Source organism: Xyrauchen texanus, chromosome 10 (assembly GCF_025860055.1).
Source record: "Xyrauchen texanus isolate HMW12.3.18 chromosome 10, RBS_HiC_50CHRs, whole genome shotgun sequence".
NCBI lineage: Eukaryota > Metazoa > Chordata > Actinopteri > Cypriniformes > Catostomidae > Xyrauchen > Xyrauchen texanus.
The window spans coordinates 3914251-4018464 of NC_068285.1; the positions used below are offsets into that span (position 1 = coordinate 3914251).

General features: G+C 42.1%; 4 protein-coding genes, 2 long non-coding RNA genes and 1 pseudogene across 7 annotated transcripts in view; 5 read left to right on the plus strand and 2 right to left on the minus strand.

The window, feature by feature from the left end:
* LOC127650075 (choline transporter-like protein 4) overlaps positions 1-17877 on the plus strand; it is a 32831-nt gene extending 14954 nt beyond the window's left edge. The window contains exons 5-23 of one of the 2 annotated variants that reach the window (XM_052135272.1): positions 1949-2048; positions 2392-2523; positions 2611-2671; positions 2827-2950; positions 3190-3207; positions 3544-3627; positions 4513-4625; positions 4834-4956; positions 5045-5144; positions 5487-5579; positions 7156-7258; positions 8025-8284; positions 9840-9934; positions 10018-10121; positions 10251-10324; positions 14093-14163; positions 14250-14344; positions 15301-15385; positions 15480-17877. In XM_052135272.1, the coding sequence (XP_051991232.1) occupies positions 1949-2048; positions 2392-2523; positions 2611-2671; positions 2827-2950; positions 3190-3207; positions 3544-3627; positions 4513-4625; positions 4834-4956; positions 5045-5144; positions 5487-5579; positions 7156-7258; positions 8025-8284; positions 9840-9934; positions 10018-10121; positions 10251-10324; positions 14093-14163; positions 14250-14344; positions 15301-15385; positions 15480-15586 (1942 nt within the window). In that variant the 3' untranslated portion in view covers positions 15587-17877. The remainder of the gene's footprint in view (positions 1-1948; positions 2049-2391; positions 2524-2610; positions 2672-2826; positions 2951-3189; positions 3208-3543; positions 3628-4512; positions 4626-4833; positions 4957-5044; positions 5145-5486; positions 5580-7155; positions 7259-8024; positions 8285-9839; positions 9935-10017; positions 10122-10250; positions 10325-14092; positions 14164-14249; positions 14345-15300; positions 15386-15479) is intronic. The other variant, XM_052135273.1, reaches the window with a different exon arrangement.
* Positions 17878-20008: 2131 nt separating this feature from the next.
* Positions 20009-35169, minus strand: LOC127650573 (E3 ubiquitin-protein ligase RNF5-like). Its single transcript, XM_052136074.1, has 6 exons — positions 34934-35169; positions 29819-29837; positions 28618-28730; positions 28307-28361; positions 28124-28235; positions 20009-24413 (listed from the first exon to the last, which is right to left on the minus strand). The coding sequence occupies exons 1-6, from the start codon at positions 35125-35127 to the stop codon at positions 24295-24297; spliced, it is 612 nt and encodes a 203-aa protein (XP_051992034.1). The 5' UTR covers positions 35128-35169; the 3' UTR covers positions 20009-24294.
* Positions 35170-39437: 4268 nt separating this feature from the next.
* Positions 39438-59816, plus strand: LOC127650788 (integrin alpha-L-like; annotated as a pseudogene).
* Positions 59817-63732: 3916 nt separating this feature from the next.
* LOC127651093 (uncharacterized) lies at positions 63733-64802 on the plus strand. Its single transcript, XR_007971501.1, has 3 exons — positions 63733-63770; positions 63854-63933; positions 64742-64802. It is a non-coding gene; the product is annotated as an uncharacterized LOC127651093 (long non-coding RNA).
* A 6223-nt stretch (positions 64803-71025) lies between these two features.
* On the plus strand, positions 71026-91705 carry LOC127651091 (integrin alpha-L-like). Its single transcript, XM_052136814.1, is given in 18 exon segments — positions 71026-71153; positions 71692-71809; positions 72132-72226; positions 81749-81882; positions 82252-82394; positions 82720-82870; positions 84474-84609; positions 84689-84694; positions 84696-84760; positions 85444-85573; positions 85684-85826; positions 89609-89755; positions 89834-90031; positions 90183-90313; positions 90443-90591; positions 90894-91060; positions 91145-91267; positions 91429-91705. Coding segments are annotated over 18 exon segments (2085 nt in total). The 5' UTR covers positions 71026-71119; the 3' UTR covers positions 91444-91705.
* A 5989-nt stretch (positions 91706-97694) lies between these two features.
* On the minus strand, positions 97695-99434 carry LOC127651089 (uncharacterized). The gene is made up of 3 exons (XM_052136813.1): positions 99279-99434; positions 98568-98631; positions 97695-98460 (listed from the first exon to the last, which is right to left on the minus strand). The coding sequence occupies exons 2-3, from the start codon at positions 98607-98609 to the stop codon at positions 97765-97767; spliced, it is 738 nt and encodes a 245-aa protein (XP_051992773.1). The 5' UTR covers positions 98610-98631; positions 99279-99434; the 3' UTR covers positions 97695-97764.
* Positions 99435-102673: 3239 nt separating this feature from the next.
* On the plus strand, positions 102674-103804 carry LOC127651092 (uncharacterized). The gene is made up of 3 exons (XR_007971500.1): positions 102674-102807; positions 103346-103463; positions 103787-103804. It is a non-coding gene; the product is annotated as an uncharacterized LOC127651092 (long non-coding RNA).
* Positions 103805-104214: the final 410 nt, after the last annotated feature.

Genomic DNA, 104214 nt, shown 5'->3' on the forward strand with positions numbered 1-104214 from the left:
TTGTTCTATGAATCATTCTGTCTGTCTGTCTGTCGTTCTATGTATTGTTCTGTCTGTCTGTCTGTCTGTCATTCTATGAATCATTCTGTCTGTCTGTCTGTCGTTCTATGTATTGTTCTGTCTGTCTGTCTGTTGTTCTATGAATCATTCTATCTGTCTGTCATTCTATGTATTGTTCTGTCTGTCTGTCTGTTGTTCTATGTATTGTTCTGTCTGTCTGTCTGTTGTTCTATGAATCATTCTATCTGTCTATCTGTCGTTCTATGTATTGTTCTGTCTGTCTGTCTGTCTGTCTGTTGTTCTATGTATTGTTCTGTCTGTCTGTCTCTTGTTCTATGAATCATTCTATCTGTCTGTCTGTCGTTCTATGTATTGTTCTGTCTGTCTGTCTGTCTGTTGTTCTATGTATTGTTCTGTCTGTCTGTCTGTCATTCTATGTATTGTTCTGTCTGTCTGTCTGTTGTTCTATGTATTGTTCTGTCTGTCTGTCTGTCGTTCTATGTATTGTTCTGTCTGTCTGTCTGTCTCTTGTTCTATGTATTGTTCTGTCTGTCTGTCTGTCTGTCGTTCTATGTATTGTTCTGTCTGTCTGTCTCTTGTTCTATGAATCGTTCTATGTATTGTTCTGTCTGTCTGTCTGTCTGTCTGTTGTTCTATGTATTGTTCTGTCTGTCTGTCTGTTGTTCTATGTATTGTTCTGTCTGTCTGTCTCTTGTTCTATGAATCGTTCTATGTATTGTTCTGTCTGTCTGTTGTTCTATGTATTGTTCTGTCTGTCTGTCTGTTGTTCTATGAATCATTCTATCTGTCTGTCTGTCGTTCTATGTATTGTTCTGTCTGTCTGTCTGTTGTTCTATGAATCATTCTATCTGTCTGCCTGTCGTTCTATGTATTGTTCTGTCTGTCTGTCTGTTGTTCTATGTATTGTTCTGTCTGTCTGTCGTTCTATGAATCATTCTATCTGTCTGCCTGTCGTTCTATGTATTGTTCTGTCTGTCTGTCTGTTGTTCTATGTATTGTTCTGTCTGTCTGTCTGTTGTTCTATGAATTGTTCTATGTATTGTTCTGTCTGTCTGTCTGTTGTTCTATGTATTGTTCTGTCTGTCTGTCGTTCTATGAATCATTCTATCTGTCTGCCTGTCGTTCTATGTATTGTTCTGTCTGTCTGTCTGTTGTTCTATGTATTGTTCTGTCTGTCTGTCTGTCGTTCTATGTATTGTTCTGTCTGTCTGTCGTTCTATGAATCATTCTATCTGTCTGCCTGTCGTTCTATGTATTGTTCTGTCTGTCTGTCGTTCTATGAATCATTCTATCTGTCTGCCTGTCGTTCTGTGTATTGTTCTGTCTGTCTGTCTGTTGTTATATGAATCATTCTATCTGTCTGTCTGTCTGTCGTTCTATGAATCATTCTATCTGTCTGCCTGTCGTTCTATGTATTGTTCTGTCTGTCTGTCTGTTGTTCTATGAATCATTCTATCTGTCTGTCTGTCGTTCTATGTATTGTTCTGTCTGTCTGTCGTTCTATGAATCATTCTATCTGTCTGCCTGTCGTTCTATGTATTGTTCTGTCTGTCTGTCTGTTGTTCTATGAATCATTCTATCTGTCTGTCTGTTGTTCTATGTATTGTTCTGTCTGTCTGGTTATGTAGAACCTTAAAACTTCTATTTAACTTTACAATTTATTTTACAGTTATTTTAAACTTTCACTCAGGGCTTTGTGAAGCCAACACCGAAGTCTTTACAGACTTAAAATATCCAGTTTGCATTTATCATTGATTTTCTCCACCATCAGAACAGAACTGCGATTTCTGTTTTGCAACCCACAAGTTGAAAAAAACGTTATAAAGATCTCAAACCAAAAATGGCCATTTCAGACCTTAACCTTCTGAATTATATTATAGTTTGTATTTGCTTTTTGTTCATTTAAAATTCTGTCTTTGTGTCTCAGAGATAAGCCTAATGTCATGTATTTTGACATCCTCAAATGCGCCACAGCGACCAACATCATGGCTGCAGCTCTACAGGGACTCCAGTGTCCAACCACACAGGTGTGTGAAACACAAACCACATCTCAGCAGAGTTTCCCCTAGACAGTGACGAGTCTAAAGCATTTGCTGAAGTCTCCTGCTTCTCAGATGTTTCTCTTGAGAAAAAGGTTCCAGTAATCTCACATGTGTCTGCTGGAGAGTTTAGAAGAGATCTCAACAATATGTCAAAGTCTGCGACCAAAAATCTCATGATGAACTGGAATGATCCGAGCTGTCCATGTTCATTATGAAAAACACAACAGAACTTTATTTACTGTTCTGAGCTATGAAAGAGGAACCTAAGAACAAAAATGCATTTGTGATATTTGTGTGTGATGTGCATAAATAATAGATTCTTCTGTAGGTTTGTGTGAAGTCGTGTCCGGCTGAGTTTTGGGCGTTGTCTCCGTTAGCAAACTTGGCGAACGCAAAGCCGGCGGATTATTTCAAACAGGAATACTGTGTGCCGTCATTTCAACTGCAAGATACAAAACTTGTAAGTGTCTCTAAAGAAACAAAACACCTGAACTAATAAAGAATCATCTGTTTTCTTACACCTCTCAATCTCTTTCCCTATTCAAAGTCATCTATGCAGATCATAAACCAAGAGCTGTGTCCATTTTTCCTCACACCAACAACCTCTGGTGAGTGACAGCAGATATATGTGTAGAGCGATGATAAATAGATTGGTGAATAATATCCTCATCTCAAATATATCTACATCATTGCTAAAGTATCAATAGGAATAAGGTGCCACTATTGATAAAGATACTGAATATCGCTCTCTCTCTCTCTGTAGTGTTGGGAAGATGTTTGCCCAGTTTTGGAGGAGATGCGTTTAATCCAAGTAACATTCCCACAAACTTCAGCATTAATAACATGAGTGCAAATCAGTCTGTGAACGCCATCATGAATGCAACAGGGTGAATACACACACACACACACTAATACACACTTTAACACTCAGATCCTGATTTGGATAAAATAACCCTTGAACCATGTGCAGAAGATGAAGAAACATCCATTTATTCTTCTTGTGTCGGTTCCCAAATCCACAGAGAGCCTTGCCAACGATAATAAACCTTTTCTGTTTTTTATTAAATGAATATTAATCAAACACACACACGCATGAGTTATAATGACGTGTCTCTCTTATTGGCAGTTTTGCAGGTGCATCAAAGTGAGTGACTGATAATGTTCGTGTGTAGCAGTTAGACACCTGTCTGTCTCTCTGTCTGTCTGCTTGAGTTCAGATCACCTGTCTCTCTGCATATGATGTGTAGCTTCTCTTTGTGTAATTGTGTCTCTGTAGGGAGCAGGTAGTGTTCATGCAGTGCTCTTATAGTGTGTTGGTCGTCTTGGTTTCTTCCTTTAGCAGATCTTTGTAAAGTTGTGACAGCTTTACAAAGGAGGTCGTTGGCATCTGTGTGTGTAGCTTGATGTTTTGATTTGTGCTGGTGGACTCAAAGTTTATTTGATGGTAATTCTCACCTGTCATCACCACTTCTGTCCACAGCGACCTGGTAAACGGTTTTAACGCCAAAGACGTCGGCTTGCGCATCTTTGAGGACTTCGCAAATTCCTGGCAGTGGATCGTAGCGTGAGTTTTCCTCTTTAATTTATTATTATTTGTAATTTTTTTTTAAAGGTGAAGTATGTAATTTCTGCAACACTAGTGCCACCGAACGGAATTGCAAAAATAAACACAGCTTTCCGAATACGTCCCTCGTCTGCTGTTGTTCACACGGTCAGATAGCCCCGCCCCCAACTCGCTCTATTGGTTGAGTAACATTGTTGGGGCGGCTCTAAACGAGCACAGGAACTGTAATGTGCCAGAGACTACGGGTTTACAGTTTTTGAGAAAATGAACCTCTGAATGGCTTACTTATAATTGTCTCGGCATGTTACGCTTGGATAGAATAAAGTATTTCAACACTGAAAAAGTTGCACATTTTTTCATAGCTTTAAGTCATTACAGTGGATCATAGCGCGAGTTGGGCTTATTTATTTATATATATTATTTGTTTATTTTAAGTCATGGCACAAGTTTTATTTTGTATTATTTATTTCTATATTTATTGATTGTCTATTTGAATTTGTGGCAGTGGATTGTTGCATTAGTTGTGCTGTTTTATATTTTTATTTATTTTTTATTATTATAATGTATTGTTTATTTGTTTATTTTATTTTTATTATTTTCATTGTTATAATTTATTGTCACATTTTTTTATATTTTATTTGTTATTATTATAATTTACTGTTTATAAATGTGTTTATTTTGTATTATTATATGTATTCATTAGTTTGTTTATAGTTTTCGCCCTCTAGTGGTGATGAAGGAAATCACACTCCAGGAAACTTGCGTTTTCATCTTTATATTACAACAGGGACACATTTATGAGAGCACCTTGATATTTTCATGATTGTCAAAAGTTGTCAAATTGTGTCAGTATAGTGTGAAATCTTGTGATTTTCTCTCGTTCAGTGGTCTGGTTATTGCAATGGTGGTGAGCGTACTCTTCCTGCTGTTGATGCGCTTCACGGCGCCCATCCTGGTGTGGGTGCTCATCATTGGGGTTTTGGCTGTGGGTGCTTTCGGTGAGTTTTAGCTGTCTGCTCTAAATCCCTCTACGACCGCTCATTCCTGCAAACCTGCAGTTTTTAGTTCACACACTCCTTAAGTGTCATACAGCACAAAGATAAACCTATAAACTTCAATATCGATCAATGAATAATCAGTCAATTGTATGGATGATACCCCAAAGTCATAAACTTGTACAAATCATGTCTGTTCTCTCTGTGTCAGGTATCTGGTACTGCTATAATGAATATCAGTCGCTGGCTAACTCGAACCTGACCTTCAATAATGTGGGCGTCACCTCTAATGTTCAAGTCTATCTGCAGGTGCGAGACACCTGGCTGGCGTTCTGTAAGTCCTATGTGTGTATTTAAATAATAGATCATGCATGTTTAATTCAAATACTATAATGCTATACCTGTCTCTCTGTCTGTTGTAGTGATTATTCTGTGTGTTGTCGAAGCAATTCTGCTGTTGGCGTTAATCTTCTTGAGGACTCGTATTCTCATCGCCATCGCCCTTATTCAAGAGACCAGCAAGTAAACACATGCAAATGCACACACGCATTTAAACATGCAAACACACACACGTTGTTATTTCCATCATTGCAAGTCCTTTCTATGAACTCTTCTTATTTTTATATCAACACACACTGAAACCTTCTTGCGTGAAAGATTTGAATTGAAAGATTATTTTGAATGTTTATTAAGCTGTTTGAATTGTGGGGGCTTTTGGCTGCTCTGTTTATCTGATTTCAGGTGAAATAGAAACATGTAAACATGCAAACACACATGCAGGATTTAATGTTTTAGCTATGCGGTCTGGGAATGAGTTGTGAAAGTGTTGAATATTGAATAATGGAGATGCTTTTGTGTTTGCAGGGCGTTGGGTCACATGATGTCGACTCTTTTCTACCCCATCATCACATTTGTACTGCTGTTGGTGTGTGTGTCGTACTGGGGCATCACAGCACTGTATCCTTTACCTGTGTGTGTGTGTGTCTCCATATGTTTATTTCCCCAGGATGCAAAGATACAGATTATATGTCAAGCTTGAATATAGCTTGAGATAAAAGCATCTGGCAAATTAATAATTGGGCAATTCTCATTCAAAACCTGTCAAGAACAATCCAGTTTTACTACAAAATAAAAAAAATTAGCATTTATAAAATGAAGCCTATTTTAGGGCCATTAAGATGCTTTTATATATTGATTATAATCAATGATGCTGTCTATGCTGGAAGCGTCTGTTGTGCTGACAATAACGGGTGTCGTGTTCCATTTTGCACTACTCACACTGGCGCTACTACACAAATAAAATGGTTTAGAACGATTTTGATGTGTCCAATGTAGACAGCCTCAAGCCGTTGCGTCAATGGACACGCTGGTGTAGACAGTTATGCGTATTTAACCCCACAATAATCATTATCGCAATGTGAAAAAAGATTGCAACACCTAGCAATGCCTAGCACCATAATAAACATGTTAGCAACACCTGGCAACATGTTAGAAATGACTAGCTACATGCTAAAACATACTAGCAATGCCCAACAACATGCTAGCAACATCTAGCTACATGCTAGCAACACCTAGCAACATGTTAGCAAATGCTACTACATGCTATTAACACATAATAACATGCTAGAAATTTCTAAGGACATGTTAAAACACGTTAGCATTGCCCAGCTACATGCTAGCAATGGGGTCAATCCTATGTTTCCAGGGTCATATGTTCCCCAGAATTATAGGGTTAGGGTTAATATTTATGAAATATAAGGGGTCCTGAGTAGCTCTGTGAGTAAACACGCTGACTACCTCCCCTGGAGACACTAGTTCGAATCCAGGGCGTGCTGAGTGACTCCAGTCAGGTCTCCTAAGCAACGAAATTGGCCTGGTTACTAGAGAGGTTAGAGTCACATGGGGTAACCTCCTCGTGGTCACTATAATGTGGTTCCCACTCTCGGTGGGGCGTGTGGCGAGTTGTTCGTGGATGCCGTGGAGAATAGCGTGAAGCCTCCACATATGCTACATCTCACGTGATCAGATGCGCAGATTGACGGTCTCAGACGCGGAGGCAACTGAGAATCCTTCTCCGCCACCTGGACAGTCTTAGTCACTACGGCACCACGAGGACTTAGAGCGCATTGGGAAATGGGTATGCCAAATTGGGGAGAAAAAAAAAATCTAATTTGACCCAAATTTGTTAACAGAATATTGAAATGAGGAAATTGGGACCCTGGGGACATTGTTGCGCTCCCCCTAGCAACATCTATATAGCTATCTGGTTGTTTGTTACTATAATCTCTGTATAATCTTCAAACTTTTAAATAAGTTTTAAGGTTTTGTCAAGTCAACATCAAAGATTGTCCCTGCAAACTTTAATATCAGTTTCTAAATGAACTCTGAACACATTAGTGTCACAATAGTAGAGATCATGTTTGCCTGCATTTTGTTTATTTGTCTTCATTTTAATATATTGTATTGTAACGTACAGTTGTTTATTTAGTGTTTTCATGTTTTCTATGACTTCTTTAACTAAGCATGTGTGCAGATATCTGGCTACATCAGGTGGGCCCATGTACAAGGTTGTGGCACTAAACACCTCTCAGGGCGACTGCAGCACCATAGGCGCCAATGTGACATGCGACCCTGAGGTAAGAAACACACATCCCCAATGTGCTCCAAGTCCTCGTGGTGGCATAGCGACTCGCCTCAATCTGGGGCGAATCTCAGCTGCCTCCGTGTCTGAGAACGTCAATCCGCCCATATTATCATGTGGCTTGTTGAGCACATTGCCACGGAGACATAGCGCGTGTGGAGGCTTCACGCCATCCACTCACCTCATGCCCCAGCGATAAATAAAATGAAAAAAATCAATGTCTTTCTTTATTTTGTAGGCTTAATCCTAACACTACTTAACGAAAATTACCCCATAGTACCACCAACCGACCAATCAAAACTTGGTCGACCAAGACTCTTCTCATCGACTAACCTTTGGTCGACTATCAGGGCCCTAATCCTCACAGAAACTGATATATGATGTCACAGTATCTTTGAGCTCGTCCAGATTGGTGTCTGCAGCCTCAAAAACACTCCAATCCATTCATTTGTCCTCTCTTTACAGTCATTACTACAGGTTTAGCTGATTTTAGTTTCTGCCTGTAGGTTGCAAGAAGATGAACCAGACAGTGATCAGAGAGTCCCAAAGCTGCTCTAGGGACAGAGCGAAATGCATCCTTTAATGTTGTGTAGCAGTGATCCAGTGTATCGCTGCATTCACGCACGCTTGTGGAGGAATGTTTAATAAGAAACAGAGAAATGAGAAAACCGTAGACATACAATGATTGTATAGTGCTATAAAATAAATAAGGATTGCTTAGTTCTGTTCCTAAACCTCTCTCTCTCTCTCTCTCTCTGCAGAAGTTTAACATTACGCAGTACCCCACGTGTCCGTCTGCTCGCTGTGTGTTTATAAACTATAACACAGAGGGTCTGTTCCAGAAGAATCTCTTTAACCTGCAGATCTATAACGTGGTGGCGTTCCTGTGGTGTGCTAATTTCGTCATTGCTCTGGGACACTGTACGCTGGCTGGAGCGTTCGGCTCGTATTACTGGGCCTTCAGTAAACCTGCAGATATCCCGACATTCCCGCTGACACAGTCCTTTATGAGAGCACTACGGTATGACATTTTCAATTGTAAACTTCTTTCTGATAAAATGAAACCAGGCTAAACCAATCAACTGGAAAGTGTTCTTTGGTGGCGTCTGTTTGATTTGATTCATCTTTCCTTTTTAAAACGCTGTTCAAAAAACATTTTGAAAAATGTTCTCATCATTTACTCACTCTCATGCCATCCCAGATGTGTATGACTTCATGCTGCAGAACTCCAAATGATGATTTTTAGAAGAATATTTCAGCTCTGTTGGTCCATACAGTGCAAGTGAATGGTGACCAAAACTTTGAAGCTCTAAAAAGCACATAAAGGCTATGATATATATATTAAACACTGGAGTCATATGGATTATATTTATACTGCCTTTATGTCCTTTTTGGAGCTTAAAAGTGCTGGTCACCATTCACTTGCACTTACAGAGCTGAAATATTCTTCTAAAAATCTTCATTTGAGTTCTGCAGCAGAAAGTCTTATTCATCTGGGATGGCATGAGGGTGAGTAAATGATAAGAGAATTTTCATTTTTAGGTGAACTGTCCCTTTAATATCATTTTTCCCCGCCCGTGAGACCTTGGTGACATCAGCAGAAAAGAAAAGTTGTTTTTGAGGCAGAGAAAGTTACTCTGTTTTGGTGAAAGATTATATATATATATATATATATATATATATATATATATATATATATATTTTTTTTTTTTGAATATGCTCAATAAGAGGCATTTCATGTTGACTATAAAATCCCTTTTCTGACCAGATTTATTACATTATTAAGAAATACATGAAAAATGCAATTTACAAACAATGATCTTCTATGATGAACATTTCAGAGTTTCAGTTTTTCATATTTTTCTGGGGCTTAAAATAAAATATGTCATGTGTCGTAATCATGACTCACTGCCACAATTTCAAATAAACAAACAATAAATAACTAATAACAATAGAAATAAAGTGCTCAACTTGCGCTATAATCCACTTCCATGACTTCAAATAAACAAATAATACTACTAATAAACAAATAATAGTGCTTAACTCCCATTACGATTCACTACCACGATTTCAAATAAATAATAAACAAATAAATAATAATTAATAATAAACAAATAATAGTGCTTAACTCACATTACGATTCACTACCACGATTTCAAATAAATAATAATTAATAATAAACCAATAATAGTGCCCAACTCGCATTACGATTCACTGGCGCGATTTCAAATAATAAATAAAACAAATTATAATACTAATAATAACAAATAATGTGCTTAACTCTCATTACGATTCACTGCTACGATTTCAAATAAACAAAAAATAACTAATAATAATATAAATAAATTGCTCCACTTCCATGACGTCAATTAACCGAAAATGCTCTTTTTCAGAAATGTATAAAAAAAAGTTTGACACATATGACATTTTAAAAAAAGTGTTTCAAGCTAGATTTTCAAAAGATTTCTCACTGTTATCGACCTTATTTGCCCTTATGTCAATGAGCATGTAGAGCTCAAATCTCTTTATAATGTCCTAAATGAATGTCATTGAAATGCTGGCGTTGTTATCATCAGGTATCACGTGGGCTCGCTGGCGTTCGGCGCTCTGATTCTCACGCTGGTTCAGCTCGTCAGGATCATTCTGGAGTATTTGGATCACAAGTTTAAAGGTAAGAGATCATCGATACACTCAGTCAACTTCTCAGAGCTTTATTGCAAAGATAGATTGATGGAAAGAGCCGTGTGTTTGTAGAGGCGCAGAACCCGTGCACGCGGTTCATCATGTGCTGTCTCAAATGCTGTTTCTGGTGTCTGGAGAAGTTCATCAAGTTTATCAACAGAAACGCTTACATCATGGTACATAATCCTCCTCATGACACGCATAAACACTCATCATCTCAGAAAGTGACTTTTCTATTGAGTAGCAATATTTCCTCAAGTTCATCAGTTGAGTCGGTAACTTCAAATGTCAATCTTGGTTTATAGATCGCCATATACGGGAAAAACTTCTGTGTGTCGGCTAAGAACGCTTTCTCTCTGCTCATGAGGAATATTGTGAGGTGAGCCCATAACATCAACACATCGTACATGTCAAAGTGTTCCAGAGTGTTTCTTTTAGCTAAAGATGTGCACAAATAATGGAGTACTCGCTCTGCTCAAATATCATTTTATATATCCTGAATACACACCGTTAACCCTTCTGTTCATCACAGGCTGACATTTACAAACATTTCCCTCCTGTAAAAACATAAACTTCATTAAAAACGAGATTGCGTCAGGCTTTTGCAGCATTTGCTGCCGTCTGATGAGAAAATACAAATAATACATGACATGTAGTAACACTTATCAGCCAGCAGGGGCGCTGAAGGGATCATTGATTTAAATGAGTCTTTAATCCAGTGCACAAACTTAGTTTCGGGATGTGAATTTGGAGATATACTTCGACCTCAAAGACTATTATTTGTCCAAGTCATTTTTGCAGCGTTGCTACTTGATGCTTATTATTAATATAGTTTTGTATTATTTAGTCAAATTTATTTCAGACATGAAAATTCAATAACTCAGAGAGAATTAACAATTTCAATGTCTGTGTGCGTGTGCGTGAGTGTATATATGTGTGTGTCTGAGAGAGTGTGTGTGTATATATATATATATATATTAGGGTTGTGCCGATGGACGATATCATCGTCCATCGTGATGGCTGACCAACATCACGATGTAGAGCCACCATCGTGATGCCACGCCCCCTTTTGCGAGTCTTGCTAGTGTGACTCACTAATCCTAGTCTCTTCTATAGTTAACCTAAAAACTTTGCAGGGATTGCTCTGTAAATTAAATTGAGAATATAACTAATGCATATATGCTATTTTAAATACTGTAGTGTATGCCAGAGACGTGACGTGTTAGTCTGTGAAAATACCGTGTCAGGCAGGCTACACAAATATTGATCTTGACATTGTTAGCTTCTTGTCATTTTTTTACATGTCTTACACTGTACATTTAGATTAAAATATGTTATGTTGTAGGCTACAAGAAAATAGCCTTTATTAATGAATTATTAGTAGTTGTAGTGTCTCAGAAAATCTTGCTCATTGTCACATAGCTCTTGTATACACTGAAGCGGCAGTTTAAGATAAACCCAGACCAGCGAACGTCAAATAACTTTTGTCTGGTTAATACTTTTAAAGAAACATTTCCTTGGCCATAAATCCATAATGTCAAATCAAATGAAAGAAACAAGTTGAATATGAACAACACACATTTATTAAAACATAGAAGAACAACAAATAAAGAATAAAAGCGGAACAACACTCAGACCGAAACTCGGCATTAACATTTCACTTATAATTAGCAGCACAATTAACTTCAGCACAGGCTACAAAATAAATTATGTTATTGAAATATTGTAAAGTGGTCATATGAACTACACAAATGAACGTTTAAAAAATTATATGCAAAATCGAATAGCTCTGCAACGGATGGCGAAAAATGCGTAAAGAAGTCTAATATCTTTCACCATAGACCATGTTTAAATTTCGATGTTTCTGGCCAGAAATACCAACATATTCACTTTATCTGGTTTTAATAAGCTGCGGATTGGAGTAACTACACTACCCGCTGTGCTGAAGACCCGCTCTGATGGAGTACTGGTAGCACATATGCACAGATATTTCCGTGCTAATCTTGCCATGAACGGAAACCTTTTGTCGTTCGTTTTTGTCAGCGGGTCCTCTTCCCCATCAATGGCCATTTCCTGCAGGTACATGGTCATTTCTGCCTCGACCTTTTGCTCATCAGTGAGTAAAATAACGAAATTACAGTTTTTAAGTGGAAAATAGTATTTATGTAAAGAGATATATTAAAATAAAAAGTACACAACTCTTCTTAAGTGAAAGCTAAAAAAAAAAAATGCTTCACGTGTCGTGCAACCTACTGATAAAGCGCCGACGAGTCATTAGTTGGGTTAGTAAAATAACGAAATTATAATTTTTCATATAATTTTTGAAAATTATATGAAATTATATAACCCCCCGCCGGCCCGCCCCACCGACGATATCATCGTCCATCGCGATGTTTTACTGTCAACATCGTCAACTGCCAATTTAGGGGACATCGCCCAACCCTAGTGTGTGAGGTTGTGATTGTGTGGGTGTGATTTTGTGTGAGGTTGTGTTTGTGTGTAAGGTTGTGATTGTGTGTGTGTGGTTGTGTGCATGGTTGTGATTGTCTGCGAGATTGTGTTTGTGTGTGATTGTGTGTGAGGTTGTGATTGTGTGGGTGTGATTTTGTGTGTGGTTGTGATTTTGTGTGAGGTTGTGATTGTGATTTTGTGTGATTGTGTGTGAGGTTGTGATTGTGTGTGAGGTTGTGTTTGTGATTTTGTGTGATTGTGTGTGAGGTTGTGTTTGTGATTTTGTGTGATTGTGTGTGAGGTTGTGATTGTGGTTGTGTTTATGTGATTGTGTGTGTGTGGTTTTGTGATTGGTTGTGTTTGTGTGATTGTGTGCGTGGTTGTGATTGTGTGTGAGGTTGTGATTGTGTGGGTGTGATTTTGTGTGTGGTTGTGATTTTGTGTGAGGTTGTGATTGTGATTTTGTGTGATTGTGTGTGAGGTTGTGATTGTGTGTGAGGTTGTGTTTGTGATTTTGTGTGATTGTGTGTGAGGTTGTGATTGTGTGTGAGGTTGTGTTTGTGATTTTGTGTGATTGTGTGTGAGGTTGTGTTTGTGATTTTGTGTGATTGTGTGTGAGGTTGTGATTTTGTGTGAGGTTGTGATTGTGATTTTGTGTGATTGTGTGTGAGGTTGTGATTGTGGTTGTGTTTATGTGATTGTGTGTGTGTGGTTTTGTGATTGGTTGTGTTTGTGTGCGTGGTTGTGATTGTGTGTGAGGTTGTGATTGTGTGGGTGTGATTTTGTGTGTGGTTGTGATTTTGTGTGAGGTTGTGATTGTGATTTTGTGTGATTGTGTGTGAGGTTGTGTTTGTGATTTTGTGTGATTGTGTGTGAGGTTGTGATTGTGTGTGAGGTTGTGTTTGTGATTTTGTGTGATTGTGTGTGAGGTTGTGTTTGTGATTTTGTGTGATTTTGTGTGAGGTTGTGATTGTGGTTGTGTTTATGTGATTGTGTGTGTGTGGTTTTGTGATTGGTTGTGTTTGTGTGATTGTGTGCGTGGTTGTGATTGTGTGTGAGGTTGTGTTTGTGATTTTGTGTGATTTTGTGTGAGGTTGTGATTGTGGTTGTGTTTATGTGATTGTGTGTGTGTGGTTTTGTGATTGGTTGTGTTTGTGTGATTGTGTGCGTGGTTGTGATTGTGTGTGAGGTTGTGTTTGTGATTTTGTGTGATTGTGTGTGAGGTTGTGATTGTGTTTGTGTGATGTTGTGTTTGTGTGTATTATATTTTCTCACAGTAAATAATAAAATGGTTTGTTTAGATGATTAAAGTCTAACACAGTCAAATCTTCACATACTATAGAAGACATTTGGTAAACGAGTGTCAGTGATAAATGACCAGTTCAGTTTTAATGAAACAGTTTTCTTCTAGTTAAAGTCCAGCTGTGAACTCTGTGGAATATCTCGTGTTATTATAAACTGATTTTAACCCAAATTATTTTCTGTGCCAATCAATATTACGCCACAAACTCTGTCCATACAGTTGAACTTGTATCGAACCCGGAATATTCCTTGAAGTCCACAAAGAGTTGAATTCTGCAGAAAACCATTTACTGTTGATTAAAGAACGCAGAAACCAAAAGTGATGTGAAGAACATCTAATGATGCCGGCTCATGATCAGAAGATGTTGACTCTTGTTCACTGTCGTCTCTTTAGGGTGGTGGTTCTGGATAAAGTGACGGATCTTCTGCTGTTCTTCGGGAAGCTGCTGGTTGTTGGTGGAGTTGGTGAGAGATGTTCTCATGTTCTCGTCACACACAGCAGGTTTCCAGAGTCTCGTGAATGATCTGATCTCTCTCTGGTCTCTCCTCAGGTGTGCTGGCGTTCTTCTTCTTCTCCGGCAGAATTCCGGGTTCAGGAACCACGTTTGAAACCGCTGCTCTGAACTACTACTGGATGCCCATCATCGTGAGATTCACATTCACAACACTTAGATTCATTACAGCGTTTGTAAGGCTTGAACTGATCCATGCAGACTCCAAACTGTGTTGTTGATCATTTCATCACATGTTCGGTTTTTAGAAACGTTGCACTCTTCTTTTAGAAATCTCGCATTGACTTGAACCAATAAACATTCAAAATGCTCTTTGGTCTTCTTTTACATACTAACATAGTTACACCATCATTAAAGGGTAAGTTCACCCAAAAAATTAAAATACTCTCATCATTTATTCACAAAGATTTTTAGAAGAATATTTCAGCTCTGTAGGTCCATACAATGCAAGTGAATGGTGACCAGACCTTTTGAAGCTCCATAAAGCACATAAAGGCAGCATAAAAGTAATCCATACGACAACAGATCTTATATCTAATATTTAAGTCCTTTTTTTAATCATAAATTCTCCTCCTTGCCCAGTAGGGGGCGATATGCATGAACAATGTGAATCAACAAAAATAGGAGAAAGTGAAAGTGGAGATTGACTGAGAAAGGAGCCGAATTTATAGTAAATAAGGACTTAAATATTGATCTGTTTCTCACCCGCACCTATCATATCCCTTCTGAAGACATGGATTAAACCACTGGAGTTGTATGTATTACTTTTATGCTGCCTTTATGGAGCTTTAAAATGTTGGCACCCATTCACTTGCATTGTATAGACCTACAGAGCTGAAATATTCTTCTAAGAATCTTAATTTGTGTTCTGTTGAAGAAAGAAAGTCACACATTGGGGAAGATGGCATGAGGGTAATAAATGATGATTTTTGGGTGAACTATCCCTTTAACATTAGTTAACATGAACTAACAATGAACAAACTTAGCATGTTGTTCATCAGAATGATTCCGATTAGCGTTGGAAGTGTGTCTTGAGTGTTTAGTGTCGAGAGAGATGTGCTCTGATATGTTGTCTTGTGTGTTATAACAGACGGTTGTATTCGGAGCGTACCTCATTGCTCACGGGTTCTTCAGTGTCTATAACATGGGCGTCGACACACTCTTCCTGTGTTTCTGTGAGTAACACACACATTCAGACACACTGCGCTGCTGATTTACATTTGAAGTGTTTGAGTTTATCATCACGTGACCGCTGTTGTTGTTGTTCAGTGGAGGATCTGGAGCGTAACGATGGCAGTCCACAGAAACCTTATTTCATGTCCAAAAACCTGATGAAGATCTTAAACAAGAAGAACAAACAGCCAAAGACAGGCTGATGATGAAGATGATGATGACTATGATGGTGATGAAGATGATGACGATGGTGAAACGTTTCACACTCAAGCACAGTCACTTTTAAACTCAAAATACAGAACGCAATTAATGTTCAGACACTTTTAAAACCACTTTATTCTCCATTTCATTTTCTGTTTTTAAGTACTCAAAATCCCTCTAAAACCAGCAAACCAGACCTGTAAAGCACCTTACGTAAGCCGTGTTCAAGCAGGGAAACACAAGTTACTGTTTTATCTTGTCCATCATAACCACCAGAGATTATTTAAGGATGCTGTCCACTGTTAATCTGCTTTAATGAAAATGTGCCAGTGAATTTCAGCTTCTGTTTGAGGCACTTTGAAGCGAACACAAGAAACGGACTCGAGAAACGGTCAGTGCATTTGGACTGAAGTTGTCTGTGAGCCAAAGCGCCATTATTAGCACTATAAATATGATTTCTATTCCATTTGTATTTAGTCTTTGAAGATATGCAAAGCTAGACTGTGTGTGTGAAAAAGTATTTGTGTATTTTTCACACCAAATTGTTTTAGATCTTCAGAAGAGATATAATGTAAAACAAAGGCAACCTGAGTAAACACAGAATACAGTTTTCAAATATATATTTTTTATTGAAGCAAAAGTGTTATCCAACACCGATATCACCCATGTGAAAAACAAACTGCATCAAACGTGTCTGATATCTGGAGATCAGTCGTTCACAACACTGTGGGGGGATTCTGTCCCGCTATTCTTCACAGAACTGCTTTAGTTCAGACACACTGGAGGGTTTTTGATCATGAACTGGCCGTTTAAGGTCCTGTCACAGCATCTCAAGACAGGACTATGACTGGGCCACTCCAAAACTTTAATATCTCTTCTTTTGAGTCATTCAGAGGTGGACTTACTCCTGTGCTTTGGATCATTGTCTAAGTTGTGCTTGAGCTTCAACTCACAGACTGATGACGGGACGTTCTCCTTTAGGATTTTCTGGTGGAGCAGAATTCATGTGTTCCTCAATTATTGCAAGTTTAAACCCCCCACACAGTCACACGACCACCATCATGCTTGACCGTAGGTATGATGATCTTTTAGAGGAATTCTGTGTTTGATTGACAGCAGATGTAACGGGACCCCTGTCTCCCAAACACTTCCACTTTCAACTCATCAGTCCACAGAACATTCTCCCAAAAGCACTGAGGATCATCAAGGGGTGTTTTGGCAAAATTTCAGATGAGTCTTAATGTTCTTCTGGGTCAGCAGTGGTTCGCCACTCTTGCATGGATGGCATTTTTGCCCCGTGGCTTTCTGATAGTGGAGTCATGAGCGGTGACCTTTATTGATGCGAGAGACGCCTGCAGTTACTTGGATTTTTGTGACTTCCTGGATGAGTCGTCGCTGTGCTCTTGGAGGAATTTTGGAAGGACAGACACTTCTGGGAGGGTTCACTACTGTGCCAAGTTCTCTCCATTTGGAGATAATGACTCTCAGTGGGGTTCTTTGGAGTCCCAGAACCTTTGAAAAAACTTTGTACCCCTGCCCAGACTGATGTACTTCAATCACCTGTTTTTCTTTCAACCACGGCAATAGTGTGCTACTGGGTGAGAACTTTTAGCCAACTTCATGCAGCTGTAAACGTTGTATTTAGGTGTTGATTTGATTGAACAGGCCTGCAGTAATCCGGTCCAGCCAAACCCCATTATGAATGCAGTTTCATAGATTTGGGATGTAGTAACTAAGGGGGACAAATACTTTTTCACACAGGCTCAATTGATGTTGGATCACTTTTTTGCTTCATTAAATAACATTATCATTTAAAAACTGTACTTGTGTTTTCTCAGATTGCTTTTGTTTTATGTTTGAGATTGATTGAAGTTATGAAACAATTTAGTGCGAGATATATTCACAAAAACAGACGAAATCAGGATGGGGCAAATACTTTTTCACAGCACTAATAATATATATATATATATATATATATATATATATATATATATAAACTATATTGCATGTATAACTGTTATTGATGACAGATTTTTGGTGTAGATTAATAATTACATTTGAACATGTTTTTACGGCCAATTTTTTCACTTTGAAATGCACAATCAAATAAAAACACATTCCAACATTTTTAATCAATTTAAATTTTTAAAGAGTTTTTTTATTGTTTTATCATTGCATTAGCGTGTGCGCACATGTTCACACTGTTTTATTTGATTTGTATATCTGTTACTGTGTGATTTTACTGTAAGTGGATATGAACTGAGATATTTATTGAGATATTAAAATGTAATAATGTTGCATATTAAGCTGTGCTGGTTTCATATTTCTTCATTATCAGGATTGTGTTTGTTTTGAAAGAACAGAAATGGGTTTATTTGTTGGCTGATGATCAGTTATAACGATGACACACTTCGGTGTGATTTATCACGAGTAAATAAAAGTAATTAAATTAAAGAGTTTTTAATTAAAGAATGTTGAGAGGTGAAAAGTTATAAATAGGGACGTCCCAAAACCACTTTTATTGTTTTCCCAATTCTTTCACAACTTCCCGTATTCAACAGTTTAATTAATTTAAACTGTAGTAAAATTAAAATGGAAGAATCTATTTTCAACATAACATTCATTTTTTATCATAATATACTTTTATACGGATCCTCAAAAACAAACTGCACAAAGAGCATCACAGATATGAGATATTATTATTATAACGACTATACTGATATTTTTCTGTCGTTTCCACCGATTCAACAGAGCTTTTATTTTGACACCGAGTGTAGCCCTTTTATTTTGTATGTTTTTGACGACAGCTTCACACCTCTTCATATAGACCTCACTATATCTCATTAAATCTCAGCCGTTGCTGTTTATTAATCACATTAGGACACATTGCAATTTTGATTTGTATGCTGAATGTTATGCAGTGAGTATCTGTTAATGGTATTGGAGTATTTTTACAAGTATGAGCACAACTACATGCAGGGACTGATTACTGACCGGGCCAGTGCCCAGGGGCCCTTGAATGCCAGGGGAGCCCCCGCACTCGAAAATCCTTATAGGCAGGAAAACTAAACCCGAAAACAACAATTGGAGGAGGGCCCTTGGAGATAATTGACCCCAGGGCCTTTGACATAATCCATCCCTGACTACATGAGCACACTATCGAACCTGATTCCAATATGGATTAGTACATCATGAGTGATAAATAATTAAATACAAAAAAATACGTTTTGAAAAGTGTTGATATCGGGGATATTGTAATGATTATTTTTTTTTCCCCCGCCAAAGATCGTATGAATAATATAAAACATTTCTAAGGTATTTAATGTTCTTTTGAACTTAAGTTGTAGTTGGTGTTTTGATTTTATATTTTGCATGTTAAGGTTTATTTAGCATCAGTGTTGGAGCTGGAGCGGATCATTAATTATTATTAAACAGCTGGTGCAAGAGCGAGGAAGGACTTTTATTTTGGTATCTGCAATGTTGCTCTCGCAAGCTCAAACTAAACTACTTCTCACACCGAAATCAAAAGTTAACCAAAACATCTGAACTGTTTTTATAATAATTAACAATATGCAAAGGACAGAATTATAGGAGGTAAAATAAATATTATCAATGCAAATGAACGAGCGAATCGCATTTCACGTACATTACCGTCTCAATTATCCTCCTTTTTCCTGAACACGGAAGTTTTCCACGAGTCTGCGTATATTCTTAGCGGGTAATGTCATGTTTAGGGTATTACATTTGTAAAATAATTGTCAAATAAACATGCAGATATTTAATAGAGTCGAGATGACCGTTATTTTACAGTGTCTCACCTGAGTGTGTAGCTGAAGTGATGATCCAAGGTTAATTACCAAGGATATCATTCATTATTCTGAGTTGTTATGACAACCAACAACTGCACAAGTTGAGCCCGAAATTCACTTTTACTCCCAAGTAACACGTAAATTGTTCCCCTCTGGACCGCCCGTTTTGTCAGTTTTGACTTGGCGTCTCAAGAACAGAAATAGTAAACAAGCTGTTAGAATCATCATGGCGCCGCCCAGTGGTTGCTCAGGTAAACCGTTGATTGGCCACTTGTTGCAAAATCCCGCCCATATGTGGGCTCGACCAATCATCATATAAATAAGACATTGATTGAAAGCCCGGTGTCCAACAAGCAATCAGATGCACGGCGTCCGGGCAGGACCTAAAAAGACGCGTTTACGGCTAAAAAGTCCAATAAACATCGATCTTTCCTCCATTTAAATATAACGGCAGAGCTGTTCAGTGTCGAGTTGAAATCTTAGAGCTCAACAAACAGCGCCATAGTGATGTATAGATCAATATATTTATATATTTCATATTTATAGACAATCTGTACATAATTTAAGTTAGTTTCAGTCCATTTGCACAATAATAATGAGCAGAATCACCCAAAACACTTTTTTTTTTTTTATGGAAAAAAGACTTTAATTACAAACGTTTAGGTTTGATTAACCAGTGATATGCAAAAAGGAAGAAGACAAACGAGAAATGTTCAGTAAAGTCACCCAGTAAGACTTAATCATCTCTAAATTCTGCCTACTTTGAGGCCACGCCCAGTCAATCATACGAATGATGACTTAATCAAACCGGGCGTGGTCACGTTCTACTCATCTTTCGGCTCGCTTTAATCAAAAGGTCCAAACCAGCCAATCTGGTTGCAGCAAGAGGAAATAAATGTTATTTTTCACATTGACAAACAGAATTACAAACCACCCTTCTGTCAATCAACTTCACAGCCAATAACAGAGAAACATTTAAAACATCATTTACAGTATCCATTTATACACACACACACACACTGCGCTCCAGAAAAGACTTGCCACTATGAGAAATATGATATATATATATATATATATATATATATATATATATATATATATATATATATATATATATAACATTATCCATAAACATGATAACTTCAGAGGCCGCATGAAAATTCACTTTGATTTCTATGAAGTCTCATAAGTATAATCGTTCAGGACATAAACATGATAAACTGGTGGTTGCGGCGGCATATTTCATGATTTTAATGTGTGATTTGTGTTCATGTTATTATGTGGTGGTTATAAGATCAAATAATGGCTGATGACATCTGCTTTTACGCCAGATGAGTGTTGTGGAAACACCCGAAACGAAGCTTCATCTGGTCTAAATCAGAACGTCCCGGAAACGGCTCGTGTTTAGCTTAGTTATGACTAGTGTGCATCTTTGGGACATTTCTCAAAACACCTTTGAACATGACACACAACAGAGCACAGTAATGCAAATATTAATGACTTCTCCATCGCTTAACCTCACTCATGTCTCATCCACGTCACCCATGAAAATGTGCATTTTATTTTAAAATCAGAAAGGGGGGAAAAAAAAATAGGGTTAATTTTACTTAAGCACAAAACAAAAATGTGGTGAAATATGAGCTAAACATGTTCTTGACAGTTTCATAAGATTCATCTTCACATCAGGGGTGTTTTTCACTAAACAGTCACTTATTTTGTAGTAAAAATATTTAACGCTCCTTAATAAACAATTACTTGTGAGCAGAATGACATATTAAGTATTGTTTTCAGATATATGTGGTGGGGTTCATGGTTAAAACTATTTTTGTTTGCCTTTTGAATGAGGTTTTTGTCTTGTTGCAAGAATAAATGACACTTAATCTTGTTAGATTTCAATGAAGATTATTTTGTCATTTTGCTTCTCAAGTAAATAAGAGATTGACTGAAATTGTATTTTAATGACTGACTATTTTAGTGTCCGATGAACAATATGCTTTAACAATGTTTTAGAAAGACACAATAACATTTATCACTATCCTCTGAAGGTGAATAGCCCGTTTTAGAAAATTATTATTGCGCACAGTCTACAAATAATCAATTAAATTATTTTCAGTTGCAATATTCACTTATTCAAAGCCCCTAAATAAATAATTATTTAATTGTGTCTTAATTTATAAGTCCCATGTTAAAGTACCGATTAAGTGGAAAAGTTTAAATATCGGTTAAAAATATGTCAAACCGATTATCGGTCTATCTCTAACTCAATTAATACTTACAATTTCAAGTTTATGTCTTTATAGGGACGCCCCATGTTAAAGAACCGATAACCGATTAATTGGAAATATCGGTTAAAATATCGGTGAAACCGATTATCGGTCTATCTGTAACTTAATTAATATTTAAAATGTAAAGACTTGTGTGTCTTACTTTATAGGGACTCCCCATGTTAAAGAACCGATAACCGATTAATTGGAAATATCGGTTAAAATATCGGTGAAACCGATTATCGGTCTATCTGTAACTTAATTAATATTTAAAATGTAAAGTCTTGTGTGTCTTACTTTATAGGGACGCCCCATGTGAAAGAACCGATAACTGATTAAGTGGAAATATCGGTTAAAATATCGGTAAAACCGATTATCGGTCTATCTGTAACTTAATTAATATTTAAAATGTAAAGTCTTGTGTGTCTTACTTTATAGGGACTCCCCATGTTAAAGAACCGATAACCGATTAATTGGAAATATCGGTTAAAATATCGGTGAAACCGATTATCGGTCTATCTGTAACTTAATTAATATTTAAAATGTAAAGTCTTGTGTGTCTTACTTTATAGGGACGCCCCATGTTAAAGAACCGATAACCGATTAATTGGAAATATCGGTTAAAACCGATTATCGGTCAATATCTAAATTAATTAATATTTAAAATTTCAAGTTTATGTCTTTATAGGGACGCCCCATGTTAAAGAACCGATAACCGATTAATTGGAAATATCGGTTAAAATATCGGTGAAACCGATTATCGGTCTATCTGTAACTTAATTAATATTTAAAATGTAAAGACTTGTGTGTCTTACTTTATAGGGACTCCCCATGTTAAAGAACCGATAACCGATTAATTGGAAATATCGGTTAAAATATCGGTGAAACCGATTATCGGTCTATCTGTAACTTAATTAATATTTAAAATGTAAAGTCTTGTGTGTCTTACTTTATAGGGACTCCCCATGTTAAAGAACCGATAACCGATTAATTGGAAATATCGGTTAAAATATCGGTGAAACCGATTATCGGTCTATCTGTAACTTAATTAATATTTAAAATGTAAAGTCTTGTGTGTCTTACTTTATAGGGACGCCCCATGTTAAAGAACCGATAACCGATTAATTGGAAATATCGGTTAAAACCGATTATCGGTCAATATCTAAATTAATTAATATTTAAAATTTCAAGTTTATGTCTTTATAGGGACTCCCCATGTTAAAGAACCGATAACTGATTAAGTGGAAATATCGGTTAAAATATTGGTAAAACCGATTATCGGTCTATTTCTAACTCAATTAATACTTACAATTTCAAGTTTATGTCTTCATAGGGACTCCCCATGTTAAAGAACTGATAACCGATTAATTGGAAATATCGGTTAAAATATCGGTGAAACCGATTATCGGTCAATCAGTAACTCAATTCATATTTAACATTTAAAGTTTATGCCTTTACAGGGAAGCCAGATTTTAAAGAACCGATTAAGTGGAAAAGTGGAAATATCTGTAAAAAATATCGGTCAAACCTATTATCGGTCTATCTGTAACTTAATATTTACAATTTCAAGTTTCTTGTGTCTTTATAGGGACTCCCCAAGTTAAAGATCCAATAACTGATTAAGTGGAAATATCAGTTAAAATATTGGTCTCTGAAGTGTATCTTGTTTTAAGAATGTTGTTTTACTGGAAAACAAGACAAAAATTCTCAGTAAGAAAATGTTTTTGCTGTGTTCTCGACTTATTAGTTTCTAACCTAAAAAACAAAAAAAGAAGTTTAGAAAAATGTTATTCCCTAAAAAGACTTCTTAAGGATTTTCTTTTGTCTTCTTAAATAGTCAACATTTATCATTAAAACGTTCTTGTTTTCTTCAGATTTACAGAGTTAGTCAGTAACTATAAGAGATGTGATTTACTGAAGCAGAATTAATTATAAGAAAACTAATACGAGACAATATAAGAAAGTCCCTCAGCGTGCGCAGTGTTTGGCAGAGTAAATAACGGTTCATCAAATATCAAACTTATTCCCGTTTTGGAAAGCACAGTGCAATGGCCTGAACGCGATTCAGTCCAAAACACACATTTCTGGACAAACCTCTTTCAAGCGTGTCTAAATACATTAGTTTGTCCTAACTACATGAATCACATTCTGTCTGCATATTTCTCTAAGAACTTCAGAATTTCTTTGGCATGAAGACGCTTCAGAGAGTGTGAATGTTTAATAACGTCTCGAGAACCCAAAAATGAAGTCTGTCACCATTTACTCACCCTCAAGTTGTTCCAAACCTCTATGCACTTCCTAGAAGTAAGAAAATAATAATGAGTACATAATGACAAGTCTTTCATTTTTGGGTGAATTATTCCTTTATTAACAGAGCTCACAATTATTTTCTGAATAAACTCATGAAGTGTTTGTTTTTCTGACAGCAGTCATTAATACTGTCTCTCTCTTTCTCAACACTGATACAGCTACAGTTCAACCCGTGCCATGTGTGTGTGCATATATGCACATGTGCAGACAGACAGATAGAGAGGGCAAGTGTATGTATCTTACACTTCAAAGATGGGCTAAAAGAGAGACTGAGTCCACCTTTGTGTGTGTGTGTGTGTGTGTGTGTGTGTGTGTGTGCCCATCATTTCACACACTCAACATCCAGAAGAAGAAGAAGATGGCGAGGAAGAGGAAGAGCGAGTCCTGCCAGTTGTTTCCATTGGTTGCATTTCCGTTGCCTTGGTGATCTGCTGCATAATGAGGATCTAAACAATGAGTAAGACAACATAAATCATCAATACAGACTCAACACTGAAATGAAACTTAATATTCTCAATATAGTACATCTAAGAAAATCTAAAGAAATAAAATCTTATTTTGCTTAATGCTGAGATTTTTAAATTCATCATGACATGATTTTTCCTTCTTGAAAATGATTTTTAGGAAGCCACCATTTTTTTAATTGTTTTTCATTTAAGGTGAATTCAGCAAATTGTGAGTTTCAGCTACTGTTATTATAGTTTTATATATTTATATTAGAGCTGTCACTGTCAATCAGTAACATGTTCAATTGAATTAATTTGAGGATGTGCCGATTAATTAATACAAATGAATCGTATCTCAATATTGACATTTTTCCACTAAAATTGCATACCCAAATTTAAGAGCTTTTAACTCTAAAAAATAAAATAAAAAATGGAAAAGAACGTCAATTGCATGGGATACATTTTTAGAAAACCTTTCACAATTTAAGAAAATATATTTGGATCCTGCTCCGAGACACTGCTGACAAAACACACTTTTCACTTATTATTCAGTTTGACTTTATACATTTTAGACAGGAAGTATGGATGGTCAAAACATTTACTTTGGTGTTGTTATCCAACATGTCAACTATACCAGGAAAAATGTGTTGATGGGCCAATCCAAAGTTTCCTATGGTTTCCTATAAAAGTGTCCAAAAAACTCTCCAAAACATAATTAATGTGTTTAATTAAACATTACAACAGAATAGCAGAAAACTATGAATGCAAAAATCTAAATATATATATATATATATATATATATATATACCCTTCAAATGATATCAACTATGTCCCATATGAAACATTTCACCTCACTTTGGCCCCTAATTCAATCACTCCAATATTGTGCGTTGGGCGCCCTCTTGTGTGCAGTCTATGTATGAGCGCTCTGGTTGTATTATAGACCACACTGTACGCGAGACACCTGGATTGGCCAGATATGTTATCTGACACTCTCTAGAGATCCAATGAGAACGATCTGACACATCTATGAGGTGAAGCATTGTGTTTCAGTGAGATGCACCCAGAGAACAGCACTGCTATAGAGATCGCCATCAGCGCTAACCACTGTAGCTCTCGGGACACTCTTTGAGGAATATCTCTGGATTTCCACAACACATGACGTCGAGTGAGGGCTTGTTTGATTCAGGATCACCTGCTGTAAGTTGTGATATGTCATTTCAGGCATTTATAAATGAGGCTATAAAAAAATGTATCAAAGAACTACTCGTGGGTCAATTTGACCCAGTTCATATAAAAATATATGATTACGCCTTCAAATGGTAGAACAGTTTGAAATATTATTTATAAGTACACTCATACTCTTATTGCTTGCTTGCACACATATGTGTCAGCAGCCATGTCACCCTGTAGCTCAAGACCAGTTGCCCACTGAAGCTAGGCAGGGTTAAGCCTGGTCAGTACCTGGATGGGAGACCTCCAAGGGAAAAAATAAAATTTCTGCTGGAAGAAGTGTTAGTTAGGCCAGCAGGGGGCAGTATATGTGGGTCCTAACGCCCCAGTATAGTGACAGGGACACTGTACTGTATGAATAAAAAAATAAAGGCACCAAAACGTTAAACTGAGGTGAAACTTCTCTTAAAAGAGTAGGGGAGTAACCCTGGTGTCCTGGCCAAATTCCCCCCATTGGCCCTTCTCAATCATGGCCTCCTAATAATCCCCATACATGAACTGGCTCTATCATTCTCCTCTCCAACAAAAGCTGGTGTGTGGTGAGTGCACTGGCACACTATGGCTGCCGTCGCATCATCCAGGTGGATTCTGCACACTGGTGGTGTTTCGGGAGAACCCCTTGTTCAGTACGTCAAGCGCTTTGAGTGCAGTGTCAGAAAAGCGCTATATGTATAATGTTCATTCATTCATATGCGCTCATATACTAATGTACATTTGGAGCATTTACTATATATAAAATTAGTCGATTTACATTTGAAAATGAGTGAAAGGTAAGTTATTGATGATAAAACAGTTGCCAATTGTGACTGTTTCACTGTGATTTAACGAGCCGGGCCAATTTGACCCACTAAGTTCAACAGAGGTTCATGACTGCCAAGACAAAAGGGTTAAAAATCAAAAGATTGTTGTTTTATTTCCATATCATTGACCATAAGCCTATTATTGGCCTACCTCCCTCTGCTCCATTTTTTAATTGTTGTTCTATATACTCATGCATCAGACGGATGCTTTTGGTTGCCTCACTTTTTGGTTGTCTTTGGTTGCGTCGCGTCTCACTCATTTTCAGTGCCTCTAGTCATAATTGCTGTGTTTTTAGGATGTGTATCGATGAGTTAAACGTAGTTTAAAATTTTGAAAAATGGATCTGGAGATTTTGCATTCTGCATTCATCATCAAGAACTTCACGGAGAGAGGTTCAACTGCAGTGAAGAAGGTTTCAGGACGTCCCAGAGAGTCTAGCAAGCGCCAGGATCATCAGCTACAGAATCGTGTCACCACCAGTGCAGAGCTCAATATTGGCAGCAGGTTGGTGTGAGCGCATCTGCACGCACAGTGAGGCGAAGACTTTTCGACAATGGCCTGGTGTCAAGAAGGGCAGCAAATACGCCACTTCTCTCCAAGAACAACATCAAGGACAGACTGAAATTCTGCAGGAAGTACAAGGATTGGACAAAAGAAGACTGGTGCAAAGTTATATTCTCTGATGGAGCCCCTTCCAACTGTTTGGGACATCTGGAGAAGTAAAGATGAACGCTACCATGAGTCCTGTGTTGTGCCAACAGTGAAACATCCTGAGACCATCCATGTGTGGGGTTGCTTTTCATCACAGGGAGTGGGCTCGCTCACAATCCTGCACAAAAACACTGCCATGAATAAAGAATGGCATCAAAACCTCCTGCAAGAGCAACTTCTCCCAACAATCCAGGAGAAATTTGGTGATGATCCATGCATTTTCCAGCATGATGGAGTACCATGTCACAAGGCAAGAGTGATGGTGAAGAGGCTCGGAGATCATAACATTGAAATTTTGGATCCGTGGCCAGGCATCTCCCCGGATCTTAATCCCATAGAGAACCTGTGGTCAATCCTCAAAAGTCGAGTGGACAAACAGAAGCCCACAAATTGTGACCAACTCTGAGCACTAATAAGGCAAGAATGGATCGCCATCAGTTAGGGCTGGGCGATAAAATGATATAGATATATATCACGATTAACATGATAATAATTTTGGCCATATCGCCTAGTCCTACCATCAGTCAGGATTTGGCCCAGAAGCTGATATCCAGCATGCCAGAGTGAATTGCAGAGGTTATGCAGAACAAGGGTCAACACTGTAAATATCGACTCTTTGCATATATTGAATGTTTTTACCAATAAAAGCCTTTAAAACATGAAATGCTTATCATTGTTTTCCAGTATACCATTGAAACATGTGAAAAAAATAATCTACAAATACTGAAGCAGCAAACTTGGCAAAACACAAGATTTCTGTCACTGCCAATACTTTTGGCCACGGCTGTATGTATGTATTATATATGTGCTATAAATACCAAAAACAGATATTATTTTATTGCTTTAAATAAATGTTGCAATTCTGCTCCACTGATTTTCTGCCTTTACTGTGCTATAGACAGTCTATAGAACACAGACGTTGTAAGAACATTGAAGTGACGTTACAGGGGTGTTAGTGTACTAACCTGGTCTGTGAAACGGGTCGTTGGTATTGAAGACTGTGGTGAAAAAGCCAAACGGAAAAGCACCGATTCCAAATGACATGTGAAACCCTGTGTCACCGAAACCCTGAAACGCCTGCAGAGAAAGAGACAGTCATAATCAGAGTGTAATTATATATCAAATATATGTTCCCGTGTTCAACTCACCCCTCTGCTCTCCGGCTCTGTTCTTTGACCCGGAGGTCGTGGTGGGGTTTTCAATCTGCAACACACATACATTAATCGTTTTTTAAAGTAGACAAATTATTACGCTTGTAAACATTCTCATATAAATATTGGAGTAAAAATGCAACTGCACTTATTTCTTGGATGACAAACGTAATGTAAAAAACGACAATGTTGCACACTACAGTTTGAAATGCTTATTGATTCATACCCACGTACTGTATGGCATTAGTAGTAGGTAATATGCAGTATATACTGTGCAGTACGCAGTACGCTAGTGCTCCCTCCTGTACCTGGGATCCTCTTGGCTGGTGCTGCCGCGGCCGTACAGTGGAATGACTTTATCTCTGCTGATTCCTGCTTTACACACGGGACACTGCTGTCTGCTGGGCCGCGTCTCCAACCACTGAAACACACCATTTACATTTTCAAAGTAAGAAACACTTCTCAATCATTTCTACTGAATTTTTGCTACCGTTTTTGTCTTCAGACCCAGACTTTCAATATTAAACTCTGAAAATCCATTATAAAAATACTAAACTGTTTCACCCCTAATAGAGTTTATTTAAAGTTTGTGTACTTGACAAAAGTGTCAGTGAAGAGCATACATGAGATATACGAAAGAAAATATCAAATATTCAAATACTTTATTGGCCGTCATTTCCAATCAAGCTGTAATTTTTCAAATCGTGCAAAAACTGTGAAAATATGATTTAATTGTGTGTATTTAGGACATATAATAAGTTAGTTATGAAATGAGCCTTAGCTAGACAGAGTCTGTCATTTTATTTGAAAAGTGTTAAAATGGTCATTTCCGGGGTTCTGAGTATCTCAGCGAGTATTGGCGCTGACTGTCACTCCTGGAGTCGTGAGTTTGAATCCAGGGTGTGCTGAGTGACTCCAGTCAGGTCTCCTTAGCAACCAAATTGGCCCGGTTGCTAGGGAGGGTAGAGTCACATGGGGTAACCTCCTCGTGGTAGCTATAATGTGGTTCTCGCTCTCGGTGGGGTGTGTGGCGAGTTGTGCGTGGATGCCGCGTAGAAAAGCGTGAAGCCTCCACGCGCGCTACGTCTCCATGGTAACATGCTCATCAAGTCACGTGATAAGGTGCGCGGATTGACGTGGAGGCATCTGAAATTTGTCCTCCGCCACCCGGATTGAGGCGAGTCACTACGCCACCACGAGGACTTAGAGGCAGCGCATTAGGAATTGGCCGTTACAAATTGGGGAGAAAATAAATAATTTTATTTCCATCTGTGTCATTTCCAGCACAGAATTCTATTAAACACAAAACAGAATTTGAAATTTGTTGGAAATGAATTTCTGTGATGCATGAACACACGCTGTTGAACATTGATAGTAGATGTATTAAATAAACTAGTGGGAGTGTGAAAAGTGCTGAAGGTGCTCAAAGTTACTAAAACACCCATACACAACCTGAAAAGACCACAAAAACACTAAAGTAAATGACAGAAAAAACTCAAATGGACTCACCTGATGAAGACATGGCCAACTGAATGGAGAGAGAGAGAGAGAGAGAGAGAGAGAGAGAGTTAGCATTAGGGCTGAAACGTTCGTTGAAGACAATGTTGACAATAACAAATTGTCAACAAAAATCGTCATTCACAAACACACAAACAGCTTCAGCTGATGTAGATCACAAAGTATGAGGATTTCTACAAAAACACAAAAGCACTCTCGTTGTGGAATAAGCGTTTATATATGGTAAATGCAGTTATATTTAATGCATTATAGCTTTATTAAAGTTCAAATAATACTGAAGCACTTCATGTAAATTACTACAAACTCTGAAACGGTTATTTCTCTGTGCGGTCAGCGCCTCTTCTATGAGTCGTGTGAATGTCCCGATCTAAGGGGGAGAGATTGAAACTGCACCGGCTGATGGTCACTCTGTCACGGGACGCTCATCCCTCGAGCACACGCGCTTAATGCAGCTAGACTATAACGTGATTGCTTGAGACTAATTTAATCATAATATATGAGTCACTGTGCATTTATTATCATGATGAAAATTGGCAATAAGCAGCTTTATTAATGAGAGAGTTTGTCCAATATAAATTATGACCTTATTTTAAGGATTTTTACACAAAAATGGAAAACAAGACAAAAACACTTTAACATAATGAATTTTTGCAGTGAATTTCTTTACTGAATTAAACTTAATAAAAAGTATTTTTCCTTTAATTCAATGAATGTCATTTAGAGGTATTTTTAAAAGATGATTTTGTCCTCTTTATTGTTAGTAAGAACGTTTAAGACAACCTTTTATGTCGGGGCACAAGCTGAATAATCGGTTAAGAGCTCATGATTAATCGTTGCAATAATCGCAGAATAATCGATCTAATAATCGTTAGATTAATCGATTATCAAAATAATCATTAGTTGCAGCCCTAGTTAGCATTGCTAACCTTAAGCTAAATAAAAAACAAAATAAAGAAAGTGCAGTCTCATATCAATAAAAATAAATAATAATAAAAATCTCTTTGGCTGAATCACGGACAGTGGATCCACATGTTTGAAGTGAGTTTTCTTTAAGTAGTTCAATTTAAATACTTAAAATAGTGGGAAACTAACTGAATCAAGCAATCCTAATAAAATGTAACATCAAAATAACTCTTTTAGTGATACACTAGCTAGTGACGAGATGTTAGCATGCTAAACACATGCAGAAGCCTTTTTAGCAAGTCATTCTTTGGCCATTGTTGGATTACATTTGGTTACATTTCTATTTGTAAACAAGTGGCGTGCAAGTGCAGCTCCGATCTACTTGAATGGCGAAAGACCGAAATCTCAAAACCGGTTGGTCATGGTTACCATCAAAAAACATATGTCAAATCTGCAGTAAAATCTGACAAAACTGATATCATAAACTGTGCTTCTTTTTGTCGTCAATTCGCGCATCTTATCACGTGGCTTGTTGAGCGGGTTACCGAATAGACCTAGCGTGTGTTGCGGCTCACGCTATTCTCCACAGCATCCACGAATAACTCACCACACGGCCCACCAAGAGCGACAACCACGTTATAGCAACCAAGAGGAGGTAAACCTAACGTGACCCTACCTTCCCTAACAACCGGGCCAATTTGGCTGCTTAGGAGACCTGGCTGGAGTCACTCAGCACGCCCTGGATTTAAACTCGCGACTCCAGGTGTGATAGTCAACGTCAATACTCACTGAGATCCCCAGACCCCCATAAACTGTGCGTCTTGACCTCAGATTACCCTAAAAAACTTAATTCCTCAGCTTGTCTAGCTAATTCGCATGCTTGAGTTGATTGACAGGTGATGTCTGTATATAAAAGGTGATTGGCTCTTAAACCTGTAAGACGGGACTTCCTTTCTTCATCCGTTGGCCATTCCAATTTCTGCCATTCATTTTAATAAAAGTGACCCATCTCTGCTAAATAGTCTCTGGCACTATTGAGTGCAACTTGGTCATTATGCTTTGATTAGCACAGAAATTGACCCTTCACAAACCCCGTCGTAAAAGCGTTTCTGACCAATCCCATCTGTTGCCCTGCCACCATTACTCTGACAGGCGTTTGCTATTTTCTAGGCAGCTCAGCGAGTATTGACGCTGACTATCACACCTGGAGTCTTGTGTTTGAATCCAGGGCATGCTGAGTGACTCCAGCCAGGTCTCCTAAGCAACCAAATTGGGTCGGTTGCTAGGGAGGGTAGAGTCACATGGGGTAACCTCCTCGTGGTGGTGATTAGTGGTTCTCTCAATGGGGCGTGTGGTGAGTTGTGTGTGGATCGTGGAGAGTAGCATGAGTCTCCACATGCTGTGAGTCTCCGCGGTGTCATGCACAACGAGTCACGTGATCAGATGCGCCGATTGACGTCTCAGAAGCGGAGGCAACTGAGACTCGTCCTCCACCACCAGGATTGAGGCGAGTAACCGCACCACCACGAGGACCTACTAAGTAGTGGGAATTGGGCATTCCAACATTGGGAGAAAAGGGGATAAAATAACTTTTAAGGGGGTTTTCATCAAAATAATAATAATATAAAAAACAAAAAAAAATAAAAAAAAACGTTGTCACCCCCAGAACTACACCATACATACTCAACATAACAACACATTAAACTTGAACAAGTATGCAACTCAGTTCATTGACGTTCCCTTGGCTGCATTAAAGGATGGACGACGTCTAACAATAGTGAAAGTTTTGGAGTAAATAAGGTCCATTTTGTTTCATGTGGACTTAAACTGTCATGCGCACATCACAAACACAGGTGTGTCCCATCAGCAACAGAAACAAACAAAGTGACTAGAGCACCTTTGAATCTGCAAAACAAACAAGACAACGACCCGAATAATGGATAATAGAAAACCAAACACACTACACATTCAGGTCAAGAAAAGAGTGTGTCAGTGTTTTCTGTGCATCTATTCTTACTCCTTCACTACAGCGAGCTGCGAGTAATCTCTGTTTAACCTGATAATCACTCGCTAACAGCACCACAGATACTTCAATCTTTCATGTCCATGTATTTGATTTATTTGTTGAGTAGCCGTCAAATGAGCACAATCTACCATTTTCATTTTATATTTTGCATATTATGTGACATTGCTTAATTTATCAAAGCTTTTGTTGGAGAACGGTGGTTATTACACTACATCTATGGGTTGTTAACACATGGATCATCTCAACCAGGACCTCCTTTAATCTCATTAACTAATCAAGTCATTGCATAACTGCAGTGATCACATTTGTTTGACTGTTTAACCCTCGTGCGACCTTCGGGACATTTTTGTCCATTTCATTTTTGTTTTTACGATCATTTTGGCTGTTAATGGCAACGGCATACATTTGGCCAAAGGGGTGTATTTTGGTGGTAATTTTTATATTTCAATCTCAGATCCTCTAATACATCTATAATACATCTATAATACACTGTGTCACACGCGGGACCTTCAGGACAAAAATGTCCCCATTGAAACCCATTAAAAAAAACAACAGTGGCATTTATTAATATTCTGAAAATGAATGAATATTTGGTAGTTATGATCAAGACCGTTGGATGTTGGTTAAAAAAATCTAAGTCAGTGAAAGTGGAAAATTATCTTAATATATAATACGTTTTTGTCAGTTTTGTGACGTGGCCATTTTTGTCCTCTAAGGACCGGAGTGTGTTTTTTTTTTAATCTGGCACTGCACAAAAAAAAAACAATGCATCAAAATCGAGGGGGCCTGGTTAGCTCAGCAAGACACTGACTATCACACTTGGAGTTGCAATATCGAATCCAGGGCGCGCTGAGTGACTCCAGTCAGGTCTCCTTAGCAACCAAATTGGCCCGGTTGCTAGGGAGGGTAGAGTCACATGGGGTAACCTCCTCGTGGTCGCTATAATGTGGTTCTCGCTCTCGGTGGGGTGTGTGGTGAGTTATACAGGATCGTGGAGAGTAGCATGAGCCTCCACGGTAACACGCTCAACAAGTCACGTGATAAGATGCGCGGATTGACGGTCTCAGACGCGGAGGACTTAGAGCGCATTGAGAACTGGGCATTCCAAATTGGGGAGAAAAGGGAGAAAATCCAAAAATTGTTAAATTAAAAAATTCCCGTTAGAATTTAGAATATGCAAAAAAATAATGTATTTTTGTGTTTTGTTCATAAAAAACAACAACAGCGGCATTATATAAACAAACTGCCATTTAAAGCGTTAAAATACTGAAAATGAATGAATATTTGTCTGTTATGATCAGGACTGATGCTGGTTAAAACAATGAACTAATTGAAAGTGGAAAATAATTTAAATGTATAATATTATTATGGCAGATTTTTGACATGGACATTTTTGTCCTCTGAGCACCTTTTTTAAACACAAGGGTCAAAGTGACATGCAAACTAACAATATTCGGAAATATAGGACAAGTTAACAAACTATCTCATTTCATTTGATTATCTAAAAACTGTCATTACAGACTTCACAGGCTGACAAACACTAACACATTATTTTTGTTCAGTTTACATCACAAACAAACTAGCTGATGTTTAGAAGTAGCAGCAACATGATGGCGTCTTTAATGTGTGTTTGAAACTGTCAATCAAATCACGTCAATCATTGTCAAACTGATTGCAATATTTATGTACCATGCTAGTTACATGGTGCTCCAAGGCACTTTAAAGAATAGCGTGGTATTACAGTACTTTTTAGTGTTTAATAACCACGTTGAATAGCATTTTACTGTAGTAAATTAATGCTAGGGCATTCCTTTAACTTTCATTTTAATTTCTAACACATTTCTTCCTGTCTAAAATGTCAAACTGTCAGTCAGTCAGTCAATCAATCTTTCTCTTTGACTTGTGTTTATTTTCCTACACTTTATTTTAAAAACACCAACAGCAGTAACTATGGTTACCCTGGTGAACGTTTGTACGGGGTCACCCTCTTGTCAATCATGTAAAACTGTCAATCAATCAATCTTGTGTTTTGTGTTACTTCAGTCTCAGTTGGCTTGTTGTTGTGTTTTTAACGTTCTTCCGGCCTGCGCGCGTCAGGATCTACATTCACTGCTAGTGTTGTGATGATGATTGTATTTATGTGTATCGATGAGTAATCGATCGGTTATTGATTGTACCAGAAGAGGTGTCCGCACAGGCTGATGACCGCGTCTCGGGCGGTGTCCAGGCAGATATTACACTCGAAAGTAGCCCGTTCTCTGTCCCGCTCGCCTCCTCCGGGACCCGCTCCGCCTCCGCTGCCCGGGACTCCCGCTCCTCTGGCGGGCGCGCCGTCACTCGAGCTCCGCTGCTGCTCCGCGGCCTCCTGCATCCTCTCGCGCTCGCACCGCACGTACACTCCTTGGTCTGACGGGTTCAGCGAATAAACGGCAGCAGGAAGTGCCTGCCAAAGTGTTTCGGAAGAGTAGGCGGGACTTGCTGCTGGCAGCTGCCAATCATTAGCATCCGAGGCGTTTCTCAACGTTAGCAGTAGAGTTCGTATTATAAAATAATTATAACATATTTATTTAATCGTATCCATAAATATATATATAGAAGGCTATTCATATTTTATATTATATAAAAACATAAAAAATAATTACACAAGCATTTCTGCCCTATATAAATTTACTGTATTTTATGGTCTGAGAAAGGTAAGTTTAATAACGAGTAGCTAAAACTGTCAACGATGTTATGGGCAAAAAATAACCATTCATACAATATGTACACTGGTGGCCAAAAGTTTGTAATAATGTACAGATTTTGCTCTTATGGAAAGAAATTTGTACTTTTATGCCAAAGTGGCATTCAATTGATCACAATATATAGTCAGGACATTAATAATGTGAAAAATGACTATTACAGTTTAAAAAAAAATATATATATATATATATTTAAACTACTTCAAAGAGTTCTCATAATAAAATCCTTCATGTGCAGCAATGAAAGCTTTACAGATCCTTGTTATTCTAGCGGTCAGTTTGTCCAGATCATAGACTGTAAAAAAAGATGGCCGACGCCCCTTCGCTCTTTTCCACTGGTGAGAACTGACGCCGCCAGTGTCTCGATATGGCGCTGACATCTTGGGACTTAAGTCTGCGCAGTTGCGATTTCGGGACCAGACCTGCGCAGTAGTGAGCAGGAAGTAAAAGGGTAACTAAACCCTAAACCAACTTTTTTTAGTTAATGATCTGTAAGAATGGGGCTTTATTAGTACTGGTCATTGATTCAAGTAATTTTTTTGACATTTGTGTATAAAGTGTTTTAATTCTACAATATATGGTGTAAAAACGTCTGAGTGCTGCCCTCTTCAGGTTGAACGGTGGCTACTGCAGTTGAATTTTCCTATTGGCTGTTTGCGGTAGTTCGTGACGTAAGCGGTGACAGCTGACGTAAGCACGTTCCAGCTCACCACACCCTTGGTATGAGCTACCACGCCCATGGCAGTATAAAAACCATCTCGTTTCGTCAAAACCACTGTAGCGAGTCAGGAGTTGGAATTGCGAGTATTGAAAACGATCAGGATAGAGTATTTTAGCATCTATTTAGCATAGCATTTATATAGTTATTTAGATTATTTCGTGTAGCCTAGGTAGTTAATAGGCTCTATGCACGGCGGTGCATGACGTATTTCCGGTGAAATTTAAGGATGCTTGATTACTTCCGCCGATCGTAGAGCGCTGCTATGCCGAGAACTGATGTGGGATTCTATACTCTTTGACTATACACTAAAGGAAGGGTAGCCGAGTTAGTCAAATACATTCTGCATCTGCAGCCACCATGTCCGGTAAAACAACATTTCATATCACTATTCTTCAGAGTTTTAAAATAAACTCCCATTTTGTGTTATAGACTAACTAGAAAGCCTGCACACTCTGCTACCCTGTATCTGCAACTGCAGTAAAGTTAGTTTCATACATTCAGATGTTTGCCCTCAATAACTTTCTTATGGTGTATGCAAAATGATTAATGAGTAAATTATTTTTATAAACAAGTATGACTATCACCTACAACTCTTTCCTCTTGTAGTCGTTTTTTTTTTTTTTTACATACAAAAAATATTTTTTTGTAGCTCATTGTCAATGATATTAACTCGTTTGCGTCCACTGTTGGAAAGCTACTGACAAAAAGTCTGTATGTGCGAATAGGAAACAAACTTTGCAGCAGTGTATCTCCATTACCACTGTTTCAGCTAGAATTTGCAATAACGCAGTGCTATTCATCTGTCGTTGATAGGACTGCATTACATTTTTTATTATTATTCATTTTGTACAATAAACATCCATACTAGCTAAGATAACATCTGTGGTTATCCAAAATGAACAGTGGTAACGTTAGAAAAGTAAAAACTTAGAACATGTTCAAAAGAACTTTGAACGTCACTTTCAAAATACCAGTCCTACTCTTAGTTGGTGTGGAGTCTCTGCTTTCCTCATAGAGCGGTAATACTGAGCTTTCACTGAGATCTCATTTGTGGCCCTGATTTTACCTGACACTTTTACAAACAAAATTACAAACACATTACATGCCAAACATTTATATTAGCGTGATTAGTCTGCTGCTGGCCGGAATGTAAAAATAATAGCACAATGTTAGCCATAACGTACTAGTTCAGGCTATCTGAACTTACCTTCATAATTGCAGAGATAAGACGAAACATAAAACTTGAAACCTTTCTCAAGCTTGCTCTGTGGCGTTGTACTGCACATTCGTACAATTCTTCGCACATCATGAATACTAAATTTTGGCAACTCAAGCAAACAACGAGAAAATTTTGAAGACTCTGCCATAATCCCGTTTACCTCCGCTTTAAATCTCCCCAACCGGAAACGCAAGAGCATCCTTGCGTCAAACGCGGAAGTTATGCGTGCATATAGCCCATCAGCATATTTGTTAGTGTAGTATTGTTAGAAGCATAGTTAGTTAGTAGCATAGTATTGCGTCAGTTAGGATATCTTCAAGTTAGCATAGATTATCTGTATTTAGTACAGTGGTCAGGATGGTACGTAGGTGTAGTGTTGCTGGTTGCAACAGCACTGCTGGACTGTATTGCTTTCCATATAGACTTGGAAATTAGGCGCCAGTGGTTGCACGTCCTTGTTCTGGAAGACCGCGAGTTCCCGCCTAGAGCTGGAGGAGTGTGCAAACTGCATTTTACGCGGGATTGCTTCCCTAACGCAATGGGGGTGGAAATGGGCTTCTCCAAACAGCTTCTCCAAACAGCAAAAAGCGACGCGGTGCCAAACGCTGCTCCTCCTGCATGGACTCCACCACCGCAGCGGCGTCTTGAGGTGAGTGATCATATATATTTGAATCACAATTTATGGTTAGGCTAAAGTTAATCCTCTAGGGTCGACAAACACACCGGCGCATTTTGCTGGATTTTTTCACATAGCGGCAAAATATGAATATGCCTACAGAGCGCGCGCTATTGACATCAACTCGATAAAACTCATCAGATTCATGTACATGTCGTCTTGCGACCGTGTGAGGAATAATAATAACATAATAGTAATACAATTCACCCTCCTCCACTTCAGGTGAAGGTGGGGGAGAAAAGTCCTCGACTTCAAAAGACCGCTCCGTGGCAAAGCTACTTGCGTCACTCCAGTCACTCTCCATTTTAGAGTCTGACAGCAGCTGTCACTACAGGTCTCACAAAGATATGTGAGTGTAATTAAATTGTTTAGTTGGTCTCACGTCCTGTTGAATAACATGGGGAGGCGGGGTTTATGACCTATACTAGGTGTTTATCGTAGAAGGAACGAGCGTTACACAGAGTCCTGTACTCTGGAGCGGGATCGATTTGGAGGTGGAGGGTCTGTCATGGTCTGGGGCGGTGTGTCACAGCATCATCGGAGCTTGTTGTCATTGCAGGCAATCTCAACATTGTGCGTTACAGGGAAGACATCCTCCTCCCTCATGTGTTACCCTTCCTGCAGACTCATCCTGACATGACCCTCCAGCATGGTAATGCCACCAGCCATACTGTTCATTCTGTGTGTGATTTCCTGCAAGACAGGAATATCAGTGTTCTGTCGCGGCCAGCGAAGAGCCCGAATCCCATTGAGCACGTCTGGGACCTGTTGGATCGGAGGGTGAGGACTAGGTCCATTCCCCCCCAGAAATGTCCGGGAACTTGCAAGTGACTTGGTGGAAGAGTGGGGTAACATCTCACCGCAAGAACGGGCAAATCTGGTGCAGTCCATGAGGAGGAGATGCACTGCAGTACTTAATGCAGCTGGTGGCCACACCAGATACTGACTGTTACTTTAGTGACCCCCCCTTTGTTCAGGGACACATTATTCCATTTCTGTTTGTCACATGTCTGTGAAACTTGTTCAGTTTATGTCTTAGTTCGCATCTAAGCGCATCTTTTCATGTTACAAATATTTACTCATGATAAGTTTGCTGAAAATAAAAGCAGTTGAAAGTGAGAGGACGTTTCTTTCTGTTTGCTGAGTACAATCATGCCCATAAAACTAAAGTATTGTTATTGTACTTATTTTGTAAATGAGGTCAAATAGCCGTAACACTTTCTGCTCACTCCATATTCTGTACATGCCTCACAGCCAATAGAAAAGTCAGATCAAAAAGAAAGTAAGAGTTCCTCCTATTATTGCATTGTTAGGTGGGGTGGGTGGTGGGCTTTCCCTTTATGTAACAAGCTCAACAAGTTTTTGAACAAAAACACGTTCTGTGTGAACGCCCCTCACACTTCTCCAGTAGATGGACAGATGAACATGAAGACATTGACAGTGCTGTTGTTTATTTGGGGTAAGACACTCTCAACGCAAATATGACTGCACCGTCTGTATGTAAATATATCTGTGTGTGTTGTAAAGTCTTTGGAAGTGGGTGTGTTGGCATGCCGTCAGGAATTCATGAGTGCAATACTCCAGGGCGTAGAACACGGGGGGACACTTTTAATAAAACCAAAGTTCATCCCCCGCACTTTTTCACAGGGCAAACGTGTTTACGCTGTGTCTGTCATACAGTAAATGTCTAAATGTGCATTCATGGAATTAATGCAATTAAAATGTTTAATCGATTGAGAACCCTAAAAATATAAATCCTATATATTTATGTTCATGTTGTGTTAATCATTCTGTCCTCCTCACCTTTGAAATGACTGCTACACCGCTGTCTATATACATGCTAAGAGTTTCATTAGATGATTCATGTCCGTTCAGTTTAGATAGAAACATATGGAATCATTTAGATGCTGATGTCACAACTCTCTCCTAAAACCTCAAATGACACTCAACAGTTGTTCGTGCATTTTTCTCTCTCTGTTCTAGTGTTCACAGTGTCGAAGCCCTTTAATATTGATATAGAGAATCCACTGAGTTTTACTGGGAAACATGAAGATTTCTTCGGTTACAGCGTTTATCAGTACGAGTCTGAACATGGAAAACAGTGAGTGTAGACACATGCTTTTCATAAGATCATTTACTAAACCCAAACCCTGGCACAAATCTGTTGACATTATTAGATTAAACATGATATGGCTGATTTATGAGACTTTTCAATGATGTCCACTTTAAATATCCTAAGAAGTCTTTTTTTTTACTATATTTGTGAGAACAGCAAAAACAAAAAGGCATTTAGAAGTACAGCTAAACCTGTGCAGCAATTTATTTGCACACACTCATGCATTATATTTAATTGTAATCTATTCAGGATCGGGTTCATATATGATTTGTTATTTTTGGATGATTGATGCTGTGTTGGTTTTGCAGGATCATTGTTGGTGCCCCGTTTGGAAGAAATTCATCTGGAGACATGTACACCTGCAGCACAGATCTGTTACACTGCACGCTACTGGCCAGTCCAGGTACACATCTGTCACTCTCCTACACACCTGTATTGATGCAATAAGCAGTCGAAAAATGTAAGTTTTTTGTTGTTACAGATGATGAGTAAACCTTTTTGTCTCACATAACTTTTAGCGGTAATAAATTACATTTTCATTTTCAACAGTATTATAGTGAAATAAATAATAATATTTAGGAATGTCCTGGTTACTTTCAGTATCCTCCATTCCCTGATGGAAGGAACGAGGCGTGTCAATATAGTGTTACTAGGGGTCGCCCTTGGGAGCCCCAAACACCTCTGATCTTTGAGAAAAGGCCAATGGGAATTGGCGAGTTGAATTTGAATGTCACTCCTCTGGACTTACGGGTATAAAAGGAGCTGGCTCGCAACCACTCATTCAGGTTTTTTGCTGAGGAGCTGAGACAGGGTCCCGGCCATTTCAGTGTGTAGTTCAGTGTTGTGTCAGGAGGGACATAACGTCTCATTCCCTCCATCAGGAACAGAGGTTACGAAAGTAACCAGGACGTTCCTTATCCATCACTCACTCAATGTTGTTTCAATGTAGAGACACTAGGGGTCCCTATATGAAATGCGAAAACTAGCAGAACTGTGTTACGTGGACTGGCGGTGCGAGACGAGCAAACCATTACGTGTCTCGTAGCCAGCGCACCTGGCCATCACATAACCTCCCCATCCATGCTCCTACGAGCATTGTACATTCCCCGCACCACGGGGACAAGTCGACTGCAAAAATGGGGACAGGCCAGCCGTGGCCTCTTCTCTTCTTATTGTCTCCTCAAAAATGAATGGAAATCATTCAGCTGGGGGATATAAGTGTCAGCGTGGGGGTCGATTCCCAAGGTGAAGACACTGCAGAGACCACAGCCTGCCCAAAGGGGAGGCAATTGTGTGGAAATATATCACATGGTCTTACCGAGACTTGTCGGCAGTGTCGCATGTGGAGAAGTACCCGTGGTAGGTCCTACCCAGAGGTAAACTGGTGGCAGAGGGAGACTCTACCCAAGGAAGATGCAGGTTTACCAACGGGAAACCGTCTCACGGAAGATACATCACACGGGGTTACAAAGAGGCAACCAGCGATGTGGAGCACCTACCCCATTACAGGGCTTATTAGCACACATACTGGGCCATCATCACATTTCTCTGTGAATCTGCCTACCAGAGGGCTAAGGAGGAAGGATGTCCAGGGCCCACGGTCTCATGAACACTGCTGGGGGTTCAAAAGCGTACGTCTCCCCTCCAGGATTGGAAAGGCGCTATACGCAAGTGGTATACCTGGCCAGTTGTCCCATAAACGTACCTGTTTGTACCTAACAACACACAGGACCGAACCGCCCAACCTGGAGATTGTGGAACCTTGCAAAGGTATTGGGTGTTGCCCAGCCCGCTGTTCTACCGATGTCTACTAAAGAGGCGCCATTGGTCAGGGCCAAGGGGCCACCACACTCCTGGTGGAGTGTGCCCGAAGCCCCAAGGGGCGGCACGCCCTGGGCATGGTATGTCATAGTGATGGCATCCACGACCCAGTGGGCAATCCTCTGTTTGGAGAAAGCTCCCATTCCGTTGTCTTCCGAAGCAGACAAAGAGCTGTTCGAGCATCTAAAGCTCTGCATGTGATCCAAGTAGATGCACAAAGCATGCACCGGACACAGCATTGAAAAGGCCTCCTCCTGGGGCAGATTCGCTGCAGGTTCCCCACCTGATCCCTAAACGGGTCGTTGGGCATATAGCTCGGTCGGGGCCTCAGGAAAATGTGAAAGTATACCGGACTGAACTCCAGGCACGTGTCGCTGACAGAGAACCCCTGCAGGTCCCCTAACCTCTTGATGCATGTGAGCTCAGTCAGGAGGGCAGTCTTCAAGAGACCACCTTTTGCTCAACTAACTCCAGGGTTCAAACGGGGCTCCCCGCAGGCCCCACATCCTTTCCTTGTTACAATGAAGTACATTTACATTTTACATTTATGCATTTGGCAGATGCTTTTATCCAAAGCGACTTACAGAGCCCTTATTACAGGGACAATCCCCCAGAGCAACCTGGAGTTAAGTGCCTTGCTCAAGGACACAATGGTGGTGGCTGTGGGGCTCGAACCAGCGTCATTCTGATTACCAGATTACCAGTTATGTGCTTAGACCACTACACCACCACCCTTCTTCATCTCAGGCTGGAGTGACAGCCTCTACTGCGTCGTTCACGAGAAGGGTCGCGATCTCGGCACACAGGGCAGCGGCATTCTTGCCCTGCAGTTGAGGTAAAATGGATGCAGCTGAACCGGGCAGGTGCCTGGTGAACTGAATCATATAGCCGAGTTTGACAGTCCCGGTCAGCTATCTTGGGGAGCAAAAGCCATCCCCCCCAATCTCCGGATGAGGGGGACCAAGGAGACAATAGCGTTGTACGAACTGGCAGGTGGGGCCTTGTGGCGGGGCAGAGACGGAGGCACCACTTTGAGGGACTCGGACCCTGAACTTGTGGCCATGCTGAGTCTGGGGACATAGAAGCACTTACCTGGCTCTGGGTAACCACCATAGGACCCATCAGCAAAGGGGGAGGAGGGAACCGTCCTCATAATCCATCACAACCGCCCGGACGTGGGTGTGTTGTGCCACTGCTGGGCGCACAGGGGCGGGGGGCCCGCCTCCACAGCGTCATGCCTGCCATAAATGCGTGATGTCCAACGATCGCAATAATGACTGCCATAAACACTGGATTTGTGACCCAGGAAATGAGGAAGCCACTTCTTTTCTGAAAAGTTGGGTACCGCAGCCTTTCAGGCATGTGGCTAATCAAAGAAAAGGCAACAAAGGATTCTCCTCCCAGCCCTCCACCGGGGATGGAGTGGTCTGCTTACCAGTATCTAGGCCTGCAGCGGGCTCTCCACGTACCTGGATCACCCATCTCAGGGGCTCTAGAAGCCTTCCTTGGGTTCTTGGCGGCGGCCATGAGATGGGTTGGCGTCTGTGTCCTGTCGAGGGCTCTATGCCGGGTTGCGGCAGAGCCAGTGCCGTTGCTGCAGAGGGATGCCACTGGCGATGAGCAGACGGGGTGTGGGATATTGATCTGCTCCGGGTCAATGTATACCCTTGTGCAGTTCTCTCCTCACCTTGGCTTGGTGCACTTGCAGAAGAGCCATGGCATGCGGAGGTAGCCTGTCCAGCGGCACCATAGGGCTTAGTCAGCCAGTGACGATGTAAACCTAAAGGCCCTGGACGGGTGTTTCGGGCAGTTCTGCCAGTTTGTGGTGCTTTGCTGGCACAGGTGCACCGCAACTGCATTTTCCACCTGGGAAATTGCCGAGTACCCCCTGGCAGCCCCACCATCGAGAGTAGTGAGAGCGGAGGAGCTCAGAGATTGGGTCTGGGCATTGAAAGTTGCCCGCCATGACAATGTGAGCTCCTCAAGCACCTCCGGGAAGAAAGGGACCATGGTGACATCACTACATTGAAACAACTTTGAGTGAGTGACAGATAGGGAACTGTATCTAAAATTATTAAGGGACAATACATTAATGCTAATAATACAGACTGGACAAAAAGTAAAAGTAAAAAAAATTTGTGTTCAAACTTTGCATGCCAAGCGGTTGAGGGACAACATACTGTATGCCCCATGAATTTTCCAATTTACCAGGGACAAAAAAACAACATGTTTTTCATTTCAATATATTATTCATTTCAGTTGAAAAGTTCCGCAGCCTCCTTTTCAAATGGTTACCAGTTAGAACAAAATGAAAGAAAGGTTAATAACATTCTTTTAAAAATGACATTACTTTACGCTAATGGGTGGGTGAAATACCAATCACAGTGTTGCCAGATCTCACAAGAGAAACAAGCAACATGGTCTATAAAAACAAGCCCAAAATAAGCCACTTACCTTACCAAAATATGATTAAAAAAAGCAATAAATTATTTCTGGTGTGGTGGATTTATCAGCATAGAATCTGTATGAATGCATCATCTCTGACATGGAAACAACTGAGAACTGTACATTTATCTCTAATAATGTTTTCATTGTATCTGGATTAGCTGTGCATGTATATGTAATAATTATATAAAGTTGTTAAAGTTCTTCATTCACAGAATGCAACATCCACAATGGGCAAAGAAATGTGTGATGCAACAGTTTCCTTCAGTATCAAAGCACATGCTTCTTTTTCGGGCAACATGAAGTGATTGTAGTTCCAGAAATGTTCTGTGATAAACCCTTTGGCCTTTAGTTTCATGAAAGTTAAATTAACCAGTTATAACCAGTTACCAGCTTTTAGAAATAACATTTTCACTCCAGAACAATTGAAAATCACTTTGTTCTGGTTTTTGGTTTAGCTCTACTAAAAATTTCATTTGTTAAAATTCATTTTGTTTCTTGAACCTTTTTAGTCTGAGATTTTTAGTATTTACAGTAGATACACATTTAAAAATATATACAATGTTTCATCATCCAATGAGCTATCAGCTCATTAACATAAATGTATAGTATCAAATTAATTATAATAAATAATTTCATATATACTGTATATATTCAATATTATAATAGTTATGTCCATTAATGTTAAATAATACATACAAATAAACCATGTGTCTGTTACTCTCAGAGGAACAGGACAACAGAGGTGATGAACCCAAATGCAGATTTATTAAGGGATACAAACAAAACACGGGTATAAATGGAAAACAAAACTGGATATCAAAACAAAGGTGAAGTCAAACAAATTAATAACTTAACTCAAACATTGTAGATTATCTTCAGGGAAAGTCAAAAGGATGAGTGTTACACATGTGAGTCCAAACGAGACTACACAGAGATTTGGAGCTAGAGGGAGTATTTATATTGTCTTTGATGAGGTGACTGATGGAGATCAGGTGAGTGTAATCAATACTCGGGAGAGTTGGAGCAGGGAAGAGAGGGAGCAGAGTCTGATGAGGGCCTGACAGTACCCACCTCCATGGACGGCACCAAGCCCAAAATGAAGAGGATGATGCCGAATGCCAGGGAGGAACCAATTGATGATCAGGAGGCCTGGGAGGTGGCCACAAGGCAGGGACAGGGTCAGGAGGCCTAGGATGAGAATCAGGGGGCAAGGAGATTGTTGGCGGAGGGTCAGGAAGTTTAGGAGGAGGATCAGGTTTGTTGACTGCCATGGAAGGCTTGGAGGAATGTGAGGAGGATTTAAGAGGTTGAGCCCAATGAGACTCAGGAGGTGAACCCATAGGAGACGTGAGACATAGGAGGCAGAGCTGGAGATCCTAGAAACCAGGGTGGAGCCGGAGGCTCTGAGGACCGAGGCGTAACTGGTGGACCGGAGAACCAAGGCGTAGCCAGGTGACCGACAGACCAAGGTGGAGCTGGAGGGACGAGGAACCCCGTGGAGGCGACAGGCTGGAGGACCAATTTGGAGCCGAGGATCAGCAAGGCGGAGTCGGAACGGCTAACAGTTCTTTTCATCTTTAATGCCACAGAGAACTGGCTGATCAGGAGGAGGAAGAAGCAGCTAATGTCCTGGGCAGGACCAGCAGAGGACTAATGTCCATCATGCTGGATGGAACCAGGGAGCAGAAGGGCTGGACGGAACCAGCGGAGGAGGAAGGGTATTCGGGTGGGCACAAGGACAGGAAACAGCTCCAGATCTAACAGTTCAGCAAGCGCTGGCTCTGGGACGGACGAGGCTTGCAATGCTGGTTCTGGGATGGACGGGCTTCAAGAACTGGCTCGCTGACCATGGCAGGCATGAGTGTTGGCTCGCTGGCTGTGACTGGTCTGGGACATGAGGCCATGGAAGCCCTGCAGGATGGAGCTATATTCAAACCTTGTTGATGGCGGATAATTAGCTTGGTTCATTCCAATGGCTGGCTGAGGCTAACATGCGGAAGCATAGGGAGTACTCAGGACTGAAAACTTTCCCTGATTAAAATGGCTAAGTTGCTCACCGGCGTGGAAATCCCCGCGAATAGATCGAATACCTCCTAGAAGTGCGCTAGAAAGCCCCAAAGGATTGCATAATGGAGCTTCCCTGTTTCAACATTGCATCTCCCCATTGAAGAGCCTTTCCGGTGAGGTGGGAGATGATAAAAGTGATCTTTGAGCAATCATTATTGAATCGCTGGGGTTGTGTCTAGAACACCAAGGAACACTGTAGAAGAAAACCTCTGCAATCTTCTGCTAAGCCAGATAAATTTGCCTGTGATGCCTTTGGGCTGATTAATGTTGGAAGAGATGGAGAAGAGGAGCTGTTATGATGCTGTAGAATCTGTGAAGGCATCCGTATGGATGATTAGGTGATGGGTGGAATATTCACTAGTCTTTCCAGGAGGCACCGTGATTTCATCAAGCATACTTTCGGTCACTGGAGATGATGTTCAAGTTCGGTTAAGCTCGATGTGAGACGCTGTTTCTGCTGGGTTCATTCTGGGTTCATTCTCTCAATGGTTCTATTCTTCTGTTCTGCTTAGAGGAACAGAACAACAGAGGTGATGAACCCAAATGCAGATTTAATAAGGGATACAAACAAAAAATGTGTATATAGGGAGAACAGAACTGGATATCAAAACAAAGGTGAAACAAGCTAATAACTTAACCAGCTGTGTGCCAGTGCATCTGACTCGCTGGGAGCCTCTGTTTGGGCGCACTCAGAGCGGGCAGTGGGAGGTTTCTTGGGAGGCAAACAGGTCTACCTGGGCCTTGCCGAACCGGCTCCCAAATCAGCTGGACTGACTGGGGTGAAGCCTTCACTCTCCACTGGGTGAAGACTGGCAAGTGTTGTCGGATAGCGGCCCGCTATCACATTGAGGTCGCCGGGATGTGAGTGGCACGCAGAGACTTGAGTCGCTGCTGGCTCCAAAGGAGGAGACGACGGGCGCAGTCGTGACATATGATGGGAGTGTACGCCACCTTGGTGATTTATGTACGCCACCACCGCGGTGCTGTCTGACCTGACTAGGACATGTTTGTCCCGAAATAATGGGAGGAACTTCCTCTGGTCAAAGAAAACAGTCAGCAACACTAGGCAGTTAATGTGCCAGCGCAGCGGCCTCTTTCCAACGCCCGCTGCTGCGCGGCCTGTTGCACACGGCGCCTAACCCGATCTGGAGGCGCCGGTCGTGACCAGGACGCCGCCGGACACCTGCTGCAAGGGTACTCCTGTACGTAGAAAGCAGAGGTCTGTCCAGGGTTTGAGTGTCTGGCGGCAGGCGGTGGTGATCATCACATGGTGTGTGCCGCACGCCATGCTCGCCTCAGGACTCGAAGTCTGAAGCCAGTGCTGAAGTGGTCTCACATGCATCAACCCCAGTGGCGCCGACCGCCGGAGGACGCCATATGCCCCAGGAGCCTTTGGAAAGTTTTAAAGGGACCATAGTCCCTGGCTTGAAGGAAGCGCAGGCATTTCATCACTGACTGTGCATGCACGCTGGTGAGACGCGCTGACATTGAGACTGAGTCTAACTCCATACCGAGAAAAGAGATGCTCTGAACTATGGTGAGCTTGCTCTTTTCCCAGTTGACCTGAAGCCCCAAACGGCTGAGGTGCCTGAGCACCTGGTCTCTGTGTAAGATAGTAACTCTCGCGAAGTGGGCCAGGATGAGCCAGTCGCCGAGGTAGTTGAGTATACGGATGCCGGCTTCCGAGCGGGCAAGGGCTGCCTCTGTGACTTTCCTGAAGACGCCAGGGACAGAGACAGGCTGAAGGGGAGGACTTTGTACTGATACGCCTGGCCGGGCGAACCGTAGGGAAGGGTCGGTGTCGCGGCAAAATGGAGACGGAAAGTACGCATCCCTCAGGTCTACCGCGTAACCAATCTAGATGCCGGACGCCAGTCAGAATCTGTTTCTGCGCGGAGCATTTTGAACGGGAGTTTCAGCAGAGCCCGTTGAAAACTCGCGAGGTCCAAGATCGGTCGTAAGTCCGCTTTCTTGGGTACAATGAAGGGCTGTAGAAACCTGTCTTCATTTCGTTGGAGGGACAGGCTCTATCGCGCTTTGAGTAAAATAGTAGCGATTTCGCGCACAGGAACTGGCATGCTCGCCGTACTGCGGAAAACGGACGCTCGCTGGCGGGGCGGAGGCCTGGCAAACTGAATTGGCGTGAATCGAAAGTGGAATGGTCCGTGCAGCCAGCGTGACGGGTTAGCGCATTGAAAGCCACGCTCTAGTTTGGGGAGACAGGGGCATTCAGGAAGCGAAGTCTAAGTTCAAACATAGGTGATGTTCCTGGACCACAAGCGTGGCCATCGCCTGCCAGAGTGACTGCTCTGTGACCTTCGCCGCCTCAGGGTGAGGTCGGTCGCTGAGCGCAGTTCCTGCAGCACATCGATCAGGGCCACCCCTGTGCATGTTTCTGAGCCTTTGGCCTGGTGGACTTGCAGGAGGACCATGGCGCAGGGCGGAAGCGGCGCGGCCCAGCAGCGCTGTAGGCCTCGCGGTCAGCTGAGGATGTTGTCCTACAGGGCCTGGAGGGGAGTACAGGGCGCCCCGCCAGGTGATAGGGCTTCCGGGCAAAGGTGTAGCGAACTGCCCTATCCACCTGGGGAATCGCCGGTACCGCGGGCGATTCCGCCTCGAGGGTGGCGAGAGCGGATGAGCCGGTGGCACTTTGACGAGAGGAGAGGGCCCTCTCCACGCATGACGCCAGCTCATCATGCACTTCCGGAAAAACGGACCTGGGGCGAGGCTGTGAGCTTTCTGTTGAAAGCAAGTCGCGAACGCTAACGTTGTCATGGTCATGTTCTCGCAGTAAGAACATGAGCCATCCACAAACGCAGCCTCGTGTGATCGCTGCCCAGACACACGAGACAACGCCTGTGGCCATCTGAAGCGGAGAGCACTCTACCGCATCCAGGAACAACACAGGTGTGGAAAGGCATCTTGAGAAAGACGCCGCCCTGAAAAGGATGTTCAACGCCGCTGTGTTTTGCTCTTTTAGAGGATATTACTCTTATAAATAAAATAACTCTTTATAAAAACTCTTTCGAAGTTTTATCTGCGCTGTCGGCTTCAGGGGCAACAATGCACAGCCAGGAAAAGAGAAAGCCGCCAAATCCAACAGCATGCAGATCATCAGAGGAATACACGGAAACTGGTGTGTGTAACTCAAGCAGAATGCATACACTCACTATCGGCTCCGAATAAATTTTCTGAATGATCTCCGTGATTTGCCCGCTTAAATACCCATATGTCCGGGGCGGGTATGCAAATACTGTTCATTGGCCTTTTCTCATAAGTCAGAGGCTTATTTCAGCACTCAAGAGAGACCCCTAGTGTCGCTTCTCCGACACAACGCCTCGCTCCTCCATCGGGAATGGAGGTTACATACGTAACCTAGACGATTTCACACATACACACACACACAAAAAACACGCACACACACACACTCACACACATTTTATATCAGGAATCCTTTGGAAAAGTAATTATTTTTTTGTTCATTTTAATTTGAATAATAAAATGCATTTCCTGATTTTTCTGCAGAATGCACAAATGTGGTGAATGTGGATGTGGTGTTTCTGTTCGACGGATCCAATAGTATGAAATCTATGGAGTTTGATATGAACAAACCCTTCATAAAAGACATTATGAGAAGTTTTTCAAATTCATCCATAAAGGTAAAGAATGATTCATGACTGTGAGCTCACAACACACAAGTTCTGTGCAACAGACCTTTAAAGAACATCACAGTATTACACGTCGAAAACACTACAGTAATGCACGGGTACTTTAACTGAACACCAAAATCAGCCCCTTACTTCTTCCATTTGCATATATGCATTGTGTAAATACAGTAGAAGTGCAGATATGTTTAATGTACAGAAGCTCTGAAACACAAGGTGAAAATAATCTCATGTGTTTCCAGTGGGGAAAAACACATTTCAGAGAGGACGGATCCATTTAAAATAATTATAATAATGTCACCTTAGTGTTCAGGGCTTTTGTAGTAATGATATTAACAGTTTGTGCTGTACTTGTATGATCAGTTTGCTGCAGTTCAGTTTTCTAGCAGAAGTCGGACAGTGTTTGACTTCAATGACTTTCTGAACAACACAGCTGAAGAAAAACTTAATAAAGAGCCTCAGATGTCGACTTTGACAAACACACACTCTGCAATCAACTATGTTTTGTGAGTCCATCCTTTTTTTTTGTCCCACTACAAGAAGTTTCCATTTGTTAAAGGGACAGTTCACCCAAAAATGTAACTTCTCTCATCATTTACTCGCCTCATGCATCCCAGACGTGGTTGACTTTCTTTCTTCTGCTGAACACTCATTAAGATTTTTAGAAGAATATTTCAGCTCTGTAGGTCCATACATAGGGTGACCAGATTCCTGCTTGTGGATATGCACCTTTAACAAGATGTTAATGTTGTGGGGAATACTTGATTTATGATCCAACATGAGTTCAGCTGTTTGTTTTTGTGTCAGTGTTGTTTTATTGGTTCCACAGAAGTAACCTCTTCAATAATCAATCATCTGGAGCAGATCTGAAAGCTACAAAAGTTCTGCTGATTATCACAGATGGAGACCCTACTGATAGGGATACTAAGAATATCCTCAAAAGCTGTGATGAACAAAATATCCTCCGCTTTGTTATTGGGGTGAGTCCTTAAACATGAATTCTGCATCTATGCAAAGACTTATTAATAAGCATAATAACTCTTCATAAGGATGTCCCAAACCTGTATTCTGTTATTTACTCTGTTGAAGATCGAGAAGAAACTCTTTCCATACAATGACAGTTCACAGTGACCATGTTTGTCAAGTCTCAAAAATGACAAAATAGCATAAAACTAGTCCGAAGACATGTGTGCTATATTTCATGTCTTCTAAAGCCGTGAAGACTAAAGTCATTATTCACTAATAATCTCCCTCCAGCTGAGATGTTAATGTGAGAACAAGATCAGTCAGATTTTTTAACCGAATCAACTTTGTAAGAACCGGTTGTAACGCAGTTCAATGAAAAGGAGGAGGCGAGAACCGCTTGATAATATAAATAATAGTTTAAAAAGAAACTTAAATAAAAGACAAAAACACACACATGACGGACATGTCCGTGAACTATCACTCTCTCCCGCGACAATCCTCCGCGAGTCGGCCTTTATCCCTCTCGGATGCTTGATTTGCCTGATAAGGGACCGGTGTGTATAATCACCACCCAGCCCCGCCCTCCACCCTGCCACATTCCTCCCTCGCTCTCTCAGGCTGGGGAGCCCCAGGCATGACGCACACTCCCCTTAGCCCTCGGCCTTTAGCCCCGCCTGCCGGGAGGTCATTCCTGTCCACCTGGATGAGGGAGGGAACAAGGAGGGAAACAGAAATAATTAAATAGGGGGTACTTCCTGTAACAATGTAGTACCCCCCAAAAACACTGTAAAATTTAAACCAGAGGGAAAAGGCCAACGCTGAGCGGCAGTGAGAGAGAGAGAGGCAGAGAGACTCGCCAGTTCTCAGATACGCCGCAGCTTGTTCCTCGGCCACTCCTCCACCCTCTAACGGGCGGATCGGAGGCAATCCTCCAGCCCCTGGCGGACGGAACTCCCCGCCACGCTCGGTGAACAAAGGGGTCTCCCCGCCCCTAGCAGCTGTTCTCCCGCCCAGGCAGTCGGCAGCGAGCCCCTCCTCGCCAAGGTCGGCTGTCTCAGACCCCGGCGCTGCTTCAGCGGCTGGTAGGGGCCCCGACAGCTCCAGGTGGTCGGTTAGGAGCCCCTTCTCCACTCGCGGTTGGCGGCCGCTTCTTCCAAGATCCAGGCGGCCGGGCTCCTCGCCCCACGGCAGATGGTCGCTGCTGCACCGCTGGAGTGGAAGGTAGTGGTGTGAACTCTACTACGGCGATCCTCCTCCTTCCCGAATTTCCGCTTGATCGACATAAATAATATTTTAATGATTCACTTAAACAAAAGACAAACATGACGGACATGTCTGTAAATCCATCTCTCTCCCTCTCACAATCCTCCGCAGTCAGCCTTTATCCCTCCTCAGGGGCTTGATTAGCCTGATAAGAGACCGGGTGTGTAGAATCACGACCGCCCCGCCTCCTCCCTGCCACAGCGGTTTATTCTGTAAACAAATCAGACTGAATCAATCAGAAAATAGGGAAGTTTGTGAAAAAAAATACAAATAATTCACAATATTTTTAACGCTGAGAATATTACATTGCGTAACACATTTAAATCTTCTGTTTGTCAGGTTGGAAATATTGATCTGAAGAAACTCACTAGTCTGGCTTCAGTACCAAAACAAAACAACACATTCTACATTCAAGATTACGCTGGACTCAATGGAATTATTGATCTACCTGAAAAACAAGATCAACAGCTTGAAGGTGCAATCTAAATTAATATTTGAAGTACAAGTACAATCACTGTAAGTTTTACCTGTTGAAGGATCTGCTTTGGTTTCAGGGTCACTGAGCCTCACCTCAGACAGACAGAATGAGATATCTTCGAGAGGATTCAGTGTGGTCTCCAACAAGGTACTGAGATTATTATTATTTCTGTTATTCCAGTATTTCATATTGAGTTGCAAATATGAAAAATTACTGAACCTGCTCGAATGACCACACAGTAACTCATAAACACCTGGGCTGAAAGATCTGGCAACCCATCAACTTTATGTTTATATTTGCTTGAATATGTGGCTCCTCACAGCAAGGCCCCCTCAATAGGGCCCTGTGTCTATGAGGGCCCCCAGCCAGCTTATAGGACCCTTTTGCCTTCCTGTTTCTAATAAAACTCTTTAAAAATGTGAGTTTACTGACTATTGTTTCATATAGCCTTTATAGGGTTAAGCTTTGTGCTTTGTATGAAAAGTGCTTTCGAACAAATATATTTATTATACTGTTCACTGCTATAACTGCATTTCTCCCCAATAAAAAAATAACAGGGAAAAGAAGATATTGAGATTTTATTTTGTGTGGTACAAAAGTACTGACCTAGAAAAGGTGTGCAGTTATACAGAAATCTTACTGTCCCCCGAGAAATATTCACTGGAGTAAAAAGTGTTACAACTAGCTCCTGGTAAATATATATATATATATATATATATATATATATATATATATATATATATACTGTATATATACTGTATATATATACTGTATATATACACACATACAAACTGTGTATGTGTGGTACCATTAACCAGTCACAGCTAAGAGTAAAAGGTGATTTTGATGTTTTTTCTCAGGACTCTGTGATTGTGGGTTCGGTTGGATCTAATGAACAGTGTGGAGTTCTGTATGAAGTGACTGATTCGGGATCTGGATTCAGAAAGACAGAGATTAAAGATGCAGCTCTCAGTAAAGACTCTTACATGGGTGTGTTCATGTTTCATTGTGTCTTTTGTTTAAGTTTTATTTAATTTAATTTTAATGTTAGGGTTAGTAACGTAACCCTAGTGCTTTTTGACCAGTGCTGATGTTGTTCAGGTTACTCTACTGTGGTGGGACACAGAGGTGACGTGTCTCTTCTGTTCTCTGGGGGTCCGGCCCTTTGAAGACAGGGGTCTGGTGACCCTCTTCACTAACACTGAAAATACATGGCGAGTGACGGGAGAATCACGGGAGAACAGGTCAGTGATAGTACAGTTTACAGTCTGCACTGACACTCAGACACATTTACACATGGTTATTGTTTTAGACCCTGTGAACTACATTAGCAATAACATTAACATGACATTAGATACATATTTTTTTATCCAAGATGGCGGCGCTGTAGCACGCAGCGCCACTCCGATCCAAAATGGTGCTATTTTTGTTACTTAGCCTAACTTTTTACAGCACATGGACATCAGAGCAACCGGTGTTCGTGGTTTACCATCGCCAGACACTGCTCAAATATAAGACTCATGCAACAACCAAGCTGCATGATGATCTGCAAGAGAAGCTACGCGACCTCGCTTGTTGCGGAGACCAGGCCTCCAGTCCTCGGCGTCGCCTGATGCCGGTGGCCGGGAGAGGAAGCGAAGCGCGCAAGAGGGCGGGGTCCATGCTAGGCTAAAAACAAACCCTAGCCGGCCGGCTCTCCCTGCCTATCCTGCTCTCCATAGGCTGAAATCGCTGGGGTCGGGGGTCAGGACCCCCATCTGAGGGTTGTCCCCCTAAAATATCATTAAAATATGTGTATTGTAAATAATAGAATGATATATTCTTAAAATAATTGTTTATTAAATAAAATGATACAAATGCAAACGGGCAACAACAAAAAAACCTTGGTGTCCCCTTCAAAAATTGCTCTTGAGAATTGTTATGTTTATTGTCCCCCCAACATTTTGATGAAATTTTCGCCTCTGCTGCTCTCAAATGTTCGCCCCTGGATAATAAACTGGACTGCATCCCACTCCAGCAGACTACGCAGCGTGAGTTTAGAGACTGCTGTGCCTTTGTTTTCACGGAGACGGGCTCAGCTGACAGTGTTCCGGACGCTTATTCAGCTAGACGGCTCGCTTCGCTTCGCGCCGACAGAAATACAGCTCTCTGCGTAAGACTCGTGGTGGTGGCTTGTGTGTTTACATCAACACGAATGGTGCAAGAACTCTATGCTAGTCTCTAGCTACTGCTCATCGCTGGTGGAGCTTGTGACTGTTAGATGCAGACCTTTTTATTTATCACGGAATTCACCACTGTTATCATAACCAGAGTTTACATTCCCCAGCTTAACGTGAAGGAAGCGCCTGTGAAGTGTATGGGGCTATTAGCTTAACTGCAGAACGCCACCCTGACGGACTGTTTATTGTCGCCGAGATTTCAACCATGCAATCTCAAGACAGTGCTCCCTAAATTCCATCAGTATGTGGACTTTGCAACTAAAGGTGGAACACGCTTGATCTTGTTTACACAAACATCCCAGGCGCTTACTGGGCAGAGCCCCGCCCCACCTTGGCTGCTCAGACCACATATCTGTTATGCTAATTCCAGCATACAGTCTGCTCGTCAGGCACACAAAACCGGCTCCAGAAGCAGGTGAAAACCTGCAGGAGCCATCTCTGCGCTTCAGGACTGTTTTGAGTGTACTGACTGGCACATGTTAAGGGAGGCTGCAACATATGGCTTACTCTACCAACTTGGAGGAATACACAGCATCAGTGACCAGCTACATCAGCAATTGCATTGATGACGCCACTTTCTCCAAGACCATCACCACACGCTCAACCAGAAGCCGTGGATGACTGCAGAGGACCCGAGACTACCTTCAGAGCAGGTAACAAGGTGGCCCTAAGAACAGCGAGGGCCAAACTGTTCCGGCCATCAGAGAGGTAAAGCCAAGACACTCCAGAGAATCCACAGTCACTTCCAGGACAGCAGCTTACATGCAGCACATGTAGCAGTGCATCCAGGCCATCTCCAACTACAGAACAACATCTGTTGCCTGTGACAAAGATGCCTCCCTTCCAGATGCACTGAACCACATCTACGCTTAGGTTTGAAGTGTAGAACCACATGGTGGTGAGGAAGACCACCCCTCTCCCAATGACCAGGTGCTCTGTCTTACCACAGCTGATGTGAGGAAAACTCTACGTAGAGTCAATCCACGGAAATCTGCTGGACCAGACAACATTCCTGGCAGAGTGCTCAGAGGATGTGCAGACCAGCTGGCAGATGTTCTTACCGACATCTTCAACATCTCTCTGAGCAGCGCCGTTGTTCCAATGTGCTTCAAGTCCACCACCATCGTCCCCATGCCAAAGAAGTCTTCAGTATCCTGCCTCAATGACTACCGTCCTGTTGCACTTACACCCATCATCATGAAGTGCTTCGAGAGGCTCATCATGAGGCACATTAAGACCCAGCTGCCCCCTAACTAGACCCACTGCAGTTCGAGTATCGCCCAAACCGGCCCAAACTGACGCACGCCATCGCCACCACCCTCCATCTGGCCTTCACCCACCTAGACAATAAGGACTCATACGCTCAATGCTGTTCATAGACTTCAGCTCAGCATTCAACACAACAATTCCTCAGCACCTGATTGGAAAGCTGAACCTACTGGGCCTGACACCTCCCTCTGCAACTGGATCCTGGACTTCCTGATTGAGAGACCTCAGTCAGTCCGGATCGGGAACAGCATCTCCAACACCACCACACTGAGCACTGGGGCCCCCAGGGCCACTTCTGTTCACTCTGTTGACTCACCGACTGTGCAGCATTGCACAGCTCGAACCACATCATCAAGTTCGCCAATGACACGCACCGCGGTGGGTCTCATCAGCAAGAACCACGAGTCAGCATACAGAGAGGAGGTGCAGCTGCTAACGGACTGGTGTAGAGCCAACAACCTGTCCCTGAATGTAGACAAAACAAAAGAGATGGTTGTTGACTTTAGGAGAGCACAAGGTGAACACTCTCCGCTGAACATCGATGGCTCCTCTGTGGAGATCGCCAAGAGCACCAAATTCCTTGGTGTTCACCTGGTGGAGAACCTCACCTGGTCCCTCAACACCAGCTCTATTACCAAGAAAGCCCAGCAGCTGCCTCTAATTTCTCCCAAGGCTGAGGAAAGCACATCTCCCACCCCCATCCTCACTACATTCTATAGAGGGACTATTGAGAGCATCCTGAGCAGCTGCATCACTGCCTGGTTTGGGACATTTCGACATTTCAGACCGCAAAGCCCTGCAGAGGATAGTGAGGACAGCTGAGAAGATCATCGGGCTCTCTTCCCTCCATCAAAGACATTTACAGAAAACACTGTATCCAAGAAGCAACCAGCATTGTGGACTCCACCCCACACACCTCTCACACAACCTCTTCACTCCTCCTGCCGCCTGGCAACAGGTACAGAAGCATTTGGGCCCACACAGCCAGACTGTGTAACAGCTTCTTCCCCAAGCCATCAGACTCCTCAACACTCAGAGACTGGTTTGACACACACACACACCTGTACACCATCCAACTTTAGCACATGTCCAGAGTTGCACTTTAATTCATTGTCACTTTACCTGGCTGATACCTCAATAACTGCTGTGTCCATAGAACACTATTTCATAGTATGCTATGTTTATATTTGGCATTTTTTTTAGAAAGTGTCATCTTTTGCACTATTCATTACAAATGTGTACTGGGCTGCACTGCACTGTCTCTTACTGTGTCTATTTTCTGTTCCTTTTAGTAATTTATTGTACTGGTCCTCAGCATTGTTTTGCAACACGTGCACTTTATGTCGTATTATTATTTAGTCTGTGTAGTTTCATGTGGTCCTGTGTTTGTCCTATGTTGTTATATGTAGCACCATGGTCCTGGAGGAACGCTTGTCTCATTTCGCTGTGTACTGTACTAACTGTATATGGTCGAATCGACAATAAAAACCACTCGACTTGACTTGATATTATGCTCATTTTGTGATTTTTAGATTGGATCATATTTTGGAGCATCTTTAAGTTTGTTAGATGTCGACTTGGATGGAAACACAGATTTTCTCCTTGTCGGAGCCATTGTTTTCCCAGCCTCATCCGAGGAGAGAAGGACGTATGTACGCTACGCTTTAACGGAGCAGGTACTTACAGTTTCACCTCTCTCAGCAGCTGCTCATGTTGGTTTATGTCATCATTCATCATTCTTGTTCTGTCTGTAGTTCATTCTGCAGCAGATTCTCACTGTGAGCGAAGTCAACAACTGGCAGGTTTGCTGCATCGCTAGCGCCACTAAAGGACCTGAATGGAGACAGTGTGCCGGATGTAGCTGTTGGGGCCTACTGGAGGATGAATGGGGAGTTGTTTACATTTACCTCGGCGAGAGGAAACACGGCATCCAACTCGACACGCACTCTCAGGTCAGAGGAACACGAGCTTTAATGCACAGCTGAACAAAACTAACCAGCAGAACAAACTTGTGTGTATAAAATGCCAAAATATCATCAGCTCAGTAGAAAATCAATGGAAAGTCTCCACTATGACAGAAAAACATGTGTCTGTGTGTTTAGCGGATTCCAGCACAGTCAGTTCTTCCTGGGATACATCAGTTTGAGTGTCTCTATCAGGTCAGATGGACATGAGCTTATGATAATCTGCCTGATATTGTAGTCGGAGCTCAAGGAGCCATCGCATTGCTGAAGTAGGACTTTTCACAACACTATTATAAATGAAATATTCACTTTCAACATCAGTTGAAATAACAAAATCAATCCGTGTGTCTACTTGATACTGTTAGTTATTCACTAATTTATCTTCATCTTTATCTCAGAGCTCGGCCGGTGATATCTGTATCTTCACAACTGAGTTGCAACCCGCATGAAATCAGTCTAAAGGACTTTGAATGTCCGAAAGTGCTGATGTGTTTCTCGATTTAACCTCACTTCTTGTTTCAATGTGACGGAGAGGACCATTAGCACAGGTAATGTTACGCTTATTATAGTTCATACATTTGACTTCTATTTCATTTTCAATTGTTCCATTAAGTTGAAGCCAACATACTGACAATACATTGTTTTTTGAGAAACCCTAATCCAAAATTTCTAAAACGGACTCCTTCTAGAGCTTTAAAGCTACATTCACCAAACTTGGTGCAGACCTTCAGATTGTTCTGGAATAGTGTGCTTTGACTTTTTAACTGATCGAACTTACGGTTTTCGCGACTGCAGGTGATCAAAACAATGGAAAACTCACTGTAATGATGTCTTACCTCTTTCATCTCTCTCAGGATCAGTAATACGGAGTCTGAATGTAACGATCAACCTATACTTGGATGATTTAACAAAAACAAGTCGAAAGCATTCTTTGATCCAAATCATTCATCATCTAGAACTCTGCAGAGGTTCATTCTGCTGGATGATGATTTTTCCTGTTTCACCTTCCCAATCTTCATGCCAGTATGTGTTGTCTATCACAGCTTGAGCTTTTAAAACTCTACACCCATCACATCAGCTTCAATTTGAGATATTCCGCTTGTTTTAGCTGATGTGTTGCAGACACACTGTCTCCTCTGAAGATACGGATGAATTTCTGGCAAACTCGGATGATGGTGGGACACTCAATGGCTGTTCTTGATATCGACAGCAGGACAGAAGAGAATGCTGAGGTGAACTGCGTATTCATATAAATGTATCAATTTTATAAAGTTTTTAATTGTTATAAACTGTCAGGGCAGTATACAGATACAGTATAATTATATATTAATAAATTAATATTATTATGGCCCAGTCAGTGTGGTACCCATGTGTTTTCTTTTCTTTCTTTGCAGGTTCAGTTGATGTGATTGTGTCGTGGTTTGTAGCACATGAGCCTTGTTGCGTGTGACCGATTTAAACGCTGTGCTTCTGCTAGTTGTGGTTGCTGCTTAGGCCATCTGCCAGCCCCCATTTCAATTTTGGCTGTTGTTTTTATTGAGCATCCATACACTCACTGATACAACACTTCACGCTCATACATTTATATACATGACTGACTGACACAACTGATTACTGCTGTTCTGATTATGTTGCCGTTGCTTTGTGTTAATAAATACTTTTTCTAGATTACCAATTTGTGTTGCTTTCCTTTATGCTGCATCTTGGAGCCAGGTTTAACAATATTTATTGTGTTATCTAATGTTAATATAATGTTTATTTATTATTATAAGCAGGGTGCAATGCATTACTAAGTAATTAATTACTGTAATTCAATTTCTTTCCCTTCTGTCACTCACTCAACGTTGTCTCAAACTTTGAGAAAAAGCCAATGAGAATTGGGGAGTGGAATTTATGGGTATAAAACGGAGCTGGAATGCATACACTGATTCAGATTTTTCTTCAGAGCCGAAGTGTTTGGGTGTCAGCTTTGACAGCTTACTAAGGGAATATATGTTCAGTAGATACCCGAAAGCCTTCCGGTCCAGGAGAATGTTTGTGAGATGGGGGCGATGCTTCCTGCGGGGCGCTGAGGAAGCGTGCTTTGTCCACGCCCTGTATCTCGACCAGTTTCAGCCACAGATGTCGCTCCTGAACCATCGCCTGCCCGAAAGTGTCCACGCTGTGACCTTCGCGGGCCCTGAGGGCGCAGGTCGACGCTGAGCGCAGTTCCTGCAACACGCCGGGTCAGGACTACCCAAGTGCCTTGGTCTGATGAACTTGGCATGCAAGGCTGAAGCGCCTGTCCGTGGCACTGTAGACTTTGGAGGTAAGTGACTACATCATCCTACAGACCTTGAGGGGATCACTGGGCGATCCCGCCAGATGGCGGCGCTCGGACACAGGTGTAGAAAGGAATCGGGCCGGGGTGTTGGCTGTGAGCGGCGACAGACCCGAGGAACCAATCGCTGTGACACCTGTGACCGCCAGGAGTGGAGAGAACTCGACCGCGATCCAGGAAATACACAAGGGCTGCAGGGCATCTTTAGAAAGACACGTATTGCTCTTTTAGAGAAATAAAATCTTTTAGAAAAATAAACGAAATTAAAACCTCTGGCTAGGCGCCCAGGGGCAAAGCTGCACTGCTGTGCAGAGAAGGAGAAAGACATTGATATGTGCCATAAATCCAACAGCATACATTCTTGCAGAGATGAAGTGAACAGTCTTGTAAATGCATCTCACTGATCACACAACCGCCGGCTTCAAGTAAAATTCTGAATGGACAGACGATTTACCTCCCTTTATACCCGCTTATCCGGGGCTGGAAATGCAAATTCTGTCAGCCAATATTTCCTTTCTCAAGTTCACAGATTTGCGAGGCTCTCAAGAGACCCCTAGTGTTGCTTCTTCGACACAACGCTGAAGTGAGCGTACAGACGGGAACCAAAATTTGTACGCTTGTACAGCTTATGCACATGCGATTCTTGAGTTGATTGACAGGTGATGTCAGTATCTAAAAGGTGCAAACCACACAAACCTATATACCAGCTGTATGATATATCATCACTTCCTAGTAAATGTTTTGAAACAGAGACTGCAGCCAGAATATACTTCTTTATCCCTTGCCTGTACATGTGTCTGAAATTGTGGCATGTAAATACTTTTAAAATATGCCAGATATTTGCAAAATTAACAAGTGAAAAAGAAAATGTTGTTTAATAAATGTCTAATCAAATTACCCTCTAGAGAGCTCACTCCAAAAACTTGCCTATATTTCAGATTTACACATTTCAGTTTTATAACAAAATTCTATGAAATTTAATGACAAAATGAAATGAATAAAACCTTACGGATGTAACCTACGCTCCCTGATGGAGGGATCGAGACGCTGTGTCGAAGAAATGACACTAGGGGTCTCTCTTGAGCTCTTTTGCATCTCTGATCTATGAGAAAAGGCCAATGAGAAATTGGCAGACAGAATTTGCATGTCCCTACCGACATACGGGTATAAAGGGAGGGAAAATGCATCTGTTTCATTCAGGATTTTTCTGAGGAGACGATAATGGTTCGCCAGCAACAGGCGCGTAATTCAAGAAGGCTCTGTGGAGGAAATGTGTACTTTCACAGCCCTGTGGGCCAGTTGTGTGCCAGCCAAGGTTAGGCCTTGCCAAACCGCTCCCAAATCAGCTGGACCGATTGGGGTGAAGCCTCCACTCTCCTCTGGGCAAGCGTTGTCTTGATAGCTGCTGAGGTTGCCCGGATGTGAGTGGCACGCAGCTAGCTGAGTCACTGCTGGCTTTAATACGCAACCTAGGAAGTCCGGAAGGGCTCATTTTAGAAGTTGCATTAAAAGCCGCCACACATTGGCAAAAAAGGGGCTTAATATTACATTAAAATTGTTACATTTTGCACCTTTAATTCAATTTGATGGATTTTCTTTGTTTGAGTGAATGAAATTATATCCATTTATCAACCTAAATAATGTTTAAGACAGCTTCACTTATATCCAGTAACAAAACACAGCAAAAGGTAATAAACCGCTGTACTCACAATTCGAAAACTGAACGCACCGAAAGTGCTGGTGTTAAAACTCTTGTCCTGAGGACCACATCTCTACACTTGTTTGTTCTTTTTAGTTACATCAATTACTTTCACCCATCCTTATCCTAGGTAAAATGCTTTTCTTAAATCCATTCCCTTCTTTTTAGCCTTTTAGCCTATGAGCTCTGATTGAATAGGCTTAATGCCGCAGCACTTCCGCTCTGGTACTTCCGCATTTTTCAGCCAGCTTCAGTACTTCCGGTCCACGGTAGCGTATGCGATCGCTGCAGGACCTGCCGAGTATAACGGCAAACGATGTACATCGGATCATCCAGACCACATCGAATACACCAACATCAAAAAAGGACAAAGGTTTTAAATTGTATGTGTCCAGCTATATAAACAACTACGAAGGTAAGTTAACAAGCCTCTGTTTTGAGTTTACTAAAAACGATACATGCTAGCTCATTGGCTCTTTACTAGCCAAAGATAGCACAGTGAGGAAGCAACGTTAATAATGTTAGCAGAGTGATAGGTTAACATCATGAATATTTTGTGTTTCTGAAATGCAATACCCTAACCTCTATGTTAATCACAGTTTCAAACAAGGAGTCAGGAGAGGTCACGGTTAGGTCTGAGTGCTTCAGATCTATGAGGAAAAGCCAGAAGCCTCACTGTCTGAGTGTAAGGGAAAGTCATCCTGCAGGTTCAGTTCAGGTTCAGAAGAAACAGGTTCTTTTTTGTCAAAATGAAGTTTCTGTGAGCCATATCATTGCTGTGAATTAGATCCAGATAAACATCATCATTGCACTATATGAATCATATGGTACCTGAGATATCATGTGAAATATGAATACAGGGTGTGCCAGAAAGAATATAAAATTAATGGCTCCCACAGAAGCAAGATTTTGTTAAGAGTTTCTATAATTTCTTCATTACTTATTCTGCACTACTATTTTAAAATGAGTATAGTGAGATTAATCATGATATATTACATCTGACATGGTCAACTATAGGCTAAATAAATTGTAACAATCCCTGTATCACTTTGCACATTTTAAAGTTCACTAACAGATTTTTGCTAACAGCCGCTCACAAATTTAGTGTTTCTCTTTAATTGCAGTTGTAGCCGGTACAGTTTTCTAACAAATATTTGTTGTTGTAACAGATTGTGCTAAGGGATTCAAAGCCGGTGGTGTTACTGAGATGCCAGTGTACCTGTGTGGCAGGTACAGCCTTGTGCAGTCATGTGGCAGCTCTACTGTACCAGACGGCGACTACTCCCAGCTGAGGCTTATATCAGTTCCCCAGTGTTCAGCTGCACAGAAACTGAACAAAAGTGGCACAAACCAAGGACCATGGTAGCAAGCCTTTTAATGACTCTTTCATTTTATGTATGGATATCTCTTGGATGTTTCTCAAACATGTTTTTATTTCGTTGCAGGGTATTCAACCTGGTCCAGTTAATGACATGGTCATTATATCAGCCAGACCAAAAGAAAGGAGACTTGCAGAAGGAATCAGGTATGTTGTTATCTATACTAAACACACACAACAAATCCATTTGCACACATACATTTACGCACCCTCAGAAGTACTTACTTGCTCAACCCTTGTGCATCAATTAAAAAAGTTACACATAGGTCCATGGTGGACAAAAATGTCTGTCAAAAAAATAAAATAAAGCTTGAGACTTAAGTGTGGTCTCATTTAAAAGTAGAAAAAAAAGTTTAAAAAGTGAAACCAAAAAAAGGTTAGTGGTTTAAGTTTAGGAAATTGATTTATGAACATTATTTTATATAAACTATATATTTATACATCGATATTCGATATGTGATACTGATAATGCTTAAAGTGTGTAAAATAAACGTAACTTCTTAAAAAGTATATTCAAAATGAATTATATAACCTACATACTTGTTTCACGTTATTTTTGTGACAAGAAAACATCCCTACAACTTCTGAAAGTGAACATCAGTGTTTTACAGTAGCATAAGAAGTGTTATTTTAACATCAGTGTAAACCACGGGGTTTAGGTTATCCTACGCTAAGTTTATTTAACAACAGATACTAAATAATCAAATTAAAAAATAAAACACTGCTTAGTTTTCACTGTATGAATTAAATATATACTGATTCTTATTAAAGCTACAAAAATTATTCAGCCCACAGCAGTGAGTGATTTTCTCTTTGTCTTTTGTTCATGACCAGTATGCATAGTTGCATATGCATATTGATATATATACATTTGCGATCTGTCACACGCACAAAACTCATTGCTTTGCACATTTACTTCTTAATTCTAACACATTTGTTTGTCTTTTTTCCACAGAAGCAACTTGTATAAAGGAGTTATCTGCCCTCTGCCAGACATCTCCACTCTGAAAGTTCAGGAGGCGCACCATGGACTTAGTGCAGACCGAAGCTCCCATGATCACAGCAATGGCTATCTCGAGTGATGTACCTCTGATTGAGTCCATGTTCGGTCCGGTGCAGGAGGGAAGTGTGCTTTCCTATCAGCTACCAGTAATGGCAGTCCCCAGTACCCGCCCACACACAGGTGCCCCTTCTCCCCACAGCTGCCACTCTCGGATTACAGACTGGGACCCCCTACCTGTGCATTTGTGTTTTCTGAACATCAGCACCATCATCTGGCATCCCTTGCGACATCTTTTGAGACGGCACACAAAGTTGAAAAAAGCACGCAGAGCAGAGTTCCTGCGCTGAGTGGCACCAACTAAGGAGGTGCTGCATCACCTCTACTAAATTTAGAGAAGTTTGCCACACCAGGGGAAAGCTCTGCTGAAAACCTGGCAAAAGGCTTCTGGGATCTTGCCATCAGACTGCTGACATGCGGCGGGTCTTGCCCTGGAGCCTGTAGCAGTAGAGGAGTACTGCAAGGTGAGGGAAGTCAACCACTACCCATGTGGGTTCCTGATCCACCCTGACTCACCATGGATGGGGTCAACACCTGATGGGCTTGTGTACGATCCTGAGGGGCAGCCAGTGTTTGGCCTGTTAGAAATTAAATGCCCAAATGTAACTAGCTATGTGGACTGCCCTTATGTTGTGATAAAGGAGGGTACACATACACTGAGGCTTAACCCATCCTTATTACTGGCAAGTCCAGGGACAAATGTTGATTTCTGGCTGTGACTGGTGTGACTTTGTCATTTACACAGAGGATGACATGTTCATTCAGAGAATTCCCCGTGACATGCAAGTCATACAAACCATTAAAGAAAAAGTTGACTATTTCTTTTTTTATTTCTACCTCAATGCCTTCTTGGCCAATTAATGACTTGATTGCAGTGTAAATATATTTGACAGTGAAATGTTTTTAATTGTGATGTAATGCTTAGGGTAAGTAATAAATGACTTGATAAATCTGAGCATTTTGGTGTTTTGTACGGCTTAAATTTAGTTTTAAAAGGTAAGAGACAGGAATTAAAAATGAGAGACCAAACAAAAGCAGATTACTAACAATTATTTTTAATATCACAAAGCTTTCATAAATCTTTCATAAAGGCACTGCATATCAAGCTTTTACTCAGACGTCCCTCATCAGTGCACTGCACATATAATACATAGTTTTTATGTATGTTATGTGCAATGGCTTGTTGAAGGTCGTCTGGCTGAAAGCCTGATATGCAGTGCCTTTATGAAAGTGTATAAATATACAGTGTGGTTGCACGTTGGAAATCCTCAGATCTCAGGCTTCTTTGCCCAGGCCTTTACCAGTGGCCCATTTTCATAGTTTGTAAGGAGACAAGCCACCGTGTACAGTTGGTTGATGCTCCCAAAAACCCGTAGGGGAATCACAGAATCGAAAAAATTGTGCTCTTTGACCCGGCGAATGAAGCGCTCCACATGCACCCTTACACGTGCTATGGCCTGGGTCTCCCTAACCTCAGATGCAGACATTTGAGGCCTGCCAGAGAGGAAGGCTGGCCTGTAAACCTTGCAGGGCACAATGTCATTAATGAGGAAACCTCTGTCTACCATGACAGCCATCCCAGGTTTGAGCAGACTGAGGAGACCAGATTCACGGGTAATCTGTTTGTCGCTGATAGACCCAGCATACAGCGCAGACACAAATGTCACTGGCCCATGTGGCGCGATCCCAATGAGCCCCTTCAGAGTGCAGTGGGACTTGTAGGAGGAAAATACCTCACTTTGGAGGAGAGGGGAAGATGGGCATTGACACCTCAGCTCAGTGCAGTCAAGGATGACTGTGGTGTCGGGGTAGTCCTTGAAGTCTGCAGGCAGTTTCTCTGTATCTCCTCTTCAGGTATCCAGATCCTCACTGAGCCGAGTACTGTGAACAGGAAGTTGCTCCATGTAGTAATGATTCTGCTGACCGTGGACTGATGAATACCATACCGGTCAGCAAGGTCCCGCTGCTTAGACCCAAGGGCAAGGTAATTCAAAAATAGGAAAAACTCAGGGAATGGGTTGTAGCATTTGACTCTGTGAGAGCTCTCTTTGTGCTTGTCGAACACTGACCATGGATGGTAGTGAGTTCGCAATCAAGCCCCAGAAACGCATCAGTAGATCATATGATGCAAACCTAAAGAAATGGAATACAGATACACTATTAATAACGGTTCATAATTAACACAAAATGTACACACATAACTTTAAATAAATGTATTTGTGCAAATTGAAAACACTAAGGCACATTGTTTATCAGGCATTTTGGGAGACAGAACAATAAATAGGGAAATAAGTTACATATCAACATTCCTAATAATTATTTAATATTATTATGAAAATGTTGCCAATCAATACTCCCATTTTTACACTTTTTGGGATGGAAAATCATATATCAATCAATTCCATTATGTCTTTCATAACATAGTTGAGAATTATCTTTAAACAAAGTTTGGTTAAAAAAATCCTGAAACATAGAAATTGATTGGCTGAATAAAAAAAAAACATTGTTTTTACCTATGCATGTAATTTCATGTCATTTTATTTTTAAAACAACCTGGTGTTTTCTACAGAGGACATAGCATAAAATATGAATAAAATATATTTTTTAATTTGTTTCTTATGCTCTAAACGGTGTAATGACGTAAAAAAAATACTAAATAAAAAAAACAAATCTGGGATGTGCTCCTGACTCGATGCTTAAAAAAAATAAAAAAATAATAATAATTCTCTTTCACACACACACACGTTAGCCTAAGCCTACCTGTCTAGACGTAAGTTACCTTGTAAAGAACCTGATATCCTTGTCCGAGGCAGCAAAACGATGAATGCCGAACCGCTGCCTCAGTGTAAGCCCCTCGATCTGTTGGCGTAACAGGCGATTTTCCTCCCGGAGAAACGCATTTTCCTCCAACACCAAATCAACGACTGCAGCTTCAGGTTTCGACGCAGTAGTCGTGTTGCATGGGGACGCCGAATGTTCCGTGGTCCGGTGTATCCTCCCAGTCATCCTCTGGCGGCGGTGGTCTTTCCCTTCTCTCCCAAACCCCGGTCTTGTAGGTGGAAGGGAGAAGTTGTTCCACTCAAATAAAACCGAACAACACCCTTTTTAACAGCCGACGACCTGTTTCTGATGCTGGTTCACGGATGTCTTCCGCTCTGAAGTGCCGGCTACACACCCGGTGTGAGGCGTAACGGTGAATTTGTCCCTCGCGAATATTAACGATCCACTTACGCCTCAGCTCCTCATCAGCAGGAAAAGTAAAAAACTAAGTACAGAATTGTACTTTCCGGATGCCTGGCACTGTGGCACACAACAGTGTTCGGCAGTAGTACCAGACACTCTCTGGTATTTAAACTTTGATGACTTCATATCAACTCATAGACTGTAAAAAAACTAGAAGCAGCTACTAAAACAAGTCGACTCTATGCATGTCTTGTGAATTGTGTTTATTTTTTTAGTGGACTATCCCTTATCTAGGCTACTGCCTTGCTTACTGTTAGATAATTTTGTCATCCAATGTATTTAATTTATTTGTTGATCTGCAATCCCCGTCTCGATACGGCTCAGCTGAGGGAAGAAAAGAAATGACACAGAGACTCAGTGGTATCAAATCTCCTCTTCTAAGTTTATTGTCTCAACACTCTGTTTTATGGTCCAGAAAACCACATTCCACTGGACCCTCACCAATGAAATAGTTCTTTACCTTATATGGGGGTGACATACATGTTTGAGCTACGTGCGAAACGTGAGACAAAAACACATTCCCTAGAACATCTTTAGAGCAGGGAGCAGCTGTAGCTACCCCCAACAAGAGATACATAAAAGAGGCCTTCATTATTCCACATTACATCACCAGAGAAGTTGAGAAGCATTAATTATTCCACACTTACTTTGAGTGTACTGTCTTATTTGTATTTTATTTTATTTTTCTGTGCTTGATACATGTATCCCTGTGCTTTTTGTTCAATAAAAAAAACTAAAACAAGTCGACGCTTAGACTAACCGGAAGTATTCGTGGTGGCTGAGATTTCAGCTGAAGTACGTCACAACAGCCGTTGGCATTTAGCCTATTACATGGCAGAAAACATAATTGAGTTGAATATTTAGGCTTGCAAAAATGTAAAACACATTTAAATGATAATAACTAAATGATAAAAATTGGTTCAAATAAAACACTTTGACAGAGTGGTTTGGCTGAAGGGGCATTGCAGATATTAATATCAGAAACACCAGGAGACTTCAGATCAGAAATACCAATCTGCTTAGCAGAGTCCAACTCAAGAAGGGTGCTCTGACTAAAAGTGCCATCAGATGTATGTGACCCGTTACACCTCCCTGAACCAGACCGTGGGACTTCCCATCTGCTCCACTGAACTCCCTGCCCACCTCCAAAGTGTGAGGAGCAAAACCAGAGGCCTCACACTAGGCCACCACCACCTGCCACCACAAGGAGAGGAAGAGGGGAAGGATAGAAGGAGTGGGATGGAGGCTCTAGAAAAAAAACAAGGAAGAAGGAACAGACAGAGGTTACTATTTAATATGCCTGCATTATCTATTATATATTTATTTATATATATATATATACACACTGGCAGACAAAAGTTTGGAATAATGTACAGATTTTGCTCTGATGAAAGAAATTGGTAGCCTACTTTTTTTCACCAAAGTGGCATTCAACTGATCACAATGTATAGTCAGGACATTAATAACGTGATTAAATTACTATTACAGTTTGAAATTGTTTTTCAAAACTTATTAAACTACTTCAAAAAGAAATCTTCCATGTGCAGCAATGACAGCTTTACAGATCCTTCTTATTCTAGCTGTCAGTTTGTCCAGATACTCAGGTGACCTTTCACCTCACACTTCCTGTACCACTTGACCTTTCACCCCACACTTCCTGTACCACTTGACCTTTCACCTCACACTTCCTGTACCACTTGATCTTTCACCCCACACTTCCTGTAGCACTTGCCATAGATGTGTCTGTCTTGTCGGGCACTTCTCACGCACCTTACAGTCTAACTGATCCCACAAAAGCTCAGTGGGGTTTAGATCCATAACACTCTTTTCCAATTATCTGTTGTCCAATGTCTGTGTTTCTTTGCCCACTCGAACCTTTTTATTTTTGTTTTTCTGTTTCAAAAGTGGCTTTTTCTTTGCAATTCTTCCCATAAGACCTCCTGAGTCTTTACTGTTGTACATGAAACTGGTGTTGAGCGGGTAGAATTCAATGAAGCTGTCAGCGGAGGACATGTGAGGCGTCTATTTCTCAAACTAGAGACTCTGATGTACTTATCCTCTTGTTTAGTTGCACATCTGGTCTTCCACATCTCTTTCTGTCCTTGTTAGAGACAGTTGTGCTTTGTCTTTGAAGACTGTAGTGACACCTTTGTATGAAATCTTCAGTTTTTTGGCAATTTCAAGCATTGTATCGCCTTCATTCCTCAAAACATTGATTGACTGATGAGTTTCTAGAGAAAGCTGTTTCTTTATTGCCATTTTTGACCTAATATTGACCTTAAGACACGCCAGTCTATTGCATACTGTGGCAACTCAAAAAACAAACACAAAGACAATGTTAAGCTTATTTTAATGATCCAACTGTGTTTGATATAATGCAAGTGATTTCTATAATACAATTTATCATGATTACTGAAGGATAAAGTGTTGGAGTGATGCTGCTGTCTAGATTTGATCAAAAATGACTTTTTTCAAACAGTAATGGTGCTGTTTCTTACATCAGTGATGTCCTGACTATACTCTGTGATCAGTTGAATGCCACTTTGGTGAATTAAAGTACCAATTTCCTTCCAAAACAACAAAATCTGTACATTATTCCAAACGTTTGGCTGCCAGTGTATATATAGGAATGTTGTCAGTGAAACAATGATGGCAATTTGATACAGTATCATGATACTACTGCGTGAATACAATATTCATATAGCACAGTATTTATATGTTTCTTCAAAGTACAACAAAGAAACCCATGGTACAATCATGCCCATAAAACTAAAGTATTGTTATTGTACTTATTTTGTAAATGAGGTCAAATAGCCGTAACACTTTCTGCTCACTCCATATTCTGTACATGCCTCACAGCCAATAGAAAAGTCAGATCAAAAAGAAAGTAAGAGTTCCTCCTATTATTGCATTGTTAGGTGGGGTGGGTGGTGGGCTTTCCCTTTATGTAACAAGCTCAACAAGTTTTTGAACAAAAACACGTTCTGTGTGAACGCCCCTCACACTTCTCCAGTAGATGGACAGATGAACATGGAGACATTGACAGTGCTGTTGTTTATTTGGGGTAAGACACTCTCAAGGCAAATATTACTGCACCGTCTGTATGTAAATATATCTGTGTGTGTTGTAAAGTCTTTGGAAGTGGGTGTGTTGGCATGCCGTCAGGAATTCATGAGTGCAATACTCCAGGGCGTAGAACACGGGGGACAATTTTAATAAAACCAAAGTTCATCCCCGCACTTTTTCACAGGGCAAATGTGTTTACGCTGTGTCTGTCATACAGCAAATGTCTAAATGTGTAAATGCAAAAGTTCAAATTCACTGGTCATTCATGCAATTAATGCAATTAAAATGTTTAATCGATTGAAACATATAAATCCTATATATTTATGTTCATGTTGCGTTAATCATTCTGTCCTCACCTTTGAAATGACTGCTACACCGCTGTCTATATACATGCTAAGAGTTTCATTAGATGATTCATGTCCGTTCAGTTTAGATAGAAACATATGGACTCATTTAGATGCTGATGTCACAACTCTCTCCTAAAACCTCAAATGACACTCAACAGTTGTTTGTGCATTTTTCTCTCTCTGTTCTAGTGTTCACAGTGTCGAAGGCCTTTAATATTGATATAGAGAATCCACTGAGCTTTACTGGGAAACATGAAGATTTCTTCGGTTACAGCGTTTATCAGTACGAGTCTGAACATGGAAAACAGTGAGTGTAGACACATGCTTTTCATAAGATCATTTACTAAACCCAAACCCTGGCACAAATCTGTTGACATTATTAGATTAAACATGATATGGCTGATTTATGAGACTTTTCAATGATGTCCACTTTAAATATCCTAAGAAGTCTTTTTTTTACTATATTTGTGAGAACAGCAAAAACAAAAAGGCATTTAGAAGTACAGCTAAACCTGTGCAGCAATTTATTTGCACACACTCATGCATTATATTTAATTGTAATCTATTCAGGATCGGGTTCATATATGATTTGTTATTTTTGGATGATTGATGCTGTGTTGGTTTTGCAGGATCATTGTTGGTGCCCCGTTTGGAAGAAATTCATCTGGAGACATGTACACCTGCAGCACAGATCTGTTACACTGCACGCTACTGGCCAGTCCAGGTACACATCTGTCACTCTCCCTACACACCTGTATTGATGCAATAAGCAGTCGAAAAATGTAAGTTTTTTGTTGTTACAGATGATGAGTAAACCTTTTTGTCTCACATAACTTTTAGCGGTAATAAATTACATTTTCATTTTCAACAGTATTATAGTGAAATAAATAATAATATTTAGGAATGTCCTGGTTACTTTCGTATCCTCCATTCCCTGATGGAAGGAACGAGACGTGTCAATATAGTGTTACTAGGGGTCGCCCTTGGGAGCCCCAAACACCTCTGATCTTTGAGAAAAGGCCAATGGGAATTGGCGAGTTGAATTTGAATGTCACTCCTCTGGACTTACGGGTATAAAAGGAGCTGGCTCGCAACCACTCATTCAGGTTTTTTGCTGAGGAGCTGAGACAGGGTCCCGGCCATTTCAGTGTGTAGTTCAGTGTTGTGTCAGGAGGGACATAACGTCTCATTCCCTCCATCAGGAACAGAGGTTACGAAAGTAACCAGGACGTTCCTTATCCATCACTCACTCAATGTTGTTTCAATGTAGAGACACTAGGGGTCCCTATATGAAATGCGAAAACTAGCAGAACTGTGTTACGTGGACTGGCGGTGCGAGACGAGCAAACCATTGCGTGTCTCGTAGCCAGCGCACCTGGCCATCACATAACCTCCCCATCCATGCTCCTACGAGCATTGTACATTCCCCCGCACCACGGGGACAAGTCGACTGCAAAAAATGGGGACAGGCCAGCCGTGGCCTCTTCTCTTCTTATTGTCTCCTCAAAAATGAATGGAAATCATTCAGCTGGGGGATATAAGTGTCAGCGTGGGGGGTCGATTCCCAAGGTGAAGACACTGCAGAGACCACAGCCTGCCCAAAGGGGAGGCAATTGTGTGGAAATATATCACATGGTCTTACCGAGACTTGTCGGCAGTGTCGCATGTGGAGAAGTACCCGTGGTAGGTCCTACCCAGAGGTAAACTGGTGGCAGAGGGAGACTCTACCCAAGGAAGATGCAGGTTTACCAACGGGGAAACCGTCTCACGGAAGATACATCACACGGGGTTACAAAGAGGCAACCAGCGCATGTGGAGCACCTACCCCATTACAGGGCTTATTAGCACACATACTGGGCCATCATCACATTTCTCTGTGAATCTGCCTACCAGAGGGCTAAGGAGGAAGGATGTCCAGGGCCCACGGTCTCATGAACACTGCTGGGGGTTCAAAAGCGTACGTCTCCCCCTCCAGGATTGGAAAGGCGCTATACGCAAGTGGTATACCTGGCCAGTTGTCCCGCAAACGTACCTGTTTGTACCTAACAACACACAGGACGAACCGGCCCAACCTGGAGATTGTGGAACCTTGCAAAGGTATTGGGTGTTGCCCAGCCCGCTGTTCTACCGATGTCTACTAAAGAGGCGCCATTGGTCAGGGCCAAGGGGCCACCACACTCCTGGTGGAGTGTGCCCGAAGCCCCAAGGGGGGCGGCACGTCCTGGGCATGGTATGTCATAGTGATGGCATCCACGACCCAGTGGGCAATCCTCTGTTTGGAGAAAGCGCTCCCATTCCGTTGTCTTCCGAAGCAGACAAAGAGCTGTTCGGAGCATCTAAAGCTCTGCATGTGATCCAAGTAGATGCACAAAGCATGCACCGGACACAGCATTGAAAAGGCCTCCTCCTGGGGCAGATTCGCTTGCAGGTTCCCCACCTGATCCCTAAACGGGGTCGTTGGGCATATAGCTCGGTCGGGGCCTCAGGAAAATGTGAAAGTATACCGGACTGAACTCCAGGCACGTGTCGCTGACAGAGAACCCCTGCAGGTCCCCTAACCTCTTGATGCATGTGAGCTCAGTCAGGAGGGCAGTCTTCAAGAGACCACCTTTTGCTCAACTAACTCCAGGGTTCAAACGGGGCTCCCCGCAGGCCCCACATCCTTTCCTTGTTACAATGAAGTACATTTACATTTTACATTTATGCATTTGGCAGATGCTTTTATCCAAAGCGACTTACAGAGCCCTTATTACAGGGACAATCCCCCCAGAGCAACCTGGAGTTAAGTGCCTTGCTCAAGGACACAATGGTGGTGGCTGTGGGGCTCGAACCAGCGTCATTCTGATTACCAGATTACCAGTTATGTGCTTAGACCACTACACCACCACCCTTCTTCATCTCAGGCTGGAGTGACAGCCTCTACTGCGTCGTTCCGCAGAAGGGTCGCGATCTCGGCACACAGGGCAGCGGCATTCTTGCCCTGCAGTTGAGGTAAAATGGATGCAGCTGAACCCGGGCAGGTGCCTGGTGAACTGAATCATATAGCCGAGTTTGACAGTCCCGGTCAGCTATCTTGGGGAGCAAAAGCCATCCCCCCCAATCTCCGGATGAGGGGGACCAAGGAGACAATAGCGTTGTACGAACTGGCAGGTGGGGCCTTGTGGCGGGGCAGAGACGGAGGCACCACTTTGAGGGGACTCGGACCCTGAACTTGTGGCCATGCTGAGTCTGGGGACATAGAAGCACTTACCTGGCTCTGGGTAACCACCATAGGACCCATCAGCAAAGGGGGAGGAGGGAACCGTCCTCATAATCCATCACAACCACCCGGACGTGGGTGTGTTGTGCCACTGCTGGGCGCACAGGGGCGGGGGGCCCGCCTCCACAGCGTCATGCCTGCCATAAATGCGTGATGTCCAACGATCGCAATAATGACTGCCATAAACACTGGATTTGTGACCCAGGAAATGAGGAAGCCACTTCTTTTCTGAAAAGTTGGGTACCGCAGCCTTTCAGGCATGTGGCGAATCAAAGAAAAGGCAACAAAGGATTCTCCTCCCAGCCCTCCACCGGGGGATGGAGTGGTCTGCTTACCGTATCTAGGCCTGCAGCGGGCTCTCCACGTACCTGGATCACCCATCTCAGGGGCGCCTAGAAGCCTTCCTTGGGTTCTTGGCGGCGGCCATGAGATGGGTTGGCGTCTGTGTCCTGTCGAGGGCTCTATGCCGGGTTGCGGCAGAGCCAGTGCCGTTGCTGCAGAGGGATGCCACTGGCGATGAGCAGACGGGGTGTGGGATATTGATCTGCTCCGGGTCAATGTATACCCTTGTGCAGTTCTCTCCTCACCTTGGCTTGGTGCACTTGCAGAAGAGCCATGGCATGCGGAGGTAGCCTGTCCAGCGGCACCATAGGGCTTAGTCGCCAGTGACGATGTAAACCTAAAGGCCCTGGACGGGTGTTTCGGGCAGTTCTGCCAGTTTGTGGTGCTTTGCTGGCACAGGTGCACCGCAACTGCATTTTCCACCTGGGAAATTGCCGAGTACCCCCTGGCAGCCCCACCATCGAGAGTAGTGAGAGCGGAGGAGCTCAGAGATTGGGTCTGGGCATTGAAAGTTGCCCGCCATGACAATGTGAGCTCCTCAAGCACCTCCGGGAAGAAAGGGACCATGGTGACATCACTACATTGAAACAACTTTGAGTGAGTGACAGATAGGGAACTGTATCTAAAATTATTAAGGGACAATACATTAATGCTAATAATACAGACTGGACAAAAAGTAAAAGTAAAAAAAAAATTTGTGTTCAAACTTTGCATGCCAAGCGGTTGAGGGACAACATACTGTATGCCCCATGAATTTTCCAATTTACCAGGGACAAAAAAACAACATGTTTTTCATTTCAATATATTATTCATTTCAGTTGAAAAGTTCCGCAGCCTCCTTTTCAAATGGTTACCAGTTAGAACAAAATGAAAGAAAGGTTAATAACATTCTTTTAAAAATGACATTACTTTGCGCTAATGGGTGGGTGAAATACCAATCACAGTGTTGCCAGATCTCACAAGAGAAACAAGCAACATGGTCTATAAAAACAAGCCCAAAATAAGCCACTTACCTTACCAAAATATGATTAAAAAAAGCAATAAATTATTTCTGGTGTGGTGGATTTATCAGCATAGAATCTGTATGAATGCATCATCTCTGACATGGAAACAACTGAGAACTGTACATTTATCTCTAATAATGTTTTCATTGTATCTGGATTAGCTGTGCATGTATATGTAATAATTATATAAAGTTGTTAAAGTTCTTCATTCACAGAATGCAACATCCACAATGGGCAAAGAAATGTGTGATGCAACAGTTTCCTTCAGTATCAAAGCACATGCTTCTTTTTCGGGCAACATGAAGTGATTGTAGTTCCAGAAATGTTCTGTGATAAACCCTTTGGCCTTTAGTTTCATGAAAGTTAAATTAACCAGTTATAACCAGTTACCAGCTTTTAGAAATAACATTTTCACTCCAGAACAATTGAAAATCACTTTGTTCTGGTTTTTGGTTTAGCTCTACTAAAAATTTCATTTGTTAAAATTCATTTTGTTTCTTGAACCTTTTTAGTCTGAGATTTTTAGTATTTACAGTAGATACACATTTAAAAATATATACAATGTTTCATCATCCAATGAGCTATCAGCTCATTAACATAAATGTATAGTATCAAATTAATTATAATAAATAATTTCATATATACTGTATATATTCAATATTATAATAGTTATGTCCATTAATGTTAAATAATACATACAAATAAACCATGTGTCTGTTACTCTCAGAGGAACAGGACAACAGAGGTGATGAACCCAAATGCAGATTTATTAAGGGATACAAACAAAACACGGGTATAAATGGAAAACAAAACTGGATATCAAAACAAAGGTGAAGTCAAACAAATTAATAACTTAACTCAAACATTGTAGATTATCTTCAGGGAAAGTCAAAAGGATGAGTGTTACACATGTGAGTCCAAACGAGACTACACAGAGATTTGGAGCTAGAGGGGAGTATTTATATTGTCTTTGATGAGGTGACTGATGGAGATCAGGTGAGTGTAATCAATACTCGGGAGAGTTGGAGCAGGGAAGAGAGGGAGCAGAGTCTGATGAGGGCCTGACAGTACCCACCTCCATGGACGGCACCCGAAGCCCAAAATGAAGAGGATGATGCCGAATGCCAGGGAGGAACCAATTGATGATCAGGAGGCCTGGGAGGTGGCCACAAGGCAGGGACAGGGTCAGGAGGCCTAGGATGAGAATCAGGGGGCAAGGAGATTGTTGGCGGAGGGTCAGGAAGTTTAGGAGGAGGATCAGGTTTGTTGACTGCCATGGAAGGCTTGGAGGAATGTGAGGAGGATTTAAGAGGTTGAGCCCAATGAGACTCAGGAGGTGAACCCATAGGAGACGTAGACATAGGAGGCAGAGCTGGAGATCCTAGAAACCAGGGTGGAGCCGGAGGCTCTGAGGACCGAGGCGTAACTGGTGGACCGGAGAACCAAGGCGTAGCCAGGTGACCGACAGACCAAGGTGGAGCTGGAGGGACGAGGAACCCCGGTGGAGGCGACAGGCTGGAGGACCAATTTGGAGCCGAGGATCAGCAAGGCGGAGTCGGAACGGCTAACAGTTCTTTTCATCTTTAATGCCACAGAGAACTGGCTGATCAGGAGGAGGAAGAAGCAGCTAATGTCCTGGGCAGGACCAGCAGAGGACGAATGTCCATCATGCTGGATGGAACCAGGGGAGCAGAAGGGCTGGACGGAACCAGCGGAGGAGGAAGGGTATTCGGGGTGGGCACAAGGACAGGAAACAGCTCCAGATCTAACAGTTCAGCAAGCGCTGGCTCTGGGACGGACGAGGCTTGCAATGCTGGTTCTGGGATGGACGGGGCTTCAAGAACTGGCTCGTTGACCATGGCAGGCATGAGTGTTGGCTCGTTGGCTGTGACTGGTCTGGGACATGAGGCCATGGAAGCCCTGCAGGATGGAGCTATATTCAAACCTTGTTGATGGCGGATAATTAGCGCTGGTTCATTCCAATGGCTGGCTGAGGCTAACATGCGGAAGCATAGGGAGTACTCAGGGACTGAAAACTTTCCCTGATTAAAATGGCTAAGTTGCTCACCGGCGTGGAAATCCCCGCGAATAGATCGAATACCTCCTAGAAGTGCGTTGTGAAAGCCCCAAAGGATTGCATAATGGAGCTTCCCTGTTTCAACATTGCATCTCCCCATTGAAGAGCCTTTCCGGTGAGGTGGGAGATGATAAAAGTGATCTTTGAGCAATCATTATTGAATCGCTGGGGTTGTGTCTAGAACACCAAGGAACACTGTAGAAGAAAACCTCTGCAATCTTCTGCTAAGCCAGATAAATTTGCCTGTGATGCCTTTGGGCTGATTAATGTTGGAAGAGATGGAGAAGAGGAGCTGTTGCGGATGCTGTAGAATCTGTGAAGGCATCCGGTATGGATGATTAGGTGATGGGTGGAATATTCACTAGTCTTTCCAGGAGGCACCGCATTTCATCAAGCATACTTTCGTGTCACTGGAGATGATGTTCAAGTTCGGTTAAGGCTCGATGTGAGACGTTGCTTCTGCTGGGTTCATTCTGGGTTCATTCTCTCAATGGTCTATTCTTCTGTTCTGCTTAGAGGAACAGAACAACAGAGGTGATGAACCCAAATGCAGATTTAATAAGGGATACAAACAAAAAATGTGTATATAGGGAGAACAGAACTGGATATCAAAACAAAGGTGAAACAAGCTAATAACTTAACCAGCTGTGTGCCAGTGCATCTGCCCCGCGGGGAGCCTCTGTTTGGGCGTACCAGAGCGGGCAGTGGGAGGTTTCTTGGGAGGCAAACAGGTCTACCTGGGCCTTGCCGAACCGCTCCCAAATCAGCTGGACTGACTGGGGGTGAAGCCTTCACTCTCCACTGGGTGAAGACTGGCAAGTGTTGTCGTGACAGCGCGTCCGCTATCACATTGAGGTCGCCGGGGATGTGAGTGGCACGCAGAGACTTGAGTCGCTGCTGGCTCCAAAGGAGGAGACGACGGGCGAGTCGTGACATATGATGGGAGTGTACGCCACCTTGGTGATTTATGTACGCCACCACTGCGGTGCTGTCTGACCTGACTAGGACATGTTTGTCCCGAAATAATGGGAGGAACTTCCTCTGGTCAAAGAAAACAGTCAGCAACACTAGGCAGTTAATGTGCCAGCGCAGCGGGCCCCTTTCCAACGGCCCGCGGCTGCGTGCCTGTTGCACACGGCGCCCCAACCCGATCTGGAGGCGTCGGTCGTGACCAGGACGCGTCGGGACACCTGCTGCAAGGGTACTCCTGTACGTAGAAAGCAGAGGTCTGTCCAGGGTTTGAGTGTCTGGCGGCAGGCGGTGGTGATCATCACATGGTGTGTGCCGCGCCGCCATGCTCGTCTCAGGACTCGAGTCTGAAGCCAGTGCTGAAGTGGTCTCACATGCATCAACCCCAGTGGCGCGACCGCCGCGGAGGACGCCATATGCCCCAGGAGCCTTTGGAAAAGTTTTAAAGGGACCATAGTCCCTGGCTTGAAGGAAGCGAGGCATTTCATCACTGACTGTGCATGCACGTTGGTGAGACGTGCTGACATTGAGACTGAGTCTAACTCCATACCGAGAAAAGAGATGCTCTGAACTATGGTGAGCTTGCTCTTTTCCCAGTTGACCTGAAGCCCCAAACGGCTGAGGTGCCTGAGCACCTGGTCTCTGTGTGCGCATAGTAACTCTCGCGAGTGGGCCAGGATGAGCCAGTCGTCGAGGTAGTTGAGTATACGGATGCCGGCTTCTCGGAGCGGGGCAAGGGCTGCCTCTGTGACTTTCCTGAAGACGCGAGGGGACAGAGACAGGCTGAAGGGGAGGACTTTGTACTGATACGCCTGGCCGGCGAACCGTAGGAAGGGTCGGTGTCGTGGCAAAATGGAGACGTGAAAGTACGCATCCCTCAGGTCTACCGCTGCGAACCAATCTAGATGCCGGACGCCAGTCAGAATCTGTTTCTGCGTGAGCATTTTGAACGGGAGTTTCAGCAGAGCCCGGTTGAAAACTCGCAGGTCCAAGATCGGTCGTAAGCCGCCGCCTTTCTTGGGTACAATGAAGGGCTGTAGAAACCTGTCTTCATTTCGGTTGGAGGGACAGGCTCTATCGCGTCTTTGAGTAAAATAGTAGCGATTTCCGTGCACAGGGAACTGGCATGCTCGCCGTGTACTGCGGAAAAACGGACGCCCGCGAAGTGGGGCGGAGGCCTGGCAAACTGAATTGCGTAACCGAGTGGAATGGTCCGGTGCAGCCAGCGTGACGGGTTGCGCATTGAAAGCCACGCCTCTAGTTTGGGAGACAGGGGCATTCAGGAAGCGAGTCTAAGTTCAAACATAGGTGATGTTCCTGGACCACAAGCGTGGCCATCGCCTGCCAGAGTGACTGCTCTGTGACCTTCGTCGCTCTCAGGGTGAGGTCGGTCGCTGAGCGCAGTTCCTGCAGCACATCGGGATCAGGGCCACCCCTGTGCATGTTTCTGAGCCTTGGCCTGGTGGACTTGCAGGAGGACCATGGCGTGCAGGGCGGAAGCGGCGCGTCCAGCAGCGCTGTAGGCCTTCGCGGTCAGCGAGGATGTTGTCCTACAGGGCCTGGAGGGGAGTACAGGGCGGCCCCGCCAGGTGATAGGGCTTCCGGGGCAAAGGTGTAGCGCAACTGCCCTATCCACCTGGGGAATCGCCGTGTACCCGTGGCGCATTCCGCCTTCGAGGGTGGCGAGAGCGGATGAGCGGGTGGCACTTTGACGAGAGGAGAGGGGCCCTCTCCACGATGACGTCAGCTCATCATGCACTTCCGGGAAAAACGGGACCTGGGGGGGGCGAGGCTGTGAGCTTTCTGTTGAAAGCAAGCCGCGAACGCAACGTTGTCATGGTCATGTTCTCGCAGTAAGAACATGAGCCATCCACAAACGCAGCCTCGGTGTGATCGCTGCCCAGACACACGAGACAACGCCTGTGGCCATCTGAAGCGGAGAGCACTCTACCGCATCCAGGAACAACACAGGTGTGGAAAGGCATCTTGAGAAAGACGCGTCCTGAAAAGGATGTTCAACGTCGCTGTGTTTTGCTCTTTTAGAGGATATTACTCTTATAAATAAAATAACTCTTTTATAAAAACTCTTTCGAGTTTTATCTGCGCTGTCGAAGCGCCCAGGGGCAACAATGCACAGCCAGGAAAAGAGAAAGCCGTCAAATCCAACAGCATGCAGATCATCAGAGGAATACACGGAAACTGGTGTGTGTAACTCGAAGCAGAATGCATACACGACTATCGGCTCCGAATAAATTTTCTGAATGATCTCCCGTATTTGCCCGCTTAAATACCCATATGTCCGGGGGCGGGGTATGCAAATACTGTTCATTGGCCTTTTCTCATAAGTCAGAGGCTTATTTCAGCACTCAAGAGAGACCCCTAGTGTCGCTTCTCCGACACAACGTCTCGTTCCCTCCATCGGGGAATGGAGGTTACATACGTAACCTAGACGATTTCACACATACACACACACACAAAAAAACACGCACACACACACACTCACACACATTTTATATCAGGAATCCTTTGGAAAAGTAATTATTTTTTGTTCATTTTAATTTGAATAATAAAATGCATTTCCTGATTTTTCTGCAGAATGCACAAATGTGGTGAATGTGGATGTGGTGTTTCTGTTCGACGGATCCAATAGTATGAAATCTATGGAGTTTGATATGAACAAACCCTTCATAAAAGACATTATGAGAAGTTTTTCAAATTCATCCATAAAGGTAAAGAATGATTCATGACTGTGAGCTCACAACACACAAGTTCTGTGCAACAGACCTTTAAAGAACATCACAGTATTACACGTCGAAAACACTACAGTAATGCACGGTACTTTAACTGAACACCAAAATCAGCCCCTTACTTCTTCCATTTGCATATATGCATTGTGTAAATACAGTAGAAGTGCAGATATGTTTAATGTACAGAAGCTCTGAAACACAAGGTGAAAAACAATCTCATGTGTTTCCAGTGGGGAAAAACACATTTCAGAGAGGACGGATCCATTTAAAATAATTATAATAATGTCACCTTGCGGTTCAGGGCTTTTGTAGTAATGATATTAACAGTTTGTGCTGTACTTGTATGATCAGTTTGCTGCAGTTCAGTTTTCTAGCAGAAGTCGGACAGTGTTTGACTTCAATGACTTTCTGAACAACACAGCTGAAGAAAAACTTAATAAAGAGCCTCAGATGTCGACTTTGACAAACACACACTCTGCAATCAACTATGTTTTGTGAGTCCATCCTTTTTTTTTTGTCCCACTACAAGAAGTTTCCATTTGTTAAAGGGACAGTTCACCCAAAAATGTAACTTCTCTCATCATTTACTCGCCCTCATGCATCCCAGACGTGGTTGACTTTCTTTCTTCTGCTGAACACTCATTAAGATTTTTAGAAGAATATTTCAGCTCTGTAGGTCCATACATAGGGTGACCAGATTCCTGCTTGTGGATATGCACCTTTAACAAGATGTTAATGTTGTGGGGAATACTTGATTTATGATCCAACATGAGTTCAGCTGTTTGTTTTTGTGTCAGTGTTGTTTTATTGGTTCCACAGAAGTAACCTCTTCAATAATCAATCATCTGGAGCAGATCTGAAAGCTACAAAAGTTCTGCTGATTATCACAGATGGAGACCCTACTGATAGGGATACTAAGAATATCCTCAAAAGCTGTGATGAACAAAATATCCTCCGCTTTGTTATTGGGGTGAGTCCTTAAACATGAATTCTGCATCTATGCAAAGACTTATTAATAAGCATAATAACTCTTCATAAGGATGTCCCAAACCTGTATTCTGTTATTTACTCTGTTGAAGACGAGAAGAAACTCTTTCCATACAATGACAGTTCACAGTGACCATGTTTGTCAAGTCTCAAAAATGACAAAATAGCATAAAACTAGTCCGGAAGACATGTGTGCTATATTTCATGTCTTCTAAAGCCGTAAGACTAAAGTCATTATTCACTAATAATCTCCCTCCAGCGAGATGTTAATTTGAGAACAAGATCAGTCAGATTTTTTAACCGAATCAACTTTGTAAGAACCGGTTGTAACGCAGTTCAATGAAAAGGAGGAGGCGAGAACCGGCTTGATAATATAAATAATAGTTTAAAAAGAAACTTAAATAAAAGACAAAAACACACACATGACGGACATGTCCGTAAACTATCACTCTCTCCCGCACAATCCTCCGCAGTCGGCCTTTATCCCTCTCGGATGCTTGATTTGCCTGATAAGGGACCGGGTGTGTATAATCACGACCCAGCCCCGCCCTCCACCCTGCCACATTCCTCCCTCGTTCTCTCAGGCTGGGGAGCCCCAGGCATGACGTACACTCCCCCCCTTAGCCCCGGGCCTTTAGCCCCGTCTGCCGGGAGGTCATTCCTGTCCACCTGGATGAGGGAGGGAACAAGGGGAGGGAAACAGAAATAATTAAATAGGGGGTACTTCCTGTAACAATGTAGTACCCCCCCAAAAAACACTGTAAAATTTAAACCAGAGGGAAAAGGCCAACGCGGAGCGGCAGTGAGAGAGAGAGAGGCGAGAGAGACTCGCCAGTTCTCAGATACGCCGCAGCTTGTTCCTCGGCCACTCCTCCACCCTCTAACGGGCGGATCGGAGGCAATCCTCCAGCCCCTGGCGGACGGAACTCCCCGCCACGTTCTCGGTGAACAAAAGGGGTCTCCCCCGCCCCTAGCAGCGGTTCTCCCGCTCCAGGCAGTCGGCAGCGAGCCCCTCCCCGCTCGCGGTCGGCTGTCTCAGACCCCGGCGCGTTTCAGCGGCTGGTAGGGGCCCCGACAGCTCCAGGTGGTCGGTTAGGAGCCCCTTCTCCACTCGCGGTTGGCGGCCGTTCTTCCGCATCCAGGCGGCCGGGCTCCTCGTCCCACGGCAGATGGCCGCGGCTGCACCGTTGGAGTGGAAGGTAGTGGTGTGAACTCTACTACGGCGTATCCCTCCTCCTTCCCGAATTTCCGGCTTGACGACATAAATAATATTTTAATGATTCACTTAAACAAAAGACAAACATGACGGACATGTCTGTAAACGATCTCTCTCTCCCTCTCACAATCCTCCGCAGTCAGCCTTTATCCCTCTCAGGGGCTTGATTAGCCTGATAAGAGACCGGGTGTGTAGAATCACGACCCGGCCCCGCCCTCCTCCCTGCCACAGCGGTTTATTCTGTAAACAAATCAGACTGAATCAATCAGAAAATAGGGAAGTTTGTGAAAAAAAAATACAAATAATTCACAATATTTTTAACGTTGAGAATATTACATTGCGTAACACATTTAAATCTTCTGTTTGTCAGGTTGGAAATATTGATCTGAAGAAACTCACTAGTCTGGCTTCAGTACCAAAACAAAACAACACATTCTACATTCAAGATTACGCTGGACTCAATGGAATTATTGACGACCTGAAAAACAAGATCAACAGCGTTGAAGGTGCAATCTAAATTAATATTTGAAGTACAAGTACAATCACTGTAAGTTTTACCTGTTGAAGGATCTGCTTTGGTTTCAGGGTCACTGAGCTCTCACCTCAGACAGACAGAATGAGATATCTTCGAGAGGATTCAGTGTGGTCTCCAACAAGGTACGAGATTATTATTATTTCTGTTATTCCAGTATTTCATATTGAGTTGCAAATATGAAAAATTACTGAACCTGCTCGAATGACCACACAGTAACTCATAAACACCTGGGCTGAAAGATCTGGCAACCCATCAACTTTATGTTTATATTTGCTTGAATATGTGGCCCCCACAGCAAGGCCCCCTCAATAGGGCCCTGTGTCTATGAGGGCCCCCAGCCAGCTTATAGGACCCTTTTGCCTTCCTGTTTCTAATAAAACTCTTTAAAAATGTGAGTTTACTGACTATTGTTTCATATAGCCTTTATAGGGTTAAGCTTTGTGCTTTGTATGAAAAGTGCTTTCGAACAAATATATTTATTATACTGTTCACTGCTATAACTGCATTTCTCCCCAATAAAAAAATAACAGGGAAAAGAAGATATTGAGATTTTATTTTGTGTGGTACAAAAGTACTGACCTAGAAAAGGTGTGCAGTTATACAGAAATCTTACTGTCCCCCGAGAAATATTCACTGGAGTAAAAAGTGTTACAACTAGCCCTGGTAAATATATATATATATATATATACTGTATATATACTGTATATATATACTGTATATATACACACATACAAACTGTGTATGTGTGGTACCATTAACCAGTCACAGCTAAGAGTAAAAGGTGATTTTGATGTTTTTTTCTCAGGACTCTGTGATTGTGGGTTCGGTTGGATCTAATGAACAGTGTGGAGTTCTGTATGAAGTGACTGATTCGGGATCTGGATTCAGAAAGACAGAGATTAAAGATGCAGCTCTCAGTAAAGACTCTTACATGGGTGTGTTCATGTTTCATTGTGTCTTTTGTTTAAGTTTTATTTAATTTAATTTTAATGTTAGGGTTAGTAACGTAACCCTAGTGCTTTTGACCAGTGCTGATGTTGTTCAGGTTACTCTACTGTGGTGGGACACAGAGGTGACGTGTCTCTTCTGTTCTCTGGGGGTCCGTCCTTTGAAGACAGGGGTCTGGTGACCCTCTTCACTAACACTGAAAATACATGGCGAGTGACGGGGAGAATCACGGGAGAACAGGTCAGTGATAGTACAGTTTACAGTCTGCACTGACACTCAGACACATTTACACATGGTTATTGTTTTAGACCCTGTGAACTACATTAGCAATAACATTAACATGACATTAGATACATATTTTTTTATCCAAGATGGCGGCGGTAGCACGCAGCGGCCACTCCGGATCCAAAATGGTGCTATTTTTGTTACTTAGCCTAACTTTTACAGCACATGGACATCAGAGCAACCGGTGTTCGTGTTTACCATCGCCAGACACTGCTCAAATATAAGACTCATGCAACAACCAAGCTGCATGATGATCTGCAAGAGAAGCTACGCGACCTCGGCTTGTTGCGGAGACCAGGCCTCCAGTCCTCGGCGTCGCCTGATGCCGGTGGTCGGGGAGAGGAAGCGAAGCGGCAAGAGGGCGGGGGTCCATGCTAGGCTAAAACAAACCCTAGCCGGCCGGCTCTCCCGTCTATCCTGCTCTCCATAGGCGAAATCGCTGGGAGTCGGGGGTCAGGACCCCCATCTGAGGGTTGTCCCCCTAAAATATCATTAAAATATGTGTATTGTAAATAATAGAATGATATATTCTTAAAATAATTGTTTATTAAATAAAATGATACAAATGCAAACGGGCAACAACAAAAAAAACCTTGGTGTCCCCTTCAAAAATTGCTCTTGAGAATTGTTATGTTTATTGTCCCCCCCAACATTTTGATGAAATTTTCGCCCCTGCTGCTCTCAAATGTTCGCTCCCTGGATAATAAACTGGACTGCATCCGACTCCAGCAGACTACGTAGCGTGAGTTTAGAGACTGCTGTGCCTTTGTTTTCACAGAGACGTGGCTCAGCGACAGTGTTCGGACGCCGCTATTCAGCTAGACGGGCTCGCCTCGCTTCGTGCCGACAGAAATACAGCTCTCTGCGGTAAGACTCGTGGTGGTGGCTTGTGTGTTTACATCAACACGGAATGGTGCAAGAACTCTATGCTAGTCTCTAGCTACTGCTCATCGCTGGTGGAGCTTGTGACTGTTAGATGCAGACCTTTTTATTTATCACGGGAATTCACCACTGTTATCATAACCAGAGTTTACATTCCCCCCAGCGCTAACGTGAAGGAAGCGCTCTGTGAAGTGTATGGGGCTATTAGCGAACTGCAGAACGCTCACCCTGACGGACTGTTTATTGTCGCCGGAGATTTCAACCATGCGAATCTCAAGACAGTGCTCCCTAAATTCCATCAGTATGTGGACTTTGCAACGAAAGGTGGAACACGCTTGATCTTGTTTACACAAACATCCCAGGCGCTTACTGGGCAGAGCCCCGCCCCCACCTTGGCTGCTCAGACCACATATCTGTTATGCTAATTCCAGCATACAGTCCGCTCGTCAGGCACACAAAACCGCTCCAGAAGCAGGTGAAAACCTGCAGGAGCCATCTCTGCGCTTCAGGACTGTTTTGAGTGTACTGACTGGCACATGTTAAGGGAGGCTGCAACATATGGCGACTCTACCAACTTGGAGGAATACACAGCATCAGTGACCAGCTACATCAGCAATTGCATTGATGACGTCACTTTCTCCAAGACCATCACCACACGCCTCAACCAGAAGCCGTGGATGACTGCAGAGGACCCGAGACTCGCCTTCAGAGCAGGCAACAAGGTGGCCCTAAGAACAGCGAGGGCCAAACTGTTCCGGCCATCAGAGAGGTAAAGCGCACACGCCCAGAGAATCCACAGTCACTTCCAGGACAGCAGCGACATGCAGCACATGTAGCAGTGCATCCAGGCCATCTCCAACTACAGAACAACATCTGTTGCCTGTGACAAAGATGCCTCCCTTCCAGATGCACTGAACGACATCTACGCTAGGTTTGAAGTGTAGAACGACATGGTGGTGAGGAAGACCACCCCTCTCCCAATGACCAGGTGCTCTGTCTTACCACAGCTGATGTGAGGAAAACTCTACGTAGAGTCAATCCACGGAAATCTGCTGGACCAGACAACATTCCTGGCAGAGTGCTCAGAGGATGTGCAGACCAGCTGGCAGATGTTCTTACTGACATCTTCAACATCTCTCTGAGCAGTGCCGTTGTTCCAATGTGCTTCAAGTCCACCACCATCGTCCCCATGCCAAAGAAGTCTTCAGTATCCTGCCTCAATGACTACCGCCCTGTTGCACTTACACCCATCATCATGAAGTGCTTCGAGAGGCTCATCATGAGGCACATTAAGACCCAGCTGCCCCCTAACTAGACCCACTGCAGTTCGAGTATCGTCCAAACCGTCCAAACTGACGACGCCATCGCCACCACCCTCCATCTGGCCTTCACCCACCTAGACAATAAGGACTCATACGCTCGAATGCTGTTCATAGACTTCAGCTCAGCATTCAACACAATAATTCCTCAGCACCTGATTGGAAAGCTGAACCTACTGGGCCTGGACACCTCCCTCTGCAACTGGATCCTGGACTTCCTGATTGAGAGACCTCAGTCAGTCCGGATCGGGAACAGCATCTCCAACACCACCACACTGAGCACTGGGGCCCCCAGGGCCACTTCTGTTCACTCTGCTGACTCACGACTGTGCAGCATTGCACAGCTCGAACCACATCATCAAGTTCGCCAATGACACCGACCGTGGTGGGTCTCATCAGCAAGAACGACGAGTCAGCATACAGAGAGGAGGTGCAGCGGCTAACGGACTGGTGTAGAGCCAACAACCTGTCCCTGAATGTAGACAAAACAAAAGAGATGGTTGTTGACTTTAGGAGAGCACAAGGTGAACACTCTCCGCTGAACATCGATGGCTCCTCTGTGGAGATCGTCAAGAGCACCAAATTCCTTGGTGTTCACCTGGTGGAGAACCTCACCTGGTCCCTCAACACCAGCTCTATTACCAAGAAAGCCCAGCAGCGTCTCTAATTTCTCCGAAGGCTGAGGAAAGCACATCTCCCACCCCCATCCTCACTACATTCTATAGAGGGACTATTGAGAGCATCCTGAGCAGCTGCATCACTGCCTGGTTTGGGACATTTCGGACATTTCAGACCGCAAAGCCCTGCAGAGGATAGTGAGGACAGCTGAGAAGATCATCGGGTCTCTCTTCCCTCCATCAAAGACATTTACAGAAAACACTGTATCCATAAAGCAACCAGCATTGTGGACTGACCCCACACACCTCTCACACAACCTCTTCACCCTCCTGCCGTCTGGCAACAGGTACAGAAGCATTTGGGCCCACACAGCCAGACTGTGTAACAGCTTCTTCCCCAAGCCATCAGACTCCTCAACACTCAGAGACTGGTTTGACACACACACACACCTGTACACCATCCAACTTTAGCACATGTCCAGAGTTGCACTTTAATTCATTGTCACTTTACCTGGCTGATACCTCAATAACTGCTGTGTCCATAGAACACTATTTCATAGTATGCTATGTTTATATTTGGCATTTTTTTTTAGAAAGTGTCATCTTTTTGCACTATTCATTACAAATGTGTACTGGGCTGCACTGCACTGTCTCTTACTGTGTCTATTTTCTGTTCCTTTTAGTAATTTATTGTACGGTCCCAGTACTGTTTTGCACTACGTGCACTTTATGTCGTATTATTATTTAGTCTGTGTAGTTTCATGTGGTCCTGTGTTTGTCCTATGTTGTTATATGTAGCACCATGGTCCTGGAGGAACGTTGTCTCATTTCGCTGTGTACTGTACTAACTGTATATGGTCGAACGACAATAAAAACCACTCGACTTGACTTGATATTATGCTCATTTTGTGATTTTTAGATTGGATCATATTTTGGAGCATCTTTAAGTTTGTTAGATGTCGACTTGGATGGAAACACAGATTTTCTCCTTGTCGGAGCGCCATTGTTTTCCCAGCCTCATCCGAGGAGAGAAGGACGTATGTACGTTTACGCTTTAACGGAGCAGGTACTTACAGTTTCACCTCTCTCAGCAGCTGCTCATGTTGGTTTATGTCATCATTCATCATTCTTGTTCTGTCTGTAGTTCATTCTGCAGCAGATTCTCACTGTGAGCGAGTCAACAACTGGCAGGTTTGCTGCATCGTTGGCGTCACTAAAGGACCTGAATGGAGACAGTGTGCCGGATGTAGCTGTTGGGGCGCCACTGGAGGATGAATGGGGAGTTGTTTACATTTACCTCGGCGAGAGGAAACACGGCATCCACCCGACACGTACTCCTCAGGTCAGAGGAACACGAGCTTTAATGCACAGCTGAACAAAACTAACCAGCAGAACAAACTTGTGTGTATAAAATGCCGAAAATATCATCAGCTCAGTAGAAAATCAATGGAAAGTCTCCACTATGACAGAAAAACATGTGTCTGTGTGTTTAGCGGATTCCAGCACAGTCAGTTCTTCCTGGGATACATCAGTTTGGAGTGTCTCTATCAGGTCAGATGGACATGAGCGATGATAATCTGCCTGATATTGTAGTCGGAGCTCAAGGAGCGATCGTACTGCTGAAGTAGGACTTTTCACAACACTATTATAAATGAAATATTCACTTTCAACATCAGTTGAAATAACAAAATCAATCCGTGTGTCTACTTGATACTGTTAGTTATTCACTAATTTATCTTCATCTTTATCTCAGAGCTCGGCCGGTGATATCTGTATCTTCACAACTGAGTTGCAACCCGCATGAAATCAGTCTAAAGGACTTTGAATGTCCGAGTGCTGATGTGTTTCTCGCATTTAACCTCACTTCTTGTTTCAATGTGACGGAGAGGACCATTAGCACAGGTAATGTTACGCTATTATAGTTCATACATTTGACTTCTATTTCATTTTCAATTGTTCCATTAAGTTGAAGCCAACATACTGACATACTGTTTTTTGAGAAACCCTAATCCAAAATTTCTAAAACGGACTCCTTCTAGAGCTTTAAAGCTACATTCACCAAACTTGGTGCAGACCTTCAGATTGTTCTGGAATAGTGTGCTTTGACTTTTTTAACTGATCGAACTTACGGTTTTCGCACTGCAGGTGATCAAAACAATGGAAAACTCACTGTAATGATGTCTTACCTCTTTCATCTCTCTCAGGATCAGTAATACGGAGTCTGAATGTAACGATCAACCTATACTTGGATGATTTAACAAAAACAAGTCGAGCATTCTTTGATCCAAATCATTCATCATCTAGAACTCTGCAGAGGTTCATTCTGCTGGATGATGATTTTTCCTGTTTCACCTTCCCAATCTTCATGCCAGTATGTGTTGTCTATCACAGCTTGAGCTTTTAAAACTCTACACGATCACATCAGCTTCAATTTGAGATATTCCGTTTGTTTTAGCGATGTGTTGCAGACACACTGTCTCCTCTGAAGATACGGATGAATTTCTGGCAAACTCGGATGATGGTGGGACACTCAATGGCTGTTCTTGATATCGACAGCAGGACAGAAGAGAATGCTGAGGTGAACTGCGATTCATATAAATGTATCAATTTTATAAAGTTTTTAATTGTTATAAACTGTCAGGGCAGTATACAGATACAGTATAATTATATATTAATAAATTAATATTATTATGGCCCAGTCAGTGTGGTACCCATGTGTTTTCTTTTCTTTCTTTGCAGGTTCAGTTGATGTGATTGTGTCGTGGTTTGTGCGCACATGAGCCTTGTTGCGGTGACCGATTTAAACGCTGTGCTTCTGCTAGTTGTGGTTGCTGCTTAGGCCATCTGCCAGCCCCCATTTCAATTTTGGCTGTTGTTTTTATTGAGCATCCATACACTCACTGATACAACACTTCACGTTCATACATTTATATACATGACTGACTGACACAACTGATTACTGCTGTTCTGATTATGTTGCCGTTGCTTTGTGTTAATAAATACTTTTTCTAGATTACCAATTTGTGTTGCTTTCCCTTTATGCTGCATCTTGGAGCCAGGTTTAACAATATTTATTGTGTTATCTAATGTTAATATAATGTTTATTTATTATTATAAGCAGGGTGCAATGCATTACTAAGTAATTAATTACTGTAATTCAATTTCTTTCCCTTCTGTCACTCACTCAACGTTGTCTCAAACTTTGAGAAAAAGCCAATGAGAATTGGGGAGTGGAATTTGTGGGTATAAAAGCGGAGCTGGAATGCATACACTGATTCAGATTTTTCTTCAGAGCCGAGTGTTTGGGTGTCAGCTTTGACAGCGCTACTAAGGGAATATATGTCTGCGAGATACCCGAAAGCCTTCCGGGTCCAGGAGAATGTTTGTGAGATGGGGCGTGCGCTTCCTGCGGGGCGTTGAGGAAGCGTGCTTTGTCCACGTCCTGTATCTCGACCAGTTTCAGCCACAGATGTCGTTCCTGAACCATCGCCTGCCCGAGTGTCCACGCTGTGACCTTCGTGGCCCTGAGGGCGAGGTCGGACGCTGAGCGCAGTTCCTGCAACACGTCGGGGTCAGGACTACCCAAGTGCCTTGGTCTGATGAACTTGGCATGCAAGGCTGAAGCGGCCTGTCCGGTGGCACTGTAGACTTTGGAGGTAAGTGACGACATCATCCTACAGACCTTGGAGGGATCACTGGGCGATCCCGCCAGATGGCGGCGTTCTCGGGACACAGGTGTAGAAAGGAATCGGGCCGGGGTGTTGGCTGTGAGCGGCGACAGACCCGAGGAACCAATCGCTGTGACACCTGTGACCGTCAGGAGTGGAGAGAACTCGACCGCATCCAGGAAATACACAAGGGCGGCAGGGCATCTTTAGAAAGACACGTATTGCTCTTTTAGAGAAATAAAATCTTTTAGAAAAATAAACGAAATTAAAACCTCTGGCGAAGTGCCCAGGGGCAAAGCTGCACTGCTGTGCAGAGAAGGAGAAAGACATTGATATGTGCCATAAATCCAACAGCATACATTCTTGCAGAGATGAAGTGAACAGTCTTGTAAATGCATCTCACTGATCACACAACCGCTCGGCTCCGAAGTAAAATTCTGAATGGACAGACGCATTTACCTCCCTTTATACCCGTTTATCCGGGGGCTGGAAATGCAAATTCTGTCAGCCAATATTTCCTTTTCTCAAGTTCACAGATTTGCGAGGCTCTCAAGAGACCCCTAGTGTTGCTTCTTCGACACAACGTTGAAGTGAGCGACAGACGGGGAACCAAAATTTGTACGTTTGTACAGCTTATGCACATGCGCATTCTTGAGTTGATTGACAGGTGATGTCAGTATCTAAAAGGTGCAAACCACACAAACCTATATACCAGCGTATGATATATCATCACTTCCTAGTAAATGTTTTGAAACAGAGACTGCAGCCAGAATATACTTCTTTATCCCTTGCCTGTACATGTGTCTGAAATTGTGGCATGTAAATACTTTAAAATATGCCAGATATTTGCAAAATTAACAAGTGAAAAAGAAAATGTTGTTTAATAAATGTCTAATCAAATTACCCTCTAGAGAGCTCACTCCAAAAACTTGCCTATATTTCAGATTTACACATTTCAGTTTTATAACAAAATTCTATGAAATTTAATGACAAAATGAAATGAATAAAACCTTACGGATGTAACCTACGTTCCCTGATGGAGGGATCGAGACGTTGTGTCGAAGAAATGACACTAGGGGTCTCTCTTGAGCGCCTTTTGCATCTCTGATCTATGAGAAAAGGCCAATGAGAAATTGGCAGACAGAATTTGCATGTCCGCCCCGGACATACGGGTATAAAGGGAGGGAAAATGCATCTGTTTCATTCAGGATTTTTCTGAGGAGACGACAATGGTTCGGCCGCAACAGGCGGCGAATTCAAGAAGGCTCTGTGGAGGAAATGTGTACTTTCACAGCCCTGTGGGCCAGTTGTGTGCCAGCCAAGGTTAGGCCTTGCCAAACCGTTCCCAAATCAGCTGGACCGATTGGGGTGAAGCCTCCACTCTCCTCTGGGCAAGCGTTGTCTTGATAGCGTGCTGAGGTTGCCCGGGATGTGAGTGGCACGCAGCGAGCTGAGTCACTGCTGGCTTTAATACGCAACCTAGGAAGTCCGGGAAGGGCTCATTTTAGAAGTTGCATTAAAAGCCGCTCACACATTGGCAAAAAAGGGGCTGAATATTACATTAAAATTGTTACATTTTGCACCTTTAATTCAATTTGATGGATTTTCTTTGTTTGAGTGAATGAAATTATATCCATTTATCAACCTAAATAATGTTTAAGACAGCTTCACTTATATCCAGTAACAAAACACAGCAAAAGGTAATAAACCGCTGTACTCACAATTCGAAAAACTGAACGCACCGAGTGCTGGTGTTAAAACTCTTGTCCTGAGGACCACATCTCTACACTTGTTTGTTCTTTTTAGTTACATCAATTACTTTCACCCATCCTTATCCTAGGTAAAATGCTTTTCTTAAATCCATTCCCTTCTTTTAGCCTTTTAGCCTATGAGCTCTGATTGAATAGGCTTAATGCCGCGCACTTCCGTTCTGGTACTTCCGCATTTTTCAGCCAGCTTCAGTACTTCCGGTCCACGGTAGCGTATGCGATCGCTGCAGGACCTGCCGAGTATAACGGCAAACGATGTACATCGGATCATCCAGACCACATCGAATACACCAACATCAAAAAAGGACAAAGGTTTTAAATTGTATGTGTCCAGCTATATAAACAACTACGAAGGTAAGTTAACAAGCCTCTGTTTTGAGTTTACCAAAAACGATACATGCTAGCTCATTGGCTCTTTACTAGCCAAAGATAGCACAGTGAGGAAGCAACGTTAATAATGTTAGCAGAGTGATAGGTTAACATCATGAATATTTTGTGTTTCTGAAATGCAATACCCTAACCTCTATGTTAATCACAGTTTCAAACAAGGAGTCAGGAGAGGTCACGGTTAGGTCTGAGTGCTTCAGATCTATGAGGAAAAGCCAGAAGCCTCACTGTCTGAGTGTAAGGGAAAGTCATCCTGCAGGTTCAGTTCAGGTTCAGAAGAAACAGGTTCTTTTTTGTCAAAATGAAGTTTCTGTGAGCCATATCATTGCTGTGAATTAGATCCAGATAAACATCATCATTGCACTATATGAATCATATGGTACCTGAGATATCATGTGAAATATGAATACAGGGTGTGCCAGAAAGAATATAAAATTAATGGCTCCCACAGAAGCAAGATTTTGTTAAGAGTTTCTATAATTTCTTCATTACTTATTCTGCACTACTATTTTAAAATGAGTATAGTGAGATTAATCATGATATATTACATCTGACATGGTCAACTATAGGCTAAATAAATTGTAACAATCCCTGTATCACTTTGCACATTTTAAAGTTCACTAACAGATTTTTGCTAACAGCCGTTCACAAATTTAGTGTTTCTCTTTAATTGCAGTTGTAGCCGGTACAGTTTTCTAACAAATATTTGTTGTTGTAACAGATTGTGCTAAGGGATTCAAAGCCGGTGGTGTTACTGAGATGCCAGTGTACCTGTGTGGCAGGTACAGCCTTGTGCAGTCATGTGGCAGCTCTACTGTACCAGACGGCGCACTACTCCCAGCTGAGGCTTATATCAGTTCCCCCAGTGTTCAGCTGCACAGAAACTGAACAAAAGTGGCACAAACCAAGGACCATGGTAGCAAGCCTTTTAATGACTCTTTCATTTTATGTATGGATATCTCTTGGATGTTTCTCATACATGTTTTTATTTCGTTGCAGGGTATTCAACCTGGTCCAGTTAATGACATGGTCATTATATCAGCCAGACCAAAAGAAAGGAGACTTGCAGAAGGAATCAGGTATGTTGTTATCTATACTAAACACACACAACAAATCCATTTGCACACATACATTTACGCACCCTCAGAAGTACTTACTTGCTCAACCCTTGTGCATCAATTAAAAAAAGTTACACATAGGTCCATGGTGGACAAAAATGTCTGTCAAAAAAATAAAATAAAGCTTGAGACTTAAGTGTGGTCTCATTTAAAAGTAGAATAAAAAAGTTTAAAAAGTGAAACCAAAAAAAGGTTAGTGGTTTAAGTTTAGGAAATTGATTTATGAACATTATTTTATATAAACTATATATTTATACATCGATATTCGATATGTGATACGATAATGCTTAAAGTGTGTAAAATAAACGTAACTTCTTAAAAGTATATTCAAAATGAATTATATAACCTACATACTTGTTTCACGTTATTTTTGTGACAAGAAAACATCCCTGCAACTTCTGAAAGTGAACATCAGTGTTTTACAGTAGCATAAGAAGTGTTATTTTAACATCAGTGTAAACCACGGGGTTTAGGTTATCCTACGTTAAGTTTATTTAACAACAGATACTAAATAATCAAATTAAAAAATAAAACACTGCTTAGTTTTCACTGTATGAATTAAATATATACTGATTCTTATTAAAGCTACAAAAATTATTCAGCCCACAGCAGTGAGTGATTTTCTCTTTGTCTTTTGTTCATGCCATATGCATATTGCGCGATATATATACATTTGCGATCTGTCACACGCACAAAACTCACTGCTTTGCACATTTACTTCTTAATTCTAACACATTTGTTTGTCTTTTTTCCACAGAAGCAACTTGTATAAAGGAGTTATCTGCCCTCTGCCAGACATCTCCACTCTGAAAGTTCAGGAGGCGTACCATGGACTTAGTGCAGACGAAGCTCCCATGATCACAGCAATGGCTATCTCGAGTGATGTACCTCTGATTGAGTCCATGTTCGGTCCGGTGCAGGAGGGAAGTGTGCTTTCCTATCAGCTACCAGTAATGGCAGTCCCCAGTACCCGTCCACACACAGGTGCCCCTTCTCCCCCACAGCTGCCACTCTCGGATTACAGACTGGGACCCCCTACCTGTGCATTTGTGTTTTCTGAACATCAGCACCATCATCTGGCATCCCTTGCGACATCTTTTGAGACGGCACACAAAGTTGAAAAAGCACGCGAGAGCAGAGTTCCTGCGCTGAGTGGCACCAACTAAGGAGGTGCTGCATCACCTCTACTAAATTTAGAGAAGTTTGCCACACCAGGGGGGAAAGCTCTGCTGAAAACCTGGCAAAAAGGCTTCTGGGATCTTGCCATCAGACTGCTGACATGCGGCGGGGTCTTGCCCTGGAGCCTGTAGCAGTAGAGGAGTACTGCAAGGTGAGGGAAGTCAACCACTACCCATGTGGGTTCCTGATCCACCCTGACTCACCATGGATGGGGTCAACACCTGATGGGCTTGTGTACGATCCTGAGGGGCAGCCAGTGTTTGGCCTGTTAGAAATTAAATGCCCAAATGTAACTAGCTATGTGGACTGCCCTTATGTTGTGATAAAGGAGGGTACACATACACTGAGGCGAACCCATCCTTATTACTGGCAAGTCCAGGGACAAATGTTGATTTCTGGCTGTGACTGGTGTGACTTTGTCATTTACACAGAGGATGACATGTTCATTCAGAGAATTCCCCGTGACATGCAAGTCATACAAACCATTAAAGAAAAAGTTGACTATTTCTTTTTTTATTTCTACCTCAATGCCTTCTTGGCCAATTAATGACTTGATTGCAGTGTAAATATATTTGACAGTGAAATGTTTTTAATTGTGATGTAATGCTTAGGGTAAGTAATAAATGACTTGATAAATCTGAGCATTTTGGTGTTTTGTACGGCTTAAATTTAGTTTTAAAAGGTAAAAGACAGGAATTAAAAATGAGAGACCAAACAAAAGCAGATTACTAACAATTATTTTTAATATCACAAAGCTTTCATAAATCTTTCATAAAGGCACTGCATATCAAGCTTTTACTCAGACGTCCCTCATCAGTGCACTGCACATATAATACATAGTTTTTATGTATGTTATGTGCAATTGCTTGTTGAAGGTCGTCTGGCTGAAAGCCTGATATGCAGTGCCTTTATGAAAGTGTATAAATATACAGTGTGGTTGCACGTTGGAAATCCTCAGATCTCAGGCTTCTTTGCCCAGGCCTTTACCAGTGGCCCATTTTCATAGTTTGTAAGGAGACAAGCCACCGTGTACAGTTGGTTGATGCTCCCAAAAACCCGTAGGGGAATCACAGAATCGAAAAAATTGTGCTCTTTGACCCGGCGAATGAAGCGCTCCACATGCACCCTTACACGTGCTATGGCCTGGGTCTCCCTAACCTCAGATGCAGACATTTGAGGCCTGCCAGAGAGGAAGGCTGGCCTGTAAACCTTGCAGGGCACAATGTCATTAATGAGGAAACCTCTGTCTACCATGACAGCCATCCCAGGTTTGAGCAGACTGAGGAGACCAGATTCACGGGTAATCTGTTTGTCGCTGATAGACCCAGCATACAGCGCAGACACAAATGTCACTGGCCCATGTGGCGCGATCCCAATGAGCCCCTTCAGAGTGCAGTGGGACTTGTAGGAGGAAAATACCTCACTTTGGAGGAGAGGGGAAGATGGGCATTGACACCTCAGCTCAGTGCAGTCAAGGATGACTGTGGTGTCGGGGTAGTCCTTGAAGTCTGCAGGCAGTTTTCTCTGTATCTCCTCTTCAGGTATCCAGATCCTCACTGAGCCGAGTACTGTGAACAGGAAGTTGCTCCATGTAGTAATGATTCTGCTGACCGTGGACTGATGAATACCATACCGGTCAGCAAGGTCCCGCTGCTTAGACCCAAGGGCAAGGTAATTCAAAAATAGGAAAAACTCAGGGAATGGGTTGTAGCATTTGACTCTGTGAGAGCTCCTCTTTGTGCTTGTCGAACACTGACCATGGATGGTAGTGAGTTCGCAATCAAGCCCCAGAAACGCATCAGTAGATCATATGATGCAAACCTAAAGAAATGGAATACAGATACACTATTAATAACGGTTCATAATTAACACAAAATGTACACACATAACTTTAAATAAATGTATTTGTGCAAATTGAAAACACTAAGGCACATTGTTTATCAGGCATTTTGGGAGACAGAACAATAAATAGGGAAATAAGTTACATATCAACATTCCTAATAATTATTTAATATTATTATGAAAATGTTGCCAATCAATACTCCCATTTTTACACTTTTTTGGGATGGAAAATCATATATCAATCAATTCCATTATGTCTTTCATAACATAGTTGAGAATTATCTTTAAACAAAGTTTGGTTAAAAAAAATCCTGAAACATAGAAATTGATTGGCGAATAAAAAAAAAAAACATTGTTTTTACCTATGCATGTAATTTCATGTCATTTTATTTTTAAAACAACCTGGTGTTTTCTACAGAGGACATAGCATAAAATATGAATAAAATATATTTTTTAATTTGTTTCTTATGCTCTAAACGGTGTAATGACGTAAAAAAAATACTAAATAAAAAAAACAAATCTGGGATGTGCTCCTGACTCGATGCTTAAAAAAAATAAAAAAATAATAATAATTCTCTTTCACACACACACGTTAGCCTAAGCCTACCTGTCTAGACGTAAGTTACCTTGTAAAGAACCTGATATCCTTGTCCGAGGCAGCAAAACGATGAATGCCGAACCGCTGCCTCAGTGTAAGCCCCTCGATCTGTTGGCGTAACAGGCGATTTTCCTCCCGGAGAAACGCATTTTCCTCCAACACCAAATCAACGACTGCAGCTTCAGGTTTCGACGCGTAGTGCGTGTTGCATGGGGACGCCCGAATGTTCCGTGGTCCGGTGTATCCTCCCAGTCATCCTCTGGCGGCGGTGGTCTTTCCCTTCTCTCCCAAACCCCGGTCTTGTAGGTGGAAGGGAGAAGTTGTTCCACTCAAATAAAACCGGAACAACACCCTTTTTAACAGCCGACGACCTGTTTCTGATGCTGGTTCACGGATGTCTTCCGTTCTGAAGTGCCGGCTACACACCCGGGTGTGAGGCGTAACGGTGAATTTGTCCCTGCGAATATTAACGATCCACTTACGCCTCAGCTCCTCATCAGCAGGAAAAGTAAAAAAACTAAGTACAGAATTGTACTTTCCGGATGCCTGGCACTGTGGCACACAACAGTGTTCGGCAGTAGTACCAGACACTCTCTGGTATTTAAACTTTGATGACTTCATATCAACTCATAGACTGTAAAAAAAACTAGAAGCAGCTACTAAAACAAGTCGACTCTATGCATGTCTTGTGAATTGTGTTTATTTTTTTAGTGGACTATCCCTTATCTAGGCTACTGCCTTGCTTACTGTTAGATAATTTTGTCATCCAATGTATTTAATTTATTTGTTGATCTGCAATCCCCGTCTCGATACGGCTCAGCTGAGGGAAGAAAAGAAATGACACAGAGACTCAGTGGTATCAAATCTCCTCTTCTAAGTTTATTGTCTCAACACTCTGTTTTATGGTCCAGAAAACCACATTCCACTGGACCCTCACCAATGAAATAGTTCTTTACCTTATATGGGGGTGACATACATGTTTGAGCTACGTGCGAAACGTGAGACAAAAACACATTCCCTAGAACATCTTTAGAGCAGGGAGCAGCTGTAGCTACCCCCAACAAGAGATACATAAAAGAGGCCTTCATTATTCCACATTACATCACCAGAGAAGTTGAGAAGCATTAATTATTCCACACTTACTTTGAGTGTACTGTCTTATTTGTATTTTATTTTATTTTTCTGTGCTTGATACATGTATCCCCTGTGCTTTTTGTTCAATAAAAAAAAAACTAAAACAAGTCGACGCTTAGACTAACCGGAAGTATTCGTGGTGGCTGAGATTTCAGCGGAAGTACGTCACAACAGCCGTTGGCATTTAGCCTATTACATGGCAGAAAACATAATTGAGTTGAATATTTAGGCTTGCAAAAATGTAAAACACATTTAAATGATAATAACTAAATGATAAAAATTGGTTCAAATAAAACACTTTGACAGAGTGGTTTGGCTGAAGGGGCATTGCAGATATTAATATCAGAAACACCAGGAGACTTCAGATCAGAAATACCAATCTGCTTAGCAGAGTCCAACTCAAGAAGGGTGCTCTGACTAAAAGTGCCATCAGATGTATGTGACCCGTTACACCTCCCTGAACCAGACCGTGGGACTTCCCATCTGCTCCACTGAACTCCCTGCCCACCTCCAAAGTGTGAGGAGCAAAACCAGAGGCCTCACACTAGGCCACCACCACCTGCCACCACAAGGAGAGGAAGAGGGGAAGGATAGAAGGAGTGGGATGGAGGCTCTAGAAAAAAAACAAGGAAGAAGGAACAGACAGAGGTTACTATTTAATATGCCTGCATTATCTATTATATATTTATTTATATATATATATATACACACTGGCAGACAAAAGTTTGGAATAATGTACAGATTTTGCTCTGATGAAAGAAATTGGTAGCCTACTTTTTTTCACCAAAGTGGCATTCAACTGATCACAATGTATAGTCAGGACATTAATAACGTGATTAAATTACTATTACAGTTTGAAATTGTTTTTCAAAACTTATTAAACTACTTCAAAAGAAATCTTCCATGTGCAGCAATGACAGCTTTACAGATCCTTCTTATTCTAGCTGTCAGTTTGTCCAGATACTCAGGTGACCTTTCACCTCACACTTCCTGTACCACTTGACCTTTCACCCCACACTTCCTGTACCACTTGACCTTTCACCTCACACTTCCTGTACCACTTGATCTTTCACCCCACACTTCCTGTAGCACTTGCCATAGATGTGTCTGTCTTGTCGGGCACTTCTCACGCACCTTACAGTCTAACTGATCCCACAAAAGCTCAGTGGGGTTTAGATCCATAACACTCTTTTCCAATTATCTGTTGTCCAATGTCTGTGTTTCTTTGCCCACTCGAACCTTTTATTTTTGTTTTTCTGTTTCAAAAGTGGCTTTTTCTTTGCAATTCTTCCCATAAGACCTCCTGAGTCTTTACTGTTGTACATGAAACTGGTGTTGGCGGGTAGAATTCAATGAAGCTGTCAGCGGAGGACATGTGAGGCGTCTATTTCTCAAACTAGAGACTCTGATGTACTTATCCTCTTGTTTAGTTGCACATCTGGTCTTCCACATCTCTTTCTGTCCTTGTTAGAGACAGTTGTGCTTTGTCTTTGAAGACTGTAGTGACACCTTTGTATGAAATCTTCAGTTTTTTGGCAATTTCAAGCATTGTATCGCCTTCATTCCTCAAAACATTGATTGACTGATGAGTTTCTAGAGAAGCTGTTTCTTTATTGCCATTTTTGACCTAATATTGACCTTAAGACACGCCAGTCTATTGCATACTGTGGCAACTCAAAAACAAACACAAAGACAATGTTAAGCTTATTTTAATGATCCAACTGTGTTTGATATAATGCAAGTGATTTCTATAATACAATTTATCATGATTACTGAAGGATAAAGTGTTGGAGTGATGCTGCTGTCTAGATTTGATCAAAAATGACTTTTTCAAACAGTAATGGTGCTGTTTCTTACATCAGTGATGTCCTGACTATACTCTGTGATCAGTTGAATGCCACTTTGGTGAATTAAAGTACCAATTTCCTTCCAAAACAACAAAATCTGTACATTATTCCAAACGTTTGGCTGCCAGTGTATATATAGGAATGTTGTCAGTGAAACAATGATGGCAATTTGATACAGTATCATGATACTACTGCGTGAATACAATATTCATATAGCACAGTATTTATATGTTTCTTCAAAGTACAACAAAGAAACCCATGGTACAATCATGCCCATAAAACTAAAGTATTGTTATTGTACTTATTTTGTAAATGAGGTCAAATAGCCGTAACACTTTCTGCTCACTCCATATTCTGTACATGCCTCACAGCCAATAGAAAAGTCAGATCAAAAAGAAAGTAAGAGTTCCTCCTATTATTGCACTGTTAGGTGGGGTGGGTGGTGGGCTTTCCCTTTATGTAACAAGCTCAACAAGTTTTTGAACAAAAACACGTTCTGTGTGAACGCCCCTCACACTTCTCCAGTAGATGGACAGATGAACATGGAGACATTGACAGTGCTGTTGTTTATTTGGGGTAAGACACTCTCAAGGCAAATATTACTGCACCGTCTGTATGTAAATATATCTGTGTGTGTTGTAAAGTCTTTGGAAGTGGGTGTGTTGGCATGCCGTCAGGAATTCATGAGTGCAATACTCCAGGGCGTAGAACACGGGGGGACAATTTTAATAAAACCAAAGTTCATCCCCGCACTTTTCACAGGGCAAATGTGTTTACGCTGTGTCTGTCATACAGCAAATGTCTAAATGTGTAAATGCAAAAGTTCAAATTCACTGGTCATTCATGCAATTAATGCAATTAAAATGTTTAATCGATTGAAACATATAAATCCTATATATTTATGTTCATGTTGCGTTAATCATTCTGTCCTCACCTTTGAAATGACTGCTACACCGCTGTCTATATACATGCTAAGAGTTTCATTAGATGATTCATGTCCGTTCAGTTTAGATAGAAACATATGGACTCATTTAGATGCTGATGTCACAACTCTCTCCTAAAACCTCAAATGACACTCAACAGTTGTTTGTGCATTTTTCTCTCTCTGTTCTAGTGTTCACAGTGTCGAAGGCCTTTAATATTGATATAGAGAATCCACTGAGCTTTACTGGGAAACATGAAGATTTCTTCGGTTACAGCGTTTATCAGTACGAGTCTGAACATGGAAAACAGTGAGTGTAGACACATGCTTTTCATAAGATCATTTACTAAACCCAAACCCTGGCACAAATCTGTTGACATTATTAGATTAAACATGATATGGCTGATTTATGAGACTTTTCAATGATGTCCACTTTAAATATCCTAAGAAGTCTTTTTTTTTACTATATTTGTGAGAACAGCAAAAACAAAAAGGCATTTAGAAGTACAGCTAAACCTGTGCAGCAATTTATTTGCACACACTCATGCATTATATTTAATTGTAATCTATTCAGGATCGGGTTCATATATGATTTGTTATTTTTGGATGATTGATGCTGTGTTGGTTTTGCAGGATCATTGTTGGTGCCCGTTTGGAAGAAATTCATCTGGAGACATGTACACCTGCAGCACAGATCTGTTACACTGCAGCTACTGGCCAGTCCAGGTACACATCTGTCACTCTCCTACACACCTGTATTGATGCAATAAGCAGTCGAAAAATGTAAGTTTTTTGTTGTTACAGATGATGAGTAAACCTTTTTGTCTCACATAACTTTTAGCGGTAATAAATTACATTTTCATTTTCAACAGTATTATAGTGAAATAAATAATAATATTTAGGAATGTCCTGGTTACTTTCAGTATCCTCCATTCCCTGATGGAAGGAGCGAGGCGTGTCAATATAGTGTTACTAGGGGTAGCCCTTGGGAGCCCCAAACACCTCTGATCTTTGAGAAAAGGCCAATGGGAATTGGCGAGTTGAATTTGAATGTCACTCCT

What these genes read in the sequence shown, in the direction of transcription:
- LOC127651089 (XM_052136813.1), bottom strand. Translation starts at nt 98,609, where the DNA reads ATGCGTTTCTGGGGCTTGATTGCGAACTCACTACCATCCATG. An exon ending in CGAACTCACTACCATCCATG is followed by an intron (nt 98,461 to 98,567) that starts GTCAGTGTTCGA and finishes GGGTCTAAGCAG; the next exon opens with CGGGACCTTGCTGACCGGTA.
- LOC127650573 (XM_052136074.1), bottom strand. Translation starts at nt 35,127, where the DNA reads ATGCAGGAGGCCGCGGAGCAGCAGCGGAGCTCGAGTGACGGCGCGCCC. An exon ending in ACCAGCCAAGAGGATCCCAG is followed by an intron (nt 28,362 to 28,617) that starts GTACAGGAGGGA and finishes TGTGTGTTGCAG; the next exon opens with ATTGAAAACCCCACCACGAC. An exon ending in CAGAGCCGGAGAGCAGAGGG is followed by an intron (nt 28,236 to 28,306) that starts GTGAGTTGAACA and finishes CTTTCTCTGCAG; the next exon opens with GCGTTTCAGGGTTTCGGTGA.